Below are 144,179 nucleotides of genomic sequence, written 5' to 3'. Positions count from 1 at the left end.
TTTGCAGATCAGGTTTCTTTATGGAAACAGAGATTAGGTGCACAATATTTTGGAACTGTTTTATCCTTCAACGTTGTCTAGACCAAAATCCATACATAGGAGTTCCCTCCTGCGAGGTTTTGGAGGATATAATAACCTTTCACCCACTCCAGACGTCTTTGGAGTATTTGGGAAAAGGGGTCTGAGTGAGAAAGCACGACTGAGTTACTCTAAATGTCTTACGTTAGTTTTATCGCCCTTTCCAAACGCGTTGGGCGCCATGTAGTGTAGTTCCTATTTTCCCAATAGGCTCTGCGCATTGGAATAGTACCTACAGCAGTAAAGGCCTAGGCCAGACGTTAACTAGGTCTACTACTGTCGATACTAGACTTAATTTTTGGGTTTGCCAGCTAAGCTCAGAGTTCGCTAGAAACATTCTCGAATGTTCAAGGAAGGATTAACTCCCCTGATTAGACAAGAAGGGATTTAGTTTCTGACAACCATAGAACATGACAACTTTGCTCTCCCCTAATCAAGAGTCAATCTCAAGAGTCGTGTGAGCACAAGGCAATTATTTTACTCAGTCAGTACGTGCATTCTTAGTCTCATCAGAATGTAGAGAAAAGGAAGAGACGGGCGTGTTCAATAAAAAGATGTTATTTATTGATCAGTCTCTTTTCTCGTACAAGAGAAATGGATCGATATTATTGCGATACTTATAGTTAAGTAAAGTGCATACATTAGAAGCAATAGTATAAAATAATACTGTAAAAACATTGATATGGTTTCTGAGCCATATGATGTTTAAAAATGATTAAAATATATTTACATACACATATACATTTGACTAAACGTACTCAACTGGTGTTTCTAAATACGCCTACCCCGTGTACCTGACCTAAGTCTAATGCGTGGGCGGGAATAGAAAGTTACAGTTTAAGTTAAGTTTGTTTTTGCCAAGTGAATAACTAAAGAATTCTCTAGGAGGGGTTATTCAGTTCTGTACCTGGAATTTAGGATGAATGAGGAATGGTATCTCTTTCTCTGCTCTCGATATTCCAGGCTGCCTGCGAGGGCTACCCGGAAGCGCCGGTGCTGGGTCTCTCGGCTTGAGATAGCAGCGCGTCTCTCAGCGCGTCAGGAAGGCGGGGCTGCTGCCAGCGGGGTCTGCTTCTGCTCTCGGCTTCGGCAAGTATGGCTGCTCCGTCTTGTCACCACGCGTGTGTTTTGCATAGGGCAAGATCGGCAATATTTATACCTTAAAGGTGCCGGGATTGACGTAAGGATGGACATAGGTACGTCAATAAAGATGTCATACGACTTGCTCGTTAGCACATTCTTTACTAAAGTTCTCTGTGAAATCAAAACAATGGCCGCACGGATTATCCAGGTTGTCATAGGTTTGATTTGTTATGAGAACGTCGTATGCCTTATCAGGGGCTGGAGGAATATCGCTTGTCTAATTAGATCTCAAGCGTTATGACCTAATCAGATAACACGTTCCTGTGCCGTAGTGTGACTGCGTCAGATAACGGTATCTGCATCATGGGGAATTTCTTGCCTCATGGGCTGACTGTTAGTTAACTAGCTAGGTAGTTTAACCAGAATAGGGTCAGGAATAGGGGGATCGATTCAGAACCTATAGAAATACACGACAGAACAAAGCTCCAGACTGCTTCTCGTCGTCGTCCTTGCAGCCAGACACCATTCCATGAATTCCATTAAGGCTGGATGAAATGTATTGGCTCCTCATTCATATCACAATGTGAGTGAACTGCAGGCTCTCAGTGCAATTATCCATTCTACCTTTTCCCCAGACATATTGGTGCAGGGGACCCTTTTTAGGTCGAGCTGGTAAACTGCATCCGAAGGATGCAGGTGTCCAGCTGGAGACCTAATGTTGCCTGTCTCGGAGGAAGGAGGACAAGAGGGTGTTACGAGCTTTTTTCCTGGATTTGTGTGCGCGAACGCGCACGTTCCGTCCTGCGCCGCGCCGTGCACTTCCCTCCCATACTCCCAGCCAGTCAGCCTAACGCGCATGCATGCACACAGACACACACACGCGCGCACACGCACTTACACAGACACGCAGGCACCCAGACAGGCAACCCCCTCCCCCCCACAGTCACACACACACACGCATACACACAGACTCCAAGATACATACACACACGCACGCTCACACACATACACAGCCCGCCGCCGCGCGCGCGCACACACACATGCCCCCCCGCCCTCGCAGCCCAGCAAATAACAAGGCGAAGCCCCACTCACCGGCTTCCTTGGTGCAGCGGCTCTCACCAGCAGCAGGACTCTTCCTCCCTTCTTCGGCACCGGGGCGCAGGGTAGGCTCCTGCCTGCTCCGGTGCTCCAAACAATCGCGGCTCTTCCGTGGGAGGCGGGGTAGGCTCCCGCCCTCCTACTTCCTGTTTCCGGTTGTCCCGCCCGGCCTGCCTGACTTCCTGGTCGCAGGCCGGCGGCGCGAGCTTTGGACGGACTGCAGCACGCGCTCTCGTGAAGATTTCCCTGCCCTCGCAGTTGTTGTAAGGTAAGAGAAAACTGCAACGAATGCTTCACTTGGCTCCCTAATGCTTCTAAGCACTGTTCTGTTTTTGTGAAATACATTGTCTGGAAGGACGTTGTCTTTTCTCACAGAATCAATCTGTGCAACCATTCAACAACAACTGGTTCAAATATACGCTATCAATGTTTCAAGCTTTATTGCAAATGTCACAAAAAAATGTTAATATTTCACTTCTGTTCTTGGATTTTCGTCACAATACAATACACTGAACATAATTTCACAAAAGTTCTTTAGAAAAGTTTAAGCTATTGCCATTATAAATTACAATAACTTTTATTTAAGTATTAGTTATTTAAAAAAATTAAACGCCATTGTTATTTGTAATATCAATACATCTAAGTCATGTAAATACAAAACATATTGCATTACAAATGCTATAGGTATCACATTTGCGAAAGTTATAACTATTAGCATTGTAAATGACAAAGCTATTAATTTAGCTATTTAAAAAAAAAAAACATAAATAAAAACGTTGCCATTTACAATACCAATAGCTCAAACTTTCCTAATGCGCGACCTATTGCATTGCAAATGCTTGTTTACCAATGGATGTTACTCCTTTTCACCTTGGCCATTACTTTACTCTGCCAATGTTTTTCACTCCATCTCTCAAAACGCTCTTTCGGCTTGACCTTAAAAGGGTGCTGTGTTTTTATACTGATCACCCAAAGACCAGTGTAATCTAGAGTGAAGAAAGAAAAAGCAGTGCAGAAGTAGACCCTGTTGATGTGGATAATCCTCTGTATCAAAATCTGCTGCTCACTGGCCAACGAGAAATGCCCTGAAGGCCCCCAGGCTTATTCCGCCCGAGCCAAGGCCTCTGCAACAGAATTGGTGCATCTCTAAGTACTGAAGTACAGAGGATTCTAGACAGGGCGGTTATGATGACTTCGCATCCACCAGCAGGAGAAGTGTTTTTAGACAAACAAAAAAGGCACAGAAAAAGACAAGGGGTCAAAAATACACCAGTTGCTGAATTGAGCTGCCCAGAAGACTGCAGAAAAGTTTTCATTCTTGCCAGGAGGATTTATCCTGCTATTCTCAGACAACAGATAGAGTACCCTTCAGCACTCTCATGACTCACTGAGCACCACATCAATGCCATGTCTAAAATCATGAACACCCTTGCACCCAAACAACTAAAGAGAACTAAACACTTACAAGGTCCCAAAGGCGAGACCTATTGGCTATGCCAATGATTGTTTTGAACAAGTGTCTAAGGCCATAGCTTGAAAGGCATGCTATAAATAGAGGAGGTCCCTTGAAGCGAAATCTTCTTCGCTGCTGTACCAAGGCAGAATCCAGTTTTATTTTTTGCATTTTTGCAAGGCACCAACCTCGCTCAAGAAAATAAGAGGGCTTCAGATCAGACGCAGACTACGTTAGAAGTTGTTTTTTTAGCTCGAGATTCAGGGGCTTTTCCTGGCCACCAAGATATGCCTCACAGATAACAGACATCCCCGCAGACCTGCCTGCCTCGTGTGCTCCCTGAAACAAATGCTACAGCAGAGAGGAGCACGAGAAGTCTGTCTCTCTGCTGCCTTCAAAGAATAATTTATACATGACTATGGTGCAGTGCAAGATTAATTTATCCCATGCTCAAGCGGGGCAGAGCCTCCTGTTAACCTTCAATCCTGGCTGTATCACAGTGCCTCAGACGGAGTAGCACTATTGGGCCCAATTTGGCTTACTTTTTTTGATAGACTTTATTTCTATGGGGTCTTTGTAAATCTCGCAACACTTCCTAGAAAGTAAAACGGGCAATGACTAAGGTGTCCGGTAGCCACAGGGCATGTACGGCGCCGTCAGCATGTCCATCCTCTGGCCTGTAAACAACCAGGACTTATTTTGCATTCTGGGATATAACCCGTGGGCAGCACCCGGGCGTTGCTCTGGAAGAAGGTGGGAGTGCCCAGCTTGTGACTCACCCTGAGGGGGGGGGGCAAGGCCGGGCTAGAGCTACTGCTGAGTGGGTGGGAGGCCGCGGAGAGTCCCACTGTCTCTCCCGGGAACATACCTCGCCCATGACTCACCTCTGGTGATAATGCAGCGCAGTGAGATCACCGCTGGCGCTGCCCTCTTGAGAGTCACTGACGTGCTCCCAGCAGTGCCCTCCTAAGGACAGTCCATCTCAGGGGGCCTGGGACTTCAGAGGAACAGGGTCGGTAGGTGCTGCGAAAAAACATACCGTCTCTAGTGCTATTAACAGCCATAATACGTGTTTTAATGTACCAGCGGGAGGTGAATAATCGTCAGCGTGACAGCGGGGGGGGCGGGAACGGGCACAAGGACAGCGGGGGGGGGAACGGGCACACGAACAGCGGGAGGGGGGCGGGAACGGGCACACGAACAGCGGGAGGGGGGCGGGAACGGGCACACGCTGGTTCAAGACGGCACGGCGGAGCTTCTCAAGTAAGCTACTGCCCGGCCACCATCTGACCAAATGACCAAAATAAACCTTCCACAAAAAAACACCGCCCACCGCCGCAATGACGTTTTAAAAGGGGCGGAGAGGGAAAAAATGTATGGAAACGCCCACGAATCGTCTCGGACAATGACGGACGCCTCTCTCTTCCAATGGCTAGCCTCCATTTATGGAGCTAGCCAATGGGACAGAGGCGGAATAAAGCTCCAGACTGCTTCTCAAAAGTTTTCGCCTGGCGAACGCTGCTGCGCAGCGGACGCCAGGCGAAACCTAAAAACGGCAACCGCGACTTACCCATTGATTTGTGTTGATCACGCAGTTGTGTTCCCACTCTGCACATGGCCTCCAAGGGGTTCCTGGGGACTTACCTTGGGTGGTTCCTTGGGTCCCCTACACGTCTACGACTTCTGGGTCCAGTCTCCACTTAGGGCGTGAGTCGCATTCCACTTTCTTATTATATGGTTTGGTCTCCCCCTGGAGACCACTGTGTATTTGTGCAACTTACGTGTTCTATTTCTAAAGTCTTGTGTGTATAGTGATTATATCTCTGAGGAAGAGATATTGCAATGTGTTAGTGAGTGTTTATAATAAATATTTTTATAACTACACTGTGTGGTTCTTTTTCAGTTCTCCTACTCTATACGATTAGTACTGGTAAAACAAGCTGCTTTACACTCCTTCTGGACTAAGCCTGAAGGCTACGCTCCACAGCTACCACTTAGAGATCTTTCTATGGTTGTCTTAGACCACTAAAATCACCATAAGGGTTGTCTGGATTAGGGCAGGGTGCTCCACTTACATAAGTGAGCACCATATACTAAGCCAGCCTCCTACACTCCTATTATGCACAGTCAAAGTGTATTAATTGTAATTGACTCATGCTCTACAGGTTTACGATTGTAGAAGTGAATTGCAAATTAATAATGAAGTGTGTTTGTTTAATTAAAATGTATGTAACATAATCTATATTCTTTTTGTGTTTCTGATCTCCAACTTGTTTTCAACCTTTCCTCTTCCCCATCCTCGGCTTCTAACTTTCAGAAGGTTATGCTTTTTATCCAAGGGTGGATGAACTGCAACCACCTCAAGTTAAACCCGGACAAGACCGAATTGGTCCTGACGGGGGGTGGTTGCAGTCCCTGGTCTCCTTCCTTCTGGCCCTCTGCCCTTGGCCCCCCCCCTCTTCCTGTTTCCAAGGTCAAAACCCTGGGCATTTTCATCAATCCCATGCTCACCCTTCACACGCAGATCAATGCAGTTGTGTCTGCATGTTTTTTTTCCCTTCGGATTATCCGAAGGGTCTCTCGTTTTTTTCAGCCGCGGCACTTAAACTTATCCTCATGGCCATGGTGCTCTCGCGCCTCGACTACGGGAACGTCATTTACAACGGTGCCCCGGCTTACCTGTTCCGTCGGCTCCAACTGATTCAAAATCAGGCGACTCGCCTGATTTACGGACTCCCCAGGTTCAACCACACGACCCCCTTGCTGCAGTCCCTCCATTGGCTCCCAGTGAGGGAGAGGGCCCTTTTCAAGCTTGGATGTATTACCTACCAGGCTAGATCAGGAACCGCCCCCGCTTTTCTGTGCGAAGCCATTTCCCCCTATCTTCCTTCGAGAGAACTCCGTTCCACTCATTTGGCTCTTTTGTCCGTCCCTCGCTTCAGAAAACAGAAGTCCGGTGGGGCCAGATTTGCAATACTGGCTCCGTCCTTTTGGAATTCACTCCCACTTACTCTTAGGACGTCTTCTTCCTACCTGGAATTCCGTAAGCATCTTAAGACCTTTCTGTTTTCCAGATCTGCAGCTGCCTAGCCTTCTTCCCTGTTTCCACTGACCTTTTGCTACCTAGCGCCATGAAACCGATTCTGGTAAAAGAGCGCTCTATAAATATTTTAAAATTCAAATTCAAATTGATATCCTGGAGGAAGGAGTTCTGCTCTGCTTGACTGTATCTTTTCAAGGCAATTTCTCTGGCTAATGGAGGCTGCATATGTAATTTCAAATGTGCCATTTTTTGCTATTCACTAGTTTATAGGGTAAACGTCACTGCTCATTATTCATACAGGATGGTGGTCTTTTTTTCCATGTGATGTGTTCTCTGTTTTATCATTGGATATTGTGATGTATCATATGTTTCAAAAGGTATATCACACACTATATTTGGAATGTGAGCCACACTCTTTTGGCTTTTCCTTGTAATTAAATACCTGAGGCCCTCATCCTTTGGGAGTCCCACATGGCCTGATATGTCTTATCTGTCGCTTTATGATAAAAAGCGCTGACACCATAAAATGTTTTAAAGTTGCTACCCTGGACCAATCTGCAGACGTCAGGATGTCCCCCAACCTAGCCCTCACTGAAAATGCTGTACAAGTCATAGGCCCTGTAGTTGAATGCCACAAAGTGAGCTCTATTCACTCCGGCCAGAGCCACTACTAGTCAACACAGTTGATGTTACTGGAGTAAATGGTGTACACTGCGCTATTACCTGCAGGGCTTATGTTTTCACATATTTAGTCGCATGGACATACCGCTTAAGACATCTCACCACCATCATTTTGGATGTTAAGGAAAACTTGGCCATTCCACAAAAGTAAAAGCGTTTTGGTACACCTTGAAATGTTAAAATGAACATCCACTGGTGAAAACTGCTTAGCAGAAATATCCAAAGCTCTGACATCTGACATCCGCCTAAAGGATACCATGCATAAAAGCAGATAATGACCTAAAAGAAAGTCAGTTATTGTCTTCCAGTGACGTGAACGCAATACTAAATTTACACCCAGCATACTTCAATACCTTGGCTTAGGCGAGGCTTAATTATTCTTAGCCCTCTCATTAACGTGCATACCAAAGGATGTTCCTCTACTGGCTTACCGTCCACTTTCTCATGCCCCGACAATATGGCTGACCTACACTAACTGCTAATGATGCCAATAAATTTAAAACCCCTGTGACAGCTGTGACTCTGAGGTTGGCGTGCATGCTTTGACTGTGCGCTTGGCCTGCGAGGCACTAATGTACCCTGAAGCTGCCTCCAAAAGCCCTGTCACATCTGTGAATACCCTGAAAGGTTTCAAACCACCAGGCCTAACCTGCACTGAATGATTAGACCTTGATTCTGCCCATAATTGCTCCCAAGTGTTTGTGTGAATACTGGAAGCAGGATTCCAATAACATGGGAAACCAAGCCTGGCTCCACCATAGTGGTGTGACCACTATTACCTTCACTGATTGCCTGTGTACCTGAGCCAGACATCTGAAAGTTATGGGAAAAGGTGGAAAAGCATAGTGCATCCCTCCTGACCACCAGAACAATTCTGGAGAAAAGTATTTGTAGCCAAAGCCTCCAGCTCTGGTCTCCAGCTGAAAAACGTATTCAACTGTGTCGTAAGTCTGGAGGCAAAGAGATTTATATCGGATGGCCCCCAAACTTTGTGCAACTCCCTGAAACCTGTACGTCCATAATCCACTCACTGCTGTCGTAAAGAATCTGTGTGTTTTAATCTGCCACCTTGTTTGGTGTTCATGGAAGAAAGTCAGCATTCAGAGAAATTCACCATTGGAAACAAAACTCCCATAGAGCAGTGGCCATTTCTGCAAGCGGTTTAGACCATGGCCACCTTAGAGTGTTAATGTACGGCATGGCATTCAGATTGTCCATACAAAGGAGCATGGCATATTTTATTCTGCCTCTTGCTAAGCTCTAAATTGTACATTAGCCCGCAAGAAGCTTTTAAGAATCTATAAGCATTAACAACTCCTGGACCAACTTCCTCCATTTCGGCAGGTTCCACAACTTGCACCCATCCCCAGATACTTGCACCTGATTCTAACACTAGATCTGGGTATGTATGGAAGATAGCTTGCCCATTCCATGCTTCTATTGTTTTTTCCAACAGATTCTATTTGCTTTTTGTTATTTTGAACATTGCAAGTTAAAATTGCAGTAATTTCTAATATCGTCTGTACAACATGGTTAAATGAAAGTTGCAATGCTGCTACCTCGGCCTCAGCTCATTTAAAGAGGACTCATGCCCAGTCCCCAAATCAAGGATGGAGATTTAGACTTCAGTGTAGAGATAATCCTACGTTTAGCCAGTAGGAGGGTCAACATGGCCAATCTTGAGACCCCACAGTCTTTTTGGAGCGCTTTGGAGACCAATTTAGGGGGAGTGGTTTGACTGTGTTGGTGGACAGTAGGTTTGTAATGTAGGTCCAGAACGGCCTGAGGAGAGGGCAGGCCCGAAGCATGTGTATAAATCAGCCATGGGGGACAAACAGTAGGGGGCAGGAGACTACTGCTTGAGTGAAGTATTTATTGAGGGTTGAGGGTTGCAGGAAAAAGGTAGTCTCTGTGCAGAATAAAGTACTATATCAATTTACATTTCATGTTGCACAATATTAAACTGGGCATTTCAGGTGCTAGGGCCCATTCCTTCTTGGATAAGCTCTGTTGGTTTCTGTTTTCCATCTGTCCCTAAGTTGGGTTAGCAGAGAAGCATGCAGGATGAATGATTTATAGAACTAGGAAGTATGCATTCGACTATGGCCCATTCTCTAAAGCACTTGAACAAATGGATGGGGCACCGGGGGTGAATCAGTGATAGACCATATTTTATTAACCCCTTCGCTGCTAGGCCTTTTCCCCTCCTGTGCTAAGCCTTTTTTTGGCGTTTTGTGGTAGTGCGCGCTTAGGCCCCTGTAACTTTTTGACCACATAAGATATCCACGCCAAATTTGCGTCCTTTTCTTCCAACATCATGTGGATTCTAAAGGCGCCCAGGGTTTGTGGATTCCCTTGGAGGGGTCCCAGAAATTAACCAAAATATAGTGAAATTTTTGTTTTTTTCAGAAAAATGGGAAAAACGGGCTGCAAATGAAAGCCTCAGGGTTTTTCCCTGAAAATGTTATCAAAAAAGAATTTGTGGGGCTGAAATCTCCATTTTCTCAGCTTTTAGGGAATGACAGTCTTTTGTCAGAGAACCGACATTTTTTACACAGTTTTGGTATTTTTCTGGGACATAGCCTATTTTTGCTATTTGTAGAGCTTTCCACCTCCTTCCAGTTAATGGTAGAAATGAGTTTGAAAGCAATAATGGATCCTGGTAAGCTGTACATTTACGAAAAGTAGACACAATTCTGAATTCAGAAAGGGGTCATTTGTCTAAATCCATGAAGGTTTCTTTATAGAAACTAACAGTTAAATATTGGAATAATTGTACATTTGTTGAAAAAAACAGCCTTTTGTCTCAACGTTTTCACCTATAACTTTTTCTAATGTAGACAGCTCTTGGAAAGCAATATACAGTTACATCCGTTAGACCTTCCTGGTTGAGGGGATATATAGGACTTGTAGTTTCACCAAGAACCCGACGAACTCAGATCCAAAAACTGAGCAGCAACTTGCAATGGTATTTTTTCATTTACTGGGTATAGAGCACTTTGTCTTGGAAAATGTATACATGGCAAAATCTGTATGAAAGACACCTATGTATTTCTGAATTGGGTACAAATTATAGAGTTCAGAAAAAGTATATAATTGCACATTTTCAAAATTGGGAATACTCATACTAGCATGAGATTTATTGGTCATTTTTCAAAAAGATTTTTTTTTTACACAATGTCTTTCATTGAAAGGGAGAAATGCATGAAAGCTCAATTGGTAATAACAGTTGATTTACAAATCTGAATTACCCTAAGTCTCCCGATAAAAGCGGTACCTCACTTGTATGGGTCGGCCTTGTGCCTGCGACAGGAAACGGCGCAAAATGCAACGTGGTGAAACCTCAATTTTGCAGTTACAAATTGACCCTTTTATGGCAAAGTGCCTACCTGTAGTTTTTGGACCCTAGCTCTGCCGGCACCTAGGGAAACCTAGCAAACCTATACATTTTTTTAAAGTAGACACCCAGGGGAATTCAGGATGGGGTGACTCGACTGCCTACCACCAGGTTTTGTTACCCAGAATCCCTTGCAAAGCTAAGAATTTGACCCAAAAAAAACACATTTTCCTCACATTTCTGTGGTGGAAAGTTCTGGAATCTGCGTGGATCAACAAATTTCCACCCACCCAGCGTTGCCCCATGTCTCCCGAAAAAAATGGTACCTCACTTGCGTGGGTAGGCATATTGGCTGCGACACGAACCAGCGCAAAACGCAACGTGGTCGCACCTCAATTTCCCAGTGAAATCTTGCGCTTTTTGGACAAAGAGACTACCTTTTGTTTTTGAGCCCTAGCTCTGCCAGCACCTAGGGAAACCTAGCAAACCTATACATTTTTGAAAACTAGACACCCAGGGGAATTCAGGATGGGGTGACTCGACTGCCTACCACCAGGTTTTGTTACCCAGAATCCCTTGCAAATCTAAGAATTTGACAAAAAAAACACATTTTCTTCACATTTCTTTGGTGGAAAGTTCTGGAATCTACGTGGATCAACAAATTTCCACCCACCCAGCGTTCCCCCAGGTCTCCCGAAAAAAATGGTACCTCACTTGCGTGGGTAGGCATAGTGGCTGCAACATGAAACAGCGCAAAACGCAACGTGGTCGCACCTCAATTTCCCAGTGAAATCTTGCCCTTTTTGGACAAAGAGACTACCTTTCGTTTTTGAGCCCTAGCTCTGCCAGCACCTAGGGAAACCTAGCAAACCTATACTTTTTTGAAAACTAGACACCCAGGGGAATTCAGGATGGGGTGACACGACTGCCTACCACCAGTTTTTGTTACCCAGAATCCCTTGCAAAGCTAAGAATTTGACAAAAAAAGCACATTTTTCTCACATTTCTGTGGTGGAAAGTTCTGGAATCTGCGTGGATCAACAAATTTCCACCCACCCAGCGTTCCCCCAGGTCTCTCGAAAACAATGGTACCTCACTTGCATGGGTAGGCATAGTGGCTGCGACACGAAACAGCGCAAAACGCAATGTGGTCGCACCTCAATTTCCCAGTGAAATCTTGCGCTTTTTGGACAAGGAGACTACCTTTTGTTTTTGAGCCCTAGCTCTGCCAGCACCTAGGGAAACCTAGCAAACCTATAAATTTTTGAAAAGTGGACACCCAGGGGAATTCAGGATGGGGTGACTCGACTGCCTACCACCAGGTTTTGTTACCCAGAATCCCTTGAAAAGCTAAGAATTTGACAAAAAAAACAAATTTTCCTCACATTTCTGTGGTGGAAAGTTCTGGAATCTGCGTGGATCAACAAATTTCTACCCACCCAGCGTTTCCCCAGGTCTCCCGAAAAAAATGGTACCTCACTTGCATGGGTAGGCATAGTGGCTGCGACAAGAAACAGCGCAAAACGCAACGTGGTCGCACCTCCATTTCCCAGTGAAATCTTGCGCTTTTTGGACAAGGAGACTACCTTTTGTTTTTGAGCCCTAGCTCTGCCAGCACCTAGGGAAACCTAGCAAACCTATACATTTTTGAAAAGTAGACACCCAGGCTAATTTAGGATGGGGTGACTCGACTGCCTACCACCAGGTTTTGTTACCCAGAATCCCTTGCAAAGCTAAGAATTTGACAAAAAAAACACATTTTCCTCACATTTCTGTGGTGGAAAGTTCTGGAATCTGCGTGGATCAACAAATTTCCACCCACCCAGCGTTCCCCCAGGTCTCCCGAAAAAAATGGTACCACACTTGCATGGGTAGGCATAGTGGCTGCGACACGAAACAGCGCAAAACGCAACGTGGTCGCACCTCAATTTCCCAGTGAAATCTTGCGCTTTTTGGACAAAGAGAATACCTTTTGTTTTTGAGCCCTAGCTCTGCCAGCACCTAGGGAAACCTAGCAAACCTATACATTTTTGAAAACTAGACACCCAGGGGAATTCAGGATGGGGTGACACGACTGCCTACCACCAGGTTTTGTTACCCAGAATCCCTTGCAAAGCTAAGAATTTGACAAAAAACACATTTCCCTCACATTTCTGTGGTGGAAAGTTCTGGAATCTGCGTGGATCAACAAATTTCCACCCACCCAGCGTTCCCCCAGGTCTCCCGAAAACAATGGTACCTCACTTGCATGGGTAGGCATAGTGGCTGCGACACGAAACCGCGCAAAACGCAACGTGGTCGCACCTCCATTTCCAAGTGAAATCTTGCGCTTTTTGGACAAAGAGACTACCTTTTGTTTTTGAGCCCTAGCTCTGCCAGCACCTAGGGAAACCTAGCAAACCTATACATTTTTGAAATGTAGACACCCAGGGGAATTCAGGATGGGGTGACTCGACTGCCTACCACCAGGTTTTGTTACCCAGAATCCCTTGCAAAGCTAAGAATTTGACAAAAAAAACACATTTTACTCACATTTCTGTGGTGGAAAGTTCTGGAATCAGTGTTGATCAACAAATTTCCACCCACCCAGCGTTCCCCCAGGTCTCCCGAAAAAAATGGTACCTCACTTGCATGGGTAGGCATAGTGGCTGCGACACGAAACAGCACGAAACGCAACATGGTCGCACCTCAATTTCCCAGTGAAATCTTGCGCTTTTTGGACAAAGAGACTACCTTTTGTTTTTAGCCATAGCTCTGCCAGCACCTAGGGAAACCTAGCAAACCTATACATTTTTGAAAGCTAGACACCCAGGGGAATTCAGGATGGGGTGACTCGACTGCCTACCACCAGGTTTTGTTACCCAGAATCCCTTGCAAAGCTAAGAATTTGACCAAAAAAAACACATTTTCCTCACATTTCTGTGGTGGAAAGTTCTGGAATCTGCGTGGATCAACAAATTTCCACCCACCCAGCGTTCCCCCAGGTCTCCCGAAAAAAATGGTACCTCACTTGCGTGGGTAGGCATAGTGGCTGCGACATGAAACAGCGCAAAACGCAGCATGGTCGCACCTCAATTTCCCAGTGAAATCTTGCCCTTTTTGGACAAAGAGACTACCTTTTGTTTTTGAGCCCTAGCTCTGCCAGCACCTAGGGAAACTTAGCAAACCTATACATTTTTTAAAACTAGACACCCAGGGGAACTCAGGATGGGGTGACTCGACTGCCTACCACCAGGTTTTGTTACCCAGAATCCCTTGCAAAGCTAAGAATTTGACAAAAAAAACACATTTTCCTCACATTTCTGTGGTGGAAAGTTCTGGAATCTGCGTGGATCAACAAATTTCCACCCACCCAGCGTTCCCCAGGTCTCCGGAAAGAAATGGTACCTCACTTGCGTGGGTAGGCATAGTGGCTGCGACATGAAACAGCGCAAAACGCAACATGGTCGCACCTCAATTTCCCAGTGAAATCTTGCCCTTTTTGGACAAAGAGACTACCTTTTGTTTTTGAGCCCTAGCTCTGCCAGCACCTAGGGAAACTTAGCAAACCTATACATTTTTTAAAACTAGACACCCAGGGGAACTCAGGATGGGGTGACTCGACTGCCTACCACCAGGCTTTGTTACCCAGAATCCCTTGCAAAGCTAAGAATTTGACAAAAAACACATTTTCCTCACATTTCTGTGGTGGAAAGTTCTGGAATCTGCGTGGATCAACAAATTTCCACCCACCCAGCGTTTCCCCAGGTCTCTCGAAAAAAATGGTACCTCACTTGCGTGGGTAGGCATAGTGGCTGCAACAGGAAACGGTTCAAATCGTACGGTGGTGAATTTACAATACCCTATTGCAAAACTACCGAGATTTTGGGGGGGGGGCACCTGAGTTTTTGGCCCGGGGCTCAGTGGCCATCTTTTGAAACTACCAAACCCAAACAGTTCTGAAAACTGGACACCCGGGGGAGTCCAGGGAGGTAAGGCATGCGTGGGTCCCCCAATGTTTTCCTACCCAGAAATCCCTGCAAACCTTAAATTTAGGTTAAAAAACGTACTTTTCCATACATTTTTGCGTGGGATCTCCCTACCGGCACAAATGTCCTATTAGAAAACAAAGTGCACATCAAAGACTAATGCTGAAAAAAAAATAAACAAACAAAAAACACAGAGCCACACAAACTGCTATAAGTAGTACAAAATACATTCACTTACCAAGCACAAGCAACTACACAAGCTGCAAAACCAGCAGTAACAGACCCGCAACCTACAACAATCCAAACAGCAAAAGCCTGGAACAAGACAAAAATAGAGAAGAAAAAAAAAATACTACCACATTTCACAAACAATATAACAATTAAAAAAACAACACACATTTGCCCCCCAAATTTACATTCGCCCAGATGGGCCATCAAATAGGGCTTAGACCAATTGGGATTAGATGAGGTTTAACATCAAGACACTGGTTAATTTTTTTAATTTATTTTAATGCCTAACCCCTTTGGTGCCAGTCGGTCTTTTGCTCCTACCAGTACCCCCATCACACGGGGGCAGTAAGGACATTCATACACCTTTCGTACGTGTGACACATACAAAACATTCACACCGCCAGCCGCGGACCCATCACATTACAACACTCACACCAGCAGACAGCGCCATTCAAGGGCCCATCACTTTCACACGCCCACATATCTGCCACAGCAACTACACAAAATGATGGACTGCGTAGAGTGTCACTCAACTAGCAGTGTGTATAGTGACCACAGAAAGTAACTACTCGCACACCGCCAGCCGAGCGCCAGTCCACCCACACCACCATCCAAGCGCCAGACCATGCACACCGCCAGCCAAACACCACTCAGCGCACACCGACAGCCAAGTACCACTCCACACACACCGCCAGCCAAGCACCACTCCGTGCACAGACAGCCAAGTACCACTCCACGCACACCATCCAGCCAAGCGCCACTCCACGCACACCGCCAGCCAAGCGCCACTCCACGCACACCGCCAGCAAAGCATCACTCCACGCACACCATCCAGCCAAGCGCCACTCCACGCACACCATCCAGCCAAGCGCCACTCCACACACACCGCCAGCCAAGCACCACTCCGTGCACAGACAGCCAAGTACCACTCCACGCACACCACCAGCCAAGCGCCACTCCATACACACCGCCAGCCAAGCACCACTCCACACACACCGCCAGCCAAGCACCACTCCACGCACACCGCCAGCCAAGCGCCACTCCACGCACACCGCCAGCCAAGCACCACTCCACGCACACCATCCAGCCAAGCGCCACTCCACGCACACCATCCAGCCAAGCGCCACTCCACACACACCGCCAACCAAGCACCACTCCGTGCACAGACAGCCAAGTACCACTCCACGCACACCACCAGCCAAGCGCCACTCCACACACACCTCCAGCCAAGCACCACTCCACACACATCGCCAGCCAAGCACCACTCCACACACACCGCCAGCCAAGCAGCACTCCGTGCACAGACAGCCAGCCAAGCAGCACTCCGTGTACAGACAGCCAAGAACCACTCCACGCACACCATCCAGCCAAACGCCACTCCACACACACCGCCAGCCAAGCACCACTCCGTGCACAGACAGCCAAGTACCACTCCACGCACACCACCAGCCAAGCGCCACTCCACAGACACCGCCAGCCAAGCACCACTCCACGCACACCGCAAGCCAAGCGCCACTCCACGCACACCGCCAGCCAAGCACCACTCCACGCACACCGCAAGCCAAGCGCCACTCCACACACAACGCCAGCCAAGCACCACTCCGTGCACAGACAGCCAAGTACCACTCCACGCACACCATCCAGCCATGCGCCACTCCACACACACCACCAGCCAAGCAGCACTCCGTGCCAGACAGCCAAGTACCACTCCACGCACACCATCCAGCCAAGCGCCACTCCACACACACCGCCAGCCAAACACCACTCCACACACCACCAGCCAAGCACCACTCCGTGCACAGACAGCCAAGTACCACACCACGCACACCATCCAGCCAAGCGCCACTCCACACACACCGCCAGCCAAACACCACTCCGATTTGCCCCAAGGGGGGGCAGAAATTCAAAAACATAATTACTTGCCACCAGGAAGAGACCCTTGCCCAAGGGGTCGCTTCCAAAACATATACATTGCCCTGAAACAGATCCCTGGTGCTAGTGGGGAATTTCTGCCCCCCCCCCGGGGGCAAAACGGCTGAAAAAACAGGCCGATTTGCCCCCGGGGGGGCAGAAAATCAAAATGATTATCACAGCCCACCTGGAAGCGACCCTTGCACAAGGTATCGCTTCATAAAAACTAAACTTAAAACCCTGGTGCTAGTGGGTATTTTCTGCCCCTCCCCCTGGGGACAAAAAGGCAAAAAAAACGGGCCGATTTGCCCCCAGGGGGCACAGAAAAACATTAACATAAATATGGCCACCTGGAAGCGACCCTTACCCAAGGGGTCGCTTCCCAAAACAAACACATTGCCCCAACAAAAATCCCTGGTGCTAGTGGGAAAATGTCTGCCCCCCCCCTGGGGGAAAAACGGCAAAAAAAGGGCCGATTTGCCCCCAGGGGGGGGGGGGCAGAAAATCGAAAATAAAATGGCTGCCCACCTGGAAGCGACCCTTGCCCAAGGGGTCGCTTCCGAAAAGCTAAATTTACAATCCCTGGTGCTAGTGGGGGCATTTCCGCCGCACGATCGCGACGCTGTGCGCGGTCGTGAGGCAGAAATGCCCTTCAAAGAGACATCAGAGGAGAGGAAAATCTCTTTCCTCTCCCCTGATGCCTCTTTGCGGCCCCAAACAGACACGAGAAACCCACCTTGATCCCAGGCGCGCAGGAAGCAAATGGCTTCCCGAGCGCCTGGGAATCCCTGATGATGTCAGCGCGCGCTGTGCGCGCTGACGTCACCAGGGATTCCCATGGGAGGGGCGGGGGGGCAGCGGAAACTCTTCCGCTGCCATCCCCGTACTTGCCTGCAAGATCGCAGACCCTCTGGGGGAGCGCCAGCGCTTCCCCTGAGGGTGGGGCTCATGATGAGCTGGGCTCGTCATCAGCACACGACCGGTGTGCACCATGACGAGCCCAGCTCGTCATCAGCATCGAAGGGGTTAAAAGCATGTAGAATAATAATGTATAATAGGAATTGGCCTCAATGCAAGTCAAATTCATTAATGAGCTCCTCAAAGGGAAGCAGGTGGCTCTCCTCAAAGAGATTACCCACCATCACCAAGTTTGACTCGTGCCAGAAGTTGAGATCCTTGAGGCTAACAGAGCCAGCAGTGGCAGGGAGGCCCTGAAAGGGGATTGCCAGGGTATAGGGATATCGCCCACTTGGTGAGGGTGAGTGCCCAAGAGTAGCAGCACAACAGCACCTGGAGGAAGCAGGAATGAGGGTGGGGACAGTAGGACATGAGTAGCATAGCATTCACGTCTCCAATCCGGAGTGGTGGTAACTCTATAGTGGTCTCCTCAAGGGAGAGTCCTAAAAGCATTTGCTCAGCCACTAAAGTTGGTCTGCTAAGTAGTAAAGATCAAAGTGCGGATCCCCCCCACTCCCCCGAGTCAACCAGAAGGTGTCGCTTAGGAAGTGCCACTCATCTTCAACCCTGTATGCCAGATTACATCGCTAGAACCCCGCCTAAGTCCTGGAAAAACGTTGAAGGTAAAGTTATTGGCAAATTTGCAAAATAATAAAGGAGGCTAAGAATGACCACCATTTTTGAAAGGGCTATGCAACTAATTGGAGACCTGGGAAGAGAGCTCTAAATTGATATCTGGAGATAATGGCTGACTGCTCTAGTCTGGTTACCCTCAATGAGGCCTTTATCTGAATGGTAAATCATGATTCTAAGATAACAGAATATTGTGCTCTCCCACCATAAGGGACCACCTCCTAAGTCTATTCAGCACTCAGGAATATCAGGAGCTATTGGGAAAACACATGATTTTGTCCAGTTGACCAAAAGGGAGCATCTACTAAGCCTTTAAAAAGAGCTTTTAGCTCAGGTATGTTGTCCTGAAAATCTTTGCTGTAAAGGAGGAGTTTGTCTGTGTACAGGGAAACTTTGTGTACCCCATCTGGTAATGGGGTTCCCCAGTTTGCCTCAGCTGTATGGAGGTTGATCACTAACAGTTACATGGCCAGGAAAAATAAGAGCGGGACAGTGGACAACCCTTCTGCATTCCCCAATCCACATCAAAGGAGGGATAGATGGATTTACCGACTCGGACTTGTGTGGTTGGGCTTGAATAGAGTATTTGTATAAGTTGGATAATGCAGAGGCTGAATCCAAAATGTTGTAAGACTTCAAAGAGGTAATGACAGCGAAGCTTTTTGAATGCTTTTTTGATATCTAGGCTGAGGGGTGGTCTCAAGGACTCTGTAGACATAACGGTGATTAAGTGAAGTGTTTCTCGAGTGCATGAACCCATTTTGATCAGGGTTGATTAGTTGGGGCAAAGTGGGAGGATTTGTGTGGCCAAAACTTTACTCAGTATCTTATAATCTGAATGTAGGATAGCTAGGGTTTATAGGAGGAAATATAATTTGGGGGACACCAAGGCTTCGGTAAGGGTACCAGCAGAGCCTTTCTTTGAGACAACAGGAGAATGCCCTTTTTTTAGAGATTTGGCATAGAGGTTGGCTAATTTAGGGGGGATGAGTCCCGAGAAGGTATGATAGAAATACATACAGAGCCTGTCCGTCTCTGGCATGAAATTCATTATTTGTGGGGTTACTGGAGCTTCTAATTCTTTGCAATCTTGAGAGGGAAACTTGAGGGAATGGAAAGTCTGCTTGGAAGGCTGGAATATGGGGGTGGCTCGGCTTGGAACTCCCCATAGAGACACCTGTAAAAGTCTTGGAAGACAAATAGGATTTTCGTTGTGAGTGGTCTAAGACCTCTGTCTGGGCTAAGAGCTCTGTGATGGGGACCTGAGAAAAATCTATGGTAATCAGCCAGACGGGGAGCCTTCCCGACTTATCTCCTAAAGAATGAGTGTGTGTGTAGTATTTTTTACATAGTTAAATCAGCATAGACTCTCCTATAATGCAGCCTCAGCATCCGAGGCTGCTCCATGGGCCTCTGCACAAGATGAATCTGGAACATATTGTTGAGCAAGTTCCCTGACCTTGCCTCAACCCTAGTGAGATCTCTCTCAAGCTGCCTGTGAGTGGCCGAAGCCTCCCGAATGCAGGAATCCCAAATGGTAACCTTAATTGCATCCCATTCAATGGAGTGAGATAAAGCAGATCTCCATAAGTCCAACGTAGTCACTAATAGTGGATGCCAGGGAATCCCCGAAGGTGGGATCCTTAAATACTTGCAAGCATCAAGTGGGGTTGGGTAGGGGTACCCGACCCCACTGGAAAGGAGCTATCATCAGAATAGGACTAGAAATATGTCTGCCTACGTAATCAGTGTGGGTAAATGATGGGCAGAGTGATGTAGTATATAGTCATGGCGCACAAATAAGCCATGTGGGGATAGTAGAAGGAGTCAAATTGAAGTGCTGGATTGCGTTGTCTCCATACATCAGCTAAAGCCAAGTGTTGTAACCAATCCTTCAGAGAATAAGTGTTGCTAACTGTCTGGGCATGTGGGAGAGGAGGATGGGACCTCTCTAAGTTTGAGTTTAAGATGGCAATAAACTATCCAGTCAGGATCCAAGGGAGATGGGCACCGGGAGCAAAGAAGCCAGAAACGCGTGAGGAATGTGGATTGGCCTGAATTTGAGGCATAAATGCAACCCAAGACTAAAGTTAAACCATTCAGCGAGCCGTCCACCAGCACAAATCTACCCTCGGTGTCAACAATAGTGAAGGTCATGGAGAACAGAAATCCAGCACTGAACAATATCATGGGTCCCCTGGAATAGGGTGAGTAGCTTGTGGAAAAGATTTGGTCTTGCATCGTTTCTGATGTTTAGGGCCTTCTTTTGGGGTAATATGGGTCTTATGCAGGAGAAATGGGCCCCTTTAAGGCAGAGGAAGGAGTGTGTTTTGTTGTGCATAGCCGGTGTGTGCATGCTCCTAATGTTCCATGAGATTATGTTATAACCGTTTGAGAGGAGAACCAATTGTGTTGTGATAAGGGGAAACGTAAGAACCAAATATTGCCTAGCTTAAGGAATAGACAACCAAGAAAGTGCCACAACCCCCCTACAGTGGTTTCCCAGTCCTGGGTCACTGCCTGCCCAGACTTAGTTGATAGTTACTTGGTGCATAGCATAGTGCTCCGTACCAAAAAGGTAGGAAATGCAGCCACATGAAGGGTGTGGTCTTATCAACACCAAAAGGAGGGAGTCCATCCCGGTTTAAGGGACAAAGGATGAGGCCATATGCTGGAAACATGAAATGGATTCAAAAGAGCTCATCTACTGTTTCTGAAATCAAAATTGGAGGGGATCTCTGGCCTTCAAGTGAGTATTAGAACAAGGATGTTTCATCATCATCCGATGAGGGTGAAGGAGGGATTGGATCACAAAAAGAGGCTGCTACTGCCAACGCTTCTTTTTAACTGTCTAAAGCCTGTGCTTGTGATAGAGCCGGAGAGGACACCTGGGACCTAGGCAACCCCAAGTGATGGTGGCCTGGGCCAGGCCTCCCACTGTCAGCCATTTAAGCTGTGGGAGATGGGCACAGTGAGTTTTTGACGCCCATGTCCCAGAGCTTACATTTAACACCAAAAAAGGAAGAGTGCTGGTGCTGAACGGCTAATGTATAATCAGAAAACAGTCATACTTGGTGGTTCTTATACTCAATGTGTCCAGCCTGTCGAGGCACTCTGAGAATTTCCTCCTGGCCTCTATAGTGCAACAGGTGAGATAGTAGGGGGTGCTTCGGGGGCAGACGCCGGGCTGGGAGAAGGCAAGTATGTTCCACAGAGAAAAAGGGAGTTAGGTTTTCAGCTGGCGTAAAATACCTAAGCTATTGCACAATGAGCTCCACTGAGTTCTTCTGCTAAGCTCCCTCTGGAAGGCCGACAACCTGTAGGTTGTTGTGCTAGGAGCAGCCCTCTGCATCCTCTAGACAGCCCTCCAGGAAATGCATCCTCGCTGTGAGACCCTGGAGTTGGAAGTAATCAGTACTCGGGGCTAGACAGGCCGCTGAACCAAGCCTCAAAGAAGGATGAAAGGGCACCCCACAGAGCATTAAACGTTAGTAATAGGCCTTGATCAATCTGCTGTTCAGTGACTGCCATGAGGTGACAGAGCCCAACATACAGTCCAAGAGTGACTCACTGTCCAGACCTCCTCCTGAGGTGACGGTGAGGCTCCGGGAGGATGGAGCAGGGGTTGAAGTTCAACGGCAAGCAAGGGACAATGGAGGGGGTTCACTGTTAATTATCTGTCTTAGGCAATGCCACTGGCAAACACAGGAGAATTCACTGGGCTAGAGTTAATGAAGATCAGGTAGATTGATCCAGGGTGGCAGCAGTGTGGGCCAGGCTAGCGGTCAGGGCATTTCAGATGAGATCATGGTGTATTCGGGACAGTAAAGGGAGAGCGCAGACCTTGCCCAGGTGGATCGCTGAGACATGACAGGCGGGTGAGGTGGTTGGGCTCTCCAGGTCTGGTCCTAAGTGGTCCTTTCCGGGCCCCGGGATCAGCAGTGGACTCCGAGGTGACCACCCAACATAGAGATGCACCGCCTGACTTACTCCTCACTCATCACGCGAATGGGTTACTGCAGCTCCACAAGATATGACAGAAACAAACCAGGGGAGAAACCCAGCATAGGCCCCAGCTGGCAGGTGCCCCTACAGCGAGCACCAGCCTCAATGTACCGTGAGGGGGTCACTAGCACCCCATCTTGGCACTCAACATCCCATAACTGCGAGTACTTGGGTCAAGGGGGCTTAACCATCCGGACGCCCCTGAGCAATTTACACCCCAATGGGTGCTCCCCGATTGGTTTGCCATCCACTGGAATATGACCTGCCGAGATGGCCGATCGAAAGTTGTTGATCGTTCTATAGGCTAGGCCGGAGGAAGCTATAGAAACCAAAACATTAATGACTAAAGAGACGTGCTTTAAAGGGATCCACCTCCTGTTGAGAGCACCAAACACACCATCTTCTCCAAGAGGAGGAATATCTCTTGTTAGTGTTAGCCGACCATGCCTCATTGAGGAATCTGTCAGCCTCCTTTGAAAGGCCTGGGACTTTCCATCTGTCCCGGAAACCCGCCAAGCAACCAGAGGGAGCTGGCCCGACTCCATCAACGGATGAGGAGTTTGTAGCGGGTCCAGCAATAGGTCCACCACCGTGGAAGGAGAATGGGAACTACGCAGATCATCTCTAGAATGACTGGGAACCAAGCCTATGCTCTCCAGAGTGGAGTATTCAGAATCAATTCTGCCTAATGCAGTCTGGTTCGTGCCAGGACCCTGGGAATCATTACGAACAGAGGGAAGGCATAACACAGAAAAGTTGGCCACTCCTGTAGGAAGGCATCCGTGGCAAGAGCCTCCGGATCTGGACGCCAACTGTAAAAGGCTGGAATTTGCCTGTTGAGACGGGAGGCGTATAGGTCTATGTGATGTGGGCCCCAAAGATTGTTTAAGGTTTGGAACACCTGGGGATGCAACCTCCAGTCGCTGCAGTCCTGTAGATGGCGGAAGTGCCAATCAGCCACCTCATTGCAGGAACTTGGAAGATATTCCGCTATCACGGAAACTTTGTTCTGCAGGCAAAAGTGCCAAAAGTCCTTGGCGATCTCCGCCAGCATTCGGGACTTCGTGCCGCCTAGTTTGTTCACGTACCTCACCGCTGAAAGGTTGTCCATCCGAAGAAGGCTACAACCATCTGTCTTCTGTGGAGAAAGGCAGTGGATCGCAAAAGAATCAGCAAGGAGCTCTAGGCAATTGATATGTAAAGTGAGTTCTTCCTGCGACCATCAACCACCCGTGGACAAGTTGCCGCAACGGGCTCCACAACTCCACGGGCTGGCATTGGATTCGATCACTACGTCTGGTGTCAATCCGAAAAGTGCATGGCTGTTCCATGCCTCCATGTAGGTTAACCACCAAAACATCTCTAGCCTTTCCTCCTCTGAGAGGTGAATCTGTTCTGAATATTTGAGGCCTTTTCGGAGGTGTTGAATTTTTACTCATTGAAGGGTAGTGGAGGGGACCCGGGAAGATTGCCTGAATCGAGAATGCCAACAAGCCTACTATCCGGGCTACAGATCGCAATGTTTGTGTAGAGTGGACCTCAATTCCCGTTTGATCGATCTGATCTTTTGTGCTGGTAAGAGGAGCTATAGTACTGAGAAGAGGGGTCCCAGCAATTGGAGAACAGAAATACTAGAAATGGATAGTAAAAAATATATACAAACCAATGTAGAAAAACAACTAATTGACGTACATTGTTATTTATTTCACAATGTAGGCATATACTGTATATCACAAAAATCACACAATTGTATAGTTCGAGGCTGTTCAACAAGGTGCCCCTTAGGAGGGAGGGAGTGATATAGTGGAGTGGAGTGTAGGTAGGATAGTGACATAAAAAACGGCCAAGCGGCCTCACTGTACTTTTTATTTTCAGTCAGACATAGACATAAGAATCATCAATGTAAAAATTCATTAAATAGGAAAACATGCTCCACATAATACATTCAATGTCATGTTTGTGGGGTGAAGCTGAAGATGCACACAAAGCTGTCGACGTTTCGACCCCTAGAGGAGGCAGGCATTAATTAGTCCCTTACAATGGGGTCTTCATCAGGACGAAAATGGGGCAGGAGACCTATTTAATAAATAATAGATGTGATTTAATATATTGCATTAATTTAGAAAAATAAATTGCAAACGTAAGCACATGAGTCATAGACAAGACATACCAGCCGGTTGCTTGTCTCAGGTGGAGATGAAAGGGAGGAACACTCTCACAGGAGGAACTTCGAATCCTATGGGGAAGAGTATGGATTATGAAAAACTCAGCTAGAGTGACTGGGTAAGAATTGAGAGAGCGGATGGAATAATATAAAAGGAGACTCAAAGTTGTTGGTAATGGTGATTAGGTCATCAAATCTGTAAGAAAGCAAGGTGACAAAATGTACCTCCTGTGCATGCTCCGCATGAATAAATTAAATGTTACGAAACATGAAGAGAGGTAAGCTTACTATGTGGTTGACTGCCTTCGGGAACCGCCAGCAGGTCGTATACACCGTGGTCAGATCCACTGCTGTGTGAGACGTCGTCGATCGGCACACAGTCTGAAAGAGTGAAGACTGGGGTCACAATGAGTGGGGGGCGTGGTCAAAAGCAGTAGCAATTAGCCATACTCCATAGAGCGCAAACATACTGGTGGGGGGGAGATGAATCCGTCCGGGTCCACAGCGCGGTCAACAATGGAGGACGGCTGCTTCCTGATTCTAGTATCACTATGGAAACTGAGACCGGTGATCAGTGACGACGTCTCAGAATAATCAAGCCCGAAGAAAGACTCAAAAAACGGACGGGACGATCCGCGGACTGTGAAGGAATGTTAAAGTCAGTGGAGTGTATAGGGAGTATTATAACAGGCTCGGATAGTTTATATTATTATGCACATAAACAAACAATTACAGTAATGTCCAATCAAAATATGGCATATATAAAAGGGCCGTAGAAAGAATACGTGCATAAACGTATGTAATGTTCAAAGAACACAATTTTCAGTGATATGACCCCTGTTAAGAATAGTAAGAGTCTAAGATAGGTCAAAGGACGAATTAAAAGCATAATACATATGGCAGCGTACCTGTTACATAACGGTAAAGGCTGCACAGTAATAGAAAGACCATTAGTTAGTGGAATCAAAAGTACAAATGAACCAATGACAAGGCCACAGTGGGTAAGCGATAGGGGGTATCACATTCAGTTGAGTGTGGCCAGTTGGGAGAAAGAGCTATCGTTTTCATTTAGGCCATTTTGGATTGAATCAAAATAAAACATCCATTTGGATTCACGGATGTTGAGGATGTTGGTAATGCTGCCCCCTCGGGGTCCCAGCATTGCTTGTTCAAGAATCACCCATTTGAAAGTGTCAGGAGGGTGTTGGGCAACTTTTAAATGCTCCACAAGCGGTGCACCTTGTACATCACGCCGTATTCGGCTCATATGTTGCAGAATTCTGGCTTTCGCCTTTTGTTGAGTCTGTCCGATATATATCTGGTTGCAAGGGCAGACTATGGCGTAGATGATATTGGTCGTGTTGCAGTTGGTATGCGATTTAAGCTGCACTTTACCTTGGTTATAGTGGAATTCCTTGGTCTGGATTGTGGTACCACAGGCCTTACATTGTCCACATCTGTAGTGCCCCACGATCGGTGGGAGATTCCACAAGGTCGTAACAGTTTGTTCTTCTCTAGGTTGTAGGAATGATCTTACCACGTGTGCTTTTTGCTTTTCTGAAAGCGTGGAGAGGTGTATTTCCTTGTCCAACTTCATCAGCGATCAGCTTCCAATGTTTGTTAATAGTGTGTTTTATTTTGTTACTTTTAGTTGTGAAAGTAGTAACACACACAAGTCTCTCTTCTTGCTTGTTTGTTTTTTCTTTAGGAGTCAGCAGATGTTCGCGTGGATTAAACCATGCACGCTTCCTAGCCCTTTTGATGATTCCTTTTGGATAACCACGTTGTTGTAAACGATTAGAGAGGTCAGCAGACTCTTCCATATAGTCCTCCTTATTTGAGCAGTTCCTACGCATACGTAGGAACTGCCCAAAGGGCAGATTGTCTCTCAGGGCCCTTGGATGGTGGCTGTTATACTGTAGGAGTGAGTTTCTCTCGTCCGGTTTTCAGTACAGTGTAGTTTGAAGAGTTCCACAGTTCTCATATATGGTGATATCCAAAAAGTCAACTTTCTTGTTGTCTGAGTGGATCGTGAACTTCAGACTGTTGGTTCAGCCATAAATAGAAAGATGTGAGTTCAGTTTGTTCACCATTCCAAATTAGGAGTATATAATCTATATATCTCATCCAGAGACCGAGATGGTGTCTGAATGGATTAGAAATGTTCAAAATGGCATCGTCCTCAAACACAGACATGTATATGACAGCCACATCGGGGGCAAATGTAGCCTCCATAGCTACACCCTTCGTTTGGAGAAAGAATTGATTTTTGAATAAAAATAAATTCTTCATCATAGCTATCCTTAGAAGGGCCACGATGAATTCCGTGGGCACCGCCATAGGTGCAGGGCGTTTTTTGAGTGACCGGGTTACCACTGCAAGGGCCTCCTCCTGTGGAATGCAAGTGTAGAGGGAGATGACATCACACGTTGCCAGGATCTGTTTGTTAACGTCAAATGGTAAACCTTCCACAAGGTTGATGGTGTGCATAGTATCACGTAGATACGTCTTTGTTGATTCCGCAATAGGTTTTAGGAAGAAATCCACATATCTCCCAATGGGTTCAAGCATGGAGCCACAGCCCGAGACGATGGGTCGTCCCGGGGGGTCTACCATACTTTTGTGTATCTTGGGAAGTGTGTAAATTGTCGGGAGCCTAGGATTCTTTTGGTTCAAGTAGTTGAATTCTTGTTCAGTGAGAAAACCCTGTTCGAGCCCTTCTTTGGTGATTTCAAGAATTTCCAGGGCCAGTGGTAGTGAAGGGTCAGCCGTAAGCCGTTTATAACTCACCCCTTCATTCAATTGTTTAAGGATTTCCAGCTCATACTTCGAGACATCCTGGATAACTATCGCTCCACCCTTGTCGGCCGGTTTGATGACAACCTCTTTATTTTGAGCAAGGGAAAGGAGTGCCATCTTCTCTATTTTGCTTATGTTGAATTTGGTGTAGATCTTTTCTCCCAGAATGATGTTGACGTCTCTCCAAACAACAGATTCGTAGGCTAGGATCTTGTGTGACATGGCATTAGCTGGAGGGACAAAGGTGGATGGAATCCTTAGGCCAGTATGAGATTGGTTTAGGTGCGGTGGGGAATTTCGGAAAAAGTATTTCAAGCGAATCTTTCTGAAAAACTTAAACAATTCAGTTCTCACAGTGAATTTATCTGGTAAGTACGTAGGAACGTAGGACAGTAAGGACAGGTAAGAGGAGTTGGCAACTCAAGGAACCTACTAGGAATCCTAGGAACTCGATCGATTGGGACGAAGTTCACATTGACTTCTGCGAGTTCACAGCGAACCCCAGGCTCTGCATAAAACCCTGGATGAGTGAAGATTAAGGAGCTGGATACACTCAAAATGGCCACTGTTAAGCAAGAAAAAGGGTCCGAAATCAACGCCCTCCTCAAGAAGCCCAAAGCGGACCCCAAGGACCTCAAGAACTTCCGACCCATCTCCCTGCCCCCGTTCCCGGCAAAGGTCATTGAGAAAATCATCAACATGCAACTGGCCTGCCACCTGGAAGACAACAACATCTTGGACCCGTCCCAGTCCGAATTCAGACGAAACCACAGCACAGAGACAGCCCTCATCACCGCCACAGACGACATCAGGCGACAACTAGACAACGGCGAAACATCAGCCCTCATCCTCCTGGACCTGTCAGCCGCCTTCGACACTGTCTGCCATCGCACTCTAAAGACACGCCTCCTAGAAGCCGGAATCCAAGAGCAGGCTCTTGACTGGACCACGTCCTTCCTCTCCAGCAGAACCCAGAGCGTCCGCCTCCCACCCTTCCTATCCGAACCCACCGACATCATCTGCGGCGTCCCCCAGGGCTCATTCCTCAGCCCGACGCTGTTCAACGTCTACATGGCCCCCCTCGCACAAGTGGCCCGCCATCACGACCTCAACATCATCTCCTACGCCGACGACACCCAGCTCGTCCTCTCCCTCACCAAGGACCCACACAACGCCAAAACCAACCTCCACGAGGGAATGAAGGCCGTCGCCGACTCGATGGGGAGCAGCCGTCTGAAGCTGAACTCGGACAAGACGGAGGTCCTCATCCTCGGACCCACCCCCTCAGCTTGGGACAACTCCTGGTGGCCGACCACACTGGGAGCAGCACCAACACCCACCGACCATGCACGCAACCTAGGATTCATCCTCGACTCTTCCCTCTCCATGTCGAAGCAGGTCAACGCTGTCTCCTCCTCCTGCTACAACACCCTCCGCATGATCTACAAGTGGATCCCCACCGAAACAAGAAGAACGGTGACACAGACACTTGTCAGCAGCAGACTGGTTTTCGGCAACGCACTCTACGCAGGAATTCCAGCCAAACACCTATGACAACTACAACGCATCCAAAACGCCTCCGCCCGACTGATCGTCAACGTGCCCTGCCGCAGCCACATCACCCCCCACCTGAGAGACCTACACTGGCTCCCCGTCGACAAGAGGATCACCTTCAAGCTCCTCACCCACGCACACAAAGCACTTCACAACGCCGGACCAGCCTACCTGAACAGCAGACTCAGCTTCCACACCCCCACCCGCCAGCTCCGCTCCGCCAGCCTCGCAGCTGTCCCCCGCATCCAACGAACGACCTCCGGTGGTAGATCCTTCTACTACCTCACCGTCAAAACCTGGAACACCCTCCCTACCCATATACGGCAGACCCAGGACCTTCTCTCCTTCAAAAGTGTCCTCAAGACCTGGCTCTTCGAGCAGTAGCAGCATCCCCCCCCCCTCCCCTCAGTGCCTTGGGACCCTCATGGGTAAGTAGCGCGCTTTACAAGTAGATTGATTGATTGATTGATTGGTCCCCATAATTAGAAGAACTGAGTTAAGTGCAGACCAAGTGTAAGGTCTACATTGCGCTACTCCTCTTAGGCCCCTAACGTGGCAACCCTGATAGGGGCCCGCTACAACAGGCGCCACCATGAGGAATATATTTCTGTAGCAGTGCTTTGTAATTGCCACTTCAGATAGAATTTATAGCAATGTCATTCTCTATGACGTTGGGAAAACCAGTGATTCATTTTCTTTTCCACTGATGCTTTTTTATAGATTCTTTATGTAAGATTATTGCACTAAATGAGTCTGAGTTTGTTTTTATTGCCATACAGAGTAGTAGAATTTTCAACCCCACAATCCGATTGTGAAGCATTTGCCAACTTTCAATTGGAATTGGCAATTTTTGTTTTTTTACAGAGCTTGATGAGTAAAGAAGATAGCTACCAAATTCAGTCCGAGTTGCAGCGATGAGGCCACAGTAAATTTAATAAGGTTCCTCCCCAGCTATGCGAGAAATATCTGTCACAGTAGTAGTGTTGGGAGGAAGAAGATATGGTCTATCTAGCCTTTGGCCTACAGTTTGTAGCAAAAGTGACTTACTGAATGAGCCCAAATGACCGTAGGTAGCACTTTTTCCTGGTTTTCAATCTAAAGTGCTACTGATGAACCCAGAACGGTGTTATTGCCCTTAGAATTTTGTTGCTCCTCACTGGATCTACTCAGCCTATAAATGAAAAATTAAATAACATTTCAGAATCCAATGTAAATCCCATTAGGCTTTAAAATAAAGACTGAAACATATTATAGGGAAAATCATTAAGGTTTATTGAAGGTTGAAGGCATTACAGAAAACAAACTACATGGAAATGAGTCAGTTAATTAGTCATTTATCATTTGAAAGCATGAAGCTCGGAATAAAATGCAACATATAAAATAACAGAACAAAGTATAATGGAACTCAAGTAAATAAGTAATAAATAAGATGCTAGGCTGACAGAGTGTTGCCTTCTAAAGATCAGGGGTGAGTGAGCCTAATACCCTCTGAGTAAGACTCATTTGATAGAGTGAACTACAATTACATTCATACATTTGGTGTGAATGTGCAAAGGTCTGGAAATACCATCCAATGATTTTAAAGGAAGAACAATACAGTTTAAAATCACATTTTTCAGCACACTGTCCCACAGATTCATATAATGTAGTTCCTATCCCCGGTGCTACTGAAACACGTAAGTATTTAGTACATACATCGTTAAGTTCTCATGAGATTCACATTGTTGACCCAATAGGTGAGACCTTGGGAAATCATTCATTGCTAACACAGCATGGACGTGAAGCTTGAGAAAGATCCATCACGTTGTACATGAAAGAATAACATTGTGTTTCAAAACATGTGTTCAAAATATCTATTGTACGCTGTGTAACCAGTGAAGAAAAGCAGAGAAATGAGTGCGTGTAAGAATAAGATAACTGCAGGTGGCAACAACCATTTTGAAATCGAAGCCTACATTTTCCAATGTTAAAATAAACCCGGCTCTAGGCTGCACAACCCCAATTGGCTACCCTGGGCATAAGCCCACAATCGCTAAATGCAGTCCTGGGAAAAGTTCCCATCAGACAGGAGGAGATTCTATTTCTGAATTGCGCAAAAACCAATCCAGCTTGAAACAGTGTTTCCGCATACGGGCCTGCAGGAAAAACACAGAATATTGACCACTTGCCTATGACTCCCCCCGTGGAAGACTGGAGAACTTAGGGTACAGTCTTTGCTGCAGTATACACCAGAATGCATGGTACCCCTTCCCTGGCTGTTTTGCCGGAAGTGCTGAAACTGCTCCAGAATGAGTACGGGACAGCACCTGCCCGGGTCTTGGGGATAAAACTGATGGGCAATTTTTCGCCATGTATCTGCCATTATGTTAAGCAACATAAAGGAGGAAGCAGCAGCATTGGCTATACGCTAGCGCATACAGGATTTGACTCCTGCACAGCAGGAGGGTGAATTGCCTAAAATTATCGCAGTACCTATGCTACGCTAGGTAGAGATAATTGGGGAGCCAGACCTGGTAAACCACAATTGAAGAGTAATTCTAAAAAGTATAAGCAAGCCCCCAACTCTTCAACAATGAAGAAGTAGGGCAATAAACAAAAAAATAAAGACAAGACAAAATCATGGAGTGAGTCTCCTCAACAGGAAGCTACTAAAACAATATAATCTTCAAAACTGTGATATTAGACCACCTAACAGGTATCAGGATACTGATACACATTCATCTTGTTCCTTTCAGTAGTTATCCGATAAACATTCGGAGAGAAGTGGTCGGTCAGAGCACAGATCGGAGGAGCATGTGAAACCGAAGGACTCACAACGCTCATCTGACTGCATAATTAACAATCTGTCTGCATAATTAAACAGGAAGATAAACTGAAGCCTGCCAAGTCTCAATTAAAAAAGAAGAAGGTAGCCGGACTCAATGAGAGGCATGCCTTGGATATTGAAGGCTCTGCTTCTGAACTGGGAATGGGCAGTGACACTGCTGGACAGCACGGCAGAAATCATGATAGTTCACCAGAACCGGATGGATTGTCGGGTGGTAACAGAGCTGATTATACAAAATACAACTCCAATTGGAGGGAGACACACCCAAAAACATCAATGTACTCTTTTGGGAGGACTCAACGCAAGGTTACAATATTTTTTGGGCTGAAAAGGATTTTCCACCTGAGTTCCGAATTGAGTGCCCAAATGGGGAAACAGCAATTTTACCTGCTTACTCCGACCTTGTTCCAGGATCAGTAAAACATTCATATGACAAGGAGTGGGCATTAGCACTAGCTCCTGCATTATACCGCAACCATATGGGGTGAGATGATGGTTCCCCTTATCATGCAATCCCATTGAGGACGACCCCACAACCTCAATGACAACACCCAATTAAACAGGTAGCCTAAAAACAAGTTGGAGAAATTCTAGAACAATTTGAATATCAAGGGGTAATAGAAAGTTGCACGTCATCTATGAATAATCCTTTGTTTCCCGTAATGAAACCAGACCATTCATATAATCTATTATTAGATTACAGACACTTAAACACAGCTACTCGCACATTTGCAGCACAGAATGCATACAGTGCTGCACTAATGAACAACATTGTGTGGAAGAAATACAAAACAACACTTGATATCTCAAATGGATTTTTCTGCCAGAATATAGCGTCTGAAGGCAGACATCTGACCGCATTTTCAGTTCTAGGCTCTCCTAGGTTATGCTTTGTCGACATATATCTGACTGATGATAACCTAATGGAACACATGACCAGAGTAGATCGTATAATTTCAGGATTTGCTCACAAAGGTTACAAATTATTTTTTTTTTTAAATCAAAATGTGTCCACCTCAATGTCCTTTTTCTGGGATATGAGCTGTCAACTGAAGGCAAAAGCCATGCGACATACTTAGAGGAATGTGTGCTGCTTCAACCTCCAACAACATTGAAAAGATTACAATCCATATTGGGATTCCTAAATTTTGGCAGACCATACATTCCAGATTATGCAGAACAGGTTAAACGTCTCTACCACTTGATACACCCAGACTTCTAAAGCTCACATTGGACACAAGAACGCACAAATATTTTATGTTTTGTACAAGCTGACATGGTAGCTTCCAAACGTTTACACACGTGTGAACACAACGAACCTGTTGATCCATGCCATCGTGAGGGCATCAGGATACACTTACATCACATTCAATGAAGGTGACACAGTACCAATTACATATAGATTGCATTCATACACTAATGCTAAAATCCGTTTTGCACGTACTGAAAAAATCGTGACCACAGTACAGACTGCTGTGGTGAGAGAGCGAGCCCTAACTCAGGATAAACGCATAATTGTCGTGACCCCGGTGCCAAACTTAGAGGCTGTCATCAAAGCAAATGTTTCAAACGCTAAAGCTCTACATCCACGATGCATACAATGGGCTAGCTCACTCACCGCAACAGATGTGGACTACAGATTTGATTCTATACTACAAAACAAGCTTTTCTGCAGTACGAACAAGAATATCCTCTGCTTAAAGAAATAATGCTTTTAAATCGCATGATTACCTTTTTAAACAGCTTTTAGCTTGTTTTTTTAGTGTAAATTTTCAGATTCCTTTAGCATATGCTGCTCAATTTTTAGCAATAGTATTTGCTCTTGCAGATAGCTTTTTAGTTGGCTTATGACCTCGGAGTTGATGTCATGTGTCCGAGTTAGGCCTAGAGGGAAACACTGCCATTATTTACATGTAATATAAACAATTCAATAGGGTAATTCCTCTTGTGGCCCTCATTACCACTATGTAGTGTGGAATCACCAGTCTGATCGGGGGCGTGGCTAGCAGCCGGTGAGGATGGTCGCTGCCTAACGAGGCTCCTGACCCCCGCCCGCTAATCCGCTAAATTTTTCGCCTACGGCCGTGGGATCCCCCTGAAACTTGGGGTGAGCCTACCGTGCATCCCAGCGCCTGCCCAGGTCTGGGCTTTGCCCCGATAGCCACAGGAGGACGACGAACGACGTCAGAACAGCGGAGGTCCAGCTGCGGGGCAAAATGGCGGCCCTTCCCATGCCTGAGCTCCGGGAATAGGAGAGCCCCTTGACCCAGCTACTGGCGGCAGCGGTGTGGGGAGATCGGCCCTCGCACGAAGCAACGGACCCTCCCCGGGGAGACCCGCGCCTCCCGGTGATAGCAGAGGCGGTTCCCGGCCCAGGGTGGACCTGCTGTGACTCCTCCTCCCTCGGAGATCGCCGGCATAGCACCCCGGCTTTTGGGCCACGGGCGAGAGCGGACTCTGAGACGCTGTCCCTGCTTCCCGCCTGCGCCTTGGCTGAGTGCACCTCACCAGCTTCGGCAGACATCCAGCGGAAGCGGAGCTGGAGCTCTGTAGGACCGGCATTCCCAGCTATAGCAACCCCCGGCTCCCAGCCCCGGCGGCGAATAACGAGACTCCTCCCCCCCAGGAGAATCCGCACACGCGAGGCCCCGGCTTCTGGGCCTGGTGGAGTTGTGGGCCCTTGAGCGCGCCTGGCGTCGCCTGGGCGACGGGGGCTGAGACAGCTGCACTGCACCGGCCGCGGTGGCTGGAAGACCTTCTGCGGGGCCGAGCCTCTCGCGGGGGACTTGATCGCGGCCTCTGGCTCCTTTCGACTGTCTCCTGTGCAACCCGCCTCCCGAGACGGCGGAGACCCCGGCGGTGGAGTGGAGTAGGCCTCCATTACCTCCGGAGAGGTGCTCGAACTCGGAGGACCGCTGTGGGCTGGGGCGGATCGGGGGGCCCCACGTGAGTTTGCTGCCTGCGGCTGGGCTTGCTGGACACCTTGCCCCACGCAACCACTGGCCGCCGTGGACCTGAGCAGCCATTCACATACTCCGAGCTACCCCGGCTGGGGTGCTCCTGCAGCACCATTGCGACCTACCTCCCCCGCTGAGCTCGAGACTGGCGGAGCGCCGGTAGTGGACACTGGGCGGGCCCGGCCTAGGGAGAAACCCTTGGCCCTGGAGAGCTGTGGAGGTGCGTGGGTGTGAGTCGCTGGGAGGCTGCAGGCCTGATCTCCCGGAGCGAGCATCCAAGGACTACTGGGGGCCTTTGGTGGGATATATACACGCCCTCCAGGCACTTGCGTGGATCGAGGTGGTCGTTGCACGGCGAAATGGGAAAGCCCAGGGGAGCGAAAGGGGACGGAGGCTCGAGCTCGGAAGCGCCCGACGACGCGGCGCAGAGCCCCGCAGACTTACTCCAGTTGCAGAAACGAACCCTAGAGGCTATCGCGGCCACAAAAGAAGTCCTGCACCAAGATATAGCACAAGTGGCCACGGGACTAGGACTCCTGCGTGCTGATCACGGAAAGCTGAGCGACAGGGTCAAAGAAACGGAAGACACCCTGAAGGACCTAGTACCGGCACATAAATCCATGGAGGGACGGCTGGCGGAGGCGCTTGACCGTATTCAGACCCTAGAGAGACGAGCAGTGGATGCTGAAAATCGCAGCAGGCGCAACAATGTACGCCTGGTGGGCCTTCCGTAGAAAAAAGAAGGGGATGACATGGTTGGCTACCTAGACAACTGGTTGATGACGGAGGTAGCACCAGAGGGGCTCTCACCTTTCTTCACATTGGAACGGGCGCATCGAGTGCCGGCCAGGCCTCCCAAACCGGGTCAGCCGCCTCGTCCGGTGGTAATCAAACTACTGCACTACAAAGACAGGGACTGGCTACTGCAACGCGCCAGAGATGCGGGCCCCTTTCACGTGGATAACAGCAGAGTGACGTTATTCCCTGATTACACGTTCGAGACTCAGAAACTGCGGGCCTCCTTTTTATCTATCAAGAAGGAACTCAGAACTGAGGGTATACAGTATTCGCTCCTGTTCCCGGCCAGGCTACGAGTGATGTTGGACGGCAAATCGCTCTTCTTTCTCTCATCGGCGGAGGCCTGGGACTGGTGGGACACTTATAAAGCGGGCACGGACGGAGCACGCTTCAGAGCCGAGGAGGAGCGGCATCCTCAGCCGGTGCGGAAATCACAGAGGCTTCGGAAGCGCAGGCAAAGATCCAGGAAACCAACGGAGTCCCAGACGGAGGACGAACGGAGAGCGCCGCTTCAGGCTGTGATTGACTTATCGGGGTTGGCAGAGGCCGGGTCGGGTCGGGGGTCGGCGTCGCAGACCATAGCAACGGGCTCAGAAACGGACCTATCGGAGATCGGAAGCACGAAGGGCCCTGAGATCACCCCACAGACGTCTGGGGAAATTGTGGATGGCTAAGAGTCCCGCATGACCCTCGTAATGAGTGGCGTCTTTGGGTCTACTGCCACAGATGCTGGTGCAGGCAGCTGTTATTCAGGAGTTTCCTGAGTTAAAATGGGGATTGTCGGGCGGGGGGACGGGATTAAAAATGCAGTCCTCGAGGCCAGGCCACGCCCTTTTGAGCCCATAAGGCTACCGTAGTGTAGACTGCGGACTAGGTGGATAGTTGAACACAGTTGCTCTTTCTCAGTTTGGATGGGAGTAGCTATGTCGAAGCTAGGTCCTGTTCTGGGGGGGTGGGAGCCGAAAGTAGTTGGGGGAGCTCGAGGCAAGGGGGAGAGGGGGAAGAGGGGGGGATCTGGCGAGGGGCTGGAAGGGTGCCTCCACAAGCGCTGGGAGACGGGCTGTTGTTGCATTTTGTCGAACGATGTGGGACAATGGCTAATACAGGAACAGTAAAATGTGTGACTTGGAATGTGAGGGGGCTCCACACTATGACACGAAGACATAAGATTCATGCTTATTTGGTCCGCAGGGGGGTTCACATCGCGCTACTGCAGGAGACACACCTAACGAAGCAGGAGGGCATTGCGCTGCAGCGTAGGTGGAGAGGGCACTTGTTTCATACCGCGTACTCCGCCTTTGCCGGGGGGGCGCTAATATGGATACGAGCAGGGACCCCTTTTCAGGTGACTAGGCACGTAGTGGACCCTGAGGGTAGATTTGTGGCTGTTGAGGGCAAGCTTAGGGGTCGAGACATAGTACTCTGTAGCGTCTATGCCCCCAATATAGACCAGGTGGCCTACTTTGCGAAGCTCTCCGGTGCACTAGCGAGTTATCTAACAGGGCCTATCTTGGTGGGCGGGGACTTTAACTCAGTAGCAGACGCCACACTAGACAGATCCCATCCGCCACTGGGCACATCCCCGGTGCACCGTATGGCGAAGCGTAGGCTAGAATGGCAGGAGAGATGGGAACTAGTAGATGCCTGGCATACACAACACCCAACAGTAAGGGACTACTCGTACTACTCCAGCCTCCATGACCTCCACGTCCGCCTTGACGCTTTTCTGTGTTCTCCGGTTGTGTACCCTGCTGTGGCCTGGACTGAATACCTAGCGCGAACATTGTCTGATCATAACCCTTTACTATTGACGCTGGATTGGATGACCGAGGTCTCACGGGTCCCGACGTGGCAGTTGAGACCGGATACATTAGACGATCCACCGTTTCGCGAAGCACTGGAAGAAAGGATCACTCAATATTTCGCAGAAAATGAAGGATCTACGACCTCAAGGGCGACGGAGTGGGATGCCTTCAAGATTGTAGTCAGGGGCCACTGCATAGGGAAATATGCGGGGGTGTGTAGGACCCTGTTGGATGACTTAGAGAAGGCAGAGGACAAGCTGAGAGAGGCCGAGATAGCGCGCCCTAATCACCCTGAGCTTCAGGAAGAGGTCTGCGGGGCGCGGGAGGCTGTGGCAGTGGAGGTGGAGCGGCTCCGCAGCTTCGACCACAAGACTTACCTGACAAAGGCACATGCAGAGTGAGATAAGGCCGGGACGTTGCTGGCTTGGCTTGCCAACCCCGCTAGACGTAGCCACCCGATCCTGTCCATAACGGGAGAAGGGGACCATACGTGTAACACGCAAGCGGAGATCCTAAACAGCTTCAAGGCATACTACGAGACCCTATACAAGAGTGCGTTAGTAGGTCAGGGCGAGGAAATAGATACCTTCCTGGAGGGGCTGCAGTTGCCGCAACTGGAGCACGAACAGGCGAAGGCCCTGGGTGGACAGATAGATCTGGCGGAGATCAGGGGAGCAGTGAAGCGGATGGCTCGCAACAAAACTCCGGGCCTGGATGGTTTGCCCATAGAATTTTATAGCCGATACTTAGAGCAGCTAGCCCCCAGGCTTCAAACAGTGTATAACGAAGCCAAGGGCAGGGGACGGCTCCCGAAGTCCATGCGTGTGGCCCTGATGATCCCCTTGTTGAAATCAGGGAGGGAGAGCACCAGTCCGGCGTCCTATCGGCCATTATCCATGTTAACAACGGATTATATGATTCCGAGCACAATCCTGGCGACCAGGCTACTGCAGCATATGCAGGAATTAGTCCATAGGGACCAATCCGGGTTTATACCTACCCGAAATACTACCACCAATATTCGGCGACTAATTCGGCTGATGGGAGACCCGTTGCCGGGAGCGAGGATGCCTTTAGTATTATCAATCGATATTGAGAAGGCGTTCGATAGTTTAGAGTGGGAATACCTGTATAGGGTCATGAGGCGATTTGGCCTCGGGGTCGGCTATATAAGCTGGACGAGAGTGTTGTATGCGTCGGCGAGAGCGTGGGTGCGGGTGGGCACCCTTGTGTCGCACCAATATGGGGTACACCGCGGCACTATACAGTGATGTGCATTGTCCCCCCTACTGTTTGCATTGGCAGTGGAACCTCTCGTGGCAATGGCTAGATCGGTAACCTATTATAAAGGCTTGGAATATAGGGGGAGCCACCATTATATCTCGCTATACGCGGATGACCTTCTCCTATTCCTAGAGGATGCAGAGGAGGCCGTGGTGGGGGCGGAGAGACTCCTCGCGCTCTTTGGTAGGCTGTCAGGCCTACGGGTCAACTGGGCCAAAACTGTTTCCTTTGCGACAGGGCGAGGGACAACCCATCACCCGACCGCTGCTTCGATGGGAGCCTAGTTGCCTGGATTATCTAGGGGTGCATGTGTACCATGCGGCTGCGGATATGCTAGAAGGTAACGTGGGCCGCTGTATACGCGCACTAAAGGGCAGCATGTCCTTCTGGGCTACCTTACCGCTGTCTGTGACGGGCCGCATATCTTTACTAAAAATGATTGCCTTACCACGCTTGCTCTACTATTTTCGAACGCTTCCCATATGGATACCTAGCGCGGTCTTTCGACAACTGAAATCGATGGTAATATCATTCTTATGGGGCGAGGGTAGACGCAGAATAGCGTTAGCTACATTGATCCGCCCGAAGGACGAGGGAGGCCTAGCGGTCCCGGATTTCGAGCTCTACTACCTAACGGCTCAATTGCAGACCTTTACGCAGGAGGTAGCGAGAGTGTACAGTGGGCCGGAACAAGAGAGAGATAGGGGTACCCCACGTCATGTTCTGGCATACATCACCCTGCAGCAGAGGCTGGAAGTCAATGAGTTATCCCTGGAGGAACAGACACTCCGACTATGCTGGAATCGCTCGCAGCGACGAGTGGGAGTCAAACACCCATATGCGCCCGAGATTCCGTTGGGCATGATAACGGCACTCCCTCATGGTAGCGACTGGTCGCGCTTGCAGTTGTGGGAGGAGGCGGGACTGCAGATGTTGGGTGACTTGTACGACGATGGAGTGTTGACCCCATACCAGACGCTGCAAGAGCGTTATGACCTCCCGAGAGGGGACTATCTGCTACATGCGGCAGTGGTGAGGGCGATGCAGAGCCCGCTACAACTATGGCGTGCCAGTACACCATGATGTCAGCCGGCACTTTTAAGGCGGTGACATGCTTATATTCCAGGATGCTAAGAGAGACCTTGCAACCACTAACAGCGCTTAAAACTAAGTGGGAGCTAGACCTCCAGACTGAAATCCCGGACACCGTGTGGGCACAATTGGTGTGGAGAGCCAGGAAAAGCACGAGGAACGCACGATTCCAATTAATCCATTTTTACATCCTGCATAGAGCCTATCTAACGCCGAGTAAGATTGGGAAATATTTTGGAGCGGATACTGCAGCATGCCCCAGGTGCAACATGGTGGGAGCTGACTTAGGCCACATGCTAAGAGACTGCCCTCTCCTACAAGTTTACTGGAGAGAGATTGGTAACACGCTGAATGAAGTAACGGACAGGGACCTACAATACGATAAGGCTGTCAGCATACTACACTGGCTCCCTCACACAGAATAAAACATCCAGCAGATTTATAGATATGGGCCTCCTACTGGCCAAAAGAGAAATAACAAGGATGTGGAAGTCGAAAACGGGCCCCACACATAGGCGCTGGTTGAGTGAGTTCCTGAAATGGGCGGCGAGTGAGAGCACAATTAGATACCAATTGGCTCGCCGTAAACCGGATGATAGAGCTCAGGAGGCAGCAATGGCGTGGGAGGTACTGGTGCAAGCTTTGCGGGATAGCACGATAGAAGAGGTGGAGGAGGAACCTGCCAATAATAACGTTAATGCCGTCACACTCTCACCAATCACACAAACCCTGTAAATGGTTATGTACTCCTGCTAGACACCACACTGACGTGTTCATACGGCTCTAGGCGCAGGTGAGGGCACTTGGGGGGAAGGAAGGGAATGAGAGAACTATAGGAATAAGTGGAGGGGGGGGAGAAAACTCGGTTACTAACAGAGGGGAGGGGGGGAAATCAAAATCAGACGGCAAGATATCCTAACATAACAACCACGGCTGCCGAAATGTGCCCAAGAACAATATATTTGGGATGTGGGTTAAACGGCTGTGTATGACGAACAACTGAACGAATGTTGGGGCGGGTGCTAACAATGGGAATCAATGTATCCTGATAGCTGTGTTGAACCTTTGAATCTGCAATAAAAACGGTTTAAAAAAAAAAAAAAAACAGTCTGATCCTCAGAATCACAAGGGACCTGAGTGGTCAGATCATGGACCCCTCACACACCCGATACGGTCACACACTCAATACGGTGTCATGCTTCATCATAGGACGCTCCTCGTCAAGCCGGCACTGCAATGCCTGATGGGCCTGGGGCTCTTTGTGTTCGATCTTTTTGATCCTTAGATGCCGTTAGATGCATGCATGTGAGGGGTCAAATAAATATGATGGCGAAGAAAAGATGTGGTTAATAGAGTCTAAGGGAGCCTAGGAAGTTATTATAGCCTTATAGCCAGCCGTGGCGGGCTATACTGGCTATTAAAGGCCCGCTGCAGCGTTAAAGGCCCGAGCCGAAGGCGACAGACTGTAACAAGGTAGCAGGACTTTAATAGCCAGTATAGCCCTGCTACGAAGGGCTATAAGGCTATTAGAACTTTCTGCCATTAGAGGGCAGAATGTTCTAACAGATTAAACAAAGGCTTCAGGTAGCGCAAGGGGATTGAAATCCCCTCAGGCTCCCTGAAGCCTTTGTTCACAGCCACAAAGAAGCCTGGAATGTTGGAGCTCCGGGCTTATTCCAGCCATTATAAGCTCGGAGCTGCTCCATTGTTTTCAATGGAGCTTCCAACATTTCAATGTTCTAATATTTATTAAAGTGATGTTCTCATGACACAGTAAAAACAAGGTGCTATCTTGGGGTCACAATGGGCCTTAATAGCTCTGGATCCTTGCCCTGGCCTGATGTAAACATTGTGACAACGGAGCACAGATGCTAACAAGGAAGGTCTACACTACAGTGGCCATGGCACATGGGAAATGCCAGGTTCATTCCTTCTCGATAGTTACACACATTCCCTTCTCTTTTCTATGGTGGAATCTACCCTACTGCATCAACACAGGTGCAGTATTGTATACTCGGGCAGGCACCCATGACTATAGCAAGGGCCTGCAAATGATTACAGATAGGGTAGGATTTATTCCTAGGTCCTGATTAAATGCCAATTGACCCACCAGGCAAACAGGGAATGTCGACCCTATCACATTTCCCATCTCCTAGCTATTGAGGCCCATTTTGACCCCAAGATAGCACCTGGAATGTGTCAAGGGACTATCACTGTAATGATTAAAACATTCCTAGGCTTGCTTTGACTCTTTTAACCACCTCTTTTCTTTATAAACCTATTTTTTTGACTCCTCACATGAATGCATCTAATGGCATCTAAGGATCAAAAAGATCTCAGACAAAGAGCCCCCAGGCCCGTAAGCCATTGCAGTGCCGGCTTGACCAGGAGTGCCCTATGATGAAGCATGACACCCTATTGGGTGTGTGAGGGCTCCATGATCTGACCACTCGGGTCCCTTGTGATTCTCAGGATCAGACCAGTGATTCCACACTACATAGGGTTGAATGTGCCCCACAAGAGGAACTACCCCATGGAATTGTTTATATTATAGTGCACTATGAGGAATGTGGGTGTAGGACCTCACTAAATATCTCTCCTCATCCCTCTATTGATTAGAAATTATTTACATGTACACCGGTTTCTTCCTATAGTTGCCTTCACTCTCACACAAGACTTTTTCCACACATTTGCAGCTGTGACAATGTGGATTTGTTTCTAGGAAACTATACCTGCTTACAAACCAACTATGCAAGAATTCTATCATGATACCTTGATACATCATGTACAAGATTAATACTTACATTGTGAAAATGTGATTATTTGTTCGAACATATGGGGACAGAGCTATCTATAACACATAACCAATGGCGGCCTGACCAAGCCAAGGATGCCTTTTGTTATAAATAAACATCCATCTCCGGTTGTTGGCAGAGAAGCACTTTGATGTCATTGGCGAGGTCTCTACATGCTGATGCTTTGGCTCAGTAGCCTGTTGATATTTCTATGAAGGGTGTCCAGCTCATAACCACGACGGGGACCTACATTTATCCCCTTCAGGTAACAGGGGTTGGATCATCCCAACACATAACCACGCCCTAAACACTTAGGTTAGGGGAGGCATAGTAGGAGTGCACCAGGTTTCTATTTTGTTTTATATGCTTGAATATATACATTGTTTAAGCATGATGGAACTTTTCATTCTGTCCACTGTCCTAATATTTCTAATAACTCATTTGCTTCTATCTAATGATCATTGCAGCACATATATTTTGTACAATAGCCATGTTGGTTCAATAAATGTTGAAAACGACCCACTGTGTATTCCTTAAATATTTCTCTGAGAGAAAGAGAGCATGAGAGACTGAGTAAAGGGGTTTTAGATCTGTTACCATAATTCCTTGGGGGTCAGGGCTGTCATGTTCAGTGGTTGCCAGAACCATTTGCTACCTGCCTTGGGTTAGGGAGGCTTATGGTGGCACAGTGAGCTAACTGGCCTATAGTACGACATAACCTGAGTGGGTGCATGGAATCAGTCTGGCACCATCCCAACGGTTATGGTCTCCACAAATGACCAGTTCCTACTTGTAGGAAGGTAGGATCCTTCTAACTTGTTTACCCTCACTTTTTGCTGGTGTCAGTATGTTTTTGATTAGTCTGGCTGGGATCCTGCTAATCAGGACCCAAGCCACAGTGCTTCCTCCCTAAATTTGTTGTGGTAAGTACTGTGGTACCTCCACAATGGCTACTGGTGTAACTCTGTAAGTCCCTAGTATATGGTACTACGGTACCCAGGGCATAGGTACACCAGGGGGTCTGTCATGGGCTGCAGCATGTAATATGCCACCTATTAGAGACCACAAGAACTGTGACTAATGGCCTGCCATTGCAGCCTGTACAAGGTGATGTTATCACCACTTACGACAGATATAAGTTTCCGTATATCTGAGGTCACTACACTTAGAACCTATGTCACCCCTAAAGCAGGCCTTTCAATCCTGAAGGCATGGTGCTGGGTTGTAAGTGGGAGGGTGCCCTGCATAAGCAAGACACCCCCTACAAACCCTGGAGTCGATTGTCAAGGCTTTGTACGTGCGGTCAGCCATTTTGATGCATATAGTGGCCATGCATCATTACGCGATGGCTAACTATATATTGGCTGTGCAACCCTGGGCATTTTTGGTATTAAACATGTTTTGAATCATACCCCAACACCATTACCGGTTTTGGAGATATAATTCCATGCAGTGGGGGGCTTCTCCTGGACACTCTCAGTACTCCCGGTAACAGCCTTCAAGGGTCTGCCAGCAAGCTAGTATTACTGCCGACTTCAGACACGATTCTGCCCTCCTCCTGCTAAGCTGGGCTCGAACAAGGGAAGGTAGAACAATAGGTTTCCTGTCACAGGGAGGTGTGACCACCTCCAAGACAGGACTTAGTGTGTTGGGCTGGGTTGGGGGCGCATGCCAGCGCCTCTAAACTGCTTTGAAGGGCACGTTTGGTGCCCTTCTTGTATACTCTAGTTAGAACCAGCTCTGGGATCCCTTGGCTCCCGCTCTGGCACGAAACTGGGACATGGGAGTATCCTCTGTCCTGCCCCTCCTCTGAGAGGGACTTCTGAGTCGGCCTATCCCCTTTCCTAGGGTATAAAAGGGCTTACCTGTGGGTGGTCCTCTGGTTCATTGTGGAACAAAATTCAAGCCTGAAACCAAGTCACTCTTTGACTGTCTGGATACTTGGACTTCGCTGGACTTCGCCTGGAACCGAGACTGCATCAAGGAAGACACCTGCTGCTCCTGGTCTCGCTATTCTGCAAGTCTTCTTTGTTGTCTGTGTCTGTCCTTCATCCAGGATCTTCAAGACATCTGTGGGTGTCAAGGACACTCGAGGTAATCTCCCTTGGAGTGAAGGAGTCACTCCCCTGCATCTGCAGGCACCGCAACAAAGCTGACTGGTCTGCTGCTCCTGATGTCCCACTGACTTTGAAAGGCTCAGCAACAAAGGTGGTGGTTCTGCAACTCCTGCCAGTCCTGGCCTGTCCTCTCTACAATTTTGAGGCCATTATCCTGCATCAGAACCGCTGGGATCGAACCCCTGTGCACAGCATCGACTTGCTATTACCAAGGCTAGTTGGCTCTGCACTCCAGAAATCTTTGGGCTACAAGAAGCTTCAGCCTCCAGCATCTCTTTCTGCCAAGATCTTTGTCCCGACCGCATCTATTGCACCGTGGGCCTTCATCTTTGGTGAGCTGCTAGAGGTCCTCCTCCGACTTCTGTGCCTTTGGCCTGTGGGTCCTCTCGAGGGTCTTCTATTGCTTTAGTGGGGTCCCCTGCTTGCTCAGGGCCTGCTCTGACTGTCTTGCACATGGTGAGTCCCTTGGACCTGGCTGGTCCAAACGTTACTCCTTCATTGTTTTGTACGTTTGTTGATGCTGCCAAAACTTGTTGGTACTTCCGCCGGACTTTGACCCTTGGTTCTCGACTTCTGACACAGGACAGCTCGTGAACGGCTTCTGGTCTTCCACAGCATTTACTCTCACACAACTATGAGGGAAGAGGAAAGACTCCTACATCAAACTCCCCTACAAAACTCCAAGCACACACAAGAAAAGTAGGAATAAATGAAAACACTGTTATAATAGGTGGAATGTGTTATTTGTTTAAAACTGCCCTTACCCACACATTGTGGCATGCTTCATCATAGGGATTTCTAAACAACACCCCTGCGCAGACCAATGCCTGGCATGAAGCAAAAGGGAGGGGGAAGATAATACAAACATAAAATTTAGGGATCAAAAAATAGAAAGATTTGTGCAGAACATAGAGTTTAAAACTGGCTCAGACATATCTGCCTATATATTTTATTCCTGGACTTCCTGGTCGGGATTAAAATAAATATATGGTGATATTGACATGGATTATTAGTAGCCTGTGACGGGGTGGGTCCCCTGGGGCCCCTAGAGGGGGTTCAGACTATGGACTGATGGACCGACCCCGCTATGTCACGTGCCTCCGTTCCCTCTCTACAGCAGCCTGGCCGTGACGTAGAGGAGGACTGGCGGACTGGAGACCCAGAGTACTGGTGGCCGACCTCGGACAGAAACGAACCCTGTGCCTTTAAGAACTTGGATCCCGCAGTGGTAGCCCCGCCCCTAGAGTACCACGCACCAGCGTCAAAAGAAGCCCGGATCAAGGAAGCAACGGACGGCGTTTCCCGAGAGGCGAGGAGAGAAGGCGGTTATCGAGTGAGCTGTGGCAGTGAGGAGCCGGAGACCAACCCGAAGAACGGAGAGGAGACGGAGAAGCCAGGAGGCCAACGGAACTACGAGCCGCCCGCCACGTTCCCACGGGAGGAGCGTGGCTCCAACAGGTACCGGGCTGTGTGGCGGGGTGGATGGGAAACAGAGTCCCACCTATTGTAGATTAACTGTACAGACCCGTGTTAAGCTCATCTCTTGATTCCCCCCACCTCACGAGCACTTCCCACGATCATCGCTCTGTAAATAAAGCACTTGTCACGGGTTTCCCTCACTCCCGGTCCTACAACGTGTAGATCACATACTCGGTCCTAATACGTCCTTTTGTCTTCTTCTTTCATACGGAGACACCTGGCCCTGAGGACGATCTGAACCACCACCCGAGGCAAACTGGATCCTCCCCGCACCACGGCGTATGATCCAGCCGCGTTCGCCAGGGAACGCATCAACAGCAGGAGGAGAAAGACATATACCCAAATATAGCCTTCATTGAAAAGTCTCTATAAGTTCTCTGCCTCTTCATCATTTGAGCAGCCGTATAGGGTAGAAGAGGTTAGCCCGACTCCCGAGTCCCCAGTCACCCCGGGACGTAGCCCTTCACCCCTCCTAACTGCATATATGTCAACATGTTTCAGACAGTTTTATATAGCCCTAAAGTGGGCCTTTACAGCTTTTGTCAGAACCTAAGATCCCCTTTTATTACCCTACTTTCCTGTCTTGCTTCAATAGGTTGACCTGCACGGAAAGAAATACAGGGAAGGTGGCCTCACCTTGATGAATGTTTGACTACAGGGAGCCGCCATCTCTCTCGCGCCTTTTTCAAGCTTCGACAACAGTGAAACCCAATATTACCACAGTGTATATAAACAGCCTGAGACCAGAATGGTTCAATCCTCAACCTACTGAACTAAGTAGGCATTGGTCTGCGCGGAGCTGCTGTTTAGCAAGCCCTATGATGAAGCATGCCACAATTTGTGGGTGAAGGCAGTTTTAAACAAATAACGTGTGCCACCAAGTATAACAGCTTGTTTTCATATACTCCTCCTTCTCTTGTGTGTGCTGCCACAGCATTGCCTGGCCTCACAGCTGCTGCGACAAGGTCACCACCATCACTCCTGCATCTTCCGTCATTGGTAGTCGTTGCTCTTCCGTGCCTCCTGGTCACCTCAGAGTGGCATTGACTCTGTGCCCTCTGCTTGCAGGTTCTCCTCTTCAAGAATCCACCCTTGGATTCCACCAGACTCTTCACAGTCTTCGCCAGCGGCATCTTTTCTGAAGTCCTCCATTGTGGTCTACGGCACTTTCCGACGTCACTTCGCACCGATGCACCTGGATTTCCTGCTGTAGGTATCCTGGTTCCTGGGGTATCCACGGGTGGAGTGGCTCTCCAACCTACTGTCTTCCACAGGGTTTCTTCAGGGTCCATTCGGAAGGGTCCTTCTTCAAAACGCCAACCAAAACTTTCCCGTTAACTTCTATTAAGTACGCAGAAGTGTTTCTACTCTGCAAACAGCCTCCGTGGGGTGCCTGGGTTCTTACGTAGGGCAGTGGTGGCAGGTGACATTTTAAAGTGGTGAGGCATAAAAGTTGCGTGCGGTACACTGTGGCGAGCGAGCCTGAACATATCAAGGACATTTTGGAAAAAGCAGCCAAATGGTGCATTTTCAAGGATGCTTCAGAAAGCAAGAATGTTATCCCCCCTCTCTTGTATATCTCGTTCTCTGTCAACGACGCTGTCTACTCCCTACCTATATCTCTTTCTATACCTCACGTATCCCTTGTTTTATCATCTTAGTCTCCCTACATTGCTCACCCTCTTTACATTGCACACCTTCTCTACCTCGCTGCAGCTTACTCTTACCTCCTGCTGTCTTCCACTACTTACGCTCTACCTTTCCACTCTCTTTCTGCCTCACCTTTCTCTACTTCACCTCTCGCTGCTTTTATACTGTATTACATTTTTCTCTACCTCACGAATTAGTAAATCATTGTCTTTCGATCTCCCAGATACCAGTGTGAAAGCGAGGTACAAGGCATGACAGAGCAGGTACACCAAAACTAAGGCATTTGCAACCTCACACTATTTGAATCAGGTTTACTAATCATGTGCCATTGGTGCTGTGCTCGGAAATACAGTTCAGCGGTTCATTGGCTCTAGTCACTCTGTCCATGAGTGAGGCATGACAGCAATGTCTTCTGTCCCTGGCAGCTGGCATGCTTCCCATCACTGCCAGTCCCTTTCCATGCAATCAAAGTACCTGCCAATTAAAGGTGCCTAAGCTTGGTTTTAATGACTTTAATAAGTCAACAAACAGACAACCGTATCAGCTCTTATCTGGAAAAACTGGGGGCCGGTTTACCTGTTAGAGGCCAACATGATTCAGATACAAAACAGGATTGTGGTGGTAGTGTTTCCCAAAAAAATGAGAAAACGTCCGCACATATGAGTAATACAATACTCTAAACACGTATACGTGTATTGTCACTTATAAACAGTTTTTAATGTGAGGTGCACTGTTATCCTGTCAAACACCCACCACCAGGAGTGTTAAATTAGCAAAAAATGAATTCTTTGCTAATGTTAAATACCAAAGAAAAAACAGGCATTTATCAAGCACCCTCACAAAATATATAATGATCCAAGTAATAATCATAAGTTTGTAAAATATAGTTCATTGATAGGAGAAAGGCTTCCAAAATACGGATCCAGAGTCAAACGTTAGACTTCAAATCTTTTATTTCATAATCATTAAAATTATTTCCAGCTTGTCCTGCCGACACGTGTTTCGTCTCTTTGGAGACTTTTTCAAGGCCAAGAAGATGGAAATAGTGCACTGGTATTGAACATCACGGGTCTTGTTATCAAAAGTGGATGAAGCCAAGTTCTACGGTCACACCAGAAAGATCACTCCCAGAAACAATATATCATGAGCACACAATCTTTATGATCAGGTTCACTGATGTATACTCTTGAAGGGCATGAGCTGGCATCCAGAGTAATGGTTGAGAGTAAGGAAGGATAAACTTAGTTAATAACAAATCATGCTTCGTGAAGGTGGATTCAGAAATTCTTAACTTTGTATGATGACCATGATAAGTCACTCATAGGTCGCGGCGTCACCCTGACACCTCCACTGCTGTCAGATACATCAATCCATGAGCTGAACCTGTGCAGGTGCACAAGGGGCAATGGTTTCTGGTTGTAATCAGCTTTCATTCTTAATAATAACATACAATAGGGGAGAATTTTGCAACTAGCTCCTATTAAAAGGCAGCAGGAGCTCTCATCCATCAACCAGTCTAAGGATTTAGCTTTAGGTGATAGGAAAACAAAAACGATCTGCACATTTTTGTTCAACATAAGAAGCACAAAGAGCCCTCTCCAAATGTAAGAGGTGTCAGAAGGCGGCCTGAGGTTGCCCTTTATTTACTGTCACTGAAACTAAAAGGCAGATAAGAACAACTTCCTCAGGCCATGCTGCCTTCACACAAAGGAGAAGGTCATTTGAAAGGTCGGACTGTATAGAGTGCAGAAAATAGAAGAAGGTGGGCTCCGTTCCTTCAAGGAAGGTACTGTGCAAGTACTGAGCAAGAAGGAAAGAAACCGACCACAGACCAATGTCGTAGAGGGTTAAAAGGCAGACCCTAAATACTGTCTCAAGAAAAAACACAAGACAAAGTGAATAACGTCAGCAGGAATGGGCAGACAGAAGAAGAGTATGCAAACAAAGGAATGCGTTGCAAACACATGTGAAGGTTGACGGAGATAGAATCTCTAAGTGATGTGACGCACTGAATTTGTTATGTGCCGTTTCACAGGAGGTACGTAATTATTCCTCCCCTACTAACCCAGATGTTAGTGGCGCCATATTGCCTTGAATTATTTTCTGCTTTCCAGTCAAGATACACAGCTTCGATCGACCCCCGGTGCCCAAGGGTCTAAGCCGACTGAACCTCAGTTATAGCTGTTTTATTACCAAATCAGGAGATGGGGACCATTTTCCACGCTTACATTAGTTTTCGTGGCACCTTTGCTAAGTTACTGACCCTGCCTGCGCATCCACGTCCCTTAGTGATGCATCAAAATGGTGGTCTGAAATGTTCCCGAGAGTGCTAACTGTTGGTGTAAAGACCACACGTGCAATAAAAGTACACCTCCGCTGTAGCCGTTGCAGACAGAAAGTTCTGTAACGATAACTGCTGTACTAATCCACTTCTCAGCTCGTTTACGGTCTTTGTGGCTACTATTAACAGCTTCTTTACCTCACCTCAGGAGCAGTCGCGGCTCGCGAGGGGGGGGGAGGGTGTCGCGCGGGGATGAGTACCAGGGAGTTAAATATAAAAAGGAAACCTTACCTCACAGCCGGTCCGCGCCACCTCTGCTCCCCTTGGCGCCTTCATGAACGGCACTGGAGCGGACTGGCAACCCCTCTCAGCCAATCCAGGCGCTGCCAGCAGCGCCAGGATTGGCTTAGGGAACGGTTATTCTTTGCCTGAAGATTGCCCATTAGGAGACCCAAGGGCTCCTAATGGGCATGCGCAAACAAGTGCAAACACAAGCGCGCATGACTGGGCACGGGCAAGAAATTTGCCCTCTGTCCCCACTCGTGCGCACTTCTGTTGTGCTGCTGCCTGTTGCCCCCCAGTGGTCTGACAATCATGTCAGTCAACATGACGCCAGACCGCCCACCCCCTTCAGACTCTGAAGGGGTGGGCGGTCCAACGTCATGCTGACTGACAGGATTGTCATTTCTCCCTCTGCGTCTTTGAACTTAAGTAAACTGATTCAGTTTACTTAAGTTCAGAGACGCCGAGGGAGCTGCGGGCAGGGGTGCTACGCCCTCACGCCTCAATGGACGCACCGTGCCTGAAGTAGGGTGTTTCCTTGTGTCCCCAGCTCTTCTGATTCTCCTGGTCCATGTCCCTACTTGGGTCACAGTTCGCATTCCACTTTCTTAGTATATGGTTTGTTCTCCTCCTGGAGACTACTGGATATTGTGCTTACCTACCTGTTACCAATTAAAGTATTGTGTGTATTTGTGTTAATATCTCTGGGTAGGAGATGTAATAATGTGGCAGTGAGTGCTGTATAATAAATAGACATTTTTTTATAGATACACTGTGTGGTTCATTTTAATTTAATCTACACTATATGATTATATATGGTAAAACAAGCTGCTTAACACTCCTTTTGGACTAAGCCTGCTCTCCACAGCTACCACTTAGAGAGAGCTTTCACTGGTTGTCTAAGACCACTAAAATAACCATAAGTGTTCTCTGGATTAGTGCAAGGTACGTCACTTAAATAACTGTGCACCATATACTAAGCCAAACGCCTACTCTACTGTAGGGTGGAAACTACACAACAACCTTGGCACACTCAAGGGCATGCATACAAAATGTCCAAGGTCAGGCTAAACCATTTGTTTACTTAATAAGTTTATGTAATTAGCAGAGGCAGGAGTGTCTGTGCAGGTACAACCACACAGGTTTTTTAAAACGTAGTACTCCCCCCCACGCCTTTTGACAATGCTGTTCTTTGTAACAACTATGGTGTTCTTTTAACCAACTCCATGGTTTTCTATGTGACAAGTAAATTAATGTTTGCATGCTTCATACATCTGCATAGTCCTGATTCCGGCAGAAGAGAAACGTTATTTTAAAGCTGAAAATGGCTTTGTTTTGGCTGCTTCCTGAATGAAATTGTCTCTGTTTCGATAGAAGTCAATGGGGGAAATATATTCTCCTGATTCTTTTTTTTTAGTCCTCCATTTTCCTCTTCTTAAATGTTGTTATGTATGATGCTCTGACCACCTGTATCGGCACGCTTTCTCTACCTTATGTACCATTCATGGAGCACACCAACAACCGAGAGCAGTGTAGTCCCAGTACAGACATGGGGCTCCCCGACTGGAGCCGTCACTCTCAGTAGAAGGTGATGAACATTTAATAAGAATGACAGACAAGAGCTGTAAACTCAAATCTTCATATGTGAGTTTTAGGAAGGTTATAGATTATCATTAAGGCAATTTAGCAGCAAAGTGTATAAATCATAAGTATAAAGAACTCCGAGTTCTAGGAGAAATCCAACATAGATTTGCCTTCTTAAGGTGGGGATTTAAATCCTTGTATAGGAGTTTAAACAAAGACAGTCATACGGCCTATATATAAACAGGTTTCTCAGGATATAAACCAATAGCCTCATCGCTGCTAGAGAGTTTCCCCTGCTGTGCTGGACAGCAAAAAAAACGGGTGTGTTCATGACGAGCTCAGCTCGTCATGAGCATGGAAGGGGTTAAAGAACAAGCAATAAACAATTTACTACAGAATACATTCAAGCACTTTCACATGGGAGCAGTCCAGCCAAGCGTCACGCAACACGTGTGACGCCCACGCATTTCAGTGTGGTGATCCGCATCACCGCACTGAAATGAAATGTCACGCATTACCATGACCTGCCAGGCGAGCCAACCGGCACCTGTCACTGTGCCCGTGAACCGTGGCTCTCTGCTGCTCGAGGTACCGCCTGTGTCCCAAACAGTATTACAGCAGACTGCGCCGCAGCTCTCCGAGAGCCGGCCCTACAAACGGATGTGCGGTACTCCCGCATCACGTCCGGCCGCCAACAGGAAGTTTAGTACGGTTGGCGCTCATCATGGCACGCACAGGCAGCTGCAGGCCGGGCCGGCCGCAGGAGGGGGGTCCTGACCCGTCCGGCCCCATGCGGCACGCAGCTGAGCCGGCGAATGTCTCTGGGCTGGCGCGGCCAGCCCCACAGGAGGACGAGCGTGGCTGCGGCGGGTGAGCCGCACCGTGGTAGTAGAGGCGAGGACTGTGACTGGAGCAGCTCAGCTGACCTGAGCTCAGACTGCCAGCCTCAGAGAGAGTGGATGAAGACAGCATTGACTGGCAGTATGGTGGTAGCAGGCTGCAGTGTCTGTGCCGCACAATCGTGGCTGGGCAGCAGCAGGTCAGTAGTCAATAAGTAAGTGGACAGTCAAGCCCCCCCCACGCAGCGCTGCGCACGCGACGCCGGTGGCAGCACTTAGTTATTTTTTATTGTGTAAATGTCACTGCAGTGCACGTCGTGCTCTGGTGCATCAATGCAGCTTGCAACTTATTATATTGTGTACTAAGAGGCAACTATTGGAAACGAAACCCAGCCATGTGTTTATATGTAGGTTGAGGATTTTGGTATCCATAATGTAGCAGAATTATGAGCGCCGCAAGGCTGGTTGTCAGACAGTCACACAACAAGAGGTACATGTTCCTTCTCGGCCTTAGTGACCAGCTGGCTGAGGTAGATCATAATAAATGTGTGTCTGCATGTCCACGCTCACTTACTTCAGGGGTTTGCCAGTTGTCTGGTGCTCATTGGATGCTGGACGGGAGGTGTGAATTCAAGCTGGTGTGCTAATAAGACAACACAGGCATGCGGGTACTGCAAGGTGTCCCGGTAATTGCACAGTGTTGTAGTGATCGCGGCGTGGCTATGACTGCCTGTGAATTGGGGGACCGATTCACTGTCCATCCTGGAGAACACTGGAGGTGGGCTGGGGCCACCGGGCGGTGAACTCCTATTCCAGTAGCCCACAGTGGCTCATGCCCTCCCATGATCTTGCCAGTGCCTGCCGCCAATGGAGCTGCATAACCACCGCAATCTGAACTGACTCCCATCTGCAGCTGATATATGTTACATTTACCAGCCTTTGTCTCGTACCGCGCGATCAGGTGCCTGCTGGTAGTAATGCTCAGAAGGTGACATAGGTGCCTGGACCGGCGCCGTGTGAGGCGTGTATCTAACTGCATGTTTCATGTTGTTGGGGCCTCTCTGATATCGTTTTCTCTTGATGTCAGAGAGAGGCCCAGACCCTATGCTTTCCTGATTTTACGGGAAGGAGGCGCCCACCACAAAGGATGGCAGTCTGTGTTTGGCAAAGGCTGGAAGCACAAGCCTCAAAATAACACACAACCGAAAAAACAGGTCCTGGGCTAGTGTGCAAAGTATTGATAGAATATATCGCAAATGAGCTTTCAGATATTTGTATGATTCCAAGTGTATGACTTAGACATGACTCTGCTACATGGAAGTCATTTAACTATTATTTCTTACGCTGTGCACCAGTTAGAGTTTCTCGTTCCTCAAATGAGTGTAATTTCTCACATTTTTATGTTTTTCCTTATCTTTATAGCTTGATTTTGCGCGCAAGAAAATGTCACTCATATTCATTAAAATGTCACTCATAATTACTCTGAAATTATTAAAATGTCACACATGGCAATCTGAAACCTTGGCAGCTATGTGGGAGCACTACATTGAATGTGCAGATTTTTCTTGAAGGTTGGTTCAGCAGTCAAATAGTTACATTGTGTGTGCATAGTTTGGGGCAGTTAACTTGTCCTTTATATATAGCAAAGAGGTCTCTGGGAAGGGTTTTCGGTTTATTTGTGTGAGTCTTGCAATCTAGTCTTTATAAAAAGGAAAACAACAACAAAGGGCATGTGATCTTGGAGACCTGAAACAAGAAGGACACTGTAAACTCAACTTGTTAGCATAAGCCAAAATGTGTCTAAATGAGTAAAAATGAGCTCTCGCAACCTGGATTTTCTACTGTGTTGAACAATTAAAAATTTGCTAACATTTGTGCCAAGAATTTTCAATTCTATTAAGGACAGGAGGAGAGGATTATGCTTTCTCTATTTCTTTACTGAAAAGACAGCAGCCAATCAGTACACAGTAAAGAAGAAAACTACAATACCCATGAATACACAGTCAGTATAAATAGGGTCACAGAGGTCATAACTTCCTCTTTCATCGTCAGTAACAGTTAGAAATGAAAGTCAAAATTGAAGAAGAAAAAACCAAGGATCTATGAAGAACATCTGGCCGCAGGTCATCCACAGGTCAAGTAGACAGGCAAAGCCGAGGACCAAAGGGATGAACCAAATCAGCAACCGGAGACGCCGGATCCAACGTTCATTTGAGGTCGGAACCTGAAATAGCAAAACAGTCATAATACCTACACCCACAACTCAATGAAAGAAAAACCATGAGAGGGGAGGTAAAATGCATAAAACAGTGCATAATAAAGATAAAACAACAAGTTACATCATAACTGTATAGAACAATGCAATTATCAATCAGAATAACAAGGGTGGGATAATCCTCGCCTCCTGTCTAGAATTGAAAATTCTTGGCACGAATGTTAGCAAATTTTTAATTCTATGTCAGGACGGAGGCTCCGATTATGCTTGTTTAAAGCTGAGCCACCACGACAGATGCAACATCAACAATAGGTTTAAAGTAAAAGGTCTTGAACACAGATTCAGAAGACCGATCCGCAGCCTTCATAATGTCATGAAGACTGGCACCCATAGAAAAGGCCTTTGAAGCCATAGCTCCCCTTGCGGAATGAACACCAAACAAAGAAGTATCAATGCCCGCTTCCTGCATGAGCCAACGCAACCAACGGGCTAGCGTAGCAGGAGTAACCGGCTTCAAAGGCTTCTGTAAAGCAATAAGAAGATGACCCTGCAAATCATGTCGAAAAGAAGCAGTACTTACTTCGTAATCCTTGATACACTGGACCACACACAATTGAGGGTTGTGAGGAAAAGAAGGGTAAGAAACGGAGGAGGTATTACATTTCGTCCGTTTAGAAATAACAAAAGTGACACCCTCCGGGGAGAAAGTGCGACCGGCGAGATCCAAAGCCCGCACATCAGAAACCCGTTTGCAGGATATCAAACACAAAAGCATAGTCAGCTTGGCTGAAAGTTGCTTACGGGTCAACAAAGAATTGGAAGGCCAAGAAGAAAGAAAACGTAGAACAGACACATCCCACAAAGCAACGTACTTGGGACAAGGAGGTTTTACCATCCTTATGCCTTTCAGTAATTTAGAAATCAAGGGATGTTCTCCCGCAAGTTTGCCATCAATAGGAAGATGACCCGCCGAAATGGCAGAACGAAAATTATTCACTGTCCTGTAAGCCAGACCAGAAGATGCCAAAGAGGCCAAAAAATTGCTAATTAGAGTGAGATCTGCTGAAGTGGGATCCACCGATCGTTGTGAGCACCAATCACACCAGCGTTTCCAACTTGACGCATAACGCTTGCATGTGTTGGGGGCCCAAGCTTCATTGATAAATCGGGTAGCGTCTCCCTATAAACCAGGGACTTGCCAGCGTCCCCCGAAATCCTCCACGCCACCAGCAGGAGCCAACCTGACAACACCAGAGGGTGAGGATTGTGAAGAGGATCCAAAAGCAGGTTCCACCTGCGCGGAAGAAGGAGCGGCGTCGAGCAGCTCATCTCCAGAAGAACTGGAAACCACGCCTGGGCCCTCCAGAGAGGGGTGATCAGAATGAGCTCCGAAGAGAACTGACGCGCTCGGGCAAGGACCCGGGGAATCATTATGAAAGGAGGCAACGCATAGCACAGGAGAGGAGGCCAAGGATAGAGAAACGCGTCCGTTGCCAGGGCCTCCGGATCCGGACGCCAGCTGTAGAAGAGGGGAAGTTGGGAGTTGAGACGGGAGGCAAACAGGTCCAGCTGGCAAGACCCCCAACTGCGAATCAACCTCCGAAAGACTCGAGGATGAAGCCTCCAATCGCTGAAGTCGCGAAGATGGCGAGAATTCCAGTCCGCAATCTGATTGCAGGAACCTGGCAGGTATTCTGCAATAACTGTGATCTTGCGTTACAGACAGAGATGACAAAAGTCCTTTGCAACCTCCGACAGAAGCCTGGACTTGGTACCCCCCAGTTTGTTCACATAACGAACGGCAGATATATTGTCCATCCTGAGAAGAATGCAACAATTCGTCTGCTGAGGGGACAGACAACGAATTGCGAAAGAACCCGCTAGAAGTTCCAGGCAAATGATGTGCAAGGAAAGTTCCTCCGGTGACCAACGACCCCCTGTTCTCACCGAACCGCATCGGGCCCCCCAAACCCAGAGGCTGGCATCGGACTCGATCACAACATCGGGAGTCTTTCCGAACAGCGCCCGGCCGTTCCAAGACTCCATCTGGTCCAGCCACCACAACATCTCCGTTCGGGCATCCTCCGAAAGGGGAACATGATCGGAATATCGCAGACCCTTCTGAAGATGTCTGATCTTGAGACGTTGAAGCGCTCGATAAGGCAGAGGGCCCGGAAAGATCGCTTGGATCAAAGAGGACAGGAGGCCTACAATGCGGGCCACCGAGCGTAAGGAAACGGTCTGTTTGGCCAGAAGCAGACGCAAGTCCCTCTTGATGGACCTTATCTTCTGTCCGGGCAGAAGGAGTTGACAGGAGACAGAGTCGATCCGAAAGCCTAGGAAATCCATCGATTGAGATGGAGAAAAATCGGATTTCAGAGGGTTGACCAGAAAACCCAAAGACTGTAAAAGATCTATGGACCATTGTAAATGAGTCCGAAGAAGAAGAGGACACTGCGCCAAGAGGAGGACATCGTCTAAATAGACGATCAGCCGAACTCCGCGTGACCTCAGAGACTCCATCACAGGACGAAGCAGCTTCGTGAAACACCGCGGAGCTGACGAAAGGCCGAATGGAAGGACCTTGTACTCGTACCAAGTTCCGAGCCACTGAAATTGAAGATAACGGCGATGAGGGGCAAAATTGGCACCGAGAGATAGGCACCCTTTAGATCCAGACAAACCATCCAGTCGCCCTCTTGGAGCAGGTCTCTTAGAAGATGGATGCCCTCCATCTTGAAATGGCGGTACACCACTCCGCCGTTGAAGTCCCTTAAATTGAGGACCAAACGAGACCCTCCTCCTTTCTTCTCTACGAGAAAAACATTGCTGACGAAGCCGCGGGGATGAGGAGGCGTGGGCACGATGGCTCCCTTGGCCAGAAGGGAAGCGATCTCCACGGAGATAACTCCCTGATCGTGTAGGGAAAAAAACAAGAGGCTGAGGCCGAAGATGCTGGTGAGGGCGAGAGTAAAACGCTATCTTGTACCCTTGCACCGTCTCCAGCACCCAGGCATCGTTTGAGATCAAACGCCAATTGTGGAGAAAAATTGAATTCGCCCCCCCCCAATACCACATTGGAAGTGAGAATCAAGCTCACCTGAGGCGGAATCTTGTCGTCCTCCTTGGTTACCGTTGTAACCACCCTTGCCGTAGTTTCCTCTGCCCTTTCTGGAAGGATAGAAACTGGACTTGTTGGTGGAGAAGTGTTGATTTCCTTTCTGGGACTTGTTGCCCCGCTGCGGGGCCTGATCCGAGCCACGGCCGGACGAACGTCCCCTTCGTCCGGCCCTGCCAAAAAGTGGGCGAAAAGCTCTACGCAAGTTGGCCTGGGCTTTATCCAACCCACTGAAGGTGGACACAAACTTGGTTAACTCTTTTAGAAAAGGAGCCCCAAAAAGCAAACCCTGAGCTTGGGAACCTGAGTCCGAAGATGCCAAATCAGTAAGCCTGGGGTCTAGCTTCATCAGAATGGAACGACGACGTTCAGAAGACAAGGCGCAGTTCGCATTCCCCAGGATGCAAACTGCTCGTTGGGACCACCCCACCAGTTCATCGGGGTCAATCATGTTACCGGACTCTTTAGCTAGGTAAGCCATGTCGAGAATCTTCGTGAGAGGTCCCAACAAATCCAATAGCTTATCTTGACAAGAGCGCCAAGACCGATCCAAACCCTTAGTAGCATCCTTCGAGTATTTTTTCATGTAGGTGATCATGGTCGGATCCACCTCTGGAGTGACTGCAAGTTTGTAGGCGAGGTCCGGGCGTGGACACTCAGACGCGCCCGCACATCCTTCTCAAAGGGGGTGCGAATATGGTCCTGGACGTAGGCAGCCACCTCAGGAGAGGGCAGCCACGAAGAAGAATTTGGATGCACAATGTCCGACGGGTCAAACGTCAGGACTTGGGGTGTAGAAGGAGCATCCACATAATGTTCCTTTTTGGATTTCTTGGAAGGTGGCGGCTTCGCAGGCTCTGAGGAAGACGTGGAAGAAGATGATCCGTCTGTATCAGAAGAAGGAGTAGCACGAGTAGGTGCAGGACGCTTCATAGCTGCAGGAGGAGAAGAAAAAGTATTCGCCAACTTTGCGAAATCGGAGTGATGGGGGTTTTGGGCGACTTCTTACTGCGCCCAGAAGAAGGAGGTAACCAACCTTGTTGCGCAGCATACTCTGACAAATGCCGCTTCAAAGGCGCAATCGCCTGAAATAACGCCTGACCCATGAAATCATCCATGGATGCAGAAGGCTCCTCTTCATCATAATAAGCATACCCCTCATCATCAGAATACTCAGCCATGGCGACAATGTCTGCCCAAAAGTGCCCACAAGAAAAGAAATGCAACTTTCAATGGCCCAGGCCAAATTTGGGGGAGTGGCGCCCCTAATGCAAGCTAATACTGCAGGTAAAACCTGCCAACAAAGCAAAAAATAAATGTGGAGGGAGTGCTTGCACTTTTAAATAAAGTTTTCCCACTCTATGCAGAGCCTATGCAAAAAATGTACAACCCTTTCGATTTGAGACCATCAAAAGGCGTAATGGAGCTCAAACGGCAGAGGTAAATTGGGCACCTCACTGGAAGTTCCAGAAATTCCTTCGTGTGAGACGAGCGCTGGCTGGAATGCGCTTCGTCACAGAAACAAAACAAGCGCTGTCGCGCATGCACGAACAACGTGCTGCCGATAGGAGGGACGCGCAACACACACGCGAGTCTCTCCAGCTCCGGTCTCCCGCTCCACAACAATAAAAGACGCAAACACAGCGCGTCGTAGAAGAGAGGTGACACACGCTCTCCAACACACAGCGGCAAGAAGCGCCGAAAAAGTCAAATTGAAATACCGCGCGAAGCCGAACACAGTCAAAGCGGCAACAACAACAAAGCGCTGAAACAACGCGGCAATATGCAAATAGCAAAGAAGCAGAGCGCACAAGCGGACAACAAAGCCACAACAACAGCGCCAAGGCAAGTAATAAGAATAATGCACTTAACTGGCTGCGAAGCAGCAAAGAAAGAGAAAGTTATGACCTCTGTGACCCTATTTATACTGACTGTGTATTCATGGGTATTGTAGTTTTCTTTACTGTGTACTGATTGGCTGCTGTCTTTTCAGTAAAGAAATAGAGAAAGCATAATCGGAGCCTCCGTCCTGCCATAGAATTTAAGGGCCACGTCTCATACTGGGGAAGAGGTGTGGCGCCGCGGCTAGGGCGACTGACTTCGGAATCTCGGGATCACGGTTCGATCCCCGGCACCGGCGGCAGGTTAGCCCAGCACCATGTGACTCTGGGCAATAGCTTGCTTAATCTTCCCGACGGCCCCCAGCGATTGTGCGCTTTACAAATGTGGATTATTATTATACATGCCTCATGTCTCATGTCTCATACATGCCAATAGACTGATGCAAGCAAGAGACTCATGATTGTTTTAAAGCAAAAATGTCTTTATTTTATTTAGCAGTCTCCCGTCTGAGATTGCCTCTGCTTCAGTATATAGTCAATTCCCTTCACGTGTCTTTTCTAAAACGTTGACATATGTGCAGTCTAGGTATTTTAGTTTCCTAGTACCATTATTATTGTGAAGCTAAAAACAAAGGGGCGTCTGCAGTCTGTGAACAAAATTTGGTAAACTTCTCGCCTCCCTTTGTCGTGGCTTGAGGGTGAGTGATTTTTGCATATCAGAGACGTAAAATTAACCGTTCAAACATGGCCACGAAAAATATCGATTTCAACTTGTACCACACAGCGGCTCTCCCCAGTCTACTATGGCTTTCTTCTAAATCTACAGCCAGCCAGAACCCTTAGCTTACGCGCCACCATCGCGACGATACCGCTTCCCTTCCCAAAATAAACATTAACATTTCTACCACAAGAGCGGCGATAATACCTGAACTACTAACAATTCAAAGTGGTCGCTTTACGCCCTGGAGTTTTACCCATTCCAAAATGGCGGCCAGGTGGGAGCTCATCCTATTTCGAGATCAATGCTGCCGGGAGGAGGGTGGGACGGCCCAGGACAGAGTTGGATCTCTTGCACTGTTTGCAATTGCTGCTTGCAAAGGATCAGAGGGTATTTGTGCAGTTAGGCGAGTTCCGTTGTTGGTAAGTGTTCATGCTGCTGGGCTGTTCTTTGTCGAACGGTCGGGTGGGGTCAAAGATTTTATTTCTGGCGAAATAGCTCAGCAGGTTGCTGCAACATACACATGTGATGCGAGTTAAAAACTTGCCAAGCGCAAATTTTCTCCCATTTATTGAAGGAGCGCCTGCAGAATATGAGAATAACCTACACATAGCCAGGTGAGGGACGGGCGTATCATCTATCGTAACAGTATTATTGATTTATCTGTTAAACATGTATTCGATATCGTATCGTAGTATTCAAAAAGTTTATATACGAGTTCGGAAGTTGACAGTTGTACTTCATTCTCTATGAACATTTACTCACCGTGTCTTGTCATATTTAAATTAATTACCTCTACACCAGTTTCATGTCTTTTTGCTTCCGATATGGGCACATAATGGGAGTTTTATTCCTGTGTTCCACGAGATAATTGTTTCGTTCAGACAATTGTATAGTTTGATGTGTGTTTCTTTCCCGAGAAGCGATCACAACGTTGTTTTCTCTTGTATATATCCATTTTGGGAGTTAACCTAGTGCCTTCAGGGAATTGCCGTTTATTTTCGTAGACTGTAGCCCCAAATAACCTTCCGTTCCAGCACAGCACTGAAAAAGGAGGCCGCTTTGTCTGGAATTTTAGTGGGACCAATAGATGCATACCATTGTCGCCTCGTATGTCGCATGCCTCCTCGGTTTGTTGACTGGTATTTGCTACTATTTAAAATGAAAGTTCCCTTCTCTTAATGCGGGTCTCAGTGGTACAGAGGTTTGTAAACTTGCCAGTATTGGTCTCAACCTTTCCTCCATTTACGACCAGTCACTTATTAACCCAGCTCTGGAAACCAGACCTGCATGTCTCTCACTTCACTACAGACACACCTTCTTAATATGGCTCCCTTACCTTCAAATACTTCCTTGCACGTTTTCTTCCCCTTTATACCTTAACGTTGAGTTGGATAAACACCTGATTTGATTTTTTAGTTTAGTGTACGTGTATCTAATTACAGCCATATATCATCTATGCACCTGGTGCAAAGTATGGTTTAACCTTCCCGTTTTAGGCATTGCAGGAAATGACTATCTCTGGTGTGATCAACCCCCTCCCCAATTTGTGCCTTATCTGTTTTGCTGGTATTAGAACTCAGTGCACCTTACCCATGCCTAATAAGGGTAAAGTGCCCATGTTCTCCCTTTAAACATCGTTAAATTGGCTTACCCCTGATTGACATATTTAACTGGTCTTTAAATCCTCATCAATATCTTCATTAAATAGGACTTGTAAAAGCGACTAATCACTCATGAAGGTATCCAGGCGCTGAGAACCCTGCTGCTAGGGAGGAATCAGTTGAACAGCCTGATCTTGAGTCCTTTCCTGAATTCCTACAGATAGGATGAGGTTAGAAGGTGAAGGAGAAGTAATTCCAGGCCTTCACATCGAATTAGAAAGAGCTTTACTGTTGCTTCGGTCGATGCAGGGAGTGTGAGCGAGGTAGAGGGAGGCCAAGCGCAGGTGTCTGGAGAGTTGGTCGAAGTTCAGGCGGTGCTTGATGTATGCTGGTCCTTGGTTGAGCAGAGCCTTGTAAGCGTGGATCAGAATCTTGAACTGATGTCTCTTCTGAATGGGTCACCAGGGGAGCTTCCTTAGGTGGGCGGTACACTGCAGATGATGATCTTATGTTCCGAGGTAAAAGGTGGTAGGTGGATTCTCCAGGTCCTTCTGGTGAGGAAGAAGGTGATCCATTTGAGGGTATATCCTTGGATACCACTGCGGTGAAACCTCTTGATGAGGGCGTGGTGGGTTACGACATTGAACGCTGCTGAGAGAGTGGAGAGGATCAGGGCTGCCATTTCTCACCAGTCAAGGGGGATCTGATGTCGGTGGCAGTGATCAGGGCGGTTTCTGTGCCGTGGTTGATATGGAATGAGAGGTGTCCAGAAGATTGTTGTTCTCCAGGTGTTCCGTGAGTTGTCTGTTGGTGGCTTTTTCAAGGACTTTGATGGGAAAAGGGAGCAGAGAGATGGGAAGATAGTTTTTGAGTTTGCTGGGTCAGCGGAAGGTTTCTTGAGAAGGAGGCTTGAACTTTGTGTGTTCCTATTCCTCGTGGAAGGTGTGCAGTGGTAATGGATGCGTTGAAGATGGCAGTGAGCCCGTTGCTAATCATCTTGCTCCCGAGGTTGAAGATGTGGTGAGGATAGAGGCCCGAGGGTGCTCCTGAGTGGACAGAGTTCATTATGGCTTTGGTGTTTTGAGTGGTGAGTTGGTCCCATGTGGTGACCAAGTGGTCAGGGTTTGCATCTGTGGGAGCAAAAGGCTGACATTGTCGGTGGCATGGGGTTCATAGTTTTTGTAGATGATGGATATCTTTTTGTGGAAGAAGTCCACCAGGGTGTTGCAGAGTTCCTGGGAAGGGGTGGCTGAGAGGTTGGAGAACTCTCTTACTATGTTGAAGAGTTCTTTGCTTTTGTTGGACCTGGCTTCAATGCAGTTGGCAAGGGTGCTCCTTTTAATCTCTTTCAGGAGTTCGTGGTATTGGTTTAGGGATTTTCTGAATGTGGCTCGGTGTCTGGGTTCGTTGCTGGTGCGCCATTTCCTTTCAAGTTGCTTGCAGTTGTGTTTAGTAGTCTCAGTTACTTGATAAATGGAGAAACACTAGTTATTTTAGACACTTGCACATTCTTGCAATCTTCTGTTTTTTAGGTCTCACCTAGCGACGCAGCGCATGCGCTACTCGCCTGCGAGATATATTGTGGTCGATTTAGATTCCGAAGCTGGGGTGGAAGCTACAATCATGCCTCTTATTGGTGCGGCTCCCAAATGAGTGCTTATCATTGGGAGGGAGGCAGGCATGTTTTGTTCCCTCCCTGTCTCCTGCTTAGAGTGCCTGCCCGGAAAGAAGATGTGCACGCGTACGGCTCGCAGCGTTTCAGCACAACGCACGTATGGCTCACGTTCCCTCCCTCCCCTGTTGGCTCCAGAGGATCTCGGAAGCTCCTGGGGACCCTGCTCGGCGTCAGCAGTAACGCACGATCCCCCCGTCTGCTCCAGATCATCTCGGACCCTGGAAGGCGTCTGCAATCTCTGAGTCAGCTCACTGTTCTGTGAGTCTGGGCTAGTCATTAACCCCCGTCTCTTCCGCCTTGTTCTCTGGCTGTGTGGCTTAGTTCTTTTTATAAATACCCACGTAGCTTCCGTATTGAACATGTTTTGTTGTTCTCTGAGTTTCTGTACTGCCGATCTTCAGTGTGCACACCAATTCCGTGAAGGATGCAGCGTATATTTAAATGCGTCAGAATAAAAATTTGTTGACTCTAGAATACAAGACTCGTAGATGTGAGATGTCAACTGCGACGCCTTTCCGCCCCTGTTGCGTTGCAGAGAAAGCTCTTATAATAAAGTGTAAAAAAAAAACATAAGCCGGGGACCCTGCACGGCATCAGCAGTAACGCGGGCATGGCGCACTTTCGCATCCCCCCCCCCCCCGTCGTCTCCAGATCATCTCGGAAGCTCCAGTGGACCCTGCACGGCGTCAGCAGTCTCAGTCGGCTCTCTGTTCTGTGATTCTGGGCAAGTCACTAATCCCTGTCTCTTCCGCCTTGTTCTCTGTCTGTCTGTGTGTGGCTTAGTTTTTTTAATAAATACCCACGTAGCTTCTGTATTGAACATGTTTTGTTGTTCTCTGTGTTTCTGTACAGCCGGTCCTATGTGTGCAAACCAATTCCGTGAAGGATGCAGCGTATATTTAAATGCGACAGAATAAAAAGGTGTTCACTCTAGAATGCAAGACCCGTAGATGCGAGATGTTAATTGCAACTGCGGTGCATTTCCGCTCCTGTTGCATTGCAGAGAAAGGTCTTATAATAAAGTGTAAAAAAACCCATAAAATAAGGCATCTGCAGGTGAGCGCACTTAAGCACCAAGCTGCCATCATATCAACCACTAATGTGCATATTTACATCAAGATCCTATTTAGCACTACGTTGCGTATTGTAAGGGCATAATTTTATATAGTTTCAATTATTATTGCACCACTACGTTCTTTTTTGCACCAGCAAATCTAAATCCCTTTTACAATAAAATGAAATTGCTATTTCAAAAAGAAATGCAGGCAAACGGTGCACCCTTCCCACATATAACCCCTCGTTGGAAGTAGTAAGCGCTATAGAAATGCAATTACATGTATGTAATAGGGTAATAGCAGTTCGTAATTGAGTACCACCTGCACGATTTATGTACTCTGCCCTCAAACACACTTTTTTATGGAAAAAGTACGGCAATCTTTTATTTTTCTACTCCACAAATCAAGATTTCTTGTATTTTAGTCATTAAACCGTGTCTCAATTACACTAAGTTCAGCCAGAGGCTCCTGTATGAAGTATTAGTCACCTGTGGACAAACTATCAAAGGCTTTATAAAAAAAAGACTCATAAAACTCGCTGAAATACCCTGCTACTCGCAGAAATGGTATTTCTGCCGAGGGCGTGTGACATGGTAATTAGTTTGGTTATTTTTTTAGGTCTCGGCTAGCCGCGCGGAAGCGTGTCTCCGCCGAGAACCTATTGCTGCCGTGTCTGCTTCCCAGGAGACAATCCTGGCCACGCGCATGGCGATTTGAAACTGCCACGCGCACGCGCGCTGTGGCCAGGCACTGTCTCCTGGGAAGCTCGAAACACCACACACGCATGCGCATACACACAGACACACACACAAGCGCCCATGCACGCACGCACATACATACATAGACACACACACACACCCCCCCCCACACACACACACACACAAGTGCACCAAGGCCCCCCCCTCCCCCGTCGCACACATACATACACACACGAGCATACACACACACACACACACACACACACCTGCATCAAGCCCCCCCCCCAGCCCTTTTGAACTTACCTGGCCAATCTCGGGGGACTCTGCTCTCAGCACGCGGCGCACAACCTCCTGATGGCGCGGCCCCGGGGCTCTCCACTGCTCACAGGAGCCCCGGGGCGCGAGACGCATTGACTCCGCCTGCCTCCTCTTCCGGTCCGGACGCGGCCCGCCCCTGTCACAGGCGACCTTCCCTGACTTCCGGAGCGGCCGCGGCGGGATTCCGGAGGGCATTTTCTGTTGCTCCCCCTCCCTAGTCACCACGTAGACTGATATCCATATTTTACACAAAAATTATCTTCCATGTTTCATGAAAAACATTTTACGAGAATTACATTTACTGTGGCATCTGGGTTTTGAAGTCACATTGATTTGTGTGAAAACAATAGCTAAACATCTAATACAATGATTAAGTGCATTAGTATAAATATACAGCTAATGACTCCTCTTCTGTGGAAATAATGATATCCTACAAGTAAAATTCATATCGCCAAAAAAAAGAAGATATTAGTTCCCATACAGATACGATTGTATCCCAGCAAAAACAGTGTGGATGTATTAAAACAGCAGTTTAAATATGAGTGCAAGCCCGTGTTGGATGTGACTATGAGTGTGTGGGTGGCCAGTGGCTAAAATATCATTTGAATTGCTTGACACAGGAAAAGTGCAGAGTGGTGAGTGTGCAGAGTGGTGAGTGTGCAGAGTGGTGAGTGTGCAGAGTGGTGAGTGTGCAGAGTGGTGAGTGTGCAGAGTGGTGAGTGTGCAGAGTGGTGAGTGTGGTGAGTGTGCAGAGTGGTGAGTGTGCAGAGTGGTGAGTGTGCAGAGTGGTGAGTGTGCAGAGTGGTGAGTGTGCAGAGTAGGGACTGCAGAGTGAGTGTGCAGAGTGAGTGTGCAGAGCAGTGAGTGCAGGTGCAGAGTGGTGTGTGCTGGTGAGTGCAGAGTAGTGAGTGCAGAGTAGTGAGTGCAGGTGCAGAGTGGTGTGTGCTGGTGAGTGCAGAGTAGTGAGTGCAGAGTAGTGAGTGCAGAATGCAGAGTGAGTGTGCAGAGCAGTGAGTGCAGAATGCAGAGTGAGTGTGCAGAGCAGTGAGTGCAGGTGCAGAGTGGTGTGTGCTGTTGAGTGCAGAGTGGTGTGTGCTGTTGAGTGCAGAGTGCTGTGTATTGACAATGTAAATGACAATGCCATTTATTTATGATTTAAAGAAAAAAAAAGAAATGTCATGAGCAATGCCAATAGCTCTACCTTTAATGATGCCGAGACCATTGCATTGTAAATGCTTGTTTAATTTGAAATGCAAGTGGTCTCCAATTGCTGAATGTTTGTGCTATTGATGTTGCATTACTATGATCAACACCAATAGCTCAAAATGTTAGTGATGCGAGACCTATTGCATTGGAAATACTTGCTTCTGTTCAAGGGACCAGAGCAGATATATAAAAACGATATTTCTTATGACTCAAGGAATAGGCAAATATCATATTCTCTCTAATCTAGTTATTTCATTCACCTGGCAAAAAAATTACAAGCCATGCTTGTCTGTAAATCCTCTAAATGTTGTTGCACAGTCACATTTATATTTTGTGAATACTTGATTAAGTATAAAAGTCCATCAACAGTTGTTACTAAAAAAAAATGTATCTTCATTTTAACACCCTTTAACAAAACATTAGGTCTTTGAGCCGAGCTACTAGAACCTTGAAACGTCTTGCAAATAACACCACATGTTTTACCTTTCTAGTTGGAATCCTGCTTGCATATAATAATCTCCTTCCTAGTTCACAAGCCCTTTCGTCCAACTTTCCATCCCGTTGGCTCCATAGAGTCTATTGTCTTACCAATTATTAGTGATTAGTTTTCTGGCCAGAAAAAAAATCCTAATTACACTAATTTAGTTACAGGAATCTACCTGGATATGTGATTCAAGGGGAGTCCTATTAAAGTGATCTTTTTGTCTATCTCCAAATATATTTTGTGCTAGGAACAAGAGTTGACCCTGGACTCCCATCCAGAAATCCTGAAGTGTAGAATATACAATAAACATACGTTCTAACATCACAGTTTAAGTTTTGCAGCAAAGACTTTTAGTTAGCTGCTGGGAACCATGATTGAATCTTAATGGATGTTGAATGTAATCTATACTGTGTAAAATATATATGCCAGATATTGGATCCCCCTAATTAAACAATGCACTTTCTTCCAGCTTTAGCTAAGCTCTGCATCTGCAAGTTGCAGACCTCTGCCAACCATCTCTTCATTATATCCACAAACTGATTTTCTTCGATAATCAGAGTTTTCTATACCAACGATATCTGTTCCTTTTTGCACAAATCAACCCAGGCCATCTCTGTTTCTTATGGACCGACATTTAGCCCTTATAAGGAATATCCAGTACCACAATTAAAAGTTCCACTGATGAGTATATAAAATTCAGCCTGAATTTGGGAAAATTACTTAATATCCAACCCGGTGCATAAAGTATCCTCCTGTGATGATGTCTTTTTGCGGCCAAATTGAGCTAAGCTAACTTCTGTCATTTCTAATGAATATGGGGAGTACCAAATAGGGAATAGCATATGAAATTGGGGTATTTAAAAAAAATCCCATTGTCTCAAAAATGTGAACGTAGTTCTGTAAGACTGTATATTAGAATTGGCTTCGAGGAAACTATTATCCATGTCCTTGTTTTAATACTGGATTCATGAACCACCTTAAATAGCTTATAGAGGAAGTTGTTTAATTTTCTTTCATATCCTGGTTGTGACCACCCATCTCAGTGTGGTATGACATAGCTTTCTACGGCTACTCTGTTTTCATTTTGAAAATAAAATCTTACTTGTGTTACAGAGGATTGCTTAGAATAGAAATATGTATTGAGTTAGAATAGTGATCTCTTTTTAAATTGATTCTACAAGTGAGTGAGACATTATTTAGATCCCATTTACACAAGTGCAATTTAATTAATACAATTTTCAAATATCAGAAGTCATAAGCACTCAGATACCTTGGCGCATGATTTGTCAATATCATAATGAGCGATATGGGATAAGTTACAATTTTTATCCCAGAGGCTGATATCTTAGTTTTGAAGTGTTTGACTCTACCTAGACACCGACAAGAATGATTGGATGATATTAAGAACATATTCAATATTAAGTCCACATTGTCTGTATAAAGGTTTTTCTTAACCTACCCCACTCCCCCACACCTGAAAGACAGCGTGTTGAAGCTTTGTCCATATGTATCTTAATAGCAAATGGTTCAGTGCACCACCGTCTTGTCTCACAGCTTACCATTATTGCCTCCCCTGGTATCCCATTTATTGTGCCTCAGTATATGCATCAAGTTAGCAACCTGATGAATTAGGATGGCATTTCATTTTTGTAAGCACCTCCCATAACAACTTTAAGTTCACCAGGTTGAAACCTTTTGTCATCTAAAAAAATGTCTATTTTCAGCAGAAAGGTCAGAGATAACTTTGATTAGAAAATGTCTATGACCTGCTAGTTTTCAACTGGGTACAAATCCCGTTTTATTTGACCCCACCACGCTCCCAAAAACAACGAGGCTAATTGAATTTTTATAATCTCTATTTAGGAGCATGAAGTGATGTGTCACTATGAGTTGCAATGTTTTATATTTTTATTGGGCTTCAAAAAACTACACAATAAGCCCACTTTAGAGAGTTCACTATACTTTCCTGGCAAATGTGGTTAAGAACCTCAATTAGCTGTAGTGTTTATACATTCAGAAATGTTCTATATATCACACCTCACATGGTCCAGACTGAGGGACTTTCCAGGCAGTAAATCCTTCATAGCGTGCTCCATTTGGTTCATGTTAATCAGAGATTCCGGGCTAGCAGCTTGCTCCAGGTCTGCATAATGAGTTGAAAGTTCATGTAAAAGGGATAGGATATCCTTTGTCTTCCTCTTTTCAGAATGCAGTTCCTGAAAGAACTGTTGAAAAACTGCTGCAATTTCCTTTTGTTCATGAACTAATTATTTACTTCCAAAGTTTTCTATGCTCTGGATATCATTTTTCGCTGTATTACTTTTGGTTTCCCTGCATGTATTGTGCTTACTTTATTACCTTTGTCATATACACACTATCAGTAATTGCGCTCATGGAAGTCCCTGGTAGGATTGTTTTAAAATAATCCCAGATCGCTGGCACTGGAGCACTGTTGAAATGTATTTGAAGATTATTTATTTTTTAATCCGGAATGTGAACTTTAAATTCAGTTTATTCTAGCTGTGTTTCTCTAAACCGCCACAGTAGTGCCCATCTACTCAAAGTGTTTTTTTACTAAATCAGCTACCACTACAACACTTCTATGATCAGGGAAAATCAGAAGTATAATTTCTCTGGACTATATATTAACAGTGGTCAAAAACAATCCATCCTCCAGACTCTGCAAATCAAGGGTTTATCTGCTGGATGAACCACTCTCCATACATCCATCTTATAGGTAATGTACTTTTAATTCCTAAAGATGTTTTTTTTTTTTTTTAACCGCCCTCCTGTTCTTTTTTGCCCAATAGCATATACTAGACAAAAATCTAATGATATGATAACATGAAAATCTCTTCCCATAATTATACTATGCAGATACGGCGTAAGAGTAATTTTAAGCTCTACCAAATCCTCTGAATCATTGCTGGTGGGTCCAGAAGTAGAAAAAAGGGTGAAGGATTTCCCTTGTATACCTAGGTCTTATTACTCCTCTTGCTTTTAATTCAGTGTCTTATTTAATTATATGCCAGTTCTATATGCAGCAGAATACGTTTGTTGTGCCTTTATACACGACCTGACCTGGTCAGAGTCGTTAGCTCCTCCTGCCCCATCGCTGCCGCTGCCTCCGCTACCTTTGATAAGTATTGCCCAGTATTGACCATCGTCCTCCTGTAATTATTGTGCCCGCATTATTGTGCCAGTCATTGTTTGAGCTGATATTAATTGTGCCTGCATTAGTAATTATTTTGTGCCTCATCGTCCTCCGTGCCCCTCGAGTGATTGTGCCTGTGCCCCTGCGATTATTGTGCCTCATCGTCCTCCGTGCCCCTGTTAGCATTGTGCATACTTTTGTTTTGGACTCGTCCTCCTGCCCCACCCCCGCTCCCTCCAGCTTCACCGCTACCCGTCCCCACTCGCCATACCGCTCCCGCCTCCCAGCTGCTCCTCCCTCCCACTAGAACCAAAAGGAGAGATCCTAGTAGCGAGGAGCTGTGACACATCCTGACCTGGTCAGAGTCGGTCGCTCCTCCTGCCCCATCGCTGACGCTGCCTCCGCTACCTTTGATAAGTATTGCCCAGTATTGACCATCGTCCTCCTGTAATTATTGTGCCCGCATTATTGTGCCAGTCATTGTTTGAGCTGATATTAATTGTGCCTGCGCTAGTAATTATGTTGTGCCTCATCGTCCTCCGTACCCCTCGAGTGATTGTGCCTGTGACCCTGTGATTATTGTGCCTCATCGTCCTCCGTGCCCCTGTTAGCATTGTGCATACTTTTGTTTTGGACTCGTCCTCCTGCCCCACCCTCGCTCCCTCCAGCTTCACCGCTACCCGTCCCCACTCGCCACCCCGCTCCCGCCTCCCAGCTGCTCCTCCCTCGCTCCGCCCCCCCCTCCACTCTCCATTTATGACAGATGCACTTGCGCTCAGCGTTCACGCGCAGCAGGCGCGCCAAAGGTAAGCCCGTCTACGCCTGGACTGCGCCCAGCGCCATGCCCCCTGGCCCCCGCAAAAACCAACCCACCCGCCTATCATACGACACCGCATCCCTCATTGCACTCAACACTGGCCGACTCCCCGACTGCTATCGAGCAGCCCCAGGACGCACCCATGGACCCTTCACCTGCCAATCCTGCAAGTTCTGCTGCATCAGGACCCACACTACAGCCAATAACACCAAACTGAGCTCAAACAACAACCACCTGAAATGCATCCCGCTCAACACCCGCTCGATCCACAAACACACCATTGAACTATGGAACCTACTAGACACCACAACTCCGGACGTCGCCTTCCTCACGGAAACCTGGATGAACGCCTCATCAGCACCCGACGTCGCCATAGCCATCCCGGAAGGATACAAAATCATTCGAAGAGACCGCACCAACAAAACAGTAGGAGGCATTGCCATAGTTCACAAGAACACCATTCGCATCACGACCAGCCCCGACGACACCCTCGCAGCCGCCGAACGCCTTCACTTCCAGATACATACCGATCCCAAGACCACACTCAGAGGCACCCTCATCTACAGACCTCCAGGACCCCGCGCACAATTCAGTGAAGACCTCGCTGACTTCATCAGCCCACACGCCCTCCCCTCCGATGACTACATTCTCCTTGGGGACCTCAACTTCCACCTGGAGAATAACAACGACAACAACACCTCCACCCTGCTGGACAACCTCGCCAATCTCGGACTCAAACAACTAGTGAACACCCCAACCCACTATGCCGGACACACACTTGATCCAATCTTCTCCTCCAGCAAGCACATTTCCTTCAATCACGCCACAGGTCTCCACTGGACAGACCACAGCTGCGTCCACTTCAACTTCAGAAAGAACACGACCCACCACCACCCGAAACAAGTTCCTCGCAGAAGCTGGAACAAAATCACCACCGACCAGATCACCACATCTCTGAACCAAAACCCTCCCGCCAGACCAACGGACCCTAATCAAGCAGCCATCAATCTCCCACAATGGATCACCCACTGCGCTGACGAACTAGCACCCTTGAAAAACCCTCCCAACAAGCCAGGAGGCAAAAAAAAAAGCCTCTTGGTTCAACGACGACCTCAAGGACTCTAAAAAGAACTGCCGCACCCTCGAGAAAGCCTGGAGAAGAAACCCAACGACAGACAACATGACCGCCCGCGAGGACGCCACCTGCAAACACCACCAGCGGATCCGCACCACCAAAAAATCAGCATTCAAGGATCGACTAGACAACAACGCCCACAACAGCAAGGAACTCTTCAGCATTGTCAAAGAGCTCACCAATCCCAACGCCGGCAACAACGACATCACTCCCTCGCAAGACCTCTGCGACTCACTAGCCTCGTTCTTCCACAGTAAGATCGCAGACATTCATAACAGCTTCGGCGACCAGACCAGTCCACTCCCCTCACCACTGAACCGAAGCCCCCACCACCACCCTCCGCGCATGGTCCCCGATCAGCACAGAAGACACCATCCGCTTGATGATTTCCATCCACTCCGGATCGCCAACCGACCCTTGCCCTCATCACATCTTCAACAAGGTCGACTCCTTCATCGCCCCCAACTACGGGACATCATCAATTGCTCCTTCAACACCGCTACTTTCCCGGAGAGCTGGAAACATGCCGAACTCAGTGCCCTCCTGAAAAAACCTACAGCAGACCCCACCGAGCTTAAGAACTACCGCCCCATCTCGCTCCTCCCATTCCCCGCCAAAGTCATAGAAAAGGCCGTCAACAGTCAGCTCGCCGCCTTCCTCGAGTCCAACAATTCCCTCGACCCCTCACAGTCCGGTTTCCGAGCCAATCACAGCACCGAGACCGCCCTCATCGCAGCCACAGACGACATCAGGGCACTGCTCGACAACGGGGAAACAGTATCCCTCATCCTCCTGGACCTCTCCGAAGCGTTCGATACGGTCTGCCACCGCACCCTAGTACAACGCCTCAGGAACGTCGGGATACAAGATAAGGCCTTGGATTGGATCATCTCGTTCCTCACCGGAAGAACCCAGAGAGTCCGCCTCCCCCCTTTCAGATCAGAGGCCACCGAAGTCCTATGCGGCGTACCACAAGGATCATCGCTCAGCCCCACCCTCTTCAACGTCTACATGAGTCCCCTCGCATCCATCGCACGCCATCACAACCTCAACATCATCTCCTACGCAGACGACACCCAGCTAATCCTCTCCCTCACCAAGGACCCAACCACCGCTAAAATCAACCTTCACGAAGGGATGAAAGACGTAGCCGAGTGGATGAAGAACAGCCGTCTAAAACTGAACTCAGACAAGACGGAAGTCCTCATCCTAGGATCATCCCCCTCCGCCTGGGACGACTCATGGTGGCCGCCGGCCCTGGGCAGGGCACCCAAACCAACGGACCATGCTCGCAACCTTGGATTCATCCTAGACTCCTCCCTCTCGATGACCAGACAAGTCAACGCCGTCTCATCATCATGTTTTAACATCCTACGCATGCTCCGAAAGATCTTCCGATGGATCTCCACCGAAACAAGGAAGACGGTCACCCAAGCACTCATCACCAGCCGAATGGACTACGGAAACACCCTCTACGCTGGAACCACAGCCAAACTACAGAAAAGACTTCAACGTATTCAGAACGCCTCCGCTAGACTCATCCTAGACATTACTCGCCACAACCACATATCCTGTCACCTGAGAGACCTACACTGGCTCCCCGTCAACAAGAGAATCACATTCCGTCTCCTCACCCACGCACACAAGGCCCTCCACGACCAAGGACCCAGATACCTCAACACTCGCCTATCCTTCTACACCCCCACTCGCCAACTACGATCGTCCAACCAAGCCCTCGCCGCGATTCCACGCATCCGAAAAGCCACCATGGGAGAAAGGTCCTTCTCCTACTTGGCGGCCTAGACCTGGAACTCCCTCCCCACCCACCTCCGTCTTACACAGAACCACCTCTCATTCAGAAAGCAACTCAAGACCTGGCTGTTCGACCAATAGCTAACCCCTCTCCCTCAAGCGCCTTGAGACCCTCAGGGTGAGTAGCGCCCTATATAAATTTTTGACTTGACTTGACTTTATGAGGGCTTGGCATATGATGTTAAGACTCTTTGAATCCAACCATAGTTCTTTCTGTTTGAGTCTTAACACTTTGTCTTGGGTCAGCGGAGTCCTTGTAACATTATAATTTGCACATGGGTATTTATTAAAATATTAGACTACATTTGCCAGCACCACAGAAACCATTACCATTCATGAATAGAATCTGTATCCTAAGCATTGCGTTCTGATACAGTCTTCTTAACTGCCTTTTTCGTCTTTGCCCCAGACCTTTACTAAAGACCCTCATCCTCCCTCCAGTCTGAATGAACCGTTTTGGCGCTGAGACCATTTCTGGCTTTATACTCTCCTTTCTTTCTCTAGGCATGCATATGGTAGCATTCCAAGGCAATGGATGTTCTTGTTCCGTGTCCCAATCTAAGTTCACGCTGTTGGCCAATTTAGCCATAATTTGTATCAGAACACACACACAAAACCATTTTTTAATGTCATACAAAGTTCTCTGTTTCAACTCTCTAACTCACCTATCTTTACTATTTTGTCCTTAACTGAAGTATAACAAATTATTGAATTCCCATTTTATTAACTCTGTACAATTTCTAAGTCACTTAACCCCTTTGGCCGCGGCGGTAATTCAGCCGCGGTGCTGGGGAGTAGGGGGGTCGCGCTGCGCCGCCATGCTTGTGGCGAAACCACTCTGTCACGAGCGCCCTGTGCTTATGACGGAGTGGTTCCGTCACTGCTCCGCCCACTCACTAATTCTCCCGCACAGGCAGGGTATCAGTGCCGCGTGGGCAGAGCGGCCGCAGCGTGACGGAACCACTCCGTCATGAGCCCACACCACCCATAGCTCGAGACAGAGTGGTTCCGTCACTAGCATGCAAGGAGTTAAAGGATGCAGACTCTGTTTTCTGAATCGTAGTTGGGGAAACAACGGATATCACCAGCCTCATAACAGAGATGGGGGGGGGGGGGGGGGGGAGGGAATGGAGCTGCTACTGTTCGAACAACCAGGTCTTGAGAAGTCTCCTGAAGGTCAGCAGGTCCTGGGTCAGTCGCAGGTTGATGGGGAGGGTGTTCCATGTCTTGGCGGTGAGGTGGGAGAAGGATCAACCGCCGGTGGTCGTTCGGTGGATGCTTGGAACGGTGGCAATCGCGAGGTCAGCGGAGCGAAGCTGGAGGTTAGGGGTGTAGAAGGTGAGTCGTTTGTTGAGGTATGTTGGTCTGGTGTCGTGGAGTGCTTTGTGAGCGTGGGTGAGGAGCTTGGAGGTGATCCTCTTGTTGATGGGGAGCCTGTGCAGGTCCTTCAGGTGGGCAGTGATGTGGCTGTGGATGTCGAGGACGATGCGTGCGGAGGCGCTCTCTATGCGTTGAAGTCTCTTCTGGAGTTTGGCTGTGGTTCCAGCGTAGAGGGCGTTGCCGTAGTCCAGCCTGCTGGTGACTAGGGCCTGGGTGACTGTTCTTCTGGTTCTGATTATAGCGTTACCTCTGGGGTGGTCAGTGGGGAGGCAGTTACTCCTCGTGTTGATTCTGACCAGATCTGGGCGTTCGGGACCTCAGCACACGCAGTGGCACACGCGGAAGTGCGCTGCTAGCAGCACGTGAAACGCACGTGGGGGAGCGGAGCCCGGGCCCTGTGTACACAGCGCCGACCCCAGGGCCCGCGGGGAGGGGCAGGCCCGCGCCGGAGTCTGCGGGGGAGCTCCATGCCTGCCGACCCCATGTACCCTGGACAGGGCTTTAGGTGGGATGAGAACAGTAGAGGGGTCTCTCGAAGGGGCGTGGCCCATGTCCTTAGGGGCGTGGCTTAAAACAGTCAACTGAAAGTCTGCTTAGCATAGTGCGCCACCTGACTGGTGTTTTGCTGCCTCTGTCATCACATCTGGATATATAATACAGCAAGTAACACTAAACTTACAACAAGCCAGTACTATTGGCTTTGTCAATGGTTGTTAGTTGCATAAATAAGTAACAACCATGGCTTTGTTACAGAATAGCATATTGAAAATGCTTCAGTTTTGAAATGATGAGAATATGAAAGAACTGAAAGGTCCCGTATTACCGCGCTGCGGTTTGTAAGGGCTGCAGATTTTAATCTTTAACTTGTTGCAGTATTTAGCGCGTTCAGCGCGTTTTCGCGCGTTTTGCACTCGTTTTTGTTTTATTCACTGTGCACTGGCTGGGCTCTCCCCCCCCTCAGACTTGCATTTAATTTGTGGAATACTCACCACCGCTTTGGTGGGCCCGGGTTCTGTGGGTGGTCCGGGGATCGTCTTGTGATCGGCGACCAGCGCCATCTTGGATTGGGTCCAGGTTTTTTTGGCGGGCGCCATCTTGGAGCGTCCATGCGCTCCTCCCTCCACTTCGGCGCCTATTTAAGGCACTTTTAAACGGCGGTCAGCCTTGAAAGGTCCCGTATTACCGCGCTGCGGTTTGTAAGGGCTGCAGATTTTAATCTTTAACTTGTTGCAGTATTTAGCGCGTTCAGCGCGTTTTCGCGCGTTTTGCACTCGTTTTTGTTTTATTCACTGTGCACTGGCTGGGCTCTCCCACCCCCTCAGACTTGCATTTAATTTGTGGAATACTCACCACCGCTTTGGTGGGCCCGGGATCTGTGGGTGGTCCGGGGATCGTCTTGTGATCGGCGACCAGCGCCATCTTGGATTGGGTCCAGGTTTTTTTGGCGGGCGCCATCTTGGAGCGTCCATGCGCTCCTCCCTCCACTTCGGCGCCTATTTAAAGTCGCTCTTACCCGCGCAGCGGGTACGCGCAGCTAGGTCGCCGTCGCTTGCCGGAGTCTTGCCAGAGTCCTGCCCGTCTGCGCCCGTCTGCGCCCGTCAGCGTCCCGGAGGCGTCTTGGCGGCGGGCGGGGCTCTGTTCACCGAGAATGAGTAATCTGGGCCCTCATTTGGTGCGGTACTCTTCTAGGGAGTTGCGCTCCTTGAATCATAGGGAGAGCTGCTGTTGTACTGTCTTTCCGGGCCGCCATAGGGGTAGGTTGCGATGTCCGGGTTGTGGCTGGCATCCGACACGGGTTCTGTCTTCAGCCCCGCCTATTGACATAGCTGGTGCAGAGTATGCCTGCATGCTGTTAAACACCAGATCAGCTCGCAGTCATGCGCAACACATCTTTGAGCTCCTCGAGACAGAGAAGCCACTCTGCCTAATGTTGACGGAGACTTGGTGGGGCGAAGCTTCTAATCCCGATGTGGCTATGGCCATTCCGCCGGATTTTGACATCTTCAGGAAGGACAGAGCAAAGGGCAGGGGTGGCGGGGTCGCATTGGTGGTAAAGAAGGGCACGCCCTGCACTATCCTGCCCACTGAGGACATCCGCGGCTCGGAATCGCTGGCTTTTTCAATTGTGCTAGCGCCGCATCAATCAGTAAAGGGACTGTTAGTCTACCGCCCCCCTGGTCCGCTGGGGACGTTTTTTGCTGATCTTGATTCGGTGCTGGTAGGTCTAGCCCTGAGAGCAGAACACTGCTTAGTGGAGGGGGACTTTAACATCCGGATGGATGATCCGTCGGACCCCGCCGCTATTAAGCTGCTGGAGGCTATGACTCCGCTGGGTCTCACCCCGCATTTGCAGGGCCCGACCCATGACAAGGGGCATACTCTGGACCAGGTCTTCTCGACCTCTCCCCTAGTGGTGAAAGAGATTCTCCCGGTCTTGTGGTCGGATCACTGGCTGGCCAAATTTGTAATCAGCGGCAATGTCAGGGCGCCTAACCCTGTCTCACAGCAGCGGGGACGAGCCCCTAGAGCATTTAGCAGGGTGACCCCTGAGATGCTGGCTCAGGCTGCTGCGACTCACCCTTGCCCTCTGTCTGGCGAGCTAGAGAGAGACCTGGAGTCCCTGCAAGAATGGCTGACGGAGAGGCTGAATGACCTGGCCCCAGTCCTGCCCCCCCGCCCGACATCTAAGCGGGTTTCGGCCCCTTGGTTTACCCCTGCTCTGTGGGCTACGCGGCAGCAGTGCAAGGTAGCCGAAAGGGCCTGGCGGGCACATTATGACAGCAAGGACAGGTCTGCCTACAAGGCTGTGGTTAAAGCTTACCACCGAGACATCCGCCTCGAAAAGAAAGCCTATCTTGCGGGGAGAATCGAAGCAGCTTCGAACTCCAGTAAGGAGATCTTTACAATCGTTCGAGAATTCATCTCCCCTCGGACTACTGCTTCGGAAGAGGGGCCCGTAGAATCTTGGGCGGCGGATCTTGCGTGTTTTTTTACAGGCAAGATCAAACTCATCCAGGACTCCTTTCTATCGAATGGACCGGTTACATTGCCGATGTCCGAGGCGGGCACGCCTCCCCCAGTTACGCAGGGCGCCACATTGGCTGAGTTTCCATCTCTGCCAGCCTCAGCTTCCCTAGCGCTTATGGGCAATTTAAAATCTGGGTCTCCGCTTGACCCCTGCCCCGCTAAGCTCCTGAGTAAACTGGCGGAGGTGGTTAATCCGCTGGCGCACCCTCTTCTCAACCTCTCGTTGAGTCTGGGAGAGGTGCCGCCAGTGTGGAAGCAGGCAATGGTCATCCCATTGCTTAAAAAGCCGGGACTTGACCCGAAAGCCCCAGCCAATTACAGGCCAATTTCGTTGCTGCCGGCTCTTGTAAAAATTCTGGAGAAGCACGTTCAGTCGGTGCTCTCCAATTTTCTGGAGTCCCATGAGATCTTACATGACTCCCAGTCGGCCTTCCGTTCAAATCGCAGCACCGAGACCGCGCTCCTTGAGGTTTCTGAAACCATTAAAGGGGTGTTGGATACCGGGGGCAAAGTCATGCTGGTGTTGTTGGACTTGTCGGCGGCTTTTGACACCGTCCCCCATGAGGGCCTGCTCGTAAGACTCTTTGAGATTGGTCTGCGGGGGACGGTGCTCAAATGGTTTTCTTCCTTTTTGGCCGGCCGCCGGCAAACGGTCTGGACATCATCTGACACCGCCGTAATGCCGCCTCTGGGAGTCGGGGTCCCTCAGGGCTCTATATTGAGCCCGACCCTCTTTAACATCTTTATGACCCCTTTGGCGGCGGTGGCGGAGTCATTTGGTGCCCGCATCGTGTCGTACGCCGACGACACCCAGCTCCTCTTCTCTTGCGAGAGAGGGGCTGACTTTGACGGGGAGAGTATCCAGAATTGCCTTGGGGCTGTGTTCGCATGGTTCCAACTGAACAGCCTCAAGTGCAATTCCGATAAATCGGAGGTACTCTTCTTCGGGTGCGATACGGAGCCTAGCTGGCAGGCCTGGTGGCCCATCGACATGTTCCCTCCACCCGGCTCTTCTCCCATGGCTAAAAACTTGGGGGTTAAGATGGACAAGGGGCTGACGATGAAAGCCCAGATCTTGGGGGTAACCGGCACTTGCTTCGGCCTGTTAAAAATGCTGCGGAGGTTTTTGCCTCTCTTGTCCGAGGAGCATAGGAGGCTGACGGTGCAGGCTCTGATAGGCTCCAGGTTGGATTATGCCAACATTCTTTACCTGGGCCTGCCAGAGTATCTGCTGCAAAGGCTTCAAGTTGTACAGAACGCGGCGGCCAGGGCCATCTTTGGCCTAAGTAGACGCACCAGCGCCTGTGGGTTGTTGGCGACGTTACACTGGCTACCCATCCGCAAACGGATCGCCTTTAAGGCTCTGACCTTGGCCTATAAAGCGCTCCATGCTGTGGGAGCTAAACATCTCCAAAAGAGACTGACCTTCTACCATCCGACTCGTTCGTTGAGGTCAGAATCTCTACTTTTGGCGGCTGTTCCGCGTGTGAAGAGGGCCCGCCTCGGGGGCCGCTCTTTCAGTCTGTTGGCCCCACAGATGTGGAATTCATTACCGCTCCCTTTGCGGGGGGCGTCTACTCTCCTTGATTTTAGAAGAGGTCTCAAAACCTGGCTGTTTTCCCAATAGGTCTGCCAGTAGTTTCGCTTTCTTTCTGCTTATTTTTTAACCTCTTTTAGCTGTGTTGTGTTATTCTGAAATCTGTTCTCCTTACCTAAAGCGCCGGGACACTCTTTTTGAGTAACCGTTGCGCTATACAAAAAAATAAATAACATAACATAACATAACATGGCCTGCAGATGTCCTTGCTAAGCTGGTGTCTGTAAGGCTCCGAATGCACACATTCATTAGCAGGTTATGGATTTCAGTTAAACATGCTGTCACCTAATACCCTATACGGAAATGCCCAAAGCTCAAGCTGCCTCACAGCAACCATCCCTTCATCTACTCACTCATCCATTATGAACACACTAACTTAGCAATGTCATGCAAAATGAAGAAAAGTACAAAAAAGGAAAAATACAACCGAACAAACTTTGAAGGCATAAGTTTGTAATAGAAAATGACGTTTTTAAAAATGTAAATGTGGTAGTGGGCGTCCAAATTGGAATGGTATTGTTTATAGCGTATCATTGTTTCAACGTTACTGCCATATATAGAAGCAATATTTCAGCCATCTTGAAACAGTAAAACAGTGGTACATTACGCACAGTACCCTTCCAAGATGGTAGTTTAGTAAATATTGCACTAGGCAACCTTCTTCTAATGGTAGTGTCATTTTTGTACCGTTCCAAGATGACCAACGTGTTGGTTCTAAATGTGTTGGCCATCTTTGAATGTTAAAACAGAGATGCGGGAGGCGTGGTTTAGCTGGCAATGCAGTAGGCCGCGCACCGAAGGAGCTCCGGACAGCTGCTGCTGATTTAAGCAATTTAAGCGGAGCTGGGGGCCCACTGACACCAACTCTGGGGGTGTCAAGATTGCAGACAGCGAGGGCCATCTGTTGAAGAGCGGAGGATCGCTCGGAACTGGTGATAGCGGTGACAACGCCGCCGCACATCGGCCTGCCAGTGAAAGCGCCCGCTATTTTACGGCGCCTGGATCGGGGGTCTCCCGGTGAGCGGTAGGGGCTGATCCTGTCCCCTCGGGGACCCCTTGGACATCTATCGCTCCTAAATAGACGGTGAAGCAGCGGGGGCCTATGCCCTGGGGTGGAGAGCGAGCGCAAATTGACCATAGCGGACAACTGCCCCTGCAGTGAGGGCGGAGCCGCCATTTTATGAGTCGTGCAGGAGCTGTTTTCCGGACCAAGACGCCTTGAGCTGCCTCACCATGCCTGGGGGAGCTCCCCTCACAGTCCTTGGGAACCAGCGGTGCCCCGATTCAGAAGGGAGATGCCGATGAAGTGGCGATTGGCGGGAGACACCTTTGTGGGGCTGAGGCCTGTTGTGAAGCAGTGACAGAGGTGAGGGTGCCGCAGTGCATTGACCTACCGGTGGGAGCTCCCGCTGGCCCACGGCAATCAGGCCGGGGGTCTCCTTGCGTGCGCCTGGGGACTCTCCGGTCATCCACGACATCGGGGCAGACGGTGGAGCATTGGGGCCATCGTCCCGGGGGAGTGAACGGAGTGCGACTGGTCCGGGGAGGGAGCCTGGCCTCATAGCTGACCTGGAGGCTCTGATGCGCCATTTTCTGCATACTGCGCTGGGATCAGCCCCGGCGCGAGTCAACACAGACTGTATCCCCTAGCCCGGCGGGGCTCTCACCCGACATAACAGGCGATAGGGTCTCTTGGACCCCAGCAGGAGATAGTGTGGAGGACCTCTTTCGTGACTGCGGAGCACGTCTCTCCGGGGAGCCCGCATTGGAGATCAGGAGACCCCTGTAAGTAGCCAATATAGGATGCGGCGCGCGGCCCTTGGGAGGCGTTAAGGGCTCTGTGGGGACCCCCGGAAGTAAGCAACCTCACTGCCCTGTCTAGCGCTACGCTCCCCGTGGGACTGGGACAATCGCCTTGGGCATTGCTGGCCTCTGTGGAACTGGCCTGGGGTGGGATGAAAGTGTAAAGGCGCTGGCGACATAGGGGCCCTGAAGTGGCGTCTTACCTGATGGACTGGCAGCGGTGCGACTTTAAAACGGACATACAATGGCGGGGGAGTGTGGAGAGCGGGGATCCTTCCTGTTGGCCTGCCCATCCGCTCCCCCACTCTTGGATCCCGCATCCTGTGGTGCCATAAGGCCTATACGCTCTGCATCTGCCATGACTGTTGCGTCAAGGAGGCGAGTGTGCGGCCATTGGGGGGCCCTGAAGCTGGCAGTCCCACCGCTGGTGTTCCACCGGGGGGCCTGGGTGGAACTGGCACCCCGTGATTCCACCTGAGACATTTGTGTAACCAACTGTTTGTGGGCTGAGGGCAGCTGCAATGGACACATAATTTTTCCCTGGGAAGTACACGCCCTTGGGCCCTGAATGGATGATCCCCTCTGCGGCACCCCATCTCCATGGCCATTGTGGTTGCTGGTCGCTCTGACCAGTTAATATTTTGACAGCACACTGCACGCTGCACTGAGGCGTGGGACGGGCTAGAGGGGACGTCTGTGAGCTACCACCCTTGGGGGGGGGGGGGGATGGGCTGATACATAGAGCCCCTGAGACGACCGCTGCCTGCCTACGCACTGGAATAGTTGCATACGACCTTACCCTGACCCTAACCTTACAGGCCTCCACCGATCTATGGGACAGTGCGCATCTTGAAGGGGCAGGAAGCGCTGATAGTACCACATAAGCGAGCAGCGATCTGCCTCATCTAGACGGACGGATGCAGTGATGTTGCCGACTCGAGGCGTCTGGACCTGATTCTCATTACTGCTGTGAGGCAAGTACAGTTGGTACCTGGGCCCACTCTTATGCGACTCTGTGACCGCCCACTGGCCCCTACAGTTGGTGCTGCTGAAGGACGTACCACACCCAAAGATGACACGCAACAAAGTGGGAAAAGAGTCGGCGACGGCCCCCAAACATAACTGCTATGTGGGACAGGCCGGGTACACCGGCTCCTGTGGAGGTGGCCTGCAGACGGGGGGACTCGCCACCTGTCACGCAAGCTTTTATGGCCACATTCATGTCCGAGCTCAAAACTGAAATGGGCTCTCTCTGCACTGAGGTCCACTCCTGTGTCCTGGAGCTTCAGATGGAGGTTACGGATCTTGGAGAACGTGTAGACTGGTTGGAAAAGACAGTAGATGCCCGAACTGAAGACCAGGAACAACTCTGGCAGCGCCTGGCCACCCTGGAAGAGCAGCATGTCAAGCTACAGCTGAAGCAGGAGGACCTGGAAAATCGGAGCCGCCGGAATAACCTCAGCATCCAGGGGCTTCCCATTGGGGCGGAAGGGAAAGACATTATGAACTATGTGGCTCAGCTCCTGCACAAGATCTGGGGGGACGAGGATGCATCACCACCGGCCCTGGATAGGGCTCACCGGGTTTCAAATCCTGCGGGCAGGCTGGGTGTCATCCCAGACATCTTAACTAGGGTTCATTTCTTTACGGAAATGGAATCTATACTCAGGGCGGCGAGCGCCAAACCGGATCTCATCTACGGCGGAAATAAGATACAAATCTTTCAAGATCTCGCCCCCAACACCTTGCAAAGACGTCGGGATTTTAAACCTGTGAGGGACAAATTGCGAAGCATGGACATCTCCTACCAGTGGGGACACCCATTTGCCTTCATCTACCAATGGGACTCACAAGCATCGGGTGCTACGGTCCTATAAAGAAGCAGCGCAATTACTTAATCTCTCCTCAACACCACCTGCTAGCCCCACAAGTCTCCTGCCTCTCACTCAGGCGCCCGCCAGACCATCCTGGTCTACTGTGCGCCGTCACAGACGCTCACCGCATCTTGACGATCAATCAACTTCGCAAGCCAAGCATGATATCATACAGCATATCAGTTCCTTGGAAGGGCAACAGTTTGCAACAAGCTCACAATCTCCAACTCCTTGATGGACTGACCACCACTTCTGAAACTGACTGAAAGTACTACCACCGGAATATGTCCCTGGCCCGTCTGGGCCGGTGATCGCCCCAAGGTTTCGTACACACCCCAGCTCCCACATGCAGTGCTTATGGAGTCAGATCTGTCATTCGGACGACTTCGGAAGCAGCTGACGACCCACCCCCTATCTGTTCTTGAGAGAGTGACGTCTCTGGGATCACCCGGGCACTGCGGCGTAGGGTGACCCGTGATTGGAACAGAACAATGTGGCCCGGTTGGCCAATGTTGATTGTGTTTTTTTGTCTAAACATATCACTGCTTCTCTGTCCTTCTTTTCCTCGTTTTTCTTCTCTGACTGCGGCGGACGGGGAATCCCCACTCAACAGTGCTTTTCCTTAGACGAGAGGCAAGCCCCTACACCCTCTTCACCTTACCCCAGCTTGCTCACTATGGTGGCATGATGGACTAATACGGGTCTGGATACAAATATGGCTGTTCCCTGCCCCTTAAAGATTATATCCCTTAATGTTAAGGGGCTTAAGTCTCCCAAGAAACGTCAGTAAACATGGCGTTACCTCTTACAGCCTCCCCCTGTCTCAGCTAAGGCTCGAGGCAACGACGGACAGAGCGTGGTCTCACTACGTCTGAGACAGGTCCTGGACGAGGTGAGGTCTCCTCCCCGGGCAATCTGGATACTACAGTGATACCAGGTGCTAGAGGAGAGAAGTAACAGTCTTTGTAGATACATATCCTTTACTGTTAGAGAAATATATCCCTGGGATGTTTCTTTTTTGATTGAGTTATTTCACTAACACTAGTTTTTGCAGTCGCATTATTAGTAGAACAGAGGCCCTGATGAAAGCCTGGGGACTACATCCCGTAAGGCAGAAACATGTTGGCCCCCATGTAGATATTTGTTAAACTGCATGAATGATGTTTTGCGCTGTTCTTGTTTTTAATTAGGAAGGGGTCTTGGCTAAATAAAATTCTGAAATGAGATTCTCTATCCTATTTTAAACCCTCACACACTTTTTCTTTTCTTGCACTGCACCGACCCGTCAGATCAGAGTCTATGGTTTTCCTAATGTTGGTATTGTGAACTATGAGTCCGAAGAGGGTACTAGAGGTGTCTCGGTGATCCAGAGACATTAGACCCAGGACGGAGGACCAAATGATAATATTGATCACACATGGTTTTTGATGGGAATCCTAACATAGGTACGCACTCCGCTAACACGAGGATAACCATCTTCTGTATGACGCCTTGAATCAGAACCCTGCTCTCTGATTTCATCTCAGCATACCAATGAGTTGCTGTTATGCAATTATCTGATTAGTTTCTCAGGTGTCAGACCCATAGGTTTGTTAGGTTGTTCATATTGGTATAGGGAGACACAACCTATGCAGGTCTTAAAACGTCTCTCAGGCCCTCCCTAATTGTGTGTGTTATATATGTTACCTCTTACAACACAGCCCTGACCTTATATTCCTTCAGGAAACCCACCTTTTAAAAGCAAATACTCCCCGCATGGTGCACCCTAAATATCCTCTACAATTCTGGGCTGCGGCACCCACTAAAACGGCTGGAGTGGCTATCCTTTGCAGGGCTGGTATCAGGCAGGGGGAATCCAAGGTATTCCGTAGCTCGGATTGCCGCTTCGTTGGGGCAGGGGTACGGATTGGGCACTGCGGTTCTGTCTGCCATATCGCTCTCCGACAGTGCCCATGTTGAACTTCTCCTGCAGGATCTGGCCGCTTGCCCCACGCACACTCCGCGGTGGCGCTTGCTGCTGCATATCCTGAGGGATCCAGATGATGTGGAGAGGATACGGACTGCCATTGACTTCTACTTCGCGAGTAATGATGTCCCCGAAACACCCTCCCTGTAGTGTGGGATGCCTTTAAGGCTACAATCCTCGGTCAGATCACATTCCTGTCAATTGCACGGGTGCGCGAGGCCCGTCTCTTGGAGTATAATCTTACCAAAGATATTAAAAGCCTGGAAAGGCAAGATCAGGAACGCCCCATGCTTGTATGTAAGCGACGGCTCGCGAACCTCGGGGCACAACTCCGCTCCCTCCGCACCAATATGGCCGAGCGAACTCTGTTGGCAGTAAAACAATGGCATTTCGAGGGGGGGGGGGGCAAGGTGGGCCGACTGTTGGCGTAATTCCTCAGAGTGCGCACTGCAAAAGAACACATAACCAATATCCAGATACCTGACGGGGGAGGGTCACCGCAGGGTCACCGCAGAAAGGGCCAAGTGCGAGGCTTTCCGAGCCTATTAGGCAGCCCTCTACACGGCAGACGAGCCGTTCCAAGACCAGATATGTGATGTTTTAGATCAATGCCCCTGGACCCAGCTGCACCCCTATCATGCCAAACAACTGGAGGAACCCCTCACTACGGAGGAGCTGACGGCAGCGCTAAAGATCCTTCCCCTTGGGAAATCTCTGGGTCCGGACGGCCTTCCGCTGGTCTTTTATCGCCTGTTTCAGACCCAGCTCCAACCTCACCTCCTGAGGTTGTACATGTCTTTCTCTGACACGGAAGGGCCAACACCCTCCATTGGCATGGCCGAAATAGCCCTTATACCAAAGCCGAGAATAGACCCCACGTTGTGCACATCCTATTGCCCCACAGCTCTGTTAAATATGGACCTTAAAATTTACACTAAAATGCTGGCTAAACGCCTGTATCCCCACATGCCCGGCCTTGTGGAGCCGGATCAGGTTGGCTTCATTCGAGGCCTGCAGGGAGCGGACAACATACGTAGATTTGCACACCTTGTGGGGAAGGCACAACACTGGAAGATACCTGCATGCCTCCTATCGCTCGACGCGGAGAAGGCATTTGACCGGGTGGATTGGTCATTCCTCCGGGCAGTGCTTCAGAAAATCGGTTTGGCGTTGAACACAACTATGATCATGGCTCCCTATCTTTCTCCGCAGGCCAGGGTACGGGTTTACGTACAGCTTACAGACCCTTTCCCCATTTACAGAGGTACTCTGCAGGGCTGCCCCTTGTCCCCTCTGCTGTTTGCCCTTGTGGTAGAGCCGCTAGCAGTGCTGATTAGGCAGGCAGTGGATGTACATGGCCTTTCCCTTGGAGGGCGGCAGAATAAGGTGGCGCTCTTCGCGGATGACCTCATTCTTACACTGTCACGTCCACATATATCTCTCCCTGTGCTCCACTCCCTACCGCAGTCCTTTGAACGGGCGTCCGGCCTCAAAATTAACCATGGTAAGTCCTGGGCTCTGAATCTTACCATTCCTGAGGATGGACTACCAGTTCTTAAAACACTCACCCCCTACCAATGGGTCGCTAATCATATTCGATATTTAGGGCTTCAGCTGACTTATGGACCCAAATAAATTGGCGGGATCTGAGGGGATGGAAATCTTTGACTCTTTCTTGGCTGGGTCGCCTCAACGCCATAAAAATGTTGATACTTCCAAAAATACTGTATTTGTTTCCATGTCTCCCCACCCTTGTCATGCTACATCAGATCCAGAGCCTTCAACGGGATCTCACAAGCTTTATATGGGGCTGGCGTAGACCACGCTTCTCTCATAAAATCCTCATGCTCCCGCCGGACAGAGGAGGATTGGCATGGCCCAACCTCCTGAATACTATTAGGCCGCCCATCTCCGTATTGTCTCGGAGTGAACAACGACTGTGAGTGACAAGATCTGGCTTCACATGGATAGGTCTGTAACAGGTCGAACCATTTGGGATCTTGTTTGGCTGCACCGGACTGCTCGCTTGCGCATCGCCTATATCGCAGTGCCCACAAAGACGGTGTTGGATATATGGGACAAAGTGGCCGTGCACAAGGGACTCACGACCTTTCCCTCCCCTCACACTCCCATAGCGGACAACCCGCTCTTTCCCCCGGCCTTTACCTCCCAGGCATTTTCAAAATGGCAGAAAGGTGGATTCAGAACGATCAGTGATCTTTATGAAGGGGGCACGTTCAAAAAGTTTACTCAATGCAGAAAGGAATTCCTACTTAAGGCGGAAGCAGGGCTCCAATACGCACAGCTGCGGCATTGATTATCCTCGGTGGAGATGCAACAGGCGGCCACTCGCCCGTTCATCCCCTTTGAACGATTGGTTTGTTTCTTTGATGAATCAAAGGGCCTTATCTCCCGGACATACCAGATCTTGCAGCATCCCCCGCTAGTAACCACTCATCTGTATGAGCGCCAATGACAGTTGACGTCCCCCACTGAGATCACGCCCGCGCAGTGGAGTCGCTTGTGGCGAGACATCCCAAAGGTCTATCGCAGTATATCGCAACGAGAAACTGTGTACAAGATGATGCAGTGGTACTATACAATAAAAAAGAGATTCCTTTCCGTGTTACTGATTTCCTTTTGTGGCCAAAGGGCCTACACACTAGTATCACTTTACTTGTGTTCAGATTTAACTTTCCTTTTTTGACCAGCGAGATTAGACATTTGTTTTAGTTTGATAGTGTTAGGACTTAACTTTCACCTTGTAGCCAACAGGTCTACACACTAATCTATCTTAAGTGGTCTTTATCTATGACTTAGATAATTATTTTTACACATGCACAAGAATTATTTATATCTCTCAAAGATTTTTTTATTTTGTAAAATTTAGAATTAAAAACATTTGATCACTTACACAATTTCAGAATTTCTAATGAACATGTACTCCGGATTGATCCTATTCTAATACAAATGACCAAACCTAATCTAATTTTCCTTAAATTAAAACAATTCATATACAGATTCAAAATCATACATATACATTTTTTTTAATTTTTTTGATTGAAGACAGTCCTTTGTCGACGCGTTTCGGTGTGTAATGTTGTTAGTACACCTTCTTCAGGACAGACTTATATTTAAAACCAAGTGATCTTCATTTTTTATTAATATGCTGTCACTCTTCTTACTTTAGGGTTCCACACCATTGAGGAATGGTTTATTCTTGTTCCTCTATGCCTGTGGAATAGGTGTTTAATAACCTCTGTTACTTTAAAACCGGGAGAATTGTCTATCTTGTGTCTGTTTTAGGTATCTTGCGACTTTCAATCTGCGCGAGATCTCACGTAGTTGTTTTACTTCAAGTTGACCTTGTTGTATCATGTATGTGGTCCCTGGTTTGGGGTTCATAGACGGAGTTCCATTTCGTTATGGGGTTTTATTTCCTTTTATTCCCTCCTACGACTGGTTGAGAGGTGTCTTTCTCCCAAGGGTTCCTCGTCTGATTTTCTACGGAGCTTCCGACACGTCCTCTCTCCCTATCTACCAACGGGAGAGAGGACGTGTTCCTACCCCATGACGAAACATACTCGAGTCCTTTACTTTAAGTAAATTCGTAAAACATGAGCTAGTCTCCTTTTGATTAAAATCAAAACAATAGACAACCCCTGTGAAAAGGGTCTTATAATGATTATCTCATTGCAAATGTTCAAATGTTTGTCGGGGGGGAAACCAGCGCAAAACCCCTTGCTTACTTCGGTAATCTGTGGGATTCCATGTAACACAATATATGTCTAAAGCTTTACCAATGTGTAATGACAATCCACCCTTAACGGTCTATTGTTTTTTAATGCTTTTCCCAATAAATTGGTCCGGCTAACAGTTTGTTGTAACTTTTCATAAAAAAACATGTTCGGCTTATGGTGGCTAACATATATTTTCCCATAGCACAAATTAGGTCCAGAGCCCTAATCATTGGCTTGTCAACATAACCATTTTAAGATTACTGAATTCTGTATAAGCATTCACACAATGCAACCCTAAGGTATACAGTCAGACATGTATATATATCTGCACAAAATTACAGATGGCAAAACAATATTTAATGACTCCTAAAAGGCTTAACAATAATTATTTAAGTGCAGATTGTCTATCTTCAGGGTTTGTCAGAGAGGTAAACTAGAACACAAAGCCAATACCACAACCTTTGCTTACTACAGTGAATTGTGAGAATCCATGCAATGTAATACCTGTCTATGGGCTTTAACACAGAGTAATAACAATCCGTACTTAACCCCTTCGACGCTCATGACGAGCTGAGCTCGTCATGAGGCAAGCTCGTCATGAGGCAGAGTGGAGCTGTGCTCATGACGAGCTATGCTCGTCATAACAGCCGTGGAATGCCCACACTGGGCTAATTCCCCTCCTGTGCGGGGCATTCCCATGAATGGGCGGAGTCATGACGAGCTCAGCTCGTCATGAGCACAGCTCCACTGTGCAGCATGATGAGCTTAGCTCGTAACGAGCACCGTGTCGCCGTGCGTGGCCCCCCTCACCCCCGCACCGCGGGGGAATTAGCCCCACGTGGAAGGGGTTAAAGTCCTATTGGTTTTAACATTTTATTTTCACAATAAATAAGTCGGGCCCACTGCTTTTGTCATAAATTTCGTAATAAGATTAGCCCTATGACATCTTTTCTGAAAAATCAATGAGGCCTGTAGCAATTTAGCACTGACATTTCAACGTAAGCAACTCATGCCAACTGTATTCTGCATAAGCTTCTCATCAAGGCAACTATCAGCATGTAGTCCTTTTACATTGTACATTATAAATATGTAAAAATAACAGTTATCAAAACTCTTCCACAAAGGGTGTAACCAGGATTCTCAATGTGCAAATCTTTCCAATGTGGCAAAAATTGCAATACAAGCACCCTTTTTCAGATGATGCACACAACGTCTACTCATTCAAATTCTGTTCTCTGTGTAATTCAAATTTGGGCGGCGCCAAAGCCCCTCAGCCGTCATAAAAATACAAATATGCCCACTATTTCAGTTGCCAAAATTATATACAACCCTTCTTAAAATAGCTTAACAAGGCTTCTCAAACTGCAGATCTTTTGCCCTTGGGGAATGTCACATGGCGGAATCAACACAAAGACCTTTGCTTACTGTCTAATGACAAGCCAGCCTTGACGGCCTAGTGGGTTTCACACAATATTGTGTACAATAAGTAACTTGGGCCTAGAGTCTGTTGTAACTCTTCATAATCAACAAATGAGACCTGTTGCTTTGGTCAGTGGTTTGTCACCATAGCCAACTCAGTCCTGATGTTTTAAGCATAAGCTTTCTCTGGTGTCAAAAATGGAATTGAAGCACGTTTTTCTGCCAGAGCATTGAACATCTGCCCAATCACAATCTCTATACTAGGGGGCTCAACATTTGAGAGGCTCCATAACCACTCTCTCAGAGGCCACAAAATGACAATTATGTACAAAAGTTAAGTTGGCAAAACAATATAGAACCTTTCCTAAAACAGTATAATAAGGACTCTCAAAGTGAAACTCTTCTGCTCCTAGGGATTGTCACAAGGGAAACCAACATGAAAACCCTTTCTTAGTATGGTAATCCGTGAGATTTCCTGTAAGAAAATATCTGTCTACAAATGTTAACACAGTGTGATGACAATCCACTCTTAAAGGCCTATGACATGTGCGTTTTGCTATAATAAGTCCGGCCTACTGCCTTTGTCGTAACCTTTCATAATAAATTGATCAAACTGATAATCTTGAACAAAGACCTGTCACTATAACCAATTCAATGTTGCTGTGTTGAGAATGAACGTTCCCACCGGGCAAAAACTGCAAAACACGCACTCTCTTTTTAGCGGGAGCACACAGCCTCTGCCCAATAAAAATCTGTACTCTGGAAAAACAGATTTTGGCCAGTCACAGTTCCCTTTCGTATAGTACTCTGTAAAGCTCTTTTTTTCTGTTGGTCATCTAAGGTCTGGCACCAGCCTTTAAGACATACCTAAAAAGGAGAAAGTAATTGTCAGGCCCCATTCAAGGGGTCACGGTTCAAGTAGGGGGCTACTACTGGGCTTCAACTATAGGGCCTAGTGACATTTGCCTAGGAAGTCTGGAGGTTTGTCCTACTATGGCTCTGTAGTGTAACATGTGGGTGTTCAAGCTCAGACCTCAAGCACCCAGCAGCATAATAAGATTATCCAACTTAGTGCTTTACTTTATAATAGATACCACACAAGTAATAATACACAGCTACAATTTAGAGAAACAGGTGCTTGCGCTACTGAGTGTCAATATGCTCTCCACCTCTCTTTCCCGGGTCCCCACCAAAAACCTGGATGCCAGATATTCTCAGTCGGGGACACTGGCCATGTGCACCATGTAGGAGACATTTCCATCAAAGCACACAGCAAGGGCAGAGGACCCATACAAGGAGAAAATGCAAAACTAAAGGACTTATCCACCAGCCCTGTCACTGAAATATGCTCATTTTCAATTTTTAATGATGTCATTTTAGATGTCATCAGTGAAGTCTTAAATGATGTCATAGAACATGTAATGATTGATGAAATATCTGAGGTCATGAGCAGTGCATGGCGGGGTAACAAGTTATAGTTAGCTGTGCATATCATAACTGGTGAATTTCTGTTTTTTTATTTTTTAAATTCAAAAATTGAATGTCCCTGACAATGTTGTCACTGACATATTCACTGAAAAGAACAAAGGTTAAAGTAACATTACAGTTAGATGAATATGTCCGTGACATTAAAGTTTTGAACTAAAAACACCACAGAAATTCACCAGTTATAGTTATCACAAGTAACTATAACTCTGCCCTAATGTAACTATAACTCCTGCCCTGCAATGCAGTTTACTCATCCATAATTTAATTGCAAATGTTGCAGTGATATTATCAATGATGTCACAGAAGATGTCATGAGTGATGTAATATGTGATTGAGGGGAGTTTCTGGCGAGTCTTTATGCGAGTGACCTGCGTGGAGCCGAGAGCAGGCTGCGGAGAGAGGAGGAGGGCTGCTGCCGTCCCGAAGCAATGAGTGTCTAACGCCTACACCCGGGCTAGGACTACAGCCCCCAGGGTGCACCTCTGCCCACTCACCTGCGGTGACTCAGGGGGAGGCGCTTACATCGCGTCTAAAAGTGCTGCCTCTACCCCTGCGCTTTGGGAGTTTCTGGCGAGTCTTTACGCGAGTGACCAGCGTGAAGCCGAGAGCAGGCTGCGGAGAGAGGAGGAGGGCTGCTGCCGTCCCGAAGCAACGGCCGTCCCTCACCTACACCCGGGCTAGGACTACAGCCCCCAGGGTGCACCTCTGCCCACTCACCTGCGGTGACTCAGGGGGAGGCGCTTACATCGCGTCTAAAAGTGCTGCCTCTACCCCTGCGCTTTGGGAGTTTCTGGCGAGTCTTTACGCGAGTGACCAGCGTGAAGCCGAGAGCAGGCTGCGGAGAGAGGAGGAGGGCTGCTGCCGTCCCGAAGCAACGGCCGTCCCACACCTACACCCGGGCTAGGACTACAGCCCCCAGGGTGCACCTCTGCCCGCTCACCTGCTGTGACTCAGGGGGAGTCGCTCACATCGCACCTAAAAGCCACTTCCCTTCTTCCGCGGGACCAAGCCCGGGACCAAGGGCGGGCCTGTCTGTGCCTGTCCGTGACTGGGAGTGCCTGGACTGGGCCAAATCAATTGGTCCACGGTACCATTTACAGTATTGTCATAAGTTTTGATTTATTTGTAAGGGCGTCTAAAGAACGGACCTTGGGCTGTACTGGGGTTGGATGTTGTGTTAATTCCAGATAATCTTGGGCATATCTATCTTATTTTTATGAAGTTTGGGTTTTTATTTTCCCTTCTATCTTTGAAGTGTTTTATCTCATAAATGTAAGAATGGGCAAACCCAACCACACAAACTCACGCCCTCAGACACTGCAAAAAACCTTTTCAAATGGCTTATCTAGTAATCCAACTGCTATTGATAAAATGCTCCAAAAAGCCATTGGAGCCGTGACAAGCGCTATAGAGAGCACCAAACGATGCCTTTCAATCACTCCTTCAATCTCTAATGCCCCGTTGACACAAGGGCCTTCTGTTTCATCACCCCCTAAATCACTGGGTACTATTTTTGACCTATCCACTAGTGAGTTTCCGTGTGCACAGCCTCAAACAAATGTCACACTAACACCCACACCTCCCATCGTAAAAGCTCCCAAAGTTACCACCAGGAGCTATAAGCGCGTCATAAGACCTAAGAAAGGCAAGTACACTAATAAAACCCCAGTAGTTGTCAACAAAAGAACCAGAGGGTCCTCAGGCGGGCACAGTACCCACGAACCTTGCATTTACACCGCCTGTTTGGGCAACCCACTTACTAATTGATTTGCAAATGCATCTCGAACAACTCATCAAGACGCAGTTTAAAACCGTGATGAGTCCGATTGACAAGGTTGTTACACTGCTGAATACAAGGGGTGTTGGAGGTAGCCCCTATACAGCGCCAAATGGGTCTAACATTGCTGACACTGACAATCATAGCAATCACCATTCTTCACCAAGTGTTATTTCCAATGGTCCCCACGTTGAAAGGCCAGTCCAGGTGTCCTCTCAAACGATTCAGTGTACTCCACCTCCCAGCTCAACCCAAGTTCGCCCGAATAACACTAATGAGGCTATCCGATCAAACCCTTTAAATAACTTCCACGTTAATAACCTGAACCACCCTGTCCAGTTAGCAGTCCCACCTGGTAGTCCACACAATCCAAATGTCAGTGAACACCACCAATTACCCTGTCTGGACCTACCCCCAGCAGCATCCCCCTATGTAGTCATACTAGCAGGGGTACCTTCATTAAAGCCTCCACGAACTGAAACCTATGCTGAGCTCAAAAATACGACCATTCATTGGCTAAATAGGAACAGACCACTTATAAGACCTGCTCAGGGAGAAATTATGTTCGCTCGCAGAGTGAGTTGGCTGGGGGCAAAATGCAAGGACATTGATGGGGACTGCGTGGTGATACATTTCAGGGACCGAGGGGTAGTCACTCACATACTTGACAGGGGTTGTAACAACGCATCTGGTATAATCTTCCCACTTCCCCTGGGTTATTTTTATCCTCCAGACCCGATAACTAGAAGTAGCGGTCAACACCAACTCCGGTATGGAGAACAGGGTAGAGCCAATACCATCCCCCTAGAGAACAGATTCAGCTCCTTGAACTAAGTTGATTGACCACTATCAATACCCATAAGCGGGAGGGAAAAACCTTGCTCTATAGAAGGTAGCCTTTTGGAGGTACGGGGGCCAACGTTGGAGATCATCCCCATAGTAAAAAATGGACATGAAGCGAGGAAGGCACAGAGCCCACATAATGCTATTCAATGTTCCACTAGTTCCAATGTTTCCCATGGCAAAGTCCATACTAGTCTCCCTATGGCCAGGAGCCCACTCGCAGTCACCGCTGTTCCTCTAAAGGAGGACAACAGGACTGTGCTTATTTCTTGGAACATAGCAGGCATCACCTCCAAATTAGATCATCCGGAGTGGGGGGTGTTAATCGACAAGTACGACCTTTGTCTATTCCAAGAAACTTGGCCCCCTTGACAGCTCCACACATACCTGGTTTTGCTACCTATTTTATTCCCGCAAGCCAGGGGGTGAGGGGACGTCCATTTGGGGGACTCTGTATTTGCGTGGGAACTCATCTGTAAAGTGATCTGGAGATACAGGTGGAATGAAAATAATGCATTTATTCTGTAAAAAAAAAGATTTTCCGTTCTCTCTTTGAATTTGAATGCGACTCATGTGGGAGCCGCATCCACATACACTTTTAACATCCGGCACCCCCATCATGCGCACAGTAACACACCCTCTCACATGTACCTGTTCTCCCACATCCCCTTCCACGCTGCCTTTTAACCCCTCTCTCCATAGCCTTCCCTCTCTTTCACCTTATCCCTGTATCACTTTCCCCATGTACATAAGTCTTAGTAACGCATTCATTTACAGTGCTGATTTTTCCTACAGAAAGCACCTTCTGCCCCCTTCCAGCTCTCCACTCTGCACCAATGCCTCTCCACCTCTCACTCCCCTCAACCCGACTCTATACTACACCCATCTCCCTCTCTATATCAGCACTTACATTTCCACAATTCCCACTTCTATCTCCTAGAGTAGCGCAGAGGGTTAATGTGCCTGCTGCAAAGAAGTCCTACCGTGCAGATCACAGATCTGTATATTATGTGGATGGTTGAGTGGATTACTGCTTTTGTCACAGAGATTCTTTTGTTACAGCAGTTTTATAAGCTACAACCGTACTATAGAGCAGTGACTGTTATGAACTTTTATCGAAGAGCTGCATGTAAACTGCATAAAATAGATTAGGATGTAGTGTGTTTTTTTTCCTTCCAGTCTTTCATTATCTATTCCTAATGTTGCTAAAAAGGGTTTGTTTGGTTAGATATACATTCTGCTTTAAAACTAGAGACATGAATGTGCGTAAGAGGCTATGGAGAGATGCGGGACACTTTTCCCGGGTGGTAATGAGGGCATATGGGGCCGGATGTGGCACCAAAAATTATTGTCGCACAGGGCGTCACCAGCGCTAAAGCCGACCTTGACCAGATGCAAACTTGGCAAGGGTGGCGCGTGGCTGTGACTCTGCAGTTTGAGGAGCTGAGTCATAACTCGTTGCTGTGGGCACCATGCCCCTCCTCTTCTTTCTCCTAATCCCTCCTCTCGTCACACAAGCTCTGTGAACAAACTGGCCCTGCGGCTATTTTGGGCCTCAGGAATCGAGCAGGTAGGTGTGCGGGCTGTAAGGTGTGCAACTGTGAGAAAGCTGAGCTGGCCTGTGGGTAGAAGACCTGCCCCCCCTTAAATGCTGTGTGGGTATGGGCTTATTTCTCTTAAAATGTGCTATCACCTGCCAACTTCACCGGCTGCCATGCTCACTCTTCCTCGCCATCCATCATCACTCTCATCCCGGTTGCATCTTTCACCCCTTACCACTGCCTCGTCTTCAGGTCCTCCCCCACCTGCTGCCTCCATTGCTGCACCTTGCATCCACCACCACTGCCCCTTGTAATATCCCGCCTTGTACCTCCACCTCGCTACTCCCTGCCCCCCCCCCCCTCATTCCCCTACCCGGCACGGCCTCGAATCCTACCCGTCCTGGAGTACTTGTAGCTGCACTCCCTCCCTCTCTCCATCTCTCTCCTCTCCCGTCTGTGCTCTACCGAGCCCTCGACATGGCCTACCTCCACTACTCCCATCTACCTACCTCCGATGCACCCTAGTGCGGTTCTGTCGCGCTGCAGCAACCCCCCTAATGCGCTCAATCTCCATCCTTTCACCACTCAGTCCTCACCGCTTCCATAAGCTGCGCTACACCTTTACCAACCTACACTGAAGTCTTCGTCGCCCCCCACCTCTCATACTGCTTTCGGGCCAAACACGTACGTAATAACGAACACTAGATGGGGTGGGGGCGCCCCACCCTATCTAGTGTTCGTTATTACGTACGTGCCAGTGACGAGTCTGGCATTTTTCATGATGTAAGTCGTATCTTCCCTGCCCTGTCATGCAGTGTAAGGCCAGTGGGTAACAAAAGCCCCCTCAATGCGGCTGGCCCCCTGACCTCCGGGGGGGCCTTCTGGCACTGGAAGGCCCCTGGCCTGAAAGCTTAGGGCTGGTTCGGGAGCGTATGGACCCCCCTCAATGCACTTTGCAGCCCCCCGCCCCCTCGAGTTTCGTTACGCCACTGCTTAAGGCAACATGTATCCCCGTGAGCTAGTGTTTATGCATTAGGTTGTAGCCCTGCATAGATCGAGCTTCCGTCGGTGTGGGTTAGGGACACTTTTTAGGGCTCGCCTGCTGTGCACATGTGCACAGCTGGAAGCTCTATAGGGGCTTATCCAGTCTTTAACCACCACTGGCGATTCCACTGGCGATTTCTTTGGGTGCATGTGCTTTTTAGGTCATTGCGCAAGCGCAAGCCCTAAAAAGCGCGTGCACAATGCTACCAGCCGCCTGCCTGCCTGCCTCGCATTACCACATCAAAGGCAGCTTCTCAGCCCCTAATTATTCACGGCCGGCCGTACTTTCAGTTTCACGGCCGCCGGTGCACACTCAGCTCAGGCGCCTGGATTCCTTGCTGCTTGTGGCCTGGACGAATATATTAATCTAACTCTCTCTCTCTTTCCATTTCTCTCCTCTCTCTCTGCTCTGTCTCTGATCTTTCTCTCCAACTCCATACATCTCCCTCTTTCTTTCTCTCTTGTTAAGCTGCCGGCTCTTAACGCTCTGTCTGCAGCAAGGCTGTCAACGATATGCTTCGCTCATTACATTTGCGGTGTAGGAGTGTGCTTGTTTCCGCCCCCTGCCAGCACGAAAAGAGAATCATGACCACAATGGTTTACATAAATATCAACGCGCCAGGTCAATCTTTTGAGAAAATCGCTACCATTATGATTTGTAATGGTGGCTGCAGGGCATTCGCAAAAATATAATTAAAGTCGCAAGACCGTCATGATACTGGCCAATCCTATTCCTGTATATTTACATTCCTACATTCAAGCACATTGGGCTTTACTGAGTGACGCACTAAGGGCCGGTCTCACCAGCCACTTTTCCTCCTGCCCCCCTCTCATTCCTCCTGCAGTGCCCACGCCGCTCTCTCTGCTGTCGCCATGTTGGAGTTCATAGGTCGGTGTTGGCCGTCCTAAATGCCCCAGTCACTTTTTGAATTATATTATTGTAGTTTTCATTGTGTTTTTCTTCTAGCCACTACAGTTAGCCTAGCGCCGCACCATCACCCACCTCTGCAACTCCTCCCACAACACTGCCTGCTAAGTACACAGACTGTTCGCCGGTATGTGATGCGACTGCATTTCCTCTGACAGCGCCGCAGGGAGTTGTCAGCTGCTTCAGGTTACTTTTGACAAATCAGGAGAGGATAAAAGAAACCACCAGTTTAAGCACATGCACAAGTAACTCTACGTTACGTCTGCCCCACAATCCGTTCTTGATGCAGACAGAATAGTTGCTAAACATTATGTATGTGCTACGTACATAACTCTGCCTTATTAAAAAGAATTCCATTTTAAATAGCGCTTGTTACAGTTGTACTAATGTACCATTAGTCTAGACGTTAATTCCATTGGCACAGCTTCTGGGAGCTCGCATTCCATCATCAAAGGCATCAGCCTCGCTCTGGCCTCACTTCTCCTCCCCCCTAATTGCTCTCACTCTCCATCTCTTGCCACACGCATCAGTAGGCAGCCCACCCCCTCCCTCTCCATTTGTTTCTATGCCTACTGGTTTTGCAGCACTTGTGAAATCCTTCTGGTGGGTGATGCAAGCGAGGAACATACGTGGTGCACACTCAGCTCAGGCGCCTGGATTCCTTGCTGCTTGTGGCCTGGACGAATATATTAATTCTCCCATCTGGTAGTTATTGTTTGCTGTTCATTTTTTGGGGGGTGATGGGCTACGACACAGTGGACTTCTCTCTCTTTTTTTTTAAGGTATTAAATGAGAAGAAAATGTGTAGAGCAAGAATCGATCATCTAAAGGAATTTTTGCCCCAGCCGTGAACAGGAAATGCTAATTACCATACATCCCTCCAGAATCATTTGCGCACAAAACATCGTGTTTAGGAGGCTGACAGGTAATAGAGTACAGTTCGGAGTTTTGCTCCTGCTTTCTTATTGCCCATTGACACTGTGGTTTGCACACTCTGTCAATTTGTTTTTTATTCTACCACTGGGCAAAGTACCATTAGATGTGTGCTTAAAAATATCAGCAGTACTTATTCACTCGTGCACGGCTCGCTCTTGGATTTATTTTTATTGGCCATTAACTCTGTGGTTTGCGCACTCTGTCAATTTCTTATATTCTCCCATTAGGCAAAGTAACATGTGCTGTGGGCTTAAAAATATCAGCATTCGTTAATCACTCGTGCATGGCTTACTTTTTTTTATCACTTGTGTTTTTTGTTTCTCTCTCTCTCTCTCTCTCTCTCTCCTTCCCTTCCCTTCCCTTCCCTTCCCTTCATTTACTCTCTCTCTCTCTCTCTCTCTCTCTCTCTCTCTCTCTCTCCTTCCCTTCCCTTCCCTTCCCTTCATTTACTCTATCTCCCCGTATTTCTCTCTCTCTTTGACTCCCCTTCATTCACTCTCTATCACCTTTATTCTTTTTCCTCTTGCTCTCTTTTCTCTCACTCATTCCCACACTTGACAGGACCAACAGTGGGCGCTTCTTACATACAGGTACAACAGAGCGCGCATCTCACACAGACAGGAACAGGGGCCACATCTCACACAGACCGGAACAGAGGATGCTTCTCACACAGACAGGAGCAACAGAGGGAGCATCTCACAGACAGGAACAACAGGGGGCGCATCTCACACAGGCAGGAACAGGGGGCACAACTCACACACACAGGACCAACAGGGGGCGCATCTCACAGACAGGAACAACAGACATCTATCTATCGCCCTCACTCTATCGCCCTCACTCTATCTATTTATCTATCGCCCTCACTCTATCTATCGCCCTCACTCTATCTGTCTATCTATCTATCTCCCTCACTCTATCTATCTATCGCCCTCACTCTATCTATCTATCTATCTATCTATCTATCTATCTATCTATCTATCTAGCGCCCTCACTCTATCTATCTATCGCCCTCACTCTATCTATCTATCTATCTATCTATCTATCTGACTCTATCTATCGGACTCTATCTATCGGACTCTATCTATCTATCGCCACTCACTCTATCTGTCGCCACTCACTCTATCTATTGCCACTCACTCTATCTATCTATCGCCACTCACTATCTATGTATCTATCTATCTATCGCCACTCACTCTATCTATCACCCTCACAGCATCACTCTGTGCAACTATTCAACAATAACTGGTTCAAATATGTTCTCTCAATGTTTCAAGCTTTATTACAATTGTCACAAAAATGTTAATATTTCACCTCTGTTCTTGGATTTTCGACACAATAAAATACACTGAACATAAGTCTAAGTCACGGACATACAAAACATGTTGCATTACAAATGCTATAGGTGTCACATTTGCAAAAGTTAAAAGTATTGGCATTGTTAATGACAAAGCTATTCATTTTGCTATTTTCAAGACCAACACATAAAAATAAAATTGTCATTTACAAAACCAATAGATCCAACTTTTCTAATGCGAGACCTATTGCATTTCCAATGCTTGTTTAGCCCTCTATCTGTGAGAAGAAAACTGCCCCTCGCCCGGCAGTAGAGCGAACGTGGTGATACCATGCGTTTTGTTATTGTTAGTGATTGCCATGACCGGTGTACTATAGACCCGATAACTGCCTTTAATGAATTGCTAGTAATATTTTTGCGAGAACAAAACAAAGCACGCAGTACTAAATTACCTACAGCAATGCATGAGTTTTAATATGTCGCCCCTTGCCAGCTCCTGCACAGGACTCTACAGTCACCTGCCTGAGATCACACAGAGTGACCGCGAGGAGCTGCGGGAGGAACGTTCACGCCTGGCAATCGTAAGTAGCGCCAGCAGCATGTCACCTGTCTCTTTGCAGTCCTGGAGCGTCCTCGCCTAGGCCGAGTCAGTGTTCGCTTTACCATCCGTCGACTGCCTGCTTCATGTCTTGCTCGCCCTTCTCACGGGATCTTTTTTCAGTACAAAAAAAGATTGTGCTTGCCTTGTGTCTAGTTTGTCCTCTGATGGGGCACTCTTTTGCACTTTGTGTCCTCAGGAAGCTGTCTCTCTGTATTCCAAACCTGTGTCCTTCCGGTAAGTCTATAAAGAAGTGACTTTTCGTTTGAGAGGTTTGACTTACCGTGCAGGACCCAATTTTGCGTCTCCAAGATGCTGCTTTTGCCACTTATCTAGCTTATCCTTTCTCTTGTGACTCTCTTATCAAGTAGGCTGAGATAATGCTTTTGTTTTGTGTCTAGCTCAGTCTGTATGGCAGTCTTTTCTTCATGCATTGTGTCTGTGAGAAGCTTTGTCTCTTAACTAGCTCATCCTGTCTCACGCGCAGTTTTCACAATGGGCATTTGTCAGAAACTGACTTCATCTTGTGTCTAGCATGACCTGCCTCATAAGCTCACTTATTGCTCCTGGCGTGCCTAAGAAGCTATTTTTCTCCCCATGCCTCGCTTAACGAGTCACAGTGTTCTTATTTGTTTATTTGTGTACCTAAAGTGCTCAGTTTCTTGTGACTAGCTCAGCCTGTTAATAGTCACCACTTCACACATGACTTCTCCAAGAAGATGTCTTTCTTACATGTCTAGCCTGGCCTGCTTTACCGGGCTTGGTGGTTTTAAGGTCTGATATCTCCACTGGGGGTGAATGTTTGACATTGTTCAGCATTCTGCCCATCAATTCTTTTTTTCGCATTTGTCGCCCCTAGTGAGCTGTGTATGCCCGGATGTGGGTCCTGTGCTCTCCATGCCACCAGAGTCAAGCTAGCCTGGCTGGTGAGGGGTGATTCCAACCCCCCCTTCCCAAAACCGGTTCCAGGATGCCTGTTTCCGGTCTAGGGAGGACCTGGCTTGGCAGTTCGGGCTAGCTAGACCATGCCAATCGGGTCGCAGGGTCAAGACTGATTTGTATATGGCTGGGTTTAAACTGGAATGGCATGGTGAGCAAAAAAAACAATGGATTTAGACCCAGATCTTTCTACTGGGGTGAATGTTTGACATTGTTCAACGTTCTATCCATCAATTGTTCTTTTTGCAATTGCCTGGCTTTGTTGGCGCCTCAAAGATACAGGCCTCTTTTTCTCAAGTCTAGTTTTATCTGTCTTACAGTTCCCCGCTGGTTCTCTAAAAAAAATCCATCTTTGTCTCATATCTGTCTTGACCTCTACTAAGCCACATTGGCATCTCTACGAAACTATCCTGTGTCATGTCTAGTTTGACCTGTTTGAAAGGGCCCTGTTGGCGCCTCTAAGAAGTTGTCTTTTTCTCATGGTCACCGTGATCTATTTTACAAGGTCTTGTTAGCGCGTATAAAAAGCTGTCCTTGTCTTGTGTCTAGCATGGCCTACACCACATGCTACCGTTGACATCTTGAGAAGCTTCCTTTGTCTAGGTCAGCCTTTTGTATTGGGCTATGATAAACTTTAATTCCATTAAAGAGCTGAATTTATCTTGTGTTTAGCTTAACCTGGGGTGCAGGGGCCTTTTCCCATTCCTAATAAGTTGTCTTTCTTTTGTATTTCGCTTGGCCTATTTCACCAGGACGCTTTTGCACTTAGAAGTTGCTTTTGTCTTGTGTCTAATTTGACTCCTCTTACAAAGCGTTGTTGGTGTCTCTAAAAAGCTATCTTTATGATGCATAATTTGTAGGATGGCCTTAAATTCTTAGTGCACCAAGCAAACTGGCTTTGTCTCCTGTATAGTTGAACCTTTCATTTTGGGTCCCTTTTCGATCTCTAAGGGGTCTGTGTTTCCTGTCTAGGTTTTTTGAACTTGTACCTGGTAAGATGGCGACTGAAGGGGAGCCGGCGGCCCTGGTGAAGGTCCTGCACCTGATGATCCTGTCCTCTTCGTGGGGCATGCAGCTCTGGATGACATTCATTGCTGGTAAGCACTGGTGCTTCGGAGACTGACCTATTTGAGTTTTAAATTTTAGGTATAAGCGTGAAGATTTCTCTTTTCCAGGAGAGCCTGGATCCAAACTTGAGGGCACGGCTAAGAAGTCTATGGCCGCTGTCTGCAACCTATGCATGGGCCAAATGATCGCCTTGTTAAGAATTTATAGAATAAAGGTTAACCTCACACCAGCATGACCGTCAGACTGATACTAAAGCTCTATCTATAGTGGTGATTTCAGCAGAAATTCAGTCAGGCCCGGCTTCTGGCTTTTTTTTTTTAATGGGACATCAGTGCATTTGGGAGGGCCCAGTGTTAGCTCAATTTTAGGTCATTCTGGGCTAGATTAAAGGCTCTAGATTTACATCGAATGAGCTTCCCGGGAGCCAGCATGATAAAAGCGATGGATTCTGGTTGTACACAGACCATCGAGAGGTGTATCTGGGAATCGGAGCAGATGGAGGTCTGTAATTATTGCCAACCATGTTAACTTCTGGCATGTTCCATTAGACCCCCAGCACCGCACCCAAACCTTGACATCTTCACAGTAGAAAGGTTGACTAGCTTCTTCTTTCAATTTGTGTAGCATTTTATGACACAGAGGTAGGGATTTCCAGGTTTCAAAACTACGAAGGCGTATAATGATCACTTCATCAGGAACTGCAATGAAAATACAAAAAAGGGGGGGCTAGACGGAATGCTTGAATTACTCTCAGCCACCCAGACCGCATCTGTTTGCAGGTTTTTTTTGCCCACAAAGCCACCTCATATTGGACCCATCCGTATTCCAATCAGCCTTGGTCCTGCTCCAATAGCGACGTATAGGTATTAGAGGATAGCATTATGTTTCTCCTAAACAAAGACTGCTGACTGATGTCCCTGCTTAAGGGCAGCACAGCTGAAGCAAACGAGCACTGGTGAACAAGTCAAGGGCGTAGCTTCACGGATTGTTTGGGGCGTTACACTCCCCTAATAAATGTATTTTCCGGTAAATAGTTGGGTACAGGTGCTTTCAGTCGGGTATGGTGAGGTGTCTGTCGGATTTCACCAGCAATTTGTACACACACACTCACACTCCCTCTGTGTTTTGAAAGTCTTAAAACCGTCATGCGCACTTAGAGAAGTGCAAACCACTCCTCACTCTGGTGACAGCCCAACCCCGCCCGACCTGGCTCTGAGTTCTGCATAGAAAAATACAATGATAATAACGTCCTGTTATTATTGTTTTATTTTTATTTTTGCACTGCTGAAATAGAAGTGGAGCGACACTCCTCTGCCTTAGCGCCACAGGTAAAACGATCCATGCCCCCGCCATTCCTCTAATATACCTGTAAAAGTGTGTGGGGACAACGCCCACCTCAAATAGGTGAAGTGTCATTGGTATTCTTTCGAGAGAGACCAAGGCCTGATCACGCCGCTCCAGGGAATGAAGGAGGGTAACATCCATTCTGCCTTCTCCGTGGACGTTACTGATGGGACGGCCAAAATTCTTATTGGGACCGCGCCTGTCACACCTGGTCCCTCTGCTAAATCCAGCCCTAGGACCCGGGGCTAAATCAGGGCCACATTTTCAGTAACTATGCTTGCTGACAGACTGCTGCTCTGGGTTTGTCGTGGCGTATTATGTTGGTTATTTAAGAAACGTGTTTTTGCCACCCTGATGCCACCTCAAAGCATTGAATGATGATCAGAGATATTAAAGTGAGAGTTAGGAGAGAGGAGGGGGTGCAGGGTAGGTGTCAAGAGGAGGTGGGGTCTTGTGGGTCCGGTGGTGCATTCTGCTGTGCACGTGGAGGTTTGGATATAATCCTCGTCGCCAGTCGGGTAGGAAATGTCCACTGGTAACTTCAAGTAGGACTCTTCCACTTCGAGGCTACCTCTACTGCAATGCACCCCAATAGGAGCTATTTTGACACCCGCGCTCAGCCTATCCTCGTTTGAGCGTTGCCAACTGTCTCTCAAATCGCTAGCACAGCCAGTCCTCGTAGATCGTGCTCACACCAGTACAGTGACGTCACTCCTGGACGCACAGGAGACCTAACACGGCATCATAAAACTTTACAACGACATAATCTCTTGAACGTTTCACGCATATGTTTCACGCATACGTTTCCTGCCGCAGCGGGACCACATCAAAATGTTAATTTATTTTGACAGAAGCGTGGTTAATTAGCAGGACCTCACCAGGCTCTTTTCATTTGATTTATGTGTTCGTCAATAATACGTGCGGTTTTGATTGCCCCCACACGAGGGCAGTGTTGCTCCACTTCCTTTTATTGACTACTCTACCTAGGTATCGGTCAGAACCCGCATCTCTCGGCACAGTGTTCCTTTGAGTTACAGCTAATGCTCAAAATGCGTTCCTATTTAAGGAGCTTACATTATGCATTTTCTTCTGATTCACATTTATTTAGAGAGCGATTGGTTAAGGAGTCGCCAATATCTTTTCAGAAACGATAAGAAGAATAACTTAATTTCCATGTCGCCTCCAAACCCATGGTGGGAACTTCAGCCATAATTTTGTCTTTCAAAAAGTCTTCGAGGAAATGTGGCATTGCCTCAGGTTCTGAATAAAATGTGCCAGTTCCTGTCGGGCGTGCACTCTGGAAACCATCAGGTTTGTGGCTTTTGCAGCTTTAGAAGTGGGATATGCAGAACGCATGCGCCTCATGGAGCCGTTCCTGGTTTCTATCCTGGCTTGTCCATTCATCATTTATCCATCGGAGGTCAACTGAATGATCTTCGTATGCTGGGAAATAATAAACCTATTTTATCAGCACCAAGAAACCAGTGTGGGAGCGACTGGGTGCTCTACAAAACAGATTGTCTTTGTGTTACATTTGCATTGTAAATGGAGTAAAAAAACGTGATGGGTGAATTAGTTTCAACCACTGGTACTTACCCCGAGTACTTCCTGACCAATGATTTTATCTCATCTTTGCTATTACAAACAGGAGGTATGTGTAAATCAGACTTGACCCTACCGTATACATAAAGTAGATTAATTCAAACTGAACAAGTGGCTGAGAAGGGCTTGTTCGATTCTTTTTCCTTCTTGAAATTGTTAAATCAAGTGGCAGCACTGGCGTTTCACTTTGTTAATTTCTATGTTGGCATGGCCTTGCTGCGCGTTAGCCAAACCCTGTATTGGTAATTCTCTCTGAACAAGAGCACCAGATGTGTTGTAGCCTTTCTCAGTGTCTTCAGCATGTGTGCTCAGCCACCCAGTTATTTTCAGGTTTCTCCTGCATTTGTTAAAAAGGTGATTGCCAAGAGCACACACCTTAGCGAAATGAAGAGTTCCGGATAATTGTCTCTTCAAACCACAGTTTCCATCTAGCCCACTAGACCCACCTGGGGTGGAAGTAATTTTGATGGAAAGGCTAAGGGACCACCATCCCAGGGAAATCTCACGGTATTGTGGGCCCGGCTCTGATTTATAATTCAAAAACAACAATTTGAATGCAGAACAATGTCCTACATTCACCCCAGGACAGAGATCTGGGCCTAAATCCATCGTTTTTTTGCACTCCACACCACCCCAGGTCAGACATGGTCATATGCAAATCAGCCTTGACCCTGTGCCTCATGGGAACAGTCCAGCCCGAACTGCCAAACCATGTCTTTCCTGGACCGGAATCAAGCATCCAAGGACCGGTTTCTGGCTATCAGCCGTCATCAGCCTGGATAGCTTGACTCCAGTGGTGTGGAGAGCATGGGACTCACGTCTGAGCATACCCATCCCACTCGGGGTGACAAATGCAAAAACAACAATTGATGGACAGAATGCAGAACAATGTCATACATTTACCCCAGTACAGAGATCTGGGCCTAAATCCATCGTTTTTTTGCACTCCACACCACCCCAGGTCAGACATGGTCATATGCAAATCAGCCTTGACCCTGTGCCTCATGGGAACAGTCCAGCCCGAACTGCCAAACCATGTCTTTCCTGGACCGGAATCAAGCATCCAAGGACCGGTTTCTGGCTATCAGCCTGGATAGCTTGACTCCAGTGGTGTGGAGAGCATGGGACTCACGTCTGAGCATACCCATCCCACTCGGTGTGACAAATGCAAAAACAACAATTGATGGACAGAATGCAGAACAATGTCATACATTCACCCCAGTACAGAGATCTGGGCCTAAATCCATCGTTTTTTTGCACTCCACACCACCCCAGGTCAGACATGGTCATATGCAAATCAGCCTTGACCCTGTGCCTCATGGGAACAGTCCAGCCCGAACTGCCAAACCATGTCTTTTATGAATCCGAAACCGGTCCCAGGATGCTTGTTTCCGGTCCAGGGAAGACATGGCTTGGCAGTTAGGGCTGGACTGTTCCCACGACGCACAGGGTCAGACTGATTTGCATATAGCCATGTCTGAACTGGGGTGGCTGAGTGAACTAAAGAATGGTGATGGATTAAACCTAGATCAGTTGACTGGGGGTGAGTGTTTGATTTGTTCAAACGCTCCGTCCATCATCCCCTTTTGTATCGCTTTGTTCGCCCTAAGTGTGGCAGGGTATGCTCAGACGTGAGTCCCTTGTTCACTTGACCACTGGATTCAAGATAGCCTGGCTGATGAGGATTATGAATCCGAGACCGGTCCCAGGATGCTTGTTTCCGGTCCAGGGAAGACATGGCTTGGCAGTTAGGGCTGGACTGTTCCCACGAGGCACAGGGTCAGACTGATTTGCATATAGCCATGTCTGAACTGGGGTGGCTGAGTGAACTAAAGAATGGTGATGGATTAAACCCAGATCAGTTGACTGGGGGTGAGTGTTTGATTTGTTCAAACGCTCCGTCCATCATCCCCTTTTGTATCGCTGATTTATAATTCAGCGTTTACTTGCAGCTTATTTTGGTAGTAAAGTGGCAGAGCCAGCATTTGATAAGTTTGGTGGTGGTGCCTGCCCACGCCAGTGAATTGCTCTGCTTGTTATGGGTCCTGCCAAGTTTTAAGCACTCGCTTATTTCTAAGTTCCCTCCCGCCCCCATGCTTTCATACTATGAGAAAAACGCACAAGAAGATTCTGAGATTTTGTCTTTAGGGCGTAGGGCAGGAGGTGGTTACTGGGGTAATCCATGGCTACTATTAGTGTTTCAGGACTTAAAACTATTTTATTACATTTGAATGAGGTATTTATTGCTTTTGTAAAATTTTATTTATAAAGGTGCCAGTAGTAAACAGTTATGACTTTCTCCAGGAGGTGGTAAATAAGTTGGAACTCAAATACATTATGAGAATAATTAGACTTGATAAGCTCAAAATCCAGCAGAGTGATAACTTTCAAAATGGCCTCTATAGAGGAGGGCATTATGGAAGTTAACTCCAGAAATACACCCTGCTACTTCTAATCCTTCCACTGCTTGCTAATGAACATCTTCTGAGGCATCAGTGCGTGCTAATGGTCTCCTTGCACCTTGTGTACAATATATCTACGTGCGCTCAGTGTCCAGCGAAGTGTTAATGGAAAACTAGCCACTGTAAGAGCTCGGGACCCAATTTGGGCATTCCCGCTTTTCTTTCAGTGACTTACTGAGAGAAGCAAGAAGTGCTGTATGGAAGTCTGGATCCTTTTAACATTCGAAATAATTCATTCTGTAGTCGTTCTTCTTTTTATATATATATTTTTTTTTACTCACCATAACAGAGCAACCGTATGACCTCATTCTTATTCATCCTGCAAGGATAGTCCAGCTGGAACTGCCATGTCAAGCCTCATCTGAACGGCAAACCAGCAACCGCAGATATGTTTCAGCCTTCTTGGGCTTCATCAGGGATTCAGATTAATTCAAGCATGTCCATCTCTTTTTTAGTTTTATTATGTTATATATAGATCACAATGAAGGAACTGACCTCATTGTAAACTATGTGCTTTCCGTGCATGTCTTTAAGTGGTGCCTACCACTGTGTTCGTAACAAAGTTGGTTTCTTATATGTTCCTCAGGATTTGTGCTGATCCGGGGGGTGAGTCGACACACGTTTGGGCTTGTACAAAGCAAGCTGTTTCCTTTCTACTTCTATTCTGTGCTGGGATGTGCCTTCCTGAACCTGTCTATCTATGCGACCTACCATCCCAGGGAGCTGCTGAGCCCAAGCGAGAGCCTGCAGGTATCAAATGTGCTGGGGTGGCAAGCACACATAAAATAAATACAAATAGAATATGTGAATAAAAAAAATATGCATAACCACTAGGACTAAAAACCGAGTGAGTTACACTTACAAATGTAAGACGCACAGTGCACAGCCACACTAAACGGTTTTTACAGCCAATACTGTTAGGAGGAGCTAGTGCAGCCAAAAGTCTGCATGCATTTCACTCCTGATACAGTAATAGAGAGACAAAGGTTTGGCTGCACAGCAAAGTTAAGCCTAGACAACTGCCTGCAGCTGAGACCAACTGTTGTACTTCGAAAAAAAAAAATGAGACACTTAACACACAACAGGTCCTGCACACTGCCTGCCATCATTTGAAATGATTGATGTCGAGTGATCGCCTCCATGTATTTTATCTAGTGTTTCAGGGTTGCATGCAGGTAAGATGCAACCCCCCACCCCCCCAGTTGTTTTCAGACACACACACATAAATATAAACACTTAAAGGCACCTGTAAATCACTGCATACCACGTTGGGCAGAGTTGTCATTTTAGTTGTGTGTGCTAGATGTGTTTTTGCTTTGAGCTACGATGATGGCATCCTAGCACTGTACTGACTTTGTTCCTGCCTCCTCTCTTGCAGATTGTGCTTTTCTTCCTGTGCCTTGTCCTAGCTGCTGTCAATGCTCAGTGGCTGTCTCAGAGCACCAACAAGGCCATGCTGAAGATGCAGGAAATCGAGCGGGAGCATGGCCTGGGTGATGAGGTTGGACGAAAGGAGAAGCGGGATGCCTACAAGACCCTCCAGGAGAAGGACCCCAAGTACAAGGCTCTGCGACACAAGTTCTTCCGCTTCCATGGCCTCTCGTCGCTCTGCAACCTCATCTGCATGGTTTGCAATGGAGTGAACTTGGCCTACGCCGGCCTGCAGCTCTCCGAACTTTAGGCTTGGAGTGCGGCTCTTAGGTCGTTTCTGTTCTGTCTAAACCTGTGATTAGGAGAATCATGTCCATACCAGACTGCAGCTCTTTAAGTAGCAAGTTTTTGACCTGCAGACCTGATGTGCAGCTCTCACCCTTGAGGCCTGACATACATCACTTGGCCTGTAGGAATGATGCACCTCTTTTGACCCACCAGTATTGTGCAGTATTTCCTCTCTGGGCAAGTCCTTAGGCTTCAGCGCTTCCTGTACCATCCATGGGTACAAATATTGCCCTGGAAGTCTGATATGCAAATCTCCGGCTCCTAGCCCTGATGTGCACTTGAGCGATCTGCAGACTCTGTTCTTCTTCTTTTGTTGCCTATCACTACGATCTTTTTTTTCCCGCTTTCCAGATGGTCTCAATAAGGCCCAATCCAGAAGGGGCTAAGCAAAGAATTCCCCTCTTGAAATTGTACCACTGGCTCTGAGGGCCCTCTTAAGTAGGCCTTTGGCTAGTTGTGCATGCTACTGTGAAACATCACGCTGCCCAAAATCTTAAAACATTCCCAGTGAATCTTCATTTCTTTATCATTATATTTTTAGTATTGCCTCCCTGCAAACAAGGGGTATCTGAATAGCTCACTAATGAATGATTTAAATTTGTTCCACACAATTTAGACAATGTATGGCGGGTGGGACCATTCCTTTTCTCAAGCAGCGGGACCATGCATTTCTGTAAGTTGTATTTAATTGACTGTCACTTTTTACACAACACATGGGGGAGTACAAACAACCCTCAACCCCTACAAGTCAGTAAAGCGTGCTATCCATGTGCTCCAGTACATGCCTACTTGGATGAGAGAAAGCTTACACCACTGATGAGGCTTGTCCTGAGTCTTCAGTTTCCTAAGTAGAGCTGCTTTGAGAAGAGAAATAGGAATTAGTACATTCCAAATACATTGCAAGTCTGTGCGATCATGGAGGGACCAGGCCTCCCGAGCAGGCCTGTGCTATTATTCCTGACCAAATGAAAGTCTGCAGAAGTCTCTGGTAATCTGTGGTCGCCTTGTGAAAAATACAAGTCTGATTGAGTGTATATTTGGTGTTGCCATAAGTTACTTAGAATCTCCCTAATGTGATCAGTGTGGTTCTCCTAGACAAGTATGTGGCACAGACACCTCATACGCCCCCTTAAATATAAGAGAAAGTGGTTGGTATATGTTTCAAATGCCATGGTATTCAGAAGTCCCTTGTTTGGTTTGCAAAGTAAATCTGAATTGTATCTCCTGGCTTGCTTTAACTTGTACAGCTTTTCAAAAAACAGATTTAGAATAAATTGCTGCCTTTTAATGTTTGGTCGAGATGGATTGCAGTTCAAGGTAGAGTATATTTATTCCCAGCTGTGTTGCCATTCAATTCTCTGCATTTCATTTGGGAAACAGCCTTTAGATCGCATGCCATTACAGCGCAGTCGTTACTACGACCGTGTTGCTACAACACAAACCATTACATCGCAAGTCGTTACAACGACTTTCTGTAGGGGCGGAAGGTGTTGGATTTACAATCCAACACCTTCCCTGCTGTTGAACAAACTGGAGTTGGAATAGTAAATTATACTATTCCTAAATCCAGTGGCCCCCTACAGCAAGTTGTTGAAATGACTTGCGATGTAATGGTTTGCGTTGTAACGATTGCGTTGTAATGGCTTGTGATGTAAAGTATGCATAGTAAAGGTATATATTCTTTCATTCAGGTACACGGGTAAATGCGCTTTGTTACAAAAAAGTATTAACTCCACACTGCCTCTCTTTCACCTGATCTCTGTATCACTCCCCCTTACTTACTTAAATCTTAATATCGCATTTAAATACAGTGCTGACTTTTTCATACAGAAAGTACCCTCCGCCCTCTTCCAGTTCTCCACTCTTCACCAATCCCCCTCTACCTCTTACTTAACACCCACCCACCCACACTATCTCTATATTTCATCACTCTCTTAGTTTGTCTTCTCACTTCCACCGTCTCTCTCTTGCTCATTTTCCCTCTCCTCCTCGCTCATTCTCCTACGTCCTTCATTCCTGCTTCTTGACACTCCATCTACCTTTCTCCACCACACGCAATCCATCATCACCACCTCTTTACCCCTCTTACCAAAACCACTCCTTTTTCTGTCGCGTTCCCTTTTTTCCCTTTTTCTCCACCTAATACCCACTATTTCCACCAACTCATTTAGCTATTTTCTCTTTTGCCTATCGTGCCCCCATCTAATTTCCCTCTCCGTATGACTTTCCCCTTCTTTGACCCCCTCTCCTGTTTCTTCTCTTTCTTCCTCTCTACCCTAGCAGATTTCAACTCATTCCATCTCCGCTCGGCTCATACCCTTATATCCTGCTATAACAATAATTCTCTTTCCTGGTCCTAACAGCCCAGCCCTTCACCCTTCCATTCTACTTCTTAAACCAACACTCAACACTTAGTGTAGTCAACCACATATCCACCACCACCTTCCAAAACGACACCTTGTCCACATGACCATACAGTCTGCAATATACTACACCACCGCCACCCTCCAAAATGACACCCTGTTCTCCTCAACACATGACAATGCAGTCTACAATATACTATACCACCTCCACCCTTCAAAACTACACCCTGCCCACATCACCACATGACAGTAGTCTGCAATATACTGTGCCACTCCCACTCTCCAAAACTACACCCTGTTCTCATCACCACATGACAGTACAGTCTGCAATATACTGTATCACCTCCACTCTCCAAAACTACACTTTGTCCACATCACCATATTTTTTTTTTTTTTTTTTTTTGTAAGACCTTTATTGACACAAAGCAGAGTACACAGCATGAACCTACAACCCCGAGGCCGGTTCGCTATCACAATGCAGACAGAGTGTAGTTATCAATCGGTATATGAAGCCAAGCGTGTAGTCTGTTGGTACTACCACCCTCATCATCTTATATATGGCTCATTTCTGTCAAGCGTAGTGAGTCTTACATTTTAACCTTTTATATAAAGGAGAACAAGGTAAACAAAAACATTCCCCAACTGAAGACCTGACATTTCCTTTCATACGACCTAGATATCTATTCTTCCACAACTTCAGTGTTCCCCCTACGTGCACCTCGGCCAGTCTGTACCCATGCCTTAATCAACCCACCCATGAGGTGAAACAATTGGGTAACTAATCCTCCTCACTGTCCTGCAGTGAAGTAAGGTAGTCTGTCAAAAAACACCACATATCCTTTGGTCTGGATCTCATCGGTAATTGCTCCTCATATGTTTGTAGTCTGTCCCGGCAGATGGACATATCATGCAGCCATGTTGTCTTCGTCGGTACCTTACGGCTATGCCAACATTGCGCCACCTGTCTCTTCGCCATCAATAAAGCAATTGCACAAAACTTACGCTTCAATGCACGGAATTGAGGAACTATGCCCAGTAAGCAGATCTTAGGTGTGCATTGTACCTCTTCCTCTAACATACCAGCAAGGGCGGTAGTCACCTCCCCCCAATATCCTGCCACTTTCTCGCAACCCCAAGCCAGATGTGCGAAATCCGCCCCCTCCCTATTGCACCTCTTGCATCTGTCTTCCTCTTGTAGGCCAAACCTTCGCAGCTTGGTCGGCGTGTAGTAGATCTGGTGTATAAATTTAAAATGTATTATTCGTAAATTACCGTTAGGCGTTAAGATCTGTGTTAACCCGCAAGTGGTGTTCCATTCTTCCTCTGTTAGTGGAGTCTCTAGTAGTGCATCCCACCGCCCCTTAGCTTTCTGAGTGTGTCCCGCCAGCTCTGATTGTGCCGCTGAGTATAATCTAGACACTAGATGTGAAAGATCAGTAGTGGTAATCAGGAGTTGTAGTGTTGCAAGACACTTTGGTTCTGCCGGGAAAGTTGGGTAATGGTCCCTCAACGCCCTAGTTAGTCTATAGTACGTGAAGTGGAACATGGGAGTCTGGTGTTGGATGTAATTCAATTGGTCCAGGCTTACAAACATACCGTCTCGAAACACATCACCCAGCTTGTCAATGCCTGCCCTACTCAACAAGGACATACCAACCTTCTCACCAGTGACTGACAGTGCCTGGTGATGCTGTAAAGGCATGTCTGGAGCGTATAGGGGAGTCTTATGGGCCAGCTGTCCAAGCCTGTGCCATGCTTTGACCGTGGTGTCCACCGTGTTGATGTCCATTGCATGCAGCGGTGGCCTTGTGTGTGATATTATCGCAGATAGGGGAATGGGATGAGCATCACCCTCCTCAACGGCCGTATGTGCGAGATATGGGACATCGTGGTACCAGTACGCCGCATACTGCGCCTGTGCGCAAAGGTAATAGAGGAGAAAATCAGGCACGCTAAAGCCGCCTTTCGCGAACGGAAGCGTTAGGGTCTGCAGATCAATCCGAGCCTGTTTGCCTGCCCAAATCAATGTCCGCACCATGGATTTTATACGGCGGAAGATCTCACGCGTCGGCGTTATTGGGACGTTGTTAAACAGGTACAAGAGCTTGGGCAACACGTTCATCTTTACGATTGCGATTCTGTCGGCTAATGATAGTGGCAAACAAATCCAACGTTGTATCTTATCTTCAAGCTTAGAGAGTACCACCCCATAATTGGCCCGCAGGACCTCCTCCGGATCTCTGTGGAACATGACCCCTAAGTATCGGATCGGGTCACTCTGCCAGTCCAATGGGAAATCCACGTCGAAGGGCATGGTGGCGTCGGTCAGAGGTATTATGGATGACTTGGACCAGTTAATCGCCAGCCCTGAATGACCGCCGAAGCGGATGTATTCTCTGAGCAGTGGGTTCAGATGGGTTTCAGGGTCGCGAACGTATAAGAGCATATCGTCCGCGTAGAGTGATATGTGAAGAGGCCTGGCTGCAAACTGCAACGCCGACTCTTTGTAGTTCTGTCGAATTATACACGCCAGGGGCTCTAGAGCCAGCGCAAATAACAATGGGGAGAGTGGGCAGCCTTGTCTGGTACCACGCTCAATGTCAAACGGATCCGATATGTAGCCATTGATCCGAACCCTAGCGCGCGGTTCTGTGTAGAGCAAAGTGACCCACTGTACAAACCGTTTAGGGAAACCCATCCGGTGTAAGACAATGATCATATATCGCCATTCAATGGAATCGAATGCCTTCGCGGCGTCGAGCATGACCGCCGCCGCTTTAATCGACGGTTGGAGATAGTGTGCAAGAGCGAACAAAGATCTAGTGTTGTGTGACGTGGATCTGGTGGGTACAAAGCCCGACTGATCTGGCAGGACCAGACTAGTCATCAATGGAGACAGGCGGCATGCTATCAGCTTAGCGAGGATTTTTGAGTCCACATTGATCAGGGAGAGCGGTCTGTAGGAGTCGCATTCCTCCGGATCTTTGGACGGCTTCAGGAGCGCAATGATCATGGCTTCTCGCAGAGTGGGGGGGGAGTAACGAATTCTCGAAGGCAGCGCCATACATGGCTACTAAATAGGGTGCGAGAATATCCACAAAGTGCTTGTAGAATTCAGAGGTGTACCCGTCAGGGCCGGGCGCCTTGCCATTCGGAAGCGAGGCGATCACTTCCTTCACTTCCTCGACAGTGATGGGCCTAGCCAAGTATTCCCTTTGTGCATCCGATAGCCAGCCAATTGCTACATCGCGCAAATAGTCATACGTGTCCTCCGCTGGAGCAGTGGGTTGCGACCTGTACAGCGTGCCAAAGGTGTCAACAAAACATTTCAAGACGTCTTCAGAGTGCGTTTGTGGTATACCCTCTTTAGAGTTAACCTTAAGGATCGCTTTTTGTCCTCGTCCCTCACAGATTTTACGCGCTAGCACCCCCCCTGGCCTACCTCCCTCCCCGAAAGCTCTGGCCACTTGCGGGCGATCTAAGTACTTTATTTCGGACTCCAAAAAGTCTGCATGCTCCGTATGTAGTGCACGCAAGCCTTGTAAATGTGAAACATCCTGCGTGGTCTCATACAACAGTTCCAAGTCCCTCATTTGCTTCTCACAACGATTAATTTGGCCCCTTATGTCCCTGAGTATCCCCACGGAGGTGCTTAGGCAGACTCCCCTGATCGTAGCTTTGAACGCCTCCCATAGAAGGCACGGGTCATCCGTCGATTGCGCATTATCATCAAAGTAGTCTTTGATAGCTTTCGTTATTGTGTCAACATAGACTGTGTCCGAGAGGGCACGGGCATTGAATCTCCACTGGAAGGGGGGAGGTGAGTAGCGGGGCAACTCCACCCGCAGTAGTACAGGATTGTGGTCCGATAGCGTTCGAGGTAGTACCTGTAACTTACGAACCCACAGCGCCATGTCCCTAGAGCCCAGCCAGTAGTCCAGCCTGGACCAACTATTGTGTGATGATGTGATGTGCGTAGCGCCCGGCATATCAGTGTGCTGCAACCTCCATAGATCTGCTAAGGCCAGATCATTCATCATGTGACCCACCATTTGCCTTGATTGCTTGTGTTGTTCTAGCGATTGGGAGGAGCGGTCCATTCCATCCTGCAACGTGACGTTCCAATCCCCCCCACAGAGTATGTGTGCGCTAGCATGTGCTTGTAAGTGTCCCCATATTTCCCGGAAAAATTCGGGAGCATCAGTATTTGGCCCATAGACGTTCAGGAGTGTCAGTCTTTGGCCTCTCAGTGTGCCTGTAACCAATACATATCTGCCATCCGGATCACAAAGAACGTGTCGCTCCTCAAAGTTAATCCCTTTCTTGATCAAAATAATCACCCCGCGTGAGTAGGAAGAATACGAGGCTCTATACACTGATTCGGCCCACCTCTCCCCCAAATGTGCATGAGTGTGCGGTGCGAGGTGCGTTTCCTGTATGAATGCTACATCCACGTTCCATCTGTTAAGACTAGCAAAAACCTGCCTGACTTTTTGAGGCCTAGAGAACCCCCTGATATTCCATGTAAGAACGTTCAAGCCCAATCTACCCTCCCCCCCAGGACCCATTGATATCTGCAAATATAACAAACACCATCTCTTCACACGCCACTCCCTCAGGTGGTATCCACCCTCCAGCGATGCTAAGAATGATCACTTCAATGACAGCATAGTACAATGAGGAATACAACAAGCAGTACATATTCAAGGTTGTCGGTCTTAGTAAACTGGCAAACATACCCCCCCCCCTGAACCCCACCCACTCCAGCAACCCCAACCTGCCGAAGCCATGTCCCTTCAGAGCACAATTCCCACAACCATAGAACTATCAAAACATTGCCCATAATTAGAACACTTCGTGGGTAATACCCTTACGGAGGTCCGCTAGGAGCACAACTCTACACCCGGTGGTCGGGTTCCGGCGATACTTCAAGCAACTGGATATATGCATAAGACAAGTGATCGATCCCCCCGCCCCCACCCTCCACCCCTCCAATACCTCGGCGATATGTTACCCTGGGTCTCAGTTCCACAAGAGCATCACCTCGATATCCTGGCACCTATCGATGTCCGCTGCTGACAACAAAGTCTGTCCGCCCCCTGTACCACATGCCACCCTGACGATATGCGGCACGGCCAGGGGGCACCTTCGCCAATGTACAATTGAATGCGTTGCCAACCGCTGGAATCTGTGCCGCAAGGCAGTGCCTCCTCACTCGTGAGAGTCTTGCACGCTTCTAGCGGTCTTGTTACTCCGCAGTGTTAGAAGTTATTGTTAATGCAAGAGGTGAGAGCTCGTCAGCCCCCACAGCCGTCCGCCACCTCAGCAGCCTGTTCCGGCCGCGTGAATAAATGCAACGTGGTTTGGAAAATATAGCATGGGGCAGCCACAGGCGAAGTAACCATCAAGAAGAAAAAAGAAAAAACAGAGTTGCACTGTAGCCCCCATCGCGTCAACGGACGACTGCCCCAGTGAGAGAGTGCAAGTGTGGTATAGCTTCATTGACCTCCCCAAGGAGGATGACCCTGGACGGAGCTGTCCACTACTATCAAAAGTGGGCCAGTGGTCATTCACGTCGTGGAACAGTATAACAAAACTCACCGCTGCATGATGATAGACAGCTTCAATGGCATTATTCCGAGTCTCTGTGCTGGTCCCGTTGCGAGTCTTCTCTCGACTCACGCTGCGCTCTTTTAATAAAGTCCTGGGCTGCCCTCGGTGTCGTCAGCACGATTGTTTTCTCCTTCCACATCACTCGAAGCCGCGCTGGATAAAGCATGGAGTAGACAACGTTCATTTCCCGCAACTTGGCCTTCACGGAGGAGTATTCCTTCCGTGCCTGCTGAACTGCGACCGTGTGATCCGGGTAAAACTCCAGGGAGTTGCCTTGATGGGTGATTTTGCCCTTTTCTCGCGCAAGTCTGAGGATCGTGTCCCTGTCTCGATAGTTGAGAATCCTCGCCACAATAGGTCTCGGTGCGGCGCCAGGTGGCGGCCTGGGGACTAGCGATCTATGGGCACGTTCCACTATGAAGACCGATGACAGGGCCTCCGCTCCAAAGAGATCTTTGCATAGGTTTTCAACAAACTGCTCCATCCTCCCAGTGTTGGTCGTCTCCGGCAGGCCCGCTATTCTGACGTTATTGCGCCTCGAGCGCGCCTCCAAATCCTCCTCCTTTGCCTTGATCACCTCTAGGAGACGTTCCATTCCCGTGCATTTTGTGGTGGAGGTCCTTGCCTCATCCTCGACTGCGGAAATCCTGGTCTCCGCCTCATCCAGCCGTTCACCATGTTTCTCCTGACGTGCAGTCATACTATCCATTCTGCATGTGAGGTTATCAAGCTTACCGTTGATGTCCTGCAGATTTGACTGTATCGCTAGCAGTATCGTCTCCATATTGGAACTGGGTGGTGGGTCGGTCGCACCGCCCTCTTCCACCGCCCCGTCCATTAGTCTCGTCGCCTTTTTGGAGTCGAAAGAGATCTTTGACTGTTGTTTATCAGGTTTCCCCATGGTAGTGGAAGGGGAAGTCACCTTCCTGAGGATGGCCCCAGATGCCCTCGTGGCCCTCGCCGCTGCCGCCGTGATGTCTCCGTGCAGACGTGTAGCAAGCACGCGTGAAAACGTCCCAGAGCTCGGGCTCACCTCATCAGACTGCACCGTTCTAGAGGGGGGGGATGCGGCTTGCGTAATCTGTCCTCTGCGTGTTCTGGTGTTGTAAGCGACCGTCTGTAGCCCCGTCCTGGGCCCTGCAGAAGGCAGCGAGACGCGGGAACACCTCCCACCGCGTGTGCCCCACCGTGTCTGGGTCGCGTGTCCTGGCCGGTCGGGCGGGCGCCCACGTGGCAGCGTTGGTGATGTTTGGAACTTTGGGCAGGACAGACCGCCCCTAGGACCATACAGCAGTCCGCAGTGTGTTAGCGCTCTTTCGGAGGCCACAGGTCCGTGCAGCAGTTATAGCGCGTTTAGGCGCGAAGGCAGCAGCCTCGGCGCTCCGGAGCCTCCCGCCGCCATATTGTCAGGCATTTGCGTCTGGATGTCTGCAAAGCTCTGTGGCCGGTAAATGAAGTGAAGGGCAACGCCACTCATTTCCACAGACCCTGAACGCTAACCCTCACCTCCGCTTGCGATGATCAGTACAGGAGGGCGAGACTAAGCCGGGTCGCGTCTTGGCACTGGGATCCGCTGTCCGATGGCGGCCATATTGTCAGGCAAGCCGGCGAGCTCCGCATCCAAAACGGTGAAAAGTCGTTATTACCGGAGAATTAGCTGAAGCATCCCCTCGTCGCCGACGCACCTCCACTTCCCATGAGTGATGTTGGCCCTGGAGAGCTGAATAACGGGGTGAGGGCGGACATCGACCACCTAGCTGATGATCGCCCGGCGGAGCTGCGGATCAGGCAGCCATTCCGCTGTGCGCCCCCTAGCGCCTCCGTCCACATCACCATATGACAGTACAGTCTGTAATACAATATACCACCTCCACCCTACAAAATTACACCTTGTCCACATAATACAGTCTGCAGTACACTATACCACCTCGACCCTGCAAAACTACACCTTGTCCACAACACCACTTGACAGTACAGTCTGCAATACACTATACCACCTCCACCCTCCAAAACCAGTGGTGGCAGCCTTGGAATGGGGGTGGTGGGGGCCGATGATAAACTATAAAAAATAAACGTACCTTTGATGCAGCTTCAGGCCTGTCTGTCTTCACTCTGCAGGCAGCACCAGAAGCACCCAGACTCCTGGACCAATCATAAAGCTGCATGAGCAGTGTCGTGCTTGGTCTGAGATGCATGTTTGGCCGCTCAGACAGTGCCTGGGAGCCTGGGCATGCTCTCCACCGGGTTGTGCAACACAGCCCAGTGGAGAACTTAGTAAGTGCGCTTGACCATATACCATAGGAGCAAGCGGTCTCTCTAAACCCAATCTCCACACTTCTCTTGCACATCCTCGCAAAACACCACATCCATAAGCCTAAACTACCCTTATGCACATTACCCACCAACTCTATCACATCATTCTGCATGCTTTTGTGATGTATTGCTAACCATAACAGCATAGCACACTTGACATACCCACCACACAGTTTTCACTTCACACTCAAAACGTTAAATCTAAAAGAATGAACAGCAGTTGCACACCTGACTCTCCTGCTGGCCATTACTGCATTCTGATAGCAACACATTAGAGCTCAGATAGGGCTCTCTCCATCTTCAGTACCCCCAGGCGGCGTCCCATCCATCAGCACACCAGCAAACCCCACACTGAAAGATGCTTGACCTAAACCAGAACTCCTGGGTTAAAGTGGGATGCTTCAATACTGCCACAGATAGTGATAGACTCCTGCACGATTAATCGATGATGCATGTACACCCACCCTGTGAATAAATCTCAAATACAAGAATTCCTACTGCATGAAATGTACGTGAAGAATCTTAACCAGGATTTAGGTGTCCCCTGCTGGGTAATTGAGCGTGATAAACTGAGAGCAGGGAAACTAGGGCCATGGGATTGAACCAAGCCACACCCAGTAACAGATACTCGGGTCCCCTGTGGATAGTCTGTGACAGTTGTTCAAAACCTGGGGTCCGAGGGTGCCTTGGGGTCCGGTAAACCTATTTAGGGTGTCCGGGGCTGGCCATAAAAGTAAATATTAGTTGATTAATTAAGTTTGTGTATATAGAAAGTTTTAAGATGTGCTATATAAGTGAAGAAATTTGAAATTGAAAGCTAAAAAGGAAGTTGGTATTATTATCTTGATTTGTGGTAGCAGCTGGTAGCTTGAATTGAAGCAGCAATGGTATAAGATGACAACGAGAGCATGACTTGGGAGCATAAAAGACAGTGATGGATAGTCTTTCATATCCCTTTGTATTTTACAAATGACAAATTTGAATAAGCTCCAACTTTCACATTAAAATTGAACTTTCGATTTACACAATTTTTTTGTTTGTGAATTAAATAATTTCCTTAAATTGGGTATCTATTTGATGTACATGTGTTTTTTTTTTTTTATAATCCAGTTTATTGAATTTTTATCAAACCACAAATTCTTATTGGCATCAAAATCAAGCATATTATCAAAATGTACAGCCACATGCGACGCGACAAAGACCGGCGAATCGATGTACATGTGTTTTTGAGGTTCAGATCCTAGAAGTTGCTTGTGCTGGGGTCCCCGGCTTTCAGTAGTGATTTATTGGGGGTCCACGGCAGTCAAGGTTTAGAACCGCTGTGTTAAAGGATACAAGACTCGCTAACTACCTGACCCAAACTTGGGTTGGGCGAATCTAAGGGGGGCTTGGGGGGGGGGGGGGGGGGGGAGGGTAGCCGACCGAAGGGAGGGTCCCCCCCGGGTGATATGGGAGGGGTAGTGGGGGGGGGGGGGCTGCAGGGCAGGCAGCGGCCATTTTGGGTGTTGGGCTTGTTCTAGTTTGAAGCCCAAATGAGCCCAAGCATAAATGCTTTGGGCTCTTGCTCCCAGCCACCATTTTAGGTTTGGTGACCTGGTGGCTGGGAGCTTAGGTAGTAATTTTTTGTAGTTTTTGAGGTAACGGTTTTAGCGCTAGTATGTATATATGTATATATATATATATATATATATATATATATATATATATATGTATATGTGTATATATATATGTATATATATGTGTATATATATGTATATGTGTGTATATGTGTATATATATATGTATATATATGTGTATATATGTATATATATGTATATATATGTATATGTGTATATATATATATATATATACATATGTATATGTATGTATATATATATATATATATATATATATACGCACGCAAAACCCCAAATCCCGGGTTTGACAATGAGAGCACTCCAAGCCAGTACGGCGTAGGTTCGCCAAGTCTTTTATTAGTCAAAGACCTCCTCAGCAATCAGTCTACAAACGCGTTTCGGCGTTACCGCCTTCGTCAGTGTAAACTGACACTGTTTTCAAAAATGTATTTAAAATAGAAGCCGTGATTGTCATCAGTCACGTGTCCTCAAACACAATATATGTAAACATAGAAAATGGTACTTGAAATAATTCATACATTACTAATGCGGCAGCCATCTTTCAATGAATAGTCTGCTCATTCTAATATGTGCATTCATAAGCATAATAGGAGAACCAATCAATAATTGAACACAATTTAAACAAGAAATCACATTTCATTCAATATTTGTCCCCTATACTTATTGTCTCATGCACAGTTGGCATTTATGCCGCTAGTACCTATATGAGTGATTTTCATACTCAACTCTTGTTGGAAATCACTTTTAGTTCACAGAGTTTTGGGTCACCAAAAAGAATGACACAGTTGAATTGTAAACAATCTAGCCCTGGATGGGCATAACGATCTACTTATAAACATATAGATGATTGTTATACATTATATCACTGCTGTATCAAAAAATTATCTAAACAATGAATCATATAAATTCCATTTGTGGTGACGGGTCAGACTACTCTGTATATTAAAGGAGCTCTACACATGTCTATTTTCCAGATTTCTAAGAAAGAAGATGGGGAAACAAGAAGGGATTATTTTAGATGTGAGTCCACATCTCTTCTTCATTATTCATCCCTCCCGGGGTCTTGGTCTGTAACTGGATAATGAATCTTGACTCTAATGTTCTTAGTCTCTTTATCCAGTTTCCCCCTCTTTCTGTTCTGACTAGTTGATCCAAAATGAAATAAGTCAATAAATTACTGTTACTGTCATGCATCTGCTCGAAATGGTGGGCTACTGGATAGTTTGAATCCTTTGATGAGATAGCCCTCATATGTTCTAGGACCCTGAGTTTGGTGGGTTTCACTGTGCTCCCTATATACCTCTTCCCACAGGGACATGTCAGACAGTAGACAGTATAGTCAGAATTACAATTCACCAATTTGGTTATTCTACCTTTCTTCTTTCTTCCTGGAATATAGTATTCCTTGACTTTTTGGGAATTCTTACAGGCCTTGCACTTCATACAAGGATAGAAGCCTGAAACAGTGATTTTTTTCTTCCTTCTTTTTTCATAGTGGCTGTCCACAAGATGGTCTTTGAAAGAGTTCCCCTTTCTGTAAGTAACCAGAGGATAATCAGATAATGACTTTCCGATTACGGAATCTGATTTCAAAATCTTCCAGTTCTTGCGCATTATATTGAAGACTTCTGGAGATTTTTCCGAATAATCGGTAATTAGTCTGATCTTAGTATCTGAAGGCCTGGGTTTGTCAATCAGCAGGTCTTTTCTTTCTACCAAATTGCTTCTCACTTCTGCTTGTTTAAGGATTCCTCTCCCATAACCTCTCTGAGAGAATCTGTTCTTAGACTGTTCCCTGGCTCTCATAAACTCCTGTGAGGTTGAGCAATTTCGCTTGATTCGCAAAAACTCTCCCAAGGGGATATTATTGATTACACTGCGGGGGTGGTAACTGCGTGAGTGCAATATAGTATTACCCGCCGTAGGTTTTCTATAAACAGCGGTCTGAATTTTGTTGTTTTCCACAAAGACCCGAAGGTCCAAGTAGAAAACCTCTCTTTGACTCAAATTACTCGTGAAGCTGAGATTCAGATTGTTCTTATTCAACTCAGAGATATATTTTTCAGCCTCCTTCTGTGGACCCCGCCACACCAAAAACAAGTCGTCGATGTAGCGGGTCCACAGGACAATGTTATCCATCCATCGCTCGTTCTCTCCCGCCCAGGCCACGTGCTTCTCCCACCAGCCCACGAAGAGATTCGCGTAGCTGGGGGCGAAGCACGTGCCCATCGCGGTCCCCTGCAGTTGTAGATACAATTTACCTGCAAATAAGAAAATATTATTTCTTAAACAGAAATCTGTGAGTTCCAATAACATTGAGTTATGGCTTCGATACTTGATGGGTCTTAGTTCTAGGAAGTTCTTCATTGCCATTAGACCGTCTTCGTGTTTTATGGACGTATATAAACTGGCAATGTCTAAAGTAATTAGGATCATATCCTCTTCCCATACCACATCCTGTATGATTCTCAAAAAGTCCTTCGTATCTTTAAGATACGAACTGAGGTCCTTCACGAATGGGGCAATGAAGCTATCGATATAGCTCGATGTTTTTTCCAGTAAACTGTCTTTAGCAGACACGATTGGTCTACCAGGAGGCCAGATTTTGCTCTTGTGTACCTTTGGCAGGTGATAGAATGTTGCAATTTGAGGGAAATCGCACTTCAGGTTTTTCCAATCTCTGAAATCAAGTATTCCTTTGTCTTTCCATTGATCAATCAAGGCATTGAAGGATTTTATGCTTTCTGTATATTTGATCCTCTTTATCTCCACATAGTGTTCCTTATTGTTCAGTTGGGATAGGGCCTCATCCTCATATTGACTTCGTTTCAGGATGACAATGTTCCCCCCTTTGTCACTGGGTTTGATGATAATGCTCTCATCATCTTTGAGATTTTGAATCACTGCCCATTCCTCCTTGCTCAGGTTTCTCCTATTGCGATTGAAGCTTTCAGTTTGGAGATATTTTAGTTCTTCAATGACAATTTCCTGGAAAGTGTCTATTCCATCATGCGGTGTTCTTGGATTGGTTTTAGATTTGATAGTCATTTGACTTTTGCACCCTTGTTGAATAATTCCACAGTCCTCCAAAGTCTGTGTTGGTTGAATATCCCAGTCTTGCGAGTGGCTTGTTCCAATCAATGTTTGTGCTACCGCAATAGCCTGTAAGTCTTTGCCTGTTATTAGTGCCAAGGGATCACTTCCTTCAATATTGATTCCATCAGCTGCTTTTGGGTTAAGAGTGTGTAACTTCTGCAATTTTAATTTCCTAATAAATCTGAAAAGATCTATCCTTGTCTGCGTATAGTCAAATGCTGGAGTCGGACAGAAGGTTAGTCCAAGTTTTAACAGCTCTTCTTCCTTTGAGGTCAGTATCCTATCCGACAAATTAATTATTGTGTTTTCTTTCGGATTCATCACAATCATTTCCAGGTCTTCCCTCGAGCACTCCTTGTCACTACTGGAGTGGATCTTCCTTGGGCGCCCCCGTCTCCCCCTCCTCGTTTTCCTTTTGGTGTTTTTGGTGGGTGTGTGGTTGCTGCGGGTCGCTGTCTGAGTCCTCTGATTACTTCGTACTCCTCGAAAAAAGGATCATCCTCTGTTGTGTCTGCTCTTGCAACTATATATAGTTAGCGTTGTGTATTACAGTGTTTAATTTTCTAATAATAATGGAAGATCATCGTGTTGTTGAAGCGCTGCGTCTGCTCTCTGAAGCAGGGAGAATGGACCTGGTTGTCGGCGGGGGGCCGGCGCGCCCATCGCGCCAGGCTTCTGCCGGTGTCGCGTCTGTTGTGGCAGCTTGTTCGTCTCCTCGGAAGCGCAGGGCGACTCCGGTAAGTGAGAGGGGCCGGTCCCGTACTCGGAAACATGCCCCGTCGAATGCGACGCACGTTGGGGGCGTGGAAGCGCCTGGTATGTCGCGCGACCCTCCGCGGGCGGTAGCGGAGGTCGCGTTGTTGTCCCCTGCAGTGGTGCGCGTTGGTAAGGAGGCCTGCTTGGGGGAGCGTATTGCCAAGCTAGAGGCTTCCCCGAATACTGTTGGCAGGTGCGGGGGCCGGAAAACGAGTAAGAAGCGCTCTGCTTCGCTGACTGCTTTGGAGCGTCAGCGGGAGCCGGGAGCGGTTGTGCGTGAGGCGCGACGGGGCTCTGTTCAGTTGGGGGAGGGACGGGGCGGCTGGGAAGCAGGCGGAGAGCCTGATCTCGCTTTTTTCACGCCTCGGGAGCATTTAGTAGTGAGCACTCATGTGGGGGACTCTGCAGGCGGCAAAATGGTGGGGACAGAGAAAATGAGCGAAGCTGCATTGGATTGGCAAGGAGGTAAATTGGTTTCAGGTATTGATTTAGGGCCTGAACAGTATGTGGAGGAAGGGTTTCTGGGTAGTCCTTTGTTTTCTACACCTACCTCTGTGCAGGGGGATGTTTTGTCTGTGGTTGGCAGTTCTAAAGGTGAGGGAAAATGGGCGCAGGTTGGGGAAGGGAGTTCCAGCAAGAGAGGTTTTTTTCTTTTTGGGGGTGGAGCAGTCTGAGGCAAAGGAGACATTTGGAGGTACGTCGACCCGCGCATGATCCATTTCAGCGGGAGGGAGTGTGGGTAATTTGGTTCCCAGCTCTTTTCCTCAGTTGGATAGAGATTTGGAGCCAGCAGGCAGTTTCCAGGCTTGGGAGGGTTTAGATACATTTCCCTCTTGGTCAGAAGGATTGCGGTGTAACAGGTTTGATGGCCAGTCATCTGGTAGGTTTAGCATGGGGAGCCTGAATGTTGATAGAGGTAGGGGTGAGAAGCGAGGTGTAGAGACGGGAGTGGTAGACGGGGCAAAGAGTTGCGGTCCTGCCTCAGCAGTGGTGGCGGCTATGCTAGATTGGAGCGAGGATGAAGACGTAGCTGGTTATTACCCGTTGGGGAGTGCGGGCAGGGCAGTGCATTTTGGTTGGATAAGAAGGTGGTCAGCAGGTGCTGTTTTGCCTAGATGGCAGGGGTCGGAGGCGGCTTTGGTTTTTAGGGATCCCAGTACACCAGTCCAAAGTTTTTCTTTTCAGGCCTCAGAACAGCGCGGCGGCCTGGACTCGGTAGGGCGTTGTACGGCCCATTCTCACCGAGGTGAAGTGAGGGTAGAGCCTGGCGCTGCACTTTCCGTACCACCGAGGGAGCCCGTCGCGGTCAGTACACGAAGGTCCGGCGCGCCCTCACTGGCCCCAACGACTAGCAGGTCTAGGTGGTCAGCCTTACCGACGGCTATGGAGCTACAGAGTCAGAGCATAGGGGAGTTTCGGCGGGTACAATCGGCTCCCCCACAAGGAGGATGTTCAGAGCCTTTTAGGGCTAGCGTTGGTAATGCGGGGTCGGGTAGGACCCGCAGTGTGGATTTTGAGAGTGCTGGGCTTCAGGTGGTGGAGCCGGTTTTGCTTGATTATGATGATGACAGCCCAGAGGAAGGTGAATTACAGGAGATGGAGGGAGTTGGGCCCTCTCATATTTCGCATAGTGTTTTGCAGGTTCAAGAAGTGACGCAGCAGGTTGGGACAGACGAGAGGGCGGCCCATCAGCAAGGGCTCCTCGGAAGAGGAATGTACAGGATGTGTAAGCGCGGCGGTCAGAGTCCGCTAGAGCAGTTTCCTTAGAGCCAGGTGAGAAGATGGTTACACATGCCAAACCTAAAATGGTGTCTGTGGGGACAGCGGTGGAGGGGGTTGGGGAGGTAGTGGAGGGGAGGTTGCTTAAAGGAAGATATGTTAAAGATACGGGTGTGGCCACTGATGACAGTCGGGACACCGGGGGGTAAGGTGGAGAGTGGGACTAACACAGATGCTGCTGGGGCTGTTAAAGAGCCGGTTGATAGTAAGGAATTATAAATCAAGAAGCTGCCTTACATGGGGGTCACTAAGTCCTTAGGCGCTCATTTAATGTTGATGACAAAAGCGCATTTGGAAATGTGAGTATGTGGAGATTTTGAAGCTGTTACACCGGGAGGTCAGGTCCAAGGAAGGTTCTAAGGAAGAGGAGTATGAATTGGCTAAGCGCCCTAAAGTTCCACTGACTATTAAGAATTGGACAGCGGCTTTTCTAGTATATGCAAGCGTCTATTGTGAGAAATTCTCGGAGCGCAGCATGTCTATATTTAAATATATGGATGTGATTAGGAAAGCGCAACTTACTGGAGGAGGGTATGCATAGGCCCAATACGATGAAGAGTTTAGGGCCAGGATGGCGTGGGATCCAGAAGCAAAGTGGGGGGAGTTGGATACTGATTTATGGCAGCATACTTTGGGGGCAGCTTTAGGTGGCAAGACCATTTTTACAGCTAGCGGTCTGCCGTTAATTTATCGGCCCTTTCAGGGTAAGCCCACCCGGGGTGGGGTGGGAAGTGTTTCAGGTACGCAGTCCGGAAATGGAGCATGTTGGGATTTCAATAAGGGGTTATGCACTAGAGAATATTGTAAGTATGGATACGAATGCTCTAGCTGCGGTAGGCGCCACCCCCTTGTTAAATGTTGGGGGCCCAAACCTTCAGCTAGCCAGCAGGGGAGTCAGACAGGCGCAGGTACTTCCGGCCCACCACAGCAGTTTCAAGGGGGCCGGGGAGGTAGAGGGGCGCCGGGTTCTGGGCCAAAGGGCTCCTACACCAGTTAGGCTATCCCAGCTACAACGGGCTCTTCAGGATTATGAGGATTTAGAGGCAAAAAAGAAGCTTTTGGAAGGTTTTCAATATGGTTTTCATCTAGGTTATATGGGGCCAAGGCAGAGGCGCTGGGCAGACAATTTAAAGTCAGCATCTGAACATAGTGTGGTGGTGCGAGAAAAACTGCAAAGAAGTGTGTGAAGGTCGGATGGCAGGCCCTTTTGATGACTGGCCGATCCACAATTTGATAATTTCACCCATTGGAGTGGTGCCTAAGAAAGAGCAAGGGCAGTACAGGCTAATTCAGCATTTGTCATGGCCTGAGGGGTCTTCAGTGAATGATTTCATTAATGAGGAGGCTGCCTCTGTTTCATATTCCTCAGTTGATGTGGCCATGTCACTTGTAGTGACCGCGGGCGCAACTGCAGAGATGGCTAAATGTGATATTAAGTCTGCATTTCGGTTGCTTCCAGTTCATCCATATGATTGGGATCTTCTGGGTATCCATTTTGAAGAAAAATGGTACGTGGACAAAGCATTACCGATGGGTTGCTCCATGTCGTGTGCTTTATTTGAATGTTTCAGCACCTTTTTGCAGTGGCATTTCACGCACCGCTCAGGTCATACGCTGGGTACGCACTATTTAGATGATTTCTTTTTTGTTGGTTCCCCGGGCTCCGCGGAGTGCCAGACAGCTCTGGACACTTTCCATGGGCTTATGGAAGAGATGGGTGTGCCTTTGGCTCCAGAAAAAACAATGGGTCCTTCCACAGTCTTATCCTTTTTGGGCATTGAAATTGATTCCCTGGCAATGCGGGCACGCTTGCCAGATGACAAAAAAGTGAAAATGTTGGACTTGCTGGGCGGTATGCTATCCAAACAGAAAGTGAAGGTGAAGGAGATTCAGGTGTTGCTGGGACATCTTAATTACACTTGCAGGGTGGTGAGAGCAGGGAGGACTTTTTGTAGAAGATTAGGCAGGGCTTTGGCTGGTCAGCATTTGCCTCACCACCGTGTACGCTTGTCAGCAGGTGTCAAGGAGAATTTGCGGATGTGGTCCTTTTTCCTTACTTCCTTTAACGGTGTACCACTGCTCAGAGACGAGGATTTTCAATGGGATGTGCAAATGTTTTCAGATGCGGCAGGCAGTGGCGGTTTTGGCTTGTACTGGAATGGAAGGTGGTGTGCTGAAAAATGGCCAGATGATTGGTTGCATGGTAGGAGGAGCATAACATTTCTTGAACTTTTCCCACTTTTGGTGGCGTTGACACTTTGGGGGGATGAGCTGCCTCACAAAAAAAGTCTTGTTCCGGGTTGACAACATGGCTGTGGTGAAGATAGTAAACCGGCAGTCACCGAGAGATGAGCAGATCTTGAAACTAATGAGAGTTTTTGTGCTTGGCTGCTTGAAGCATGACATTACCTTTCGAGCCTTGCACATCCCTGGTGTGGACAATGACATAGCTGATGCTTTGTCTCGTTCGCAGTGGGGGAGATTCCGTGGACTGGCCAAGGAAGCGGACAGGACACCGACCCCAATGCAGACACATCTCTGGTATGTAGGCAACGCCGGGTATTACAGCTGGTCGTAGGTTCTTTGTCTGTGTCCACGCGCACAGCATATTTTCTGGCATGGAAGGAGTTTTTGGAATCTGGTGCATGTAGGCGTGAGGAAGTTTGGCGTCGTTCTGAGGACGTGATACAGTTCATTCTAGATCTCATGGACAGGGGCCTGTCTAAGGTGACCATTGATGGGAAGTTGGCAGGTGTTTCGTTTATGGGAAAACTTTTCTGGGGTTACTCTCCTTCTGCTGGCGAAATTGGAAGGAGGATGCTTGAAGGTTGGGCAAGGGAGCAGGGAGGTTCTCAGTTGGCCCGGGCTCCCTTATCATGGCAGACTTTGGCTCGGTTAGTAGAGGTTCTACCATTAGTTTGCAGAGATGATTTTGAAGCTTGTTTGTTTGCCATGTTGATGGCTTTCATGTTTTTTGGGGCTTTTAGGGTCTCGGAGTTATTGGTTTCCAAATCAAAGAAGGGGAGTTACTGGCGTGAAGTGTTTTTCTCGGATGAGGGTGTGCATGTTTGGCTTTCTAGTTCTAAGACTGATCAGAGGAAGTTGGGGAAAGGGGTGTGGTTGGAAGCCCGGTCCCCGAAGGTTACCTGTCCATTGCGTCTGGCTCGCCGCTGGCGAACACGGTCAGGGGGTCATGAGTGCGCCCCTGTTTTTCAGCACACCAACAGGTCATTGGTTACAGCGTATCAACTGCGTGTTGTGATTGGTTTGGATGGGGAGCACTATGGAACACATTCTTTTAGGATTGGTGCAGCAACAGAAGCGCATAATAGGGGATGGTCTAAAGGGGACATCATGCGGTTAGGGCGCTGGTCTTCTAATTGCTTTCGGCGTTATGTGCGGGGCAACGTGGGGGAGGTGCATGCGTCATTCTCCTTGCCTTGAGTATTCATCAATTTTTCTTTTACAGGTTGGGGAGCTGGGCCCCAGTCTCGAGACGTGACAGTTTGGATAGTGGGGCATTCATTCGTCAAGTGGGCCCGGGTTCAGGCGTCTCAAAGTTATTTTGGAACGTTGTTGGGATTTAATGATAAAATGTTTAATATTGTGTGGAAAGGGAAAAGGGGTATGCTTTGGAGGGAACTCATTCCATGTTTGAATAAGGCGATGGTGAGAGGTTGCTGCCCGGATATTCTAATTATACAGCTTGGAGAGAATGATCTTTGTGGGCTTAAGGGAGTTGTCTTGTTGCGGGCAATTAAGAAGGATTTATCCTTAATTAAAGAGCGCTGGTCTGGTTGCCATGTTTTGTGGAGGGAATTGGTTCCGTGAAGGATTTGGAGAGGGGCAGTGAATCCTAGAGCGATTGACAGGGCTAGGAAGAAGGTGAATTCAGAGATTTCCAGGTTTTGCCGTCAATTGGGTTTTGGAAGAGTGTCCCACAGAGATATTCGTTTTGAGTCTGTTGAGTTTTTTCGGGATGACTGAGTCCATTTCTCTAAATTGGGGATGGACCTGTATTTGTTGGAGTTAAGGGAAGTTTTGGCCAGATGTTACAATGTGCAGAAGTGAAGGATTTTTTCGGACCCTTTTTTCCTACTTGGGGGGGCAGAAAGGGGGGAAGTTTCCCTCCCCGCCTTTCTGGGTGGCGGGGTCTAGTTGTTTTTGGGCAGTTTGTGGCAGAGTTTTGTTGATTAATGGGTAAGTTGCGTTATCGACAGGGAAAGGATAGGTTGGTCATTTTTAGTTTGATTACACGTTTTGGGGGATTGACAGATGTGAAGGGGCAGGCATGGGAGTTGGTTAACGGAGGGCTTGGTATTTATAAGTAATAATGGTTGATATGGTGATGTAATGTTTTTATAATGTTTTTGTAATGTTCTGAAATGTTGTATTGTATGGGTGGGGTCACAATAAATTTTAGGGGGGGGGGCGGGGTTAGGATTGTTTATGTATTTAGTGAGGTTTAGTTTTGGAAGGCTTTTTGCCGAGGAGTATTTAACATGTGATGTGCACCTGTTCCAAATAAAGCGACCTTTTCCACATAACCTTGTCTTGGTCTGCTTTACCCCCCCTCACCCCTCCCTCCCAAGGTAACACAGTTTAGACAGAGTGCAGCAAGACCACCCCCCCCCCCCCCTTCCCCCCACTGTGATCCACCATGCTGATATGACCAACTACATACTCCACGTGTGCATGGGTTACTTTGGAAAGTTCCAGGGTTCAGCCTACCGCCTACCCTGTGGAACGTAAGGATAATCCAAACCTTCCGAAACCCCCACTCCAAATCTGGTATGGGAATTTATATGCCCCAGTAAATAAAACTGCTGTTGTCCGCGGCACACTCAATAGGGCGGCCGCCCTAGTGCCACACTAGGCACATCGCCATCATCTGGTCTAGTGGTGGGGACCCCCTGGGAATCCACAAGTCCGTTGCTGGCTTCGCGTCACTTCCGGAGTGGCAGAAGGCGGGGGCAAGGTACTTATACCTGCCCCCACCCACCGAGCCTTCCTTATTTGTCCAGCATGCCGTGCCGTCTGGTCATCGGGAGGTCGAGGTCTCCTTCTATGGTCTGGAGCTCCTGGGAGTCGCGTAGTAATGCTGTGAGTCAGCTGTGCCCCATACTAGCAACCCCCCACCCCGAGGTCTGCAGGGACCTGGCGCGAATGTTCAGCGCTGTGGCACGGGGTCGGGGCACTGGGGGCTTAGAATCCCCTTCCGGCCTCTTGACTCCCTCTCTCTGCAATCCGGGCCCTCTTAATGCGGGGTGGGTGCTCGTGCTCTGCCCCAGTGCAGCCTTGAGGACGCCGGGGGCGGGGCTCACTTCTCCCGGACTCTGACTCCTCTTTCACCAGCAATGCGGGGAGGGTGGCCTTCTGTGGTCCCGGCCTGCCCTGGCGTTTCCTTCACGGCCAGGGAAGGGGCCCTGCCCGGGGCGGGATTCCATCCTCAACTTTGCCCACTCCTCAATGCGTGGGGCCCTCTGCGGTACCGTGCTGGCCTGGCGTTCGCTACGGCTGGTGCCCCTGTATCCAAGGGAAAAGTGCTGGGGCCTTCATGGTGACAAGGGAGGGGCCGAGTGCGCGAAGCCACAAGCAGGCTCGGCCCCTCCGGATTTGCCAGGGTGGGGGCGGCATTCAGGGTCGCGCATCAAGAGGGGGTCGTGAAAGGCAGCCGACCACTCGCGGTCACGAGGGGCCTAACAGGTTTCCCTGTCCCTTTTGGACAAAGGTTTTGGCAGCCCACCGCCTCAGCAAATCAGCTATTCTGGGGCAGCATATTCTGTCGACCGCGTGCTCCTACGGGCACCCGGCTGCCTGGCTGACACGGGGGCCCGCAAGATTGCTGGGGCACTCTCGCCCGGCATCAAGCTTTGGCTGTGCTCCGCCCCAACAACCCGGCCATGCTTTGGGGTATTCAGGGCCCTAAAAGGCGTATGTCTTCATCCAGGGCCCTAAAAGGCATAGTTTGCACTCACTTAAGTGGGAGCAGTATGAAGCGCGTGCTGCTCTGGAGTGGAGGCACGTTTATACAGTATGTGTTAAGAGTCCAGTAACAAGAATTGTAGGTTAATGGACTTAAATGCAACAGTGCCTAGTGAAATGGGTTATCAGATGGTGCACCCAGCTGTGGTCGCAATACATTTCTGCTTGGGGGGGGGGGGCCTATTTGTGGATTCATTGTTTTGATTATGTCTGCAGCTGAGTCGTCCTCGCCCGCAGGAAGAAAACCTAGTCGGTAACAGGGGTACATCGCACTGCACAGGAGCAGGCTGTAAAGCAGGTATGAGGTAGCACACCGGTGACTGACACCAGTCAGCAAAGGTGACTAGTTAACAATGGTGGGATCCTCATTGCAGTGAGACAAAGGCAAGGGAGAAGGCAAAAAGTAACTGGTTTCATTCATCCTAGACCACAACTAGAACACATTTGGAAGAAGCACCAGAACCAAATAAAGCAACAAACTGGACGAGGGGCAATAGGGATCGCCTAGCACCGCCAGGTATGCGAAACACTCGTGCGACATGAGTTCTTAAGAGTAGCGGCAGAAGGAAATGTTCTACTTCCTGTTGAGATAAAGAGCAGGGAACCTGGAGAGCCAGGTTGAGGAGGATGCGGGCTCCTTCGGGTGCCTGCAGAAGGCGTCCTCCTTTGCTTGTCCAAGGCACACATTGGGAGTTGCAGTTTGTGATGTTTTACCTTTCACTTCCCTCTCCAAAGTTGCGCTTTACTAAGTAACTGTTGACCGTCTATTAGGGCAGAATGACAGTACACCAGGTTCACAGCATGGCCCCCTCACTCCGGAAAAGTAAGTATAGCAGGGCAGGGGGCATGAGGAGCAAGGGAAAAGGATGCAGAAATTCAACATAGGACCAGCCCATGACAATGTCCATGGAGGGGGGGTAAGGCCATTCTCATTTCCAATTCTCTATCACTGCAGGACCAGCCAAGTTGGAGGATAGCGCTTGAAGGCAGTCGTGGACAGCCAGGGCTCACGTTCCCTATTGTCCTAGATGACGACAGTCGGCGACTCTCAGCCCAGATCGTCTCAAGATGCAGACTGGGCAGCATTCATGCAGATGGCGAAGGCAAAAGGCTTGGATTTAGCAAAGGGTTTAATGAATGAGTGAGAACCCATGGACTCAGGGGTCGAAGTCAACATAACAGGCGCGGAACAGCCACCCCCACGAACGCTGGGCCCTTGAGGCCGAAAAGGGCACGCAGGCAGATGAATAAGGAATTCCCCACGCTGAGGGCTAGAGAACACTGTCGATTTAATGCGAGTCAGAGTCGGTGGCCATCCATTAGCTCAGTACCAGCAAAATCAGAGTCCATGGACAAAATGGGTAAGGTGATGGACACCATGTTGAGTTTTATGGGGGACTTCAAATCCCATCTCGCTAGCCAGGGGCCCCTGCCCTCACGCAATGATTCAACCACCAGGGGGAGGGGGTCCAGGTGATTGTGAATGTATGGGAGAATCAGACCAGTGAAGAGCACACACAGGGCAGAGTTTCCCTCAAAAAGGTATCAACACCTACTACACAGGTGGAGAGGCAGTTGGATGCTACACGGGCACTTCCACATCAAGCAGCACCTCCCACCTCTTTGTCCTCCCCTGTCCAACCAGCGGTTGCACTGGGGCCTGAAGCACAGATCAAAGTGGCAGGCCACCCAGTAGATGCACAATGTACAGCCTGTCACGTAGACCAATAGAGCCACCAAAGGTAACGCCCATGGAAGCGGACAGGTTGCCGCTGATAACCATTGCCCCCCTGGTATCTGGTTGCTGCTTACTGGCGTGGCAGGCCCCGTTGGCAGCGAAGGACAGGATTTGGCAGCTGGAATTTGTTGATATATTCACATTACTAATGCATGGTCTGGATCGGATGAGCACTATAAGGGTGGGTGGGAAGTATGAAGACAAAGAGGCTTTTTCCATCCTGTCATCTGTAGTGATGGAAAAAAATCCTGAACAGGGCCCGGGGTTATTCCAATATTCCTGTACCAATCACAATGAGGCTCTACAGTCGGGGGCCATGGGGTGGTACAATTATGATAGGGAGTTCAGAAAGAAGATGGCTATGTGCCCTAAACTGGACTGGGGTAAAAAAAAAGTCCAGCTCTGGATGGAGCACATAGGCAAATTTACCCTGCAGCAGAAGGAATCCCACAACAAAAATCAGAATGGACAATCATCATTTAAAGGTCCGTACCAATTTGGGAGACGCCACTTCAAGTAGCCCTTTCAAGGTGTGCACGGAGGAGCGGGCCAGTGGTGGGTTCAAACTGCCTACCACAGGCACTTGCAGGCTGTTCAACGCTGGGTCCTGCTCATGGGGTTAAGCCTGCAAATTCGCTCACAGCTGCAACAAATGTGGGGCCCCTCATCCAGCAGCGGCTGCAACAGCAAGCGGGAGCCTCCCACACCAAACAGCAATAGGCAGGACAGTTGAGTTGTGGGAGGCGAACATCGACCCTCCCCCTTATCTACCCGTCGCAGCTCAAATTGGTATTCAGCGGCCACCACCTCAGACCTTTGAATCCCTCACAATGCGGACAGCTCCCTAACCACTGCCTGCGCAGACAAGGGCCAATACTCTTGCATAACCTCCTCCCAAAACTCGGACAATACCCCAATGCAAAATATGGACAACTGCTAGCAAATGGTTTTGCAAAGGCTTCAGGATTACTTTTGTAGGTCCACTGGGAAGCGGGGATGCAAACAATATCAGGTCTGCTAAAGATCTCCCAGCAGTTGTACAGGATAAGGTCGTGAAAGAACTGACATTTGAGAGGTTGGTAGGGCCATTCCCTCTCTCCCTGCTCAACAACTTTGTTGTTTCCTTCCTGGGTTTGGTCCCTAAGAAAGAGCCAGGGAGCTTTAGGCTGATACATCACTTGGCTCACCCCGAGGGGAATTCAGTGAATCACAGGTTGGAACCTGTTTGCTATCTTATTGCTCGTTTGACATGGCAGTGGACATGGTCAGGACGGTGGGAAAAAGAGCTTGGTTAGCTAAGGCAGACATTGAATCGGCTTTCCACTTGCTGCCCGTCCACCCTGATAGCCACCACCTGCTAGGTTTCAAGCTAGATGGACAGTTCTACTGCGACAGGTGCATACCCGCGGGTTGCGGTGCGTCTTGTGCTTACATCGAAGCAGTCGGCTGTTTCTTACAATGAGCACTCCAAGGGACCTATGGTGTAAAAGGGGAGACACTATCTGGATGATTTTTTGTTCATTGGGAGAAGGGGACGCAAGATTGCAGGGTGGAACATCAGAATTTCCAAGGATTAACTGACCACTTAGGGGTTCTTCTGGCACCAGGGAAAACTTAGGGCCTAGCGCAGGTCCTGACATTCCTGGGCATTGAGCTGGACACAGTGCAGGGTGTGTCTAGTTTACCGGTGGACATGGTACAGGCCCTGATTCAGGCCATCCAGGTAACGCTGGCGAAGGAAAAGGCAAGCTTGAGGGCCTCCTAGGTAAAATACATTTTGCGGCAGTGAGAAGGTTGGCCAGGGCCGAAGCCAACGTTAGAAAGAAACTCCATCTGGTTAGACCGAGCAAGGGATTAGAGCAGGATCTCAGAATGTGGGCCACATTCTTAGCTGATGTCAATGGCGCTTATCTGGAGAGCTCCCTGAGCAGGCACCCCGAACAGTGCTTGTTCACAGATGCACCAGGCATGGAAGGTTTTGGCGCAATCATGGTGTGCACAGAAATGGACTAATGCGTGGCGCAAAAAGAAGATCACAGCTAACGTTAGAGTCCTGGAACTGTTCCCCATAGTGGCAGCTCTTCATCTATGGCTGGAGGCCCTGCCGTCTAGAAGGGTTCTGTTTTGGTCTGACAATATGGCAGGCCATAAATGCACAACCCGCTAAGTGTCCACTGGTGCTCTGCTTACTGAGGGAACTCGGTATACCCAAATAACCCTCCTATACAGGGTCATGGAACATCTAAAGGATGTAAAACGAAGGGGTATGGAGGGATGAATCACTCTTTTATTTCCGTCTAAGGCACCATAAATTACCCTGACTTTCTCAATAATTTATGTGGCTACAAATACTAATGATTACGTTGGATACACATACCATTGGGCAGGTCTGTGGCATATCAATTGATTTAACATAAATTAATCATAAACATAAATAATAATACATTGATCAATTTCACAAACTAACATACAAATGTACATATGCACAATATATACAATACCCTAACGATAACTTGTACTCATGTACACTCATAGATCTGAGCGATGCACTCTGAGATAATCCTCTTCGCACATGAGGTATCACACCCCTCTCATTTAATTATCTGCGCATATAACCTTTAACCACGCTCAAATTGATTGGACTCCTCAATTATAACTGTCTTGTTTCAGCTATATAGACTTTCACATAGCTAGTAACCAACTGTAGAATCAGTTTACACAAGAACTGACAAAGTGATACAGATATTCACACAGTTTAGTCACTATCCACTATATTTAGTGAGACATTATAAATTGGTCAAGTAAACAGTCAATTACACTGCTACTAAATCCTCCATCCAAATATTTATTTATATATATCCACTCATTCTTCAATGTAAATTGCTATATATATAATGCATATTTAAATAACGAAGCAAACCACATTCACTGGATGATGTCATCAGTGATGTCATTTGAGATGTCATCAGTGATGTCACTGACCATGTCATGAATGATCTAATATGTGACATCATCAGCAGTGGATTGCGGGTGCGCGAAATATAGTTAGTACAACTAACTATATAGGAGCAATTTCTTTGGTTTTGTATGAGTAAAAGGTCCAGCTAACTATAACACCACTAAACTTAGTTTTTTGAGTGAATTTCAAATGTTTTTTTAAAAACTAATTCCTAACTATATAACTCCTGAAACCTATGTTTTTCTCAGTGAATTTCAAAGATTTTTTTAAATGCTAATTCCTAACTATATAAGGCCTGAAACCTATGGTTTTTTCAGTGAATTTCAAAGGTTTTTTAAATGCTGATTCCTAACTATATAAGGCCTGAAACCTATGTTTTTTTCAGTGAATTTCAAAGGTTTTTTAAATGCTAATTCCTAACTATATAAGGCCTGAAACCTATGGTTTTTTCAGTGAATTTCAAAGGTTTTTTAAATGCTAATTCCTAACTATATAAGGCCTGAAACCTATGGTTTTTTCAGTGTTTTTAAAAAAAAATTGATTGGTTAACTGGCTTATTAAGTGTATCTTAGTGAATACATATATTAGCGAGTAAATATTTAAATATATGCATGAGTGATGTAATATGTGACGTCATCAGCAGTGCATTGCAGACGTGCAAGTTATAGTGAAGTCCAACTAACTATAACGTGGGAATTTCAATGGTTTTATGCGAGTAAAATTTCCAGCTAACTATAACTGGTGTGAAACCTATGGTTTTTTCAGTGAATTTCAAAGGTTTTTTAAATGCTAATTCCTAACTATAACTGGTGTGTAACCTATGGTTTTTTCAGTGAATATATATATATATATATATATATATATATATATATATATATAAATAAAATTTCTATGGCAAAATGAAACCCCTCATTTTGTTCCTTTTCAAATTAAATGTATTAAGTGTTACCACTTTATTCCAATCAAGATGACTTCAGGTGTGCCATACTTTTGTCATAAGTAAGACTGTTAGCGTTCTAGTTGTTCTTTAGAACACTCTGGAACATTCGGTCATTGAGCTATAGTTGGGCTACATCTGGCTGATATTTGAGCTACATTTGGGCTCTTTTGTCTCTGGTGGCCATCTTGGGAGACTGCATATCAGAATTTTTTTAATGAAATATAAGAGGATTTGAGAAGTCACTCAAAATGTTGCCTAATTTTTCTTTCTTCGGCACTAATCATAATTTCTATGGCAAAATGAACCCCCTCATTTTGTTCTTTGCAGATTAAATGTTTTAAGTGTCAACACTTTATTCCAATCAAGATGACTTCAGGTGTGCCATACTTTTGTCATAAGTAAGACTGTTAGCGCTCTAGTTGTTCTTTAGACCACTCTGGGACATTCTGTCATTGGGCTATAGTTGGGCTACATCTGGCTGATATTTGGGCTACATTTGTTTTTTTTTGTCTCTGGTGGCCATCTTTGGGCTACATTGGGCTACATTTGGGCTCTAACATATATATAGCCCAATGTAGCCCAATATATATTTTTGCAAAGTTAATTTTCGTAAAAACCACTGGAGCACATATCTTGAGACATAGCAAAGGCACATCGGGCTACCAGTCCCTACAATTTTGCCAAGTTTGGTGGAAAACCATTCAGCCGTTCGGGCTAAAAGTGAGTCCAACCGCCCTATGGAAATTAACATGGGGAAAACACGTTTTGGGACCCCCCTTTTATCTCGGTCCCCGCTTTACGAATCCCCCCAAACTTTCAGGGAAGGAGCGGAGCGCCGCGAGGCAATGTTAAGGAAAATTACAGGAAGATTCCTCAACCAGCGCCAAAGTTATTCCCAATAGAAAGTTGCGATTTCCCTATGGAAAACAATCCTAACTATATATACCTACTGGCTATCGCCAGTAGGTAATATATATATATATATATATATATATATATATGCCGTGTCTCTTCTCACCAGAGTTACCACGGCTGAAGTCACGGCACAGCAACAGGTTCAGTTTATAAAAGTAGTTTATTCCCACACCATGTGCAAAATAACGTGCATCAAATAACGGACGGCCTGCGCGTTTTGGCTACTCCTAGCCTTCCACTGGACCAACATATATATATATATGTATCTCTGAAACAGTATTCTACTCCGGTCCCCCTCATGCAGATAGCGATAATGTGTGAGAATGAGGGAAATGCAGCGATAATGTGTGAGAATGAGGGAAATGTGGCCTACTGCAAGGCCCATCTATACATACCAAGAGTGTATTATGCTTGTGGTATCTAAGGGTCTAGTGACCAACAGTCTACTTTATGGTGTAAAAGGGGATGTGAGAGGGAATGTATTGTTGACTTGTGCTAATGGGGCAATGCTAACACAGCACACTTATGCCTATTGCGGGGCACCGTACATCTATATATGGTGCCTCAAACTCTCGGTATTCCACCACACACCTCTAGGTTCTGGTGCACTGTGTGTCAAATAAAAATCTCTTGATTTCAGTCGCTCCGTTTCCTTTCCGGGTGGCATGGCTGCGAGTGGGAAGCAGAAATCACCCCTTTCCCGTCTCACCTTTGGCACCTTTTACAGTGCAACAGTGATTAGTGGAACTGGGCAAACTATCCCTAGCACCGGGGGCCAGGAGGCGGTACAAAGCCTGAGTCTTCCACTTTCTGCAAGGTGGTAGGGTCCTGGGTCGGGGATGGAATAACTTTGCAGCACAAGTGCAATTATTTGTCTTGTGGGCCAAGGACCAGGGCAGGAGCCACTCCTGGACCACGGGACATTTGCTGCTGTGAGCCACCATGCGAAAAACAGGGGACAACAGGACCCAGCCAGCTAGAGGGGAGACACGAGTACCGGATTCTAGGTCGCCCATTAAATTCCTCACACTACAGGGTATGATGGAGAAAGTGCACAGGGCCACATATTTACCTTTTGAAGCCAGTCTCTTCGCTGCGGCATTGAGCTTGGCAATCTTTGGGGCCTTCAGAATAAGCGAGTTGGTGGCCAGATCAAAGATGGATGGGTCTGGGGATGCTATAGGCAGACAGACACTTCAGCTCTTAAGAGCCTCAATAAGAATCCATTTGAGAAGGTCCAAAACTGACCAGGCAGGGCTCTGGAAAGTAATTTTGAAATCACCTCTAGGTAACAAGAGGTACTGCCCTGTGGGACTGGGCTCTGACTTCTTAGCCCCAACACGGGAGGCTACCTGCTAATTCATGCAGATGTCAATCCGCTCACCAAGTTCCAGGTTGAGCAGGTCATGAAGTCTTGCCTGGAGTTGTCAGGAAACTCTTGGCCGGTAAAGCGTTTTTCCAGCCATTCCTTCTGGATAGAAGTGGACACCTCAGCATTTAAGGTTGGCCTGACCCCATAAATAAAGTGGGGCGGTGGGATTCACAGTGCTATGAGTCTTGCATTCGCCCATAACGTTTCAGAAGGAAAAAGGGGCATTCAATGTAAATCAGAGTGGCTATAGACTCTTGCTGGGGAAGCAAGATGGCGGCCGCCTGAGGCCGTAAAAGTGGTTTACTGAACCATGAATCTGGACTTTAAAGAAAAGGGGAAAGAATAAGGCCGCAAACTTCTTATGGTGGGGCATGTCCTTGGATGGATTGTGTGCTATCGGCTGGGTGTTCGAGACTGTCCTGGAGCAGCACTGATAAAGGAGTGCACTCCAGCTGTGATATGTGTCAAGGCAACTTGGTGTCAGGAAAGATGGGTCCTAAGGTGGCTGGAGCATCGAAGGGGAAGCCTGTTGAACCCCCATCTGGATCTTCTGACTACCGGAGGCGCAGAAGCATGACAAGGAACCCGGCGAACACCGCTGCTGTCCAAGCCGGCTGTGGGGGCTGCGGTGCTGTTGGAAAAGAAAGGAAGAGGAGGGGCATCCTCTGCTAGACGCCTGCCCAGCAGCACTGTGCTGGAGCTGCTCCACGCCCCGGCAGTGAAACACGCAGGGGTAGTAAGACCGGAGGTGGTGCGAACCGGGGGTTGGGGTAAAGCCCTGGCTATGTCAGTATAGCCATTGGCTCCTGACGAGAAGCCACCAATTTTGTCAGGAGCTGTAAATATGCTTACAGAGGGAGGCTCAGAAAAAATTGTTGGTTGAAAAACTAACTGTGTTTGGGATGAGGAGGTCTATGGGAATGAGACAACTGGTCTTCATGTTGACAATGTGATGGGGGGCACCGGCAGTTAGTAGGGGAAGATGTCCCTGCCCAGGATTTATTGAGTCAATTAAATGCAGCAGACCCCGCCTTCTAAAACTGTTCAGCAACAAGGCGCCCTGGCTCAGGCCACTATGCAACTAAACCCAGACACAGACATGGACCCCAATGACTGCTTTTTGTTTCTTTCAGATGGGCAGGACATGGTCAGCAGATAGATCGGGATCCTCAATAGGGTTGAGTGATTACGATAGCGGCCCTGATGCAGCTGGAGATCCAATCTTTACAACAGCATGGAGAGTTGGGGGGGGGGGGAAAGGGGGCACCACATGCAAAGGACCAGGAGCCTGAAATGGGATTACTCCTTAATGGACTCATTAATCAACATTCAAACAATCACCCCGCAGGGTACTTCAGGTAGCAGTCCACCTACATTACAAACTGGCCTCCAATCTATAATGCTGCAACGCGAAGAATCCAGAGCAGATGCACGCAAAGCACAGAATGCAGCAAGAAAGGTGTAGGGGTGGACAGAAAGCTGTCTAAGACCTGTAGCGCTGGTCTCCCCTTTAATCTGTCCCAGGTTGAAACGGACTCACAGGGCTGTTATGTGGCCCTGGTTGGCAAGATCGAGGGGCATCCTCTGAGCCTTGTGTCTCTTCACATTCCACCCGCCGTCGCGCCTGATGCCTTTCGGCGCCTCACGCTCCCAATTTCCAACCTTCCCCAGGGCCTGACAGTCATCAGA

The 144,179-nt window shown here is 48.0% G+C and overlaps 1 protein-coding gene across 8 annotated transcripts; it reads left to right on the top strand.

Annotated features, from left to right (window-relative positions):
- The first annotated feature begins 60,993 nt into the window (after positions 1-60,993).
- On the top strand, positions 60,994-122,341 carry TMEM205 (transmembrane protein 205). Of its 8 annotated transcripts, none has more exons than XR_013609514.1 (6): positions 60,994-61,099; positions 101,786-101,873; positions 103,802-103,926; positions 109,892-110,055; positions 110,684-113,790; positions 120,793-122,341. XR_013609514.1 is itself a non-coding variant. In XM_078684173.1 (5 exons), the coding sequence occupies exons 3-5, from the start codon at positions 103,827-103,829 to the stop codon at positions 110,984-110,986; spliced, it is 567 nt and encodes a 188-aa protein (XP_078540299.1). In that variant the 5' UTR covers positions 60,994-61,099; positions 101,786-101,873; positions 103,802-103,826; the 3' UTR covers positions 110,987-122,341. The 8 variants fall into 8 exon arrangements, 4 of the variants coding, with proteins under 4 accessions (XP_078540299.1, XP_078540300.1, XP_078540301.1 ...); XR_013609522.1 differs by having other exon boundaries at positions 61,018-61,083; XM_078684173.1 differs by having other exon boundaries at positions 110,684-122,341.
- The last annotated feature ends 21,838 nt before the right edge of the window (positions 122,342-144,179 follow it).

The sequence above is a fragment of the Lissotriton helveticus genome, chromosome 1_1 (genome assembly GCF_964261635.1).
Source record: "Lissotriton helveticus chromosome 1_1, aLisHel1.1, whole genome shotgun sequence".
Lineage (NCBI taxonomy): Eukaryota > Metazoa > Chordata > Amphibia > Caudata > Salamandridae > Lissotriton > Lissotriton helveticus.
Note: the sequence above shows the minus strand (reverse complement) of the source record. Positions and strands in the feature narration are given on the sequence as shown.

Excerpts from the sequence above, each read along its gene's own strand:
- TMEM205 (XM_078684172.1), top strand. The coding sequence starts at position 99,921 with ATGCTAATTACCATACATCCCTCCAGAATCATTTGCGCACAAAACATC. Across the intron at positions 101,874-103,801 it reads AACGTTCACGCCTGGCAATC|GTTTTTTGAACTTGTACCTG; the intron begins GTAAGTAGCGCC and ends TTTCCTGTCTAG. Across the intron at positions 110,056-110,683 it reads GCCCAAGCGAGAGCCTGCAG|ATTGTGCTTTTCTTCCTGTG; the intron begins GTATCAAATGTG and ends CCTCTCTTGCAG.